Genomic DNA, 124,235 nt, shown 5'->3' with positions numbered 1-124,235 from the left:
CAGTTTTAGGCTTGGGCTCAGTAAGTATCTAAGGAGCCAAGGGAAGGTGTGAGAGCTACAAAGGAAACTTGACATCATGACAACCACCAAGGAATGCCCATCTTGGTGTTGGGGTAGAAAAACCATGGCTACGAGTAAATGCTAGCTAGACAAAGGGTGCCAGAAAAATTGGAGCTGTGATACAAGCTCAAGCAACATGGAAAGATCTCGGGAAACTAAACATCAGGGCTGGGTCCTGGGCTTGGTTTTGCCAGAGTAAGATATTTCCCGGAGTGAAGAAGAAACCGAAGCTGAGGAACAAAGGCATGGAAGTGCACGGTAGGTGTAGAGAACGGTGAGTATAGGCTGAATTGCATTGCAAGGTGCTTGTGCTGGGAATGGGATTTCCTGGGAAAGATGCTTTCATGGAGTGTAGAAACAAACACTTGTGCCAAGGATTTGGGGCTTCATTTTTTTCAATCTCATAGTCACATAAAAACAGCAAGACTAGAAAACTGGAAGAATACAGAAGATAATTGTAACACAATTCCAGCAGAAAACAGGGGTCAAATGATTCTTGCTTCTGTGTGTACCTCCACAGTGACAACAGAAAGGCGGTGCTCAACTCTCCCTGCCATGCCAAACACTTGCCATTGTAGGGATGCGGCTGAGAGATGAGGTGACAGGGGACTGGGCTAGTGTTAATAACTTATTTGATGTGGGCTTCCAGACCAGCTACCCCAAGAGGAATCTCTCCCTGATGTAGCTTGCTTCACTTACCCTAAATCCTTAGCAAGCTGAGTAGAAAAATACAGCACTATTTTCCCGATAGGAAAACTGGCTTTGGGATGGGAAATAATCATCTTAACTAGGTGTCTTATTTCTTATTTTATGGTTAGTAAATAGAGAGGAGGATTTCTTTTCTTTTCCTTCCTCCCTCCCTCCCTTTTCTTTTTCTTTCTTTCTTTCTTTCTTTCTTTCTTTCTTTCTTTCTTTCTTTCTTTCTTTCTTTCTTTCTTTCTTTCTTTCTTTCTTTCTTTCTTTCTTTCTTTCTTTGCCAGTCCTGAACTCACAGCCTGAGCACTGTCCATGGCTTCTTTTTGCTCAAGGCCAGCACTCTACCACTTGATCCACAGGACCACTCCTGGCTTTTTCTATATATGTGGTGCTGAGAAATGGAACTCAGGGCTTCATGTATGTGAGGCAAGCACTCTACCACTAGGCCATATTCCCAGCCCAAGAAGAGGATTTCTTGCACTATAAGAGTATAGAATGCAGTGGTAGCATGTGTGCTTTACATCCTGGGTTTGATCCCCGGTATCTTCCTTTGTGTTTTTCACTGTCTAGTCTTTGCAATATGAAGTTTCTTCCATGCAGTTCTCTTATATAGAATTAAGTCTCTTCAATATTAGCACTCACAACATTTTCCTCCCTCCTATTGGTCCAGAGAATGGATTTTCTTTTCTTTCTTTCTTTCTTTTGCCAGTCCTGGGGCTTGAACTCAGGGCCTGAGCACTGGCCCTAGCTTCGTTTTGCTCAAGGCTAGCACTCTGCCACTTGAGCCACAGTGCCACTTCTGGCTGTTTTCTATATATGTGGTGCTGAGGAATCAAACCTAGGGCTTCATATACAGGAGGCAAGCACTCTTGCCACTAGGCCATATTCCCAGCCCCCAGAGAATGGATTTTCATTAGGAAGATCTAGTTAAGAATCCCCTTTTCTGGCAGTAGCACAGAAGATTCTTGATGGAAACTTCAAGTTTACAAAATAGGTATGAGCCTATACCTTTAACAAGTAGAACTCAAGGTTTGTAGTATGTTGTTTCTTCTCCATCAGACATTAACCAAAGTAATATTGGATGTGATGAATCAATATGAGGACTCAGTGAAGAGGTGGGAAGAGGTCCCAGGGAGACCCCAGGGTGAGTGAGCTGATTCTGGCTATGAGCCAGAACTTCTTAGAGCCTCTGGATGAATGCAGGAGGTGAGAGGTACATAAATGAAGAGACTGCAGTATACTTGATGGATCATTCCAGAAGTAAAGGAAATGAGATAGCCATACATTGTATGCGCTTCCCATACCCATCTTAAAACAGGATTTAGATTTGAAACTGAAAACACCGTATTCAATCTCACCTCATTTCTAAGTTACAACAATAGATCAAATTGATAAAAAAAAGAAAAAACATATCAAGTGATCAGTTTGGCCACTGGTGCAGTTGCTCAGCCATGTCTAAAGTAAGTCTCTACTACTTCTTTGCTAAGAGAGGTTAAGGGCTTAACTGGTGGTAATTTTTCTTGTTTTTCTTTTTATTATTATTATTTTTTTAAGATTTTTTTTCTATTTATTGTCAAAGTGATGGACAGAGAGGTTACAGTTTCATATGTTAGGCCTTGGGTACATTTCTTGTACTGTTTGTTACCTCCTCCTTCATTGCCCCCCCTTCCCCTTTTCCTCTCCCCCCATGAGTTGTTCAGTTGGTTTACACTAAATGGTTTTGCAAGTATTGTTTTTGGAGTCATTTGTCTTTTTAACCTTTGTCTCTCAATTTTGATATTCCCTTTCACTTCCCTAGTTCTAATACTAGTATATACCGTTTCCAATGTACTCAGATGAGATACAGTGATAGTGAGGTACAACCACAGGAAGGGGATACAAAAGGATCATCAATAATAGAAGCTACGGTTTCACATGGCATGTTGAAAGTAATTACAACAGTGCTATAACAGTCGTTTCCATAACATGGAGTTCATTTCACTTAACACCATCTTATGCATTCATAAGGGCATAGCTATTAGGCTCTTGTGATCTCTGCTGTGACTAGCCTAAATTTGTGCTAATTATTCCCTATGAGGGAGACCATGGAGTCCATGTTTCTTTGGGTCTGGCTCACTTCACTTAGTATAATTTTTTCCAAGTCCTTCAATTTTCTTACAAATGGGGCAAACTCATTCTTTCTGGTAGAGGCATAAAATTCCATTGTGTATATGTACCACATTTTCCTGATCCATTCCTCTACTGAGGGGCATCTGGGTTGGTTGGTTCCATATTTTGGCTATGACAAATTGTGCTACAATGAACGTTGTTGTGCTGGTGGCTTTAGTGTATTCTTGTTTGTGGTCTTTTGGGTAGATGTCCAAAAGTGGGGCTGCTGGGTCATAGGGGAGCTCTATGTTTAGCCTTCTGAGGAACCTCCATACCACTTTTCAGAGTGGCTGAACCAGTTTACATTCCCACCAACAATGAAGTAGGGTTCCCATTTGGCCACATGCCCTCCAACATTTACTATTCTTAGTTTTCTTTCTTTTCTTTTCTTTTTTTTTTGGCCAGTCCTGGGGCTTGGACTCAGGGCCTGAGCACTGTCCCTGGCTTCTTTTTGCTCAAGGCTAGCACTCTGCCACTTGAGCCACAGCACCACTTCTGGCCATTTTCTGTATATGTGGTACTGGGGAATCGAACCCAGGGCTTCAAGTATACGAGGCAAGCACTCTTGCCACTAGGCCATATCCCCAGCCCCTCTTAGTTTTCTTGATAAAGGACATTCTTACTGGGGTGAGGTGGAATCTCAATGTTGTTTTGATTTGCATTTCTTTTATGGCCAAAGATGTAGAGCACTTTTTCATATGTCTCTTGGCCATTCTCATTTCCTCATCAGAGAAGTTTCTTTTTAAGTCTTTAGCCCACTTGTTGAGGGGGCTGTTGGTTCTTTGCGGTTTTGTTTTGGAGGAATTTAATTTTTTTAGTTCATTGTTTTGGCCTTCCTGGTTGAAGATAGAAGTTCTTAACTCTATGGTTTACAGAACAATCCTGCCATAAATACAGGCAGAAAGGAAAGGTCACAGATCTTAAAGTGCTTTAAAGGGAGAGTTAATTTTATATACACATTCCCCTAACCTAGAACCTATATCCACATTGTGAGAGGAAAAGATGTCACATCAGTGAAACCAAGGGGACCATTCATTCCTTAACTCCAGCAGAGGTGAGAATCCGGAGTTCTCCTTAGCTGAAACCTCAGTTGATAAAGAATTTAGCCTTTGAAACATAGTAATTAAGCACTAATTCTGGCCCGCTCAGCACTGAACTTTTTGAACAACTTAACCTAACAATTCAGATGCCATTTATCCAAAAGATCACAGTAAAAGTACTTGCACAACTATGTTCATTGCAGCAGTATCTGTCATAATCAAGATATGGAATCAGCTCAGATGCACCTAAATGGAGGAAGTGATCAAAAAGTTGTGGTGTATATATACACAATGTATTTTATTCATCCGTTAGAAAGAATGATACTGCAATATTTGCAAAGAAATGGTGGGCCTAGAAAAAATATGTTAAGTGAAGTCAGGCTCAGAGAGACAAGGGATACATTTTTCTCTCATATATGGAACCTAGAGCTAATTTAGAAATGAATAAAGACATCAGGGTTGTATGCAAGTGTACACAAATGTTGTAAGAGAAATACAATATTTTCAAAGGAGAATTCAAATGCTACTATTCTTTAGAAAGACTAACTCACAGTCCAACAAAATAAATACCAGGAAGCTGGTACTTGAAAGGTGAGGAGTGGGGTCAAGGGGAGTGGGAGTAGACAAATGAAGAGAGGAAAGGAGAGTAGGATACAGTCATATAATTCAATGCATATCCTATAAAATTAAGAAAATTGAGGAAGGGGCAAGGTTGTGAGGGTGAGTGATGAAAGGGCTGACATCATTCAAGATGCACTGTATTCATAAACTGATTTGTTGAAAGGTAACTCCTTTGGATAGCTAAGTATAAGTAAAAATTCTTAATTTTTTAAATTATTTTACTTCACTAAGTTTTAAAACAAAGTAAAATGTACATTTTTAAAAGTGTCTTTTGGGGTCTTGTGGTAGGAATGACCAGTAAGACCCCATGAAGTTGAGTGGCAGACCTGGAGGAGGAGGCTGCCTCTCTTGCAGTGTTTTCCTTTCTAACAAAGCCCAGACTGAGCTGGGCACTGGTGGCTCATACTTGTAATCCTAGCTACTCAGGAGGCTGAGATTAGAGGATCAAGGTTCAAAACCAGCCCAGGCAAGAAAATACCCGTGGGACCCTTATCTCCAATTAAGTACCATAAAGCTGAAAGTGGAGGTATGAATTAAGTGGTAGAGTACTAACCTTGAACAAAAGTAGCTCAGTGACCAGGCCCTGAGTTCAAGCCCCAACACCTGCACAGAAACTAACAAAACTAGATTGCATAAGATTTCAGCCATATATAAATATACACGTATATGTATGCATATATATATATATATATATTTCTGCAAATGCATATCTCTTATTTTGCAACATCATCAGTATCTAGTGTGTGCAAGCTTCTGTGCTAGGTGATGCAGAAGATTAAGAGAGGTAAGGCATTCTCACTTTTAAGGGGCTCCTAGTATAGAGATAATAATATCTAGATATAATAGGATGCCTTATTTTGTTCTAGGTAAGACTTTAACTAGATAAATTGTTATAGTTCTTATGACCATCCTATAATTTTACAGTTTATAGATGAGAAAATTGAAGCTTAAAGGTTAGAGAGTAAGTGATGAGATTAGTACACATTATGAAGGCATTCAGTAGGATAATTGTCACCCATAGAAAGTTTGAACCAAATACTTCGGAGGCTTAGAGATTAGTGGGGTAAAGAAGAAGAAAATATTCTGAATGTGTCAGCTTTCAAAATGGGCTGATGATACCAGAGTGATTTCAAAGCAGAAAAAACACCTGCAATGCAGACTTTGATTTCAAACACATCGAAATTTGGCATGCTGGAAGTGTACCTAATGACCTAATGAGAATGGTTATTGTGGCGATAAGATTAGAAGAGAGTTGAGCCACAGATACCACTAGAAGTTATTTGTGCAGATTCACCTCTGTGTGAGGGAACATGAAACAAAAAGCTCTAAAGGACCCAGAGCCCATCATGAATTTCCTCTTTTTACAAATAGCAGGAAGAAGACAGAGAGCCAAAGATGAAGGAAAAGTGAAGAAGGAAAAGTCAGAAAAGAGGGAAAAAACTGAACAGAGGTAGTGGATAGAGTTGAGTAAAAATAGCTAAGAGATGAGTTAATTTAGAATTCAGGATAAAAGGACTACATTATGATCAAGATGTAGGCCACACTTAAATATAGTGATGGCTCCATTTTGATTACTATAATGAAATACCAGTGGCTAAATATTTCTAAACAAAAGAGACCTATTGAGCTGATAGTTTAGGAGGATGAACGTTCAAATAGCATAACACTGATTCCAGAAAGAGCTACCCTGGCCACATTAGTTCCTGGCAGATGACACCTTAATGGTATGTAAAAACAAACAAAAAAATGCATCAGCGACAAGCCACAGAGAGTATAGAGACCCGTGGAACCTGGCCACAGGTCTTACTTCTTAAAGAACACTACCTCAATACCACCATGAAAAGCACCAAGGGCATGATGCATGAGTCCCTGCAGACAAACCACAGCCAAACTGTTTAGTCACAAAAGCAAGCATGGAGGTACTGAAGCAGAAGGAGTAGGACAGGCCTGGGTTTACTCAGAGAAATCCAAGCTCAAGATCCGAAGAAGACAGGGAAGACATGGGTGAATGGGGCACTGAAGAAGGAAGATCTCTGAGGAACTGGGAGGGAATGGGAACCAGAGCTGCAGGAATGTACTTACTTGTATTTTTCCTTTCCCTCAAGAATTCCAGAAATTCTCAGCCTTCCTGTGTGTTCTGATATGCCGCACATTTATTTTAAAAAGACAGATTTTTCAAATCAAATTTAAAAACTTACCTGCTTTAATCATCTTTACTGAGTCATCTTCAGATGAATCACCTAATTTAATACACTTCTTTAAAAATAAAAATCAATTAAGGAAAATCAAAAATACTGCTACTTTGAAGACCATGAGTGTTCAGAATGTTTGGGAAAATGTTTATGTGAGCATTTTTAAAGAAATGATCATTGCTACCTTTCTAAAGGAAGAAACTACCTGAAACACAAGTGACTTAAGATAATGAGAAATGAAACATTTTTGTGAAATGCAGCATTGGTTATTTCTGGCCCAAGTTAATTTCAGATTTCTCTGCAAATGCTCACTTGAAAAAAAAAGTCACAAAGCCTGTAATTCACATGCTATCCGACTGTAAGTAGCTTGTTACTTCTGGCAGAAATAAACAGCTTCCAGCAGGGTGCAGCCTAATCTGTCTCCACTAACCCTTCCCTGAACATTGCTTGCAGCAGAAAATCCAGCTGTTTTGTTTGGAATTCAAGACTCTGAAGAGTGAAATAAGGCCCAAGACCTAAATACCTGGCCAGACTCCTGTTTATCATTGGCCACACTGATGACTCTGCTAACAGCCTGTGTAATCAGATTGCCCACACCCCTTGCCAGCCAATAACCTTCCCTTCTTTACAATGCCACAGGCACTTCTGGCAGAGCAGGGAATGTCCACAACCTGAGTCAAAGGCCCCCACAATGCCACTTTCTTACTCTAAACCCAAGATTACTGAATGCCTCATGTCCATGTTTTTTTTCTTTAACAATAGGATAATCATAATAACCATCCCAGATCATTGGGATGAAATATCATAGAGAAACATCCATTTTTGTAAGAATAGAAAATACTTTGCAGGTGTAGGCCAGGATTATGACATTTCCCTACTCACATGCAAGTACATCTGGCTGTAAGCTATGCTTGAAAACCCACCCCACCTTCAAGAGGAATTTCCCATCTTCTGGGGAATTGGGCAAAATTTCAGGAATGTGTTTTGTGGAAGGGTTGATTAGAGTATTTGGTGTATGATATATACACTGGTGGGATTCATGAGAAAAAGTGAACTTTTAGGGAAAATGAACCTGCTCAGGCTCTTCCTTCCTATCATGGAGAGGCAGGAGGGGAAGAGTGTCCCATGAGGATAATAGCTGATGTCTAGATTCCCACCTCTTCCCTCTCTCCTTCCACTTCCTGCTTTTACCTCTTGTTCCTCTTTGTTAGGAGACAAGTAAGCACACCCTGACTCCTTAAGGCTCTGTTCTATTTGTCCATCCTTTCTTTGATTTGTAGCATTTCTGGGTCTTTGTTAAGAAAGTTTCGTCCTGAGCCAAGAAGCCCAAGTGTTTCTCTTACTCCTTCTTTTAGTGTTTTCAGGGTATCTGTTTTTATTTCGAGGTCTTTGATCCATTTAGAATTGATTTTGGTGCAGGGTGATATATAAGGATCTAGTTTTTGTTTGTTGCAGGTGTTGAACCAGTTTTGCCAGCACCATTTGTTAAAGAGGCTAAATTTCTTCCATCCTACTTTTTTAGTCCCTTTATCAAAGATTAAGTAGGCATAGTTCTGTGGGTTAATTTCTGGGTCTTCAATTCTGTTCCATTGGTCTTCAGGCCTGTTCTAGTGCCAATACCAAGCTGTTTTTATTATTATAGCTTTATAATACAGCTTGAAGTTTGGTATTGTAATTCCTCCAGCACTGTTCTTTCTGCTTAAGATTGGTTTTGCTATTCGTGGTCTTTTATTGTTCCATATGAATTTCTGGATTGCTTCCTCTATATCATTAAAAAATGGTGTTGGGATATTAATGGATATTGCATTGAATTTGTAGATAGCCTTTGGCAATATTGCCATTTTTGACTATATTAATCCTTCCAATCCAGGAGCATGGTCAGTTGTTCCATTAACTTAGTTCTGCCTTAATTTCGTTTTTCATGGGCCTTGGACTCAGGGCCTGAGCACTGTCCCTGGCTTCTCTTTGCTCAAGGCTAGCACTCTGCCACTTGAGCCATAGTGCCACTTCGGGCCGTTTTCTATATATGTGTTGCTAGGGAATCGAACCCAGGGCTTCATGTATACGAGTCAAGCACTCTTGCCACTAGGCCATATTCCCAGCCCTCGTTTTTCATGTTTGTAAAGTTCTCATCAGAGAGGTCTTTCACTTCTTTGGTTAATGTTATTCTTAGTTGCAGAGCTTCTGCAAGGCAAAGGACATAGTTCGCAAGATAAACAGAAAGCCCACCGATTGGGAAAAGATCTTTACTGGCCATACAATGGACAAAGGCCTCATATCTAAAATATATGTAGAACTAAAAAAATTACCTTCCTCCAAAACAAAACCGCAAAGAACCAACAGCCCCCTCAACAAGTGGGCCAAAGACTTAAAAAGAAACTTCTCTGATGAGGAAATGAGAATGGCCAAGAGACATATGAAAAAGTGCTCTACATCACTGGCCATAAAAGATATGCAAATCAAAACAACATTGAGATTCCACCTCACCCCAGTAAGAATGTCCTTTATCAAGAAAACTAAGATTAGTAAATGTTGGAGGGCATGTGGCCAAATGGGAACCCTACTTCATTGTTGGTGGGAATGTAAACTTCTTCAGCCACTCTGAAAAGTGGTATGGAGGTTCCTCAGAAGGCTAAACATAGAGCTCCCCTATGACCCAGCAGCCCCACTTTTGGACATCTACTCAAAAGACCACAAACAAGAACAGACTAAAGCCACCAGCACAACAATGTTCATCGCAGCACAATTTGTTATAGCTAAAATATGGAACCAACCCAGATGCCCCTCAGTAGAGGAATGGATCAGGAAAATGTGGTACATATACACAATGGAATTTTATGCCTCTATCAGAAAGAATGAGATGCCTTATTCGTAAGGAAATGGAAGGACTTGGAAAAAATTATACTAAGTGAAGTGAGCCAGACCCAAAGAAACATGGACTCTATGGTCTCCCTCATAGGGAATAATTAGCACAAGTTTAGGCTAGTCACATCAGAGGATCACAATAGAGCCTAATAGCTATGCCCTTATGAATGCATAAGATGATGCTAAGTGAAATGAACTCCATGTTATGGAAACGACTGTTATAGCACTGTTGTACTTACTTTCAACATGCCATGTGAAACTGTAAAAAAAAAAAATGCTCTGTTCTCTCTTCCTCAGAGGCTCTAGCTCTGTCTCCAACTAAAGATCTCTTCAGTAAATGCTCAGTGACCAGCACAATGCCAGCACACGGCAAGCACAGAGCACACACTGGAGCCAAAGAACCTAACACTCACTCGTGTGTGGCCCTATTTTTCTTGGATGCCTTTGCAGCCTTCTTTCTTCTGTGCTGAGATTCAATCTTGGAAACTTCGTGGTAGTGTCCAAGAGAAAATGACATGGAAATAAAACCAATTTCCCACTTCTAGAGTGGCAACTGTTGATTTCACTACAGGGGTGAATAGCCAGTACTGTCATTGCAGAAAAAAAAAATGCTTTCTATTTCCCACTGGTAGAGGAGGAGAAGGGAAATACTTGGTATGTTCTGTGTGGGTAGCACAGCTTCATTCCTCTTAGTCTTACTAATCTCACTTGTTTGTGCTGGCCTGGGCTTGAACTCAGGCACTGGGTACTGTCTCTGAGCTGAAGGCTAGCACTCTGCCACTTGAACCACAGCTCCACTTCTGCCTTTTTGGTGGTTAATTATCGATAAGAGTCTCACAGACTTTCCTGCCCAGGCTGACTTTGAACTGTGATCCTCAAATCTCAGCCTCCTGAGTAGCTAAGATCACAGGCATGAGCCACCAGCATCTAATCTTATAGATGAAAAATGGAAACTATCTGGTTAACTACATAAGCCATTCCAAAACAATACTTAATCTGGTATAACAAATATCTGTTCCAAATCTGTTTAGGTCTAAGGAATTTCTGCTTATGGATAAAATCAAGTAGCCAAGAGAGACAGTTGAAATGAAGTTGGTACAAACACGGGCATACTCTGCCCATCCTAAAGGTTGCCTGACCTTGTTTGTTTGACAGAACTCCTTTGTGGCACCATCCCATCTGCCTGCTTCTCTTAGTAATCTGGCACTACTTAGAGGAGGTGATCTTTCTGCCACTTTACTACACATATGCATATGCTAAAGTCACCATAGCTGAGGACTACAGCCAGGACCACAAGATGGGTACTTCAGAAGTTATAAGCACCCCAAGGAGTAGAATCTTTAATCTATAAACATCTTGTGGGCCTTTAAGACATATATCTAACTTAGAGGCTTAAGCTTGGGAGATCCAATTGAGAATGGAGACGATAAAAGTCATCCTTCCTATTTCATACTAGAAACTGTGCTGAGTCCTTCCCAGCTCCCCAGGGAAACTCCACCGCCAGCTGGTGTTGGGACCATATTGGGGTTGATAAGCAGAATCTTGGAGAATGTCCACATGGATGACATTTGGTAGGGAATCCTCTAGCTCTTCTGAACCCTCTTGTCCCCAGCCATCCCCACAGAAGGTGGAATCCACCCTCTCTCACTCACTATCCTAACCTCACTTTTCCTTGAAGAAGAATAGATAATATGTAAGTCTATAAGCAGTTTCCTTCCTTGAGGAAAGGGGGGGGGGCTTCCACATGTGGCCTTGTTTTTGTAATGACTGCAGTAAGCCACTGGAGTTAGGCACCGATCCTGAGGATGAGAATGACAGCAGGTGGAGCTGGTAGACAGAATGGTAATAGGATCGTGTTGACCAAACACTGGTGGGGGGATGAACTCTGTGCCACACTGGTAGGGCTGGAAATTAGAAAGACAGAAACTGAGCTTGCTAGAATTTTTTTCTTCCCAGAAAGAATTGAGCACAGTCTAGTAATGAGCCATAGTGGGTCATGATAAATAGCACAGAACCCTGAAATTCGCAACTATTTATTATATATGAGATATCTACAAAGAGTGGGACACTGATTTGACTTCATCCATGAATGACAAACACATCTAAGAAATCTAGATTTTTATCTAGATGTACCAGATCTATGTGAAGAAGTACCTGCAAGTGCAATGCCATCATCAAATACTATGTGCTTGCATATGATTGCAGTGTGTGTGTGTGTGTGTGTGTGTGTGTGTGTGTATGCTAGTGCTGGGGATTGAATGCAGGGCCTTGAGCTTTACTCAGTGTTCTTGCTTTACCACTTGAACCACATGTCCAGTTTTGAGTCCCTGTCCTCAGATCTTAACCTCCAGACTAACTAGTATTACAGGCATGTACTATCAGTGCCCAGTCTGTGATTGTTTCTTTAAGATCTATTCTTACAAATATTACTGTATGCTAAGATTCTTCATGCAAATATATGTTGTCCTCAAGGTAGAAGGGGAAGAATTGCTCACATTTCTAGTGTCTATACTTTGAATTATTCTTTTTAATCTTACATAACAGAAAACAAGTGTATTATTTTTCTGTGAATGTTCATGAGAGTAAACTTCTTCATGGTATGTCTTGAATTTTTTTTCATTTCCAAAATGCTTTTTATATTGTTTGCTAAGATTTTTATTTTGAAATTAAGTTACTTTTGAAAAGGATGACTTTTGTAAAATATATCTTTTGTCAAATGAACCATGAGATAGGACAGAGGCTAGACATTTCTCTCAGTGCATGCTCAAGGAGAAAAGAAGTGAAACAAAGAAACCTAAGAATTCAGAAAGCCTATGCAATCTTCACTAGACAGTAAGTGGAGAATCACCAGCACCCACCAGTGCCTCCTTACAGATTAGGCTTCATTCAGAGACAACAAAGAGCAGGGAGATACAAAAGAGATGGTGAGAAGGAAGATTGTTCTGGTGATGGCATAAAGGCTGGATTGGTTTAGATATTTCCAGGAGAGAGAAAGTTTTATAGAGAATGTGTTACAAGAGCAATAAAAGCCAAAGAGGAAGTAAGCCAAGAAGATCCCAGAGGTTGGAAAGTTGCCCTATTCCATGAGCTGTGCCCACATGCCCACTCTTAGTGCTGTGACTATAGAGACTGCCAGAACCTGAATTGCACTTCTGCCACCTCAGAAGCCATGAAAACTACTGGGATCTGCAATCAACTATGTCCCCAAATGATCTCTCCTGGAGGTAGAAGCAGGATGGGTTGTTGATCTAATCTCTTGCCTTTGACTTCTATTGGTGAAAACTATATAGCATGGATGTTTAGGAAACTTATTGATCTAGTTTCTTGCTCCTACCACATATGAGAGCACAGGAAGGCAGCAACAGGTCCAAATACAAAGAGAGCAAATGTGGTAACAAAAAAGGGGCTCAGAACAGTGTCCAAGGTCAGGATATACTTTTCCTGAATGAAATAACAATCTGGAACTAGACCTATTGTTGATCACCTGAGCTCTCTCCAAGTTACTGTAGCATGTTGGCCCCAGGGTCCTCATGGGCAAAGTGGGCAATAATGCCTCACTCAAGAATTTATCCAAAAGATCATATTAGGATACAATGAAGGGGCCTGCACACTGACATTCATTGTTGCATGATTCACAGAAGCAAGTATGGAAACAACCTATATGTCCTACAACCACTAAATGGATCAAGAGGCTGCATAGTTTTGCTCATTTGTAATAATTAGGATGTACCTGTAAATCTACAAGTAAATGCAATGGATAGTAAAAGACAAAAAAATTTCACTTGGATATAATTAATTAAATAGCACTCTAAACATTCACACAGTAAGAACAAAGGAGGCTCTTCTTAGGAAAGGATCACAAGGGCTCAATATCTATGTGCATATAATCATATAAAATCATGCTTATCAAAATGAATTCCAAGAAATGGAAGTAAGAGGGTTTTTTTTTTTAATACTGTTTGTGGCTCTTTTTTTTCTTCTTCTTTTCTTCTTTCCTTTTTACCTCCGTTGGTCACTTACTTAAAAAGTTCTGTATCATTTGTCATGTATACAAGTTTAAATGATTTGTGGAGGGGAAGGAGAAGCACAGAGGGTGGAACAAAGGGTGAATCAATTTAGCAGTGATACTCACTATTCATATACTGGAAATGAACTATTCAACTTCGGGGCAGGGGAGGGACCAGGAGGGGAAAACTGGAAAAGAATGAGGAAGAGCATAACACTAGTCAAAAAGAAATGTACTTATTACCTGACTTGCATAACTGTATATCACTTCTGTACATCACTTTTACAAAAAAATTTAAATAAAATAATGTAATGTACACACACACACACACACACACACACACCTTGGGATTTTATTCATCCATCAGAAAGAATATTATGTCATTTGCACAGAAATGAATGGATTTAGGAAAAACTCATATAGAGTGAAGTCAGGCTCAGGGAGACAAAGACAAAGGGCACATGTTTTCTCTCACATGTATAAATTAGACATAAAATATAAACATACATGAAGAGACTAACAATACCATATGCATATAGACACAATCACACAGAATAAAATATTGTATTTTCAGGGGTAAGCTCCTATAGTGTAACCTATGCATAATTAACAGTTTAACAGAATGAATACCGAGAAGTTGATGACTTGTCTAAGAGGAGTGAGAGGGTAAGGAGTGTGTGATTGAGGAGAAGGATGTGCAAATATAGTCATAGCACTCAAGGTACAGATGTGAACATAAAACCAGGGAACTTGTCATTGGTGTCAATGGAGGGGGGATGATGAAAGGGGTGACATTGACCAAGATGCTTTGCTCTCATAAGCTGAGCATGTTGAATTGGAATACCTTTCTACAAGTATTTGGAAATAATAAAATAAATAGGTAAATAAATAAATAAATTGCTCCCTCAAAGGATGGCTAAATGGAATGCTGAGTAGTGAAAATAAAACATTCAACTCATTGTTTAGCAATAATTATTGTTATTGCTATCCTTCTGACTTCTGTTTCAACATCTATAAAGAAAAGTGAGGGACATAGCCTGGTAAGAGTGGCTTATACCTGTAATTGTAGCTACTCAGGGCCTTGAGGTCTGAGGATAGCAATTCAAAGCTAGCCCAGGCAGGAAAGTCCATGAGACTCTTATCTCTAATTGGCCACCAAAAGGCTGGAAGTTGAGCTGTGGCTCAAGTGGAAGAGCTCCAGCTCTGAGGGAAAAAAAAAAAAAGCTAAAGGACAGTGCTTGGGGCATGAGTGCAAGACTCAGTACCAGAGAGAGAGAGAGAGAGAGAGAGAGAGAGAGAGAGAGAGAGAGAGAGAAAGAGAGAAGAAGAAGGAAGGAGGGAGGGAAGCAGGAGAGGAGAAGATGTAGAGAGGAGGAGAGGAGGGAGGAAGAGAAAGAGAGAGAGAGACAGAAGAATGCTTGAGGCAAAAAAGAGAACTAGCAGTCACACTGAAATGGGAAATGCAAAGAAAAATAATATTGAGTTCCGGGAAGACGGCGGAGGAGGAGCAGCAGAGCCCTAGCTGAGCTCCCTCCGACACTGCAGTTTTCTCACCCCATAGAAACTTTTACTCCTAGAAAGACAGCCAGACTAAGTTCTAACAGTACAGGGATTCTGGCCATGAAGGAAAAATCGACTTAGCTCTTCTGAAAACACAGATTTGAGCTCTGGCTGGCATCCCGCCACTGCCGGCACAGCGCCCGGCACAGCAACCTGCACTCCGCACGGCTAAAGCACACAGCGTAGACCAGGGAGAAATACTCCAGACGGCGGCTGAGCACAGACGACCTGAAATCACAGAGAAAGCATGAGTAACCCACGAAAGATATTCTCACTCGCGCCCACAGAGCAGCTTCTGGAAGGCAGCCCTTCCCCCACCGCCAGAGCAAAGCGCCATCTTTGCCACTGGCATAGGGTCAGACCAGATTGGAACTAAAGTGGCCCTGGGGAAAGCGAGGTCAAAGGAGCCATCTTTGAAAAGGGCAAGAGGGACCGACCAGTGAGAGCCAGCTCTGCCCAGGAGAACGCCCCCTGCCCAGGCAGGAGGCATGTCCAGGGCCACGGCTTAGCCAGATGTGCCCCATCCTGCCCACCGGAATTTCTAAATTTAAAGCAAAAGCGGCGAGCAGCTCCCAGCAGCACAGAAACACCAGATTGGGGGAAAAATAGTTCCTGAGACAGTTAAACAGTCCTGTCACAGAGGAAGCCCAATTCCCAGCCCAAAACGGAGCTGCATTCCATAGCCACCTCCACCAAGGAGGCCGCCCCGCCTAAGCAAGCAACTCTCAGCCAGGTAAAACAGGCCAGAGGCACCCTGCCCTGCTGAGTCCACAGCCTATTCAAAGCCAGGCATCAAAGGCAGTGGCCCCACAGCAGAGAAGCCACAGTTCCCGAGACTGCTCATGTCCCCATCTACAGAGGACGCCCAAGGCCGACCTGCAAGCTGTGCAAACCACGGAGACCCAGGATTGCACCAACAGGGGAGAAGGGTCAGAACAGACCCACCCCTTGCAAACTGAAATCAAGTCAAACCAGCCAATCAGGAAAATAGACTGCAGACCATTGCAAGGAAACCAGAGACTGGGGAAAGACCACCCAAACAAAGAGGACTCCATTTTTTTTTCTTTTCAAACATTTCTAAAACTTTTTTTTAAAAAAATTTCTTTTTAAATTTTTCACTTCTGAAACGTCGTTGTTTTTTTGTTGTTGTTTGTTTGTTTGTTTGTTTTCCATTTTTACCAGTTTGTTTTATCAAGTTTTTTTTGTTTGTTTGTTTGGGTTGTTCCTTTTCTGTTTTTTTTTTCTTTTTAAAATAATTTTTCTCTGTTTTGTGCATCTGTCTTCCAGTATTTTTACTTTATTTCTCTCTTTGTGTTCTCTTTCTTTAAAATTACTTTCCTACGAATAACACCTCCACTCTTTTCTGCTAACTCTCCATTGTCTATCATTTTAACCTTGTTCTTTCTACTGATTCTACTCTTCTCCACATTTCCACGTCACTGAAACTAAACCAAAATCACCACCACCCTCCCCCAATACATTTTACTCTATTCTCTTTCCTACCTCCAACTTACCCTCCTGACTTACTGCCTGGACCTCCAGTCTCCAATGACTCCTGGTTATTGGATAGAGGGTATCCCAGCTTAATAAGAGTGAATCAAAGAGGTTCATAGAGAAAGCCAGTCCTAAAAGATCTTAATATAAAAACAAGAATTGTGTATAGGGTTGTAACAATAAATAAGTAACTACTGAATACAGGGCCCAGGATCGGTTGTTATATTGAAATTGAATTCTTTAGGAACACCCAATCTAATTTTATAGACAGGTATACAAGGTATCTGTATATAACTGTGAACTTGTAAAATTTACACAACAGTGCTTGGTAAGGGCTGCTTTGGGTCTTAAATGGCGCTCACAGGTGCTGGTAGACTGGCATTCCGAATTCAAATGGGCAGAAGGAACACAAGAAAGATGGCAAACAATGAAGTCTTATCCCTCACTCAAAACAAGCAGGAAGCAGAGCAGTCAATCAAAGACATAGAAGAGAACCCCCAAAATGCTCTACAAAGTCTACTGATAAACATGATAAGTGAAAAGTTTGAATCTCTTCAGTCAATTATTCTAGAACGTGAGGAGGCAAAGCAAAAATTAATGGAGAATTTCATGGCATCCACAAATAGAAAGATAAATGAACTTCAAGAGTCAAATGAAAAGATAGCTACCCAGCTTAAAGATTTGAGAGACAACAATCAAAACCAAAGTAATGAAGTTAATGAAGTAAAGAAGTCCATACAAGACCTAAGAAATGACATGGAAATCATCAGGAAAGACCAGTCAGAAGGAAAAGAGATTCAAAATCAAGTAGCTAGCCTGCAGTCCTGACTAACTGAAGCAGAGGATCGAATCTCAGGAGCTGAAGATTCCTTAGATTCTATGGAGAAAGATAAAAAATCAATACAAATGCAGTCCAATCAACAAAACAGATCGCTACAGGAGATTCAAGACACGATCAGGAAGCCCAATTTAAGGATAATAGGCATTGAGGAAAACTTGGAGAAAGAAGTTAATGGGATAGGTAATCTATTTAACACAATATTAGCTGAGAACTTCCCAAATATCCAGAAGGAAAGGCCTATACAGATACAAGAAGCATTTAGAACCCCAAACCGACCAGACCAGAATAGGACATCCCACCGACACACTGTGATCAAAACAGGATCAATGGAGTACAAGGAAAGAATCCTTAAAGCTGTTAGGGAGAAGAAAACAATCACATATAAAGGAAAAGCAATCAGAATTACCCCAGACTTCTCAGCAGAGACCAGGAAAGCAAGGAGATCCTGGAATGAAGTATACCAAACACTAAATAAAAATAACTACCAACCAAGAATTCTGTACCCAGCCAAACTCTCATTCATAGCCGAAGGTCAAATAAAAGTCTTCCACAGTAAGGAAAAACTGAAACAATATATCTCCACCAAACTAGCTTTACAGAAAATCCTCAAAGATGTACTATACAGGGAAAATAATCAAGATCCAAATACAGACAGAGAAATGAACCCTAAATAGTAAACATCAGATCAAGAAATGGGAAGACACAGCTTTAAACAAGATAGTGATAATCAAAGGAACAAACGATCATCTCTCAATCCTAACTCTCAACATTAATGGACTTAATTCTCCAATAAAACAACATAGGCTCATAAGTTGGATCAAAAATCAAGATCCATCTTTCTGCTGCCTCCAAGAGACACATCTATCCAGCAAAAGTAAACATCTTCTAAAAGTGAAAGGCTGGAATCAAATCTATCAAGCAAATGGCCCCCATAAGCAGGCTGGAGTTGCAATCCTAGTATCAGACAAAATTGACTTCAAATTAAAAAGGGTAAGAAGAGACAAAGAAGGCTACTACATATTAGTAAAGGGATCTCTCCTACAGGAAGACATAACCATTCTAAATATCTACACACCAAATGCAGGAGCACCCAACTTCATCAAACAAACACTACTGATTCTAAAAACACTCATAGACCCAAACACATTGATAGTTGGGGACTTTAACACTCCACTATCACCTCTGGACAGATCAACATGCCAAAAACCGAACAAAGAAACCACAGATCTTAATAATTGCATAGACCAACTAGACTTAACCGACATCTACAGAATATTCCACCCAGCAACAACAGAATACACATTCTTCTCTGTAGCTCATGGAACATTCTCCAAAATAGATCACACCTTAGGGCACAAAGAAAATCTGTACAAATGCAGAAGTATCAAAACCATTCCCTGCATTCTCTCAGACTAAAATGGAATAAAATTAGAGCTCAACTCAAACAGCCACCACAGAAAATCCTACAATTCATGGAGACTAAACAACACACTGCTGAACCATCAGTGGGTCATTGAAGAAATTAAAACGGAAATTCAAATGTTTATGGACTTCAACCAAGTTGAGGACACAAAGTACCAGCTCCTTTGGGACACAGCAAAGGCAGTACTCAGAGGAAAATGTATATCTCTGAGTACATACATCAACAAACTGGAGAAACAGCAACTCAGTAATTTAAGGAAGCACCTTAATTTTCTGGAGAGAAAACAGCAAGCCAAACCCCAAGTCAATAGACAGAAGCAAATAATTAAAATCAAATCAGAATTAAATCAATTAGAGACGAAAAAAACCATCGAAAGAATCAACAAAACAAAGAGTTGGTTCTTTGAAAAAATCAACAAGATAGACAGACCCCTGGCAAACCTGACCAAGAAACGAAGGCAGCAGACTCAAATAAACAAGATAAGAGATGAAATAGGTAACATCACCACATAAATAACCGAAATTCAGAAAATAATAAGGGACTATTTTGCAAACCTTTATGCCAACAAATTCGAGAACCTGGAAGAAATGGATGATTTCCTAGAAAAAATTGATATCCCCAAACTCAACCATGAAGATGTAAACCTTCTAAACAGACCCATATCCAGTATTGAAATAGAAACGGCAATAAATGATCTCCCATCCAAGAAAAGCCCAGGTCCAGACGGATTCACTGCAGAATTCTACAAAGCCTTCAAAACAGAACTCACACCAATATTTCTCAAACTCTTCAATGAAATTGAAAGATAACGTTCACTACCAGACTCATTCTATGAAGCCAGTATAACCCTCATCCCAAAACCAGGCAGAGACTCATCACGGAAAGAGGACTACAGACCGATCTCCCTGATGAACATAGATGCAAAAATTCTCAACAAAATTCTGGCCAATCAAATTCAACAGGTCATTAAAAAAAAACATACACCACGATCAAACTGGATTCATCCCAGGATTTCAAAGTTGGTTCAATATATGCAAGTCAATTAATGTAATCCACCACATCAACCGGAGCAAGCTAAAGAACCACATGGTTTTATCTCTGGATGCGGAAAAAACGTTCGATAAAATCCAGCACCCATTTATGCTAAAAGCCCTGGAAAAACTGGGATTCCAGGGAACATTCCTGAATATAATCAAGGCAGTTCATGACAAACCAACAGCAAGCATAACTCTAAATGGTGAAAATCTAAAGCCACTCCATTTAAAATCAGGAACAAGGCAGGGATGTCCACTCTCTCCCCTGCTCTTCAACATAGTACTAGAATTCCTAGCCAGAGCAATTAGGCAAGAAGAAAATATAAAGGGGATCCAAATAGGAAAAGATGAAGTTAAACTTTCTCTCTTCGCAGATGACATGATCCTATACCTAAGGAATCCCATAGACTCTACCCCAAGCTACTAGAGCTGATCCAAAACTTTGGCAAAGTTGCAGGATATAAAATAAACCTTCAAAATTCAATGGCCTTTCTCTATGCTAACAACCCGAAGACCGAGGCTGAAATCAGGAAAGCAACTCCTTTTGCAATAGCCCCCCAAAACATAAAATACCTAGGAATAACCTTAACCAAAGAAGTGAAAGACCTCTTTGAGGAGAACTTTAAAAGCTTGAAAAACAAAATTAAGTCAGAACTAAGGAAATGGAAAAACCTCCCATGCTCCTGGATTGGGAGGATTAATATAATCAAAATGGCAATATTGCCAAAGGCTATCAACAAATTCAATGCAATACCCATTAATATCCCAACACCATTCTTTAATGAAATAGAGGAAGCAATCCAGAAATTCAATAAAAGACCTAGAATAGCAAAAACAATCCTAAGCAGAAAGAACAGTGCTGGAGGAATTACAATACCCAACTTCAAGCTGTATTATAAAGCTATAGTAATAAAAACAGCTTGGTATTGGCACCGGAACAGGCCTGAAGACCAATGGAACAGAATTGAAGACCCAGAAATGAACCCACAGAACTATGCCTACTTAATCTTTGATAAAGGAGCTAAAACAATAGTATGGAAGAAAGATAGCCTCTTTAACAAGTGGTGCTGGCAAAACTGGTTCAACACCTGCAACAAACTAAAACTAGATCCTTATATATCACCCTGCACCAAAATCAATTCCAAATGGATTAAAGACCTCCAAATCAAAACAGACACCCTGAAAACACTAAAGGAAGGAGTAGGAGAAACACTTGGGCTCCTTGGCGCAGGACGGAACTTCCTTAACAAAGACCCAGAAAGGCTACAAATCAAAGAAAGGTTGGACAAATGGACTGCATCAAACTGCAGAGCTTCTGCACGGCAAAGGACATAACTCGCAAGATAAACAGAAAGCCCACAGACTGGGAGAAGATCTTTACCGGCCATTCAACGGACAAAGGCCTCATCTCTAAAATATATACAGAACTAAAAAAATTACCTTTCTCCAAAACAAAACCGCAAAGAACCAATAGCCCCCTCATCAAGTGGGCTAAAGACTTACAAAGAGACTTCTCTGATGAGGAAATGACAATGGCCAAGAGACATATGAAAAAATGCTCTACATCACTGGCCATAAAAGAAATGCAAATCAAAACAACATTGAGATTCCATCTCACCCCAGTAAGAATGTCATATATCAAGAAAACTAACAATAACAATTGTTGGAGGGGATGTGGCCAAAAGGGAACCCTACTTCATTGTTGGTGGGAATGTAAACTGGTTCAGCCACTCTGGCAAGCAGTATGGAGATTCCTCAGAAGGCTAAATATAGAACTCCCCTATGACCCTGCAGCCCCACTTTTGGGGATCTACCCAAAAGACCACAAACAAAATCACAGTAATGCCACCAGCACAACAATGTTCATCGCAGCACAATTTGTCATAGTGAGAATCTGGAACCAACCCAGATGCCCCTCGGAAAATGTGGTACATATACACAATGGAATTTTATGCCTCTATCAGAAAGAATGACATTGTCCCATTTGTAAGGAAATGGAAGGACTTGGAAAAAATTATACTAAGTGAAGTGAGCCAGACCCAAAGAAACATGGACTCTATGGTCTCCCTTATTGGGAATAATTAGTACAGGTTTAGGCAACTCATAGCAGAGCATCACAAGGCCCAATAGCTATACCCTTATGATCACATAAGATGATGCTAAGTGAAATGAACTCCATGTTATGGAAACAATTGTTATATCACAGTTGTAATTACTTTCAACGTCCCATGTGTATCTGTAGCTTCTATTATTGATGATGTTCTTGTATCACCTTCCTCTGGTTGTACCTACACTATCTCTCTAATCCTATCTGAGTATATTGGAAACCATGTATACTGGTATTGGAAGTAGGAAATTGAAAGGGAATACCAAAATAGAGAGACACAGGGTAAAAAAAGACAAACAACTACAAAAGCAATACTTGCAAAACTGTTTGCTGTAAGTGAACTGAACACCTCCGGGGTGGGGGGGAAAAGGGAGAGGTGGGAGGGGGGTATGAGGGACAAGGTAACAAACAGTACAAGAAATGTATCCAATGCCTAACGTATGAAACTGTAACCTCTCTGTACATCAGTTTGCTAATAAAAATTTGAAGAAAAAAAAAAGAAAAATAATATTAAGTTCCTGCCATCAAAGAACTCACAATTTGAAGGGAAGATAGGAAAAGGCAGAAAACTTTGATTCAAGGCAAAATGCGAACAGGAATAGATAACAAAACAAAACCCCACAAGGATTCATATGTATATTCCACTTTCAATGCACTACTATCCTCCTTTGGTCTTGGGAAGTTTACTCAGTCATGGGTGCCTCTGTTTCTTTGTCTGTAAAAGTAGAGATAATAAAAGAATCTCCCTAGCAAGATTGCTGTAAAAATGAAGTTCCTGTCTGTAAAGGCTCCTCTGAAGAAGATGATAGAGACACGCCTTCAAAAGTTATGGTTATTGTGAATCCAGAGGTGGAAAAGATACAAATCTTAAACTAAGGGACTGGGAATGGCTTTGGGAGTGGGGGAGGGAGGCGGCTGAAGAGGGGTGAGTTGAGGGGCAGAGTGTTTTCCTTGGAAGACCACCTCATTCTTGTTGACATTAGAACTTAGGAGATCTGGTTTTACTTCACTTAGTATAATTTTTTGCCAAGTCAGTCTTTGCATTTCCTTACAAATGAGGCAATGTCATTCTTCCTGATGGAAGCAAAGAATTCCATTGTGTATATATGCAACATTTTCTTGATCCATTTGTCCACTGAGGGGCATCTGAGTTGATTCCATATCTTGACTATGGTGAACATGCTGCAATGAACATGGCTTCAGTGTAGCCTGGTTTGTGGTCAATTTAGTAGATGCCCAGAACTGGAACTGCAGGGTCTCAGGGGAGCTCTATGCTTAGTCTTTTGAGCAACCTCCATACTGCTTTCCAGGTGGCTGAATAAGTTTACATTCCTACCCATTCCCACCAGCAGTGTAGAAGCATTCCCTTTTAGCCACATCCCTGCCATCATCTGTTGTTAGTTTTCTTGATAATGGCCATCCTAACTGAGATAAGTCTCAAAGTTGATTTGCATTTCTTTTGTGGGCAGAGATTTCAAATATCTCTTAATGTGTCTATTTGCCATTCTTATTTCTTCTTCAGAGAAGTCTCTCTTTAAGTCTTTAGCCTTTTTATTAATTGGGTTGTGGTTCTTTGAGGATTTATTTTGGGGAATTTTTATTTTGGGGAATTTAATTTTTGAGCTCTATGAATATTTTAGATATGAGGCCATTTTCTGACACATAGCTAGTAAAGATCTCCCATTCTGTGGGCTTTTAATTTACTTTTCTAGCTATATTTTTTGCCATGCAGGAACTCTTCAGTTTGATGCAATCTCATTTATCCAGACTTTCTTTGATTTGTTGTGATTCGAATCTTTACTTAGGCAGTTGCGACCTGTGCCAAGGAGCCTAAGTCTTTCCTCCTATCCTTTCCTGTAATATTTCAGGGTATCTGGTCTTACATCTAGGTCTTTGATCAATTCGGAGTTAATTCTGGTGCAGGGTGATAGATAAGGATCTAACCAGTTTTCTGCATGTGTACAGCCAATTCTGCCAGCACCATTTGTTGAACAGGATGTCTTTCTTTCATCCTGTGTTTTAGCTCCCTTCCAAATATTAGGTGGCTATAGGTCTGTGGGTTCATTTCTGGATCTTTTATTCCATTGGTACTCAGACCTATTCTTGTACCAGTACCAAGATGTTTTTATTACTATGGCTTTGTAATAGAGTTTGAAATTATACTAAGTAAGATGGAAAGAAACATAGGCAGCATGTTTTCCCTCATTTGTATTATCTAGAATGTGCCTATAAATCTACAAGTAAACCCAATGGACAGTAAAGGACAAAAAGACTACATCTGGACATGATTAATTAAACATCAATCTAAACATTCAAACAGTGAGAACAAAGGAGGATAGTCTTAGGGAAGGAGCAAAGGTTCAATAACTATGTGCATATGCTAATATAAAGTGATGCTTATCAAAATGAACTCCAAGAAATGGAAGTAAGAGGATTATTATGTTTGTGGTTTTTCTTTTCTTCTTTCCTTTCTTCTTTGTTCTGTTCCTGTATGTCACTGTGTTTTTTGGTCTTGTATATAGGCTTATCAGATTTGGAGAGGGGAAGGGTAAGGACAGAAGTGGTAGGACAAAGGATGAACCAATTCAGCAGTTCAACCCCCTATGTTGGAAATGAACTATACAACTTTGGGGAAAGGGAAGTCAAAAGGGGGAAAACTGGGAGAGAATGAGGGAGGGGTGTTCAAAAGGAAATGCACTCATTACCTGAGTCATATAACTGTACATCACCTTTACAATAAAATTTTAAAAGACAAAAACAAACGGAAAAAAGAAACTTGGTAGGACCAGCCTCCCATATAGATCACGAGGAAGCACACGAGGACCTCAGTCCTCGTTGCCCGTAGCAACCGCCATCCTCAGGCCTGAGAGATTGTGGACAACAGCAGCAAAATGTCCTGGAACACCACGAACTCCTTGGTCACTGAGTTGGCGAAGGATGTCGCCGTCTCCACCGGCGTATCCTTGGATCTATACACCTTCCCCCCGACCCTGGGCTCCTCTGTGGCAGCCGCAGCGCTAGAGCAGCTCTTTGCTATAGGTGAGAGGCTCCCAGGAGGGCAAAGTTCAAGGATAGGACGCGGATGCCCGGTGGAGCTCAGTGGGACGCCCCAGTGGAAGATCCTCCTCCTGAACCAGGGTACCTTGGTCTGGCCAGGGTTTAACTGAGGAACAAGCAAGAAAAAGGCTAAGAGACACTTGTTGTTGTTGTTTAAATTAGGAAACAGATTTAAATGGGTCCAAAACAAATACTTATTCACTTAGAAAGCTCAATGTTTTAGTCCAAGAAAGGGCATTTCTTGGTAGCCCCTCAAAAGTCATTTAGTCAAAACAGCAAAGCATCTCATTGTTTTGCTCTAATTAATTATCTTACTGCTTCAAAATAATCATAGGTTTCTTGATGATGTTGCTGTTTCTTTAAAATGGTTTCTTCTTTCACAAAAGGCTTAGTTTAATTCCACAATGCTCAGGTAGGCCTGGACAAGTGTTAGCAGGAAGAATGTTAATCACTCAGGAGACTGACATTATTCATATGTTAATATTCATTGTTAATAATCATTGTTATTATTAGAATTTGAATCTCAAATTCTTTTTATGCTGATCTGTAGATCACCATGTCCATTCAACCTTAGTACTCAGGCACAAATACTTTTCTTCTAATAATGTCCTGACTCTCAGAAAATTTGATAGAAAAACTTCATGGGGATTGGGAATATGGCCTAGTGGTAGAGTGCTTACCTCGCATACATAACACCATGGGTTCAATTCCTCAGCACCTCATATATAGAAAAGTCAGAAGTGGCACTGTGACTCAAGTGGTATACTGCTAGCTTGAGCAAAAAGAAACTCAGTGCTCAAGCCCTGAGTTCAAGACCCAGGACTAGCAATAGCAAAAAAACAAAAACAACAACAAATAAACTTCATGAAGCCTTCTTGCTGTGAAGGTGGATTATAAAATATGTTAGCTTTCCACCCCATTTGCAAGTGGAACAAGTAGAACAAGGGCATGCTCATTCGCTCCTTAAGATAAACAAAAAAACAACAACCACTGGAAATAAGCAGTGCCTTTGAGTCTTTAACACAGTGGTTTGCAAAGGCAAACCACTCCACTTCTCCACTGTGTGGAGAAAGGAGACTATATATATATAATCTATCTATACACACACACACACACACACACATATAGATGGCAACAAGCTCTTCTTCACAATTTCTAGTTTTACAAATACGCAATCCCATTCCATGCTTCAAATTTTTGCATGGAAGTAAAAATAAGACAATGGGTATTTTTACAGTTTATTTGATGTGTGTCCCTGGTACAATACTGTATTACTTTATTTGTAGTATGTATTTGTATGTATACATATGAAACTATGCCTAATCAAACCTACATTGTAGATATGTTAGATTTAACCCTCTTATAAGTATCAATATTTTTGTCCTATTCTATTCATATTCTTTCTACCAGAAGATATGCAAAGGGCTGGGGATATGGCCTAGTGGCAAGAGTGCTTGCCTCGTATACATGAGGCCCTGGGTTCAATTCCCCAGCACCACATATACAGAAAATGGCCAGAAGTGGCGCTGTGGCTCAAGTGGCAGAGTGCTAGCCTTGAGCAAAGAGAAGCCAGGGACAGTGCTCAGGCCCTGAGTCCAAGCCCCAGGACTGGCAAAAAAAAAAAAGATATGCAAAGATGAGTGTGTCTCCAAAAAGCATAAAAGGCTTATCTAAATTAGGATACTATGTAGTAGGGAATAGCAAGTACCAATAAGGTTCACATAAAATATAATACACTTAGATATAGATGTAACTTCTAGTATTTGAACCAGAAGATAAAGGGTTAAATAGGATTTGAATAGAGATAAGATCTTAATTTCCTAATCTCTTTCCTTTTTAGAAGAATCTCTGAAAAGTGACTATTTTAAATGCAATGAAGAAGCGAGGACCTTTCTTAAGGACATTGCTGTAGCTGTTAAAAAATTGGTATTGTATTGCCTACTAGAGATTTTTTTCAATTATCTATTGTATTGTGTTATCTGTTAGAGATACCTTTTCCAATCATCCACTTATTTTTTCAAAACACTTAACTTGACACCAAGTTTGTTCAACTTACCTTAATGGGTGAATAGGTGAAAGCCTGGAGTTTAAAATATTTTTCTTTCAACTTACAAAGTATTTCCATCAGTTGGGATTGTGGCCCAATTTTCTATGCAGTAAATGAATTGTGGATACTTTGCTAAGGATGAGGAAAAGTCCACTTACGAAAGCAATAGGGGTAATAAGAGAACTTAGTGGAAGGACCAAATGGCAAATGCCTACACACCAAGATGTAACTACCCCTTCAAATCAACAAAACACCCAACCAACCATCAACAAACAAAAACCACTATTAACACCCAGCCAATCAGCCACTTACACAACAACCACCATCCCACCACAAAAAACTGACAATTAAAAAAAGTCACATGTAGCTGGGCACCTGTGACTCACAAATGTAATACTAACTTCGCAGGAGGCTGCAATCTGAGGATCACGGCTCAAAGCTAACCTGGACAGCAAAGTCCCCATGTCTTATCTCTAATTAACCACCAGAAAACTAGAAGTGGCACTTTGGCCTTGATCCCAAAGAGGCTCATGGACAGTTTCCAGGCCCTGAGTTCAAGCCCTGCAACCACCATCACCAACAACAAATCATATGCATGGTGTCTACCATCATCTGTTTCTAAGCAACTTCTTTCACAGTAGATAAAAGATCATTTGATATCTGTCTACTCCACTGAAGTAGTCTTATTATGGACAAAAACAACATAACCTCTCAATTAGAACCTAGTTTCTGTCAAAGACATATTTAAGAAAAAAATTTAATTTCCTTCAAGGTATCACAGATATATCTGTTTGCCATGTCTGGATTATGTTTCAAAAGCTTCTTCAGCAGGATCAAAATGGTGAATTTTTCATTTAATTTAAAAATATCAAATAAGAATCTACTGGATATTCTAGATCTAAATTATAGACATATAACTATAAGTGTGAGTTGAGTCCACAGATGGTAGCTAAAATTTGTATCACATTATATATTAAATAATTATATGTAATGATGAATGTATAGTACATAGTCATACCTTATGATTCTAGCCGACTGAATAGAAGCCAGTGTATACTGGAGACTTCGTGTGTGCTATACTGCCATGGAGTCCTACAAAAACTTCCTCTTCCTCATTTCTCTCAATTGTTTTTCTCCAGGATGTACAGGAGCCAGTAATACTTACTGTGTCTGATTAAAGTAACTAGTATGTATTCATTTAATATCTGAGCTATGAGACCTCTTGCCTCACAGAGAGAAATCTTTCCTTTATCAAAATAATATTCTCTGAAAGTCTGAGGAAGAAAAATATATAAGGAAAAGAAAGAAAATAAAAAATACTATGATCCCACAACCCTAAAACATTTACAGTTAAGTCTTTAATGAACATCATATTACTTTCACAGTATACATGATATTTATATTCAACTTTATTCTTTTGGCAGTAGAGTGTGAACTCAGGGCCTTGTGCTAGCAATGCAGGTGCTCTATCATCTGAGCTTCAGTTTTGGATTTTTTAAAAATTTTTTTCCAAATAGATTGTTGAACTTTTGCCTAGGACAGGCCTCTAGGTTAGCTAGGATATAGAAATGAACCACCACTGTCTGGCTTGTTTATTAAGATGGGGTCTTGCTAAATTGTTGTCCAAACAGGGTTTGAACCATGGTTCACCCAATCTCTACTTCCAACCTCTGCTTCCCTACTGAGATGAGCCACTGTGCCCAGATGAATTTTGAAAGAATCACAATATACATACAATTGTGGAGTAGATTTTTTGTGTGTGTACATGTGCATGCATGTGTGCACGCGTGCTCCAGTCCTAGGGTTTAAACTCAGGGCCTGGATGCTGACCTGACCTTTTTTACTCACAGCACTCTACCACATGAGCCACAGTTCCACTGCTGTCTTTTTGGAGATAAGAGTCTCAGACGTTTCTGCCTGGTCTGGTTTTGAACTTCCTGAGTAGCTTATATTAGGCATGAGCCACCAGCAACCAGCTGTAACAGAATTTTTAGTTAATAAAATATATTGATAATTTTTCATGTCATAATATTTATTACAGTAGCTATTATCACATTTTATTTAAAAGATTCTTCATTTGTTTCTTTTTCTAATTAATTTTTGAATGATTTTTCCTTTTTAAAGTTACACTTACCTAAAAGAAACACATAAATCAATCTCTTAACCTAACTCATTTGGGGTTTATAGGGATGAATAAGAAAATGATTCTCCTTACACCTAGACAGATTTTTATAGGAAATTTTCATTTTTTTAGTAATAGCTTTCTTTTTCAATGTTACCATACTTGGAATATTTCCTTTTAAACTAATTAAAACTGCATAGAAGAGACAAACATATCAGGAAGATTTCTAAGAAGAAGAAAGGAGAAATTTAACAAAATAAATTAACAATGAGATCTTAAAAATTGGCTGTAGAATTTGTCCTTTTCCTGCCTTTTCATTCCAATAAAAAATAATGGCAGTAGATGTCTAGTGAAAATTAGACCCTAGAAAGCATTTATAGAGGCCTATTTAGGACACCATTCTTATTATTTTAGTATATTAATTTTTTAATATAACTTATTTTTTTCAGGAAGAAATGAGAAAAAACACAATTGATCTTTTGGAAATCGAGAGTATGGAAATGAGCAGGCTCTATTTTCTGCTGGAGACTGTGCCTGCCATCTTTAACAGGGAAATGGAAGGTATATCCAACATTATCAGCTGTAAAGACTGAGTTTATTTCCTATGAAAATAGAACTGAGTACTTTTACCGAGCTGCATTTAATAGTTGCCACTTATATAAATGAAAGTAGAAAGATTACTTGAAACATATGACTGATATTTTTTCTCATATTTTAAGAAAAAACATTCTATATAGAAAGGTAAATCATTTTGTGCCTAAATAGACTAAAGATATATAGATTAGCCTATTCCGAAGTGATGCTTATCCAATTAAATTAGGCAGCCTGGCTAACTGATTCATCTATTCTGTGATTTAGAAGATTCTCAGGAATTAATCTAAGTGATGTAATCCAATATTTATCCTTTTGTAACTTGCTTATCTCACTTAAGTGTAATGTCTTTAAATTTCGTCCACATTGTAGCATGTTTCAGAACTTCCTTCCTCTTAAAGACTGATTAATATTCCATCACAAGTGCTTGCCTCCTACCACATGCTACTTACCTAGCCCTTTGCTGGTGGACATGTTGAATAGTGCTGCTGTGAACACTAGTTAGCAGATGTTTGTGTGAGATTCTACTTTCAGATGTTTTGGATTTATTTGCAGAAATGCAAAAACTAGATTGTATGATCATTCCTAATTCAGTTTTGAGGAACCAACATTTAATGTTTTGCAAACAACTGCACCATTTGGCATGGCCAGCAGCAATACAAAGGGGCTCTGGTTCACCATACCCTTGCTAACACTGGTACTTTATTGTTTTAATTTTTATTAGTATGGGCTGGAACCACAATGTGGTTTTAGTGTGCATTTTCCCACTGAAAGAGCAGAAAAATTATAGTGTGAAATAATCAAGAGCAACTCCATTTTTATTAAAAGTCAGTTAAAACTTAGTTAAAAATCAGAATGCCTCAGCTTGCTATCTGCTCACTGCTTAATACCTGTGCTTCCCACAAATGTTTTGCTAACTTTGTTTCCCACAATATTTTGCTAACTCGACCTAAGCCTGTCCAGCCATTGTGACACAAAGGAAATGTATTGAAGTGTGGCCAGTGTGTTTTGTGTTTCTGAAACATAGTTAATGTGTCCCTCATAAATGAGAGAAGCCACTTCTGAGAAATAAAGCCCACTCCCAGCAGGTGTGTGACTTAAGACAATTAACCTGCCCCTGTGGCAAAATACAGAAGTGCAGAGATTCCAGGAAATGTGTCAATAACTCCTTTGAGCAGTAAAACTCTCATAATAACCAGTAATCAAGAAATAGCAGGAGGGGCTGGGAATATGGCCTAGTGGCAAGAGTGCTTGCCTCCTACACATGAAGCTCTCGGTTCGATTCCCCAGCACCACATATATGGAAAATGGCCAGAAGGGGTGCTGTGGCTCAGGTGGCAGAGTGCTGGCCTTGAGCTGGAAGAAGCCAGGGACAGTGCTCAGGCCCTGAGTCCAAGGCCCAGGACTGGCCAAAAAAAACAAAAAAAAAAAAAAACAAACAAAAACAAAAGAAATAGCAGGAAATTCCAGATGTCCCTTCAAGTTAAGAATGACTTGGACAAACACCCCTAAGACTTAGGTCATTTTCTTAAACCAATCATTGTAAAGCCCACAAGTTAGCCAATCATCTTTAGTCGCTATGTCCTTTTATTGTTTTCCCGCATGAAATGTGATTCGCTGTATGCTACTGTGGAAGCCCTATAAAAACCCTCTTGAATGGAGGGCCAGGGCTCTCTCTCGATTCAGACCTGCTGTGTCGGTGAGGATCGTGAGCACTCGAGCTTGCAATAAAGACTCTCTTGTGATTGCATGGGCTTTCAGCTCCTTAGTGGTCTTTCCGAATTCTGGACATAACACCACTGCTTAGTGATGTTGAACATCCTTTCCTGCCCTTATTGACTATTGGCATACCTTCTTTGGAAGAATGTCCATTCAGGACCTTTGCCCATCCTTTAGTTGGATTTTGTGGGTAGCATTATTATTACTGAAATATAGGAGCTCTTCCTGTATTTTAGATGTTAACCTTTTATTAGATATCTGCAAATGTTTTCTCCCATCTCATGGTTTGTTTCTTTACTCTGCTTATATAGACCTCTGATAACCACCCCTCCCCCTTTTTTTAAAGTTTTGGTGCGGTCTAATGTATCTTTAGTTTTCTTCAGTATTAGAGTTTGAACTCAGGGAGTTCTGCTAGCCATGCCTCCAGCTTTGTTTTTCATTGGTTATTTTTGAGATAAGGTCTAGCTTCCTGATTAGGCACACCCCTGGACTGTGACACAACTATTTTAGGCTTCCCATTATTGCTGAGATGATATAGGCACCTACCACTGTGTCCAGCTTCACTCTGCTTAAATGAAATTTAACAGATTTTTCTCTTTGGCTGGCCTGAAACAATTCTCCCAATCTCAGCCTCCTATGTCATCCAGGAAGACAGGGGTGTGCCTATAGTTGGGCTGAGAAGGATCTCACAATATTTTTTCTGCCTGGGCTCACCTCAAAATTACTATCTTCCCATTCTCAGCTTCCCAGGTCTTCCTTCCTTCCTTCCTTCCTTCCTTCCTTCCTTCCTTCCTTCCTTCCTTCCTTCCTTCCTTTCTTTTCTTCTTTTTTTTTTTTTTTGCTACCTGTGCTTTTGGTATTGTACCTAAGAAATCATTAACAAATCCAAAGTCTTGATGTTCTTGTCCTAGTTTTCTTTTTAATAGTTTATTTTTAGTTATTGTTGTTGCTGTTTTGTTTTTGCAGTGCTGGAGATCAAACTTGAGGCCTCATGCAATCTCAGCCCCTTAGATTTTTTTATGTAGCTTTAGCTCTTTCATTGAAGTTTGTGACACACTTTTTACTAGAATTAAGTGGGTGCAATGACTTTCTTTCCTCCGCTGCCAGAAATGTTGTCTAAGAGTTGCCTTGAACAAAACAAACGTGCCACCCCAGTTACACTCTTCCCTACCTGCCTCTCACATCCTGTGATTGGTCTCTGTGAGGAAGCAAAAATCCGGCTCCCCTACTTCAGTGGAGAACAAGCCTGAAGAGTCAGCACAGCTCAAAGTTCTTTCCAGTTTCACTTGTTCCCGGCCAGCTGTCCCTTCTCTTTTACTTCTTCAGAGGAGATGTTTCTAAAAGCACAACTTTTAGAATCTGTTTCCCAACAAGCATGCCTTAATAAAGAGCTCCTAATAAAAAAAAAGGAACTCACAAACCAAACAATATATAACTTTTATAAAAATAGATGTCTAGCCAGGCATGGTGGTGCATGCCTGTAATCATAGCACTTGGGATCAAGAGTTGGGAGCCACCTAGGGCTACATATGAAGCTCAAGACTGGCAGAATTTGACTTGAAAAACTAAGAGTCATTCTCAGTATCCTTTTATCATCTCCCAGCTCTACAGCTATACTTCATTGTCCTCTCCACAACAAAGGTGTACCTAGATTTTTCTTTTCTGACTGATGTCTGTAGAGGACACTGGAGAGCTACTGACACAGTGCAGGGACGCTCAGCTTGGCAGCCTCAACCTTGCAAAGTGGCTTTGAAATGCCAGGATTCTGCAGCAATCCCATGGTTTGCAAGGCCCAGCAGTATTTCTTGATACAGAGCCACAAAGAAAAACCTCTCCGAAAAGGAGTTTCCCCTAAACTTCCTTGGATAGTGAGTTTTGAAGTATGGCGCCTCTGTGTGGACAAAAAGCCCCAACACATCAGAGAGCAAATTTCCAGTAAATTCTACCAGGTCAGAATTTCTTCAACCTTTTTGCCATTGGGTGAGCCACAGCCTTTTCCAGTGACACCTGCCTGTCAGGCTGGAGGTGCTACCATCCAGACTGCTTTTCACGCCTCTATTATTTCTGAATCCTTTAGGACTGAATTGTCTTGACTTCTTGCTTCCAGTTCCCTTGTTATTCTAATCTTCTGTTGTTGCTACATGCCCTTTATAATACACTTCTGACAAAGTTTCTGTGAGATCTGTGTCCTAACTTAAACTCTGACTGATAGAGTAGATTATCAAACAATATGTTTGGTGTTAGTTTAATTTGACAGGGAAAATACACAAGCTACCTGTGCAGAGAAAAAACACTTAGAAGAGACTACACCAAAGATAGCATTAAAAGTGCTGCTGTTTAATTTCCTTGGATAGCTTTACTTTGTTTTCTGCAATAAGTTCTATTTATACAAAGGAAAAACTTTTATTTTCCTTACATTAGTTATAGAGGAGGTTTACTGTTAGATTTTCACACATGTTTACAATGTATTTAAATTAAGCGTACCTAATCAATCATTCTTCCTCTTCCTCCTCCTGCCTTCCTCACACAATTTCCACAAGATTCATTATTCTAGTAGGAATTTTTTTTATCATGCACTGAGTAATCTTTTGAAATCCTATGTGCCTATACGCTTTTTAAAATCTATGAATGACGAGTTCTTTAATACTAATTACAGGAAAGAGTCTGAGGCAATGGTTTTTGTTTTTTATTTTCACATTAATAGGTTTAAGGGAATGTAATCCTCAAAGAAAGGAGGGAAAGGAGACCAAGGCAAGAGAGAAGGAAGAGCCAATATAGGGTCCATCATGATGCTAGCTTCTGCCAATTATAACTTGTTAATGATGAGAACATGTTTCTGAGTCCTAATATTACCCATCTATCAATAATGTGTCCTATTTCTTACCTCCTATACTTCTTGGTTGTAGGTGGATAGATATTGTATCTAAAGAAATAGCATAGTATAAGCTAAGCCTGTAATCCTAGCTGCTCAAGAGGCTGAGATCTGAGAATCACAGTTCAAAGCAAGCCTGGGCGGGAAAGTCTGTGAGACTTTAATTTACCTGCAAAAAGCTAGAAATGGGGGAGGAGAAAAAGCATAGAAGATGCAAGAGTGCAAGACCCTCAGTTCAAGCCCCAGTACTGTACACACACACACACACACACACACACACACACTTCATAGCAGAAGCAACAAGCACCCTTAAGCAAGAAATGGGAAGCACAAGCCCAGATGAGAATCAGGTGCTCTTAGACTGCAGTAGAAGTCAGAGATTAAAAAGAAAAAATTAGCTAAGATTGAGAGGGACCAAAGTGATGAGCAGTGTCTGATACAGAAACATAATTTTTAAAAAACTATTTCCAAGTAACAATTTTTTCATGTTTGCACAGCTTCTACTATTGTGCTCTTTCTTTAATAAATGAATCACATTTCCCCTTGCTTTTAAGAATGTGTCAGAGATGCTCGCAAATTAAACATTGCTGAAACAAAAGAAATAATGAGGAGAATTGGAAATGTGGATAATGAAATTGTGCTTCTAAAGAAGAGCATACATGATATGAATGACATTAATGAATCTCTACAGTATGTATTTTACAATTCAATTCCTCAGACTAAGGGTCTGGGGCTGGAGTGGATAACCTCTGGTGAGGGCTCTGCCTTCTTAGCTGAACTGGGGCTGGGCAAGTTCAAAGATGGAGATGAATTGTAGAAGCTGAGCCAAGCTGATGAGGGGACTGAGAGCAGAAATCTCCAGTCACTGCAGCCTGGAAACCTGGCCATAGCAAAAGCGATATTATTTCTCTGCAGACTGTTTGCGGGGGGGCGGGGAATCCACATAATTCTTTAAAGGTCATCTCTCATAGTAGGAGATGACCTTTAGCTTCCATTTGTTGTGGAATTAAATTTATGACCCCACCTCATTCTAAAGAAGATATCTTGTTGGGATTATATTGCAAATGTGTGTAAGTCTGTTTAATTTGGTTCCTCCAAAACATTCTGTTATACATCTTCTGGGGGGCTGGGAATAGAGGTTGCTTTCTAGAGTTCTAGATTTTATCTATAATTTAATGAGATCAAGTAAGTGATTGCCTGGACCTCCCAAGCTGACAGCTTTTAGTGCCCTTTGCTTTATTCCTGAGCTATGCTCTCTCAGGCCAGCATTTTGCTACACAGGCCTCCTTTACTCCCAAATCTGTAAAAGGTTTGAAGAAGGGACAATACTGCTATTGTCCTTGGGTATCTTAGCACTATGAGCAAATTTGCAAGCCTAATGCATAAACACCACAATATTGGTTTTCCTGAGTGAGAAATTAGTTCAAGGAACACTCATCATAGGAGAAACATGCTCTCTAGAAGCTAAAAATAATTAGGAGCTTGTTTAATGCACACAATATCAAAGTATTAAAAATCAGGAAGCTACCCCCTAGGCCTAGGGATAGGTCTCTCAAACCAGACCCTCAGAAATACCTGTCCTGGGAGATGCTCCACGGAAAAGAAAATCCCTAATTCCCTAGGTCTGAGCAACATTAACTATTCTAACCCATGTTAGGAATCAACAATGCAGAGTTGTGCAAGGCACATGCTAGCCACAGTTACCAGAGAGCACTTATGTGAGTTAGACTATTTCTAAACCACTACCCACCAAATGATATCCTGGTGGATATTCATATCAAACATCATCACATCCCTAGTTTCCTGTAATTCTCAAATCCAGGGAGCATCAGAATCACCTGAAGGGCTTGTAGGGCATAGAATCTCTGTTCCTGCTGAGTTCCCAGATGACACTAATGCTGCAGGCCCAGATCCCGCCTGCGTGAAGAGCCACTGCTGCAAACAAATTCCTCTACAAAAGTTCCTTCCTTCTTTCCTTCCTTCCTCCCTCCCTCCCTCCCTCCCTCCCTCTTTCCTTCCTTCCTTCCTTTCCTTATTTTTCTTTATTTTTTCCGTATGTTTTTCTTTCTTTTTCTCTCTTTGTATCTTTCTTTACTTCTCTCTGTGTCTCTCTATTTTTACCTCCCTCTCCCATCCTTCACTCAACTGGGTTTTGAACTCAGGGCCTTGTGCCTGCTAGGGTAGTCCTTTCCCCTTTGAACCTTACTCTCAGAGTTTTTTACTTTAATTATTTTTTTCTGATAGAGTCCTATGTTTTTGTCTGGGTTTGGTTTCACACTGAGATTCTCCTACCTATATCTCTCTCAAGTCACTGAATCACAGACAGGACCACCATACCACCATACCCAGATTATTGATTGAGATGGAGTTTCACTATTTGCCTGGCTGGACTGGAATTACATTATGTTCCTCCCTATCTTCACCTCCCGAGTAGCTGGGAGTACAGGCCGTGAGCCACCAGGCTCAGCTAGATAAATCTTCATGGAGAGGCAAATTATAAACAGAAGATGATTGCTTGACAAGTTAGCATTGCCAAATCATCACCATTTAATGCTTCTATTTTTCCAAGGACGATGTGTGGTCAAGATACCCACATACACTTGTGGGTGGTGAGCATATCCCTTCCTGTGGGTGGTCCTGAGAGACTTGAAAGAGAAAGGCCTTTGTGAGCGCTCTCTCTTCTCAGCCCATTGCACATACCTAGTCAGGCCTTTTTATTTGACTTGTCATCTCCCCTGATACTCCTCAGTCCTTCCCACTCACTAGGCCTCTTGCCAACAACTTTTTTGTATTTTCCTGAGTTTTCAAATCCCTCTTCCACCCCACCCCACACAATAAAGTTTTTAACCTTTGGGACTATATAAAAAGAAAAAAGATCCTTTACAATGCAGGAGCTTTAAAAACTAAAATGGGGGGGGGGGGCTGGGGATATGGCCTAGTGGCAAGAGAGCTTGCCTTGTATACATGAGGCCCTGGGTTCAATTCCCCAGCACCACATATACAGAAAACGGCCAGAAGTGGCACTGTGGCTCAAGTGGCAGAGTGCTAGCCTTGAGCAAAAGGAAGCCAGGGACAGTGCTCAGGCCCTGAGTCCAAGGCCCAGGACTGGCCAAAAAAAAAAAAAAAAAAAAAAAAACAACTAAAATAGGGAAATAGTAGTATTGTCCCTTCTTCAAATCATTTTATAGTTAAACCTTGGGGTAGATCCTTCTCCCAACCTTAAGATCTTTCCTAGGTGTGGCAAACAATGAATGTGTGGTATTAATGACTCCTCTTGTGCTCAGATCTGACTGAGAAGGTAAAAAGGTTCAAATTAGCTCTCCAACAGGTGTGTCTAGAAAAAATAGCTTTGTCATGGACACACCATACAAGGTTAGAGCAGCAATGTGATAGAATTAATACTCTGTTTTGTTTCTTTATGACATACCTTGGAATGCTAAGACAGATAGGAGAAGGATGTATAGCAAAGCATTCATATGGCCAGATCCACCCACCTGTCCAAAGAGACTTTTGCATGACTCTATACTTTATCCAAAATATCCCACAGTTACTATCTAGTATGTGGGGATGAGTGGGTGAGAGGAGACTGTATTTGCCCTTATCCTATGTTCTATCTTCATTTCAATCAAGTTCAGATTATCAGAAACACAACTAGAAAATAATCATCCCACACCATTTCCCCTTTTATGAGAACTCACCTCACCAGACTTCAAATTCCTTCCACAAGTGCCATCCTTTTTCAAGATGGAAGTGATTTCTTTCTCCATAGTGAAAGGCAAGAAGAGCTGGCAAAGCAACATCAAGAGTTAGTCCTAAAACTCAACCGCACAATGGAAGAAAAAGCTAAAGTTGGCGTTTTCATAAATGAGACCTATAAGACAATCAACAGAAGGAAAGATGAAGTAGAATTTCAAAAAAAATGTATAGAAGAAACAAAGGGGATAAAAGAAAAACAAGAATCACAATATTTATTAATAAAAGAGGAATTGGCGACACGGGTAAGTGGCACCATTTATTTTTTTAATACAGAATTATCCAAAAGCTGAAGGAAGAAATAAGCAATAATGTATTTGTACTCAAGTGTGATATGAGCATTTAATTGTCTTCTGTGTCATTGGGACTGGAAAGTCATGGAAGACTTGGGAAGATACTTGATTGTGTCCCAGGATCTCAGTTCATGGGAAAGAATATCAATGGTAGGATTTATGACACTGGTTGTTCTGTAGCGTATAGGTAGCTCTAGAGAGATCAGATATTTTCCAGCATATGGTCTGGTTGCTTAAGGCTGTGTCTATTTGGACAGAATCAGGAAATTCATGTGCCAGTGGTGGCTATTCCTTCTGAATGAATCTGAAAGACAAGGGGCCTTTTGCCTGTCAGAACTGAAGCCTAAAGAGCAAACACTATGGAGATCAGCAATTTTGGGAAGGGGGATCTCTGTTCATTTATTTAACTTTTGGTTCTGACAGGGGTTGCACCATGTTCTATGTGATGCCAAAATCAGGGGGAACATACACTATGGCCAACTTGCTTGAATACTCGACAGCTGTTGGACTGACCACGTCTTCCATAGATTTATTGACATCACCAGAAAGTGGAAGTTTTAGAACAAGGGATAAAAATCTGCTAGCATTTTCATTCCATGCCACAATAGTGCTGAGCAATCTTTATGCTCTTCCCACTATTTTTGCCACTGGTTTTATTCCCTCCAGCAAGCCCAGAATCTTCAGGCTGGCTCTAACCACTGAAATTACAAAGGCAAAGAGTAGGCATCTGGTTGGGCATAATCGGGCAAGAACTTCTGGGACAGTGGAGGAGTAAGGCGGGGAATCCTGTCCCTTCTTCACATCTCTTGGGACCAGAATAGTCAGTCAAGGTGGCAGCCCTTGTGAGCTTTACCCACCAGAAGGCAAGTTCTATGTCTGGTTTCTTCACTGATACATCCTATCACCAAGAAGAGGGCCTGCATACCAAGGGGTAAGCACTTGAAATTACTTTTAAGCCCTACAGGGAAGAGTTGTTATTGTTTCTTCTCTTTCAATTTTCTAATACAAATGTTAAAACCTTCAAAGGGAAGCTCAGAGGGGCTTCCCATTGGAAATTCCTAGATCTGATGGGTTTGTCTGTAACCTGGACAGCCAGTCCAAGTCATTACACCAAAATATGTAACCATTCAATGAATCCAAGTCAGAAAAAGGCACACTTAATTCCTAACTTCCCGGCTAACACATCAAACACGTCACCAGAAAGTGTAGAGCAACTAAACAACCCAGATCTTGCATGTGGAAAGGGAAGAATTCAAGCAAGATGTAAATATAAGTAAAGATGATAGAAAAGATTATTAGGAGATAAATATGACAGGGAAAGAGAGTACACAGCATACGCATACCAGAGGTAAGATAGCATTTAGCCTATGCCTGCCATCTTGGGTCATCTTCAACCATCTTCTCTTCCTTACAAAAGCTGGTCTTGGATCAAACAGTGAGAACTAGATGGCTTTCTGATTGCTCACCTTCTTTCTGCTGCCTCTTAGGTTGTGATGCCAAAGATTTACTGTTCTGTCTTTATCACTTCATTCTTTTGTCCTCTTTTTAAACATCCTCATTCCTTTGTAGCCCAGCCCATCATTATATTGTCTGGCAGATTTTGGTTTATCCTCTTATTTTGCCACTTGAAAGCTATATAGACCGCACCTCCCTGCCCGCTTTCCTTCTAACCCTGTATCACTTCTTCCCTATTGCTATATAAAGTCTATCTTAAAGGCCTACAAACTTTTTCTGTAAAGGGTCCAATAGTACATATTAAGGCTATGCAGTCTCTCTCAAAGCTACCCACCTCTTCCCATTTTCCTACAGAAGTAGATATAAATAGTACATAAATAAATGTGAGTGGTTTTGCATGGATGATGGTAGGTAGATTTGGTTCATAATAGCTTACCACATGTTCATGTCCCCAAAAGAAGACACCAGTTAAGAGGCTGATACAAAGAGAAAGTCCTGGTTCGAGCTGGTTTAAACTGGTAAAGCTAGCTATAGACTCACTAGCAGTAACTTCTAAGGTGGGCCAATCTCCATGGCTAGTTAGTGCAGTAACTAATCCTCCCTTCCACCTTCCATTCCAGAGTGGTGTCCCTCACAGTTCCCTATGAGCCCTCCTCCACTGTGTCTGATGGGGTAGGGGCACCGATTGCTCAGTCCTGGAACAGCAATAAATCCTCAAGGAGAGCCATGTTTCAATGGGTTAGAGCAACTGAGGCAGATGGATAATCATGAGCCACCTATCACAGTTCACTAAAGGCCCCAGTCACAGCCAGTTCATTCCCTTACTTCCAATGAGAAAGGAAAATCTATCACAGATGTCAGAACATCTTCAAACCTATCAGATCTTCCCTACACAAACAAAATATTGTTTGCCAAGGTTCCTTCTATAAGACATTAAGAAAAGGATCTAGCCAGCCAAAGTATGAATGTGGATTTCTAATTTTGAGTGAAATTGATTTATCATCACATTTTATTTATGTGCATTTCTGCCTTGGTGCAGAAATAAGTGGGTAAGGATCACATTCATTCAGAGGAGCTACTTCAGATGAAGTAGCTGTTGGATTAAATGGAAAGTACTCAGATGTAGATTTTCACAGCTCTCTCATACAAAGTTAAATATCTTTCTTAGATTTTCCTTCGTATTACCTTATTCTTCATCATTTGTTTCACAGACAAAACTATTTGATTTTGATAAGGGAGTCATCACCCATTTTATTAGGGTTTGACAATGATCAGGATCTGTTTTTTGGGCTGAGAGTGTGAGTTAAGTTGAAGAGCACCTGCCAATCAAGTGTGAGGCTCTGATTTTCAAAACTCAATTTCACACAAAAAAAAGTTTAAAAGAATATATTGATTTGGGTAAGATGATGAGAAATCATCCAGGGTTGCCTTTTCTTCAATGATTTTGTTTACTCCGTCTCTACTTGTTTTATTTCTTATTAAGTAATATAAATTTAGAGTCCTAGAAAATTCCTCATTTTTCTTTGTAAAAATTTCATTGTAAATATTGCAACCTAATTTTTAAGGTATTTTAATCATAAATCATTACAATGACAAGTTGCTTTCTATGTATATACTGGGTTTTTTTTTTTTTTTTTTTTTTTTTGGCCAGTCCTGGGCCTTGGACTCAGGGCCTGAGCACTGTCCCTGGCTTCTTCCCGCTCAAGGCTAGCACTCTGCCACTTGAGCCACAGCACCGCTTCTGGCCATTTTCTGTATATGTGGTGCTGGGGAATCGAACCTAGGGCCTCGTGTATCCGAGGCAGGCACTCTTGCCACTAGGCTCTATCCCCAGCCCTATACTGGGGTTTTGATCTTAGAGCCTCATACTTGCTTGTTTCCTTGCTCAACTGGTACTCTACCATGTGAGCCATGCCTTCAATTCTACTTTTTGCCAGTTATTTTGGAGATCGAATCTTGTGGACTTTTCTTCCCAGTCTGGCGTCAAACTACAGTCCTCCAGAGATGAGCCTTCCATATAGTTATACTTAGAGGTGTGAGAAAATTTCTTTAATAAAGTTTATTAATAACATTAATAAGTGCAATTAATAAATGTTATTAATGATAATTGGTATTATTGCTCTTGCTATCTACTATTTTAAATTTTTACAAGTATAATCCATATGGTTCATCATTTTCATACAATCTTGCAAAATAAATGAATTCTGATTTTGTTTTACTTTGCTTGTTAATATACTTAGATTGCATATGGCACATGTAAATTGAATATAAATTAAGTTGACAAATTAAAAACTTTTTCCAAATTCTCATGCTAAGTGACTTTTAAATTGGTTTATTATTTGCCACTACAGTTTAGTGAAATCAAAATTAAGTGTGACAGCAAGAGGAAGGAGACTTATACAAGGAAGAAAGAACTGGATCGATTAAAAACAAAAATAATAGAAATGAATCAAACAGTTGCTGACAGCACAGAGGTAAGAAAGGATAAACTAAGTTGTAGTAAGTCTGATCTGATCATTAAAAAAGGAATTGATTTGAATGCATCTCTACACCATTGTGGAAGAAAATGTTTGACATGTTAACATTTTCTGACTCTGTGTGTGTGTGTGTGTGTGTGTGTGTGTGTGTGTGTGTGTGTGTGCATGTGTGGGCTAATACTGGGTCTTGAACACAGCCTCATATTCTTCTTCGCACCCTACCTTTTAATTCACAATTCCACTTCTAGCTTTTTGGTGATTAATTAGAGATAAAAATCTGTTGAATTGGTTGGCTGGCTTCAAACAGTAATCCTCAGATTTCAGCCTCCTAAGAAGCCAGGATTACAGGTGTGAACCACTAGCACCCAGCTGCTTCTTCTTCTTCTTCTTCTTCTTCTTCTTCTTCTTCTTCTTCTTCTTCTTCTTCTTCTTCTTCTTCTTCTTCTTCTTCTTCTTCTTCTTCTTCCTCTTCTTCTTCCTCTTCTTCTTCCTCTTCTTCTTCTTCTTCTTCTTCTTCTTCTTCTTCTTCTTCTTCTTCTTCTTCTTCTTCTTCTTCTTCTTCTTCTTCTTCTTCTTCTTCTGCTTCTTCTTCTGCTTCTTTTTCTTCTTCTTCTTCTTCTTCTTCTTCTTCTTCTTCTTCTTCTTCTTCTTCTTCTTCTTCTTCTTCTTCTTCTTCTTCTTCTTCTGCTTCTTCTTTTTAAGAATCACAGTGCAGTTTTTTTTCTTCATGAATACAGTAGGCACAGGAAGTGTGGGATATCTTTAGTACAAACTGTATATGATAGCTCAAATACTGTGAGTTGTTGCTTTTTTAAAAATCCTCTAAAACTACATAACTATGTGTGATAATCTTACAACCTGCATTAATGTGAGGTATAATAACATTAATTTGGAAAAGAGACTATTTGTCTATTTGAATTGTAGTAGACCTCACAGTTCTGAAGTTTATTTTTTAAATCATCACATGTATTGAAAACCAGAAAAGTAATGTGTATTTGTGATGATTATCTTAATTTAAAAAATCAGAAGATTGATGCTCTAGGAGGTAACTGTAATTATGAAGAGGTTAACATCATTATGGCCTCTGTATCAATTAAAGTAGAAATACCTTCCTCACAATTAGTTGAATGAATCATTACAATATTTGTTCTATGTGTATTGAAAATCTCATCAAACCATACTCATGTTACAGTCGCATAGAACATGGCTCTGCTCACTTCAATTACAGTATATCAGTTATGATATCAAATTAGATAACACTGGTAAAGATAACATATTTCTCCCAATATCTGTTTTTAGATTGTATGTATTCATGGTACTAGGATTGAACCCAAGACCTCACACTCTACAGTTTGAACTATACCCCCAGAATTTTTGCTATTTGTTTTTCAGGTAGGGGCTCACTAACTTTGCCTTAGGTGGCATTGAACTCCAAATCCTCCTGCTCCCACCTTCTGAGTAGCTAGAATCACATGCTCATGTCACCATGTTTTCTCATTTTTACATTTCAACATAGTCAGGATGAATAAATCAGACTAGTCTTAAAAGAGAACATATAAGTGACACAAAATATAATTTTTTTGTATGCTTGAGTTGACATTGCCTAATAGATCATAAATCAAACACCCCACAAAATCTAGCACAGGGAAGTTAAGTATATATTCCTTAACTATACTCTAAGATCTGTAAGGCCAAATTAGATGGCAACTATAAACTCATCCTAGGTCCTTCTCCATCTTCTCAGTCCAGTCTGCCTGGACCCATTAGTGAAGAACGGTGTCTAAAACATGAAGTTTGACCTGGGCTCAAATCTCTGATCTTGAAATTACCCCAACTATATTAATACTTCCTGCTGCAAAGACTTTTTGTGGAGAGAAAATGTTGCCATGCCTATTATCAGGTGATAGCATAGGGCTTTGTATGTGGTAATGATTCAACATTCTGGATATGGACTCAGACCACAGGGAAGTTCAGATTTTTGTTGTTGTTTTGAGAGAGTCTCACTATCTAACACAGGCTGGCCTGTGGTTATTCTCATACTCATGATTCTACAGCCTTAGCCTCCTCAGTGCTGGGACAGGTGTGTGTGTGAACTTCCATGCTCAGCTGGTCAGATTAACCTTCACATACCACTTTTCTATTGTAAAACTCTAGCCAGGTCAAGGTGATGCAATGTTGGCAGAAGAGAATAAGTGAGTGGAATTCTAGGGCAGGCCACTTGTTCAGGCAAGAATGACTGATGCCTAGAAGTGAAATGTCAGGAGAAACAAATCTTTGACATTAACTATGAACCTGATCATTTATCAGAGACTTTTCAACATGCTGCTAACTTTTATGGAAGTTCTAGAACTTCAGGCTCCTGTTAACTCTAGTACTAGCTGTGTCCCACAAGTTTAGTCTCATAGATACTCTAGAGAAAGAAACCACCTTGAGTAGTTTTCACCCACCTATTGTGCACTCACAGGTGTTTTTCTTACCCCAGTGATGTCCATAGCTAGATGGCTTAAATAATCTGTCCATAGAGATGTGATATCTGTCTTACTTAACACTTTGTTTAAGAACAATTTACTTGAAGCTGGGAGCTGGCAATTCACATCTGTTAATCCTAGCTACTCAGGAGGCTGAGATTTGAGGACCATGGTTAAAAGCCAGCCTGGACAAGAAAGTCAATGAGACTCTTGTCTCCAATAAACTACCTTCCCCTAAAAATAAAAGCTGAATAAAATCTAATGGTAAAGCTCTAGCCATGAGCACAGGAAGCTCAAGACATCACCCAGGCCCTGAGTTCAATCAAACCCCAGGACTGGCACAAAAATAGATAATAGATAGTTAGATAGATAGATAGATAGATAGATAGATAGATAGATAGATAGATAGATAGATAGATAAAACAGTTCATTTGAGCAACCTTCCCTCACTCCTTCCTCTCATAAGATGAAATTAATTTAAGTTTGGCTTTCCTTTTCTTTAAACCACAACTGCTTATAAAAGTATCTGTTCCATGGAAGCGGTGCTGTGGCACAAGTGGTATCTATTCCATTATTAATTTTCCCCAATAATTTTCCATCTTTCAAGACCCAGTTTATTTTAATTCTTTCTCATGTTATCATCTTGATATAATTCCTTGAAGATAATTATAACAATACTAATTTACTTACTTTGGGAGGGGGTGAGTCATAGGGCTTGAACTCTGGGCCTGGGCGCTATCTCTGAGCTCTTCAGCTCAAGGCTAGCACTTTGTCACTTGAGTCACATCGCCATTTTCAGTTTTCTCATGGTTAATTGGAGATAAGAGTCTCACAGACTGTGCTGTCTGGCCTGGCTTTGAACCACAATCCTCAGATCTGAGCCTCCTCAGTAGCTAGGATTACAAGCGTGAGCCACTGACACCCCACTCTAATTTACTTACTTTTAAAAAAAAGTTAGATAAAATTTATTCTGTCTTACAAGGTTTTTAAAAATTTATCTAATAGTGTTCATATTCTCATTGCTGTATTCAGTCATCCACACCATTTAAGTTTAGGTTTTCAGATAACTTTACTACTATTTTTGACCTAATTTATTTTTATAAGAAATAATTATAAGGATTGATTTTTCCCCCACTAAAGGATAAACCCAGTGTAAATGCAGAATTAATGATTCATGAATACTTAATGAAATGGAACTGCTGTTACGAATCATTTGATGATATGTGGATGTTATACTTCTGTTGAATTTCCAATAGGCTATTAGTGATCACAATTTAGAGATAGCACGATTACAGGCAGCGATAAAAACCTGGGAAGAACAGATCAAAAATATGAAGAAAGCTTGTCTTACTCTGGAGGAAAAAATGTGAGTGTGGTATTCCTTTTTACCAAAGTAAGCCTAGTTTTCTACCATTGGTCAAACACTTGAGACAGTCACATTACAAAGACAAAAGGTATATTTTGGTTCCCAGTTTTAAAGGTGTCAGTCCATGATCATTCAGCCACATTGTTTGGTGCCTATTGCAAGGCACCAATGTGTAGCACAGAAAATCTGACACTGGGGTGATATAGCACTTTTCATGGGCATGCCATCCAAAGGCCTAATGGCTTTCCATGAGGCCTTGCCTCTTAAAGGCCCCACAATCTTCCAGTATCAAGTCTTTCATATGTAATCCTTTGGGGAATACTCAAGATCCCAAAGCAGCAATCAATATGCTACTCTCATTTAAAAAATATGTCTTTAATAATTTGAGGGAAATAATATTTTCTTATTTTACTCAGATTTGTGTGATAGCTGTGTAGAATCACCTGTTCATTTTGAAATGAGCTAGTCTTACAGATGACCAAGAGAAAAATGTTTTTTAATGAAGATGATGTCATTACTTTGGAAAATGGAAAAATTCAGAATGTGTTATTCTTACTTCATGACTCCCTACAAACAAAACTGCCCAAAGAAGCAAGTGTTATGGGGACATGTTTTGATGCTGTTAGACATTGTTCTTAATCAGAGGGGGGCCTGCAGAACCTGCTGAGAAAATACTGGCAGGCCTCAGAAGCAAGAATTGGTACATGTATATCCAAAGGCTGGCAATCTGTGCTTTGCTTCATAAAAGTGCTTTGTTCTCCTTATCTGTATCCAGTTTCCTTCTTGGGGGACACTTAGCAAAGCATGCCTCTGCCAAGTCTTGTGAGTTGACCTGTCACAGGTTTTTAATTCTGGTACTAACTAAGATTTCCTACTTGTGAAATATACACATGGAGTATAAAAAGTATTCATTTTTACATTATATATATTCATATATATATATATATATTCATATATAGGTATACCACATAGCTGGTCTTAAGCAGAATTTTTAATTTTCCACAACCTTGAAACAACTCTTCTCAATATTTTCCAGGTCATTTAATGTGACACCACCATTTACCTCTGTACCCAAACTAAAAGCCTAGGATGCATCCACTACTTCTGCTTTCCTCTGCCCTAACCCAATGCTAACCAAATGCAGAGGTTCATCTTATTGTCCTCATCCTTAATCTATTTCCAGACTACACTTAATGCCAGCTTGATCACTACAGTATTAACCTGACTACAATCATAGCCTTACCACATAGTTTGTTCTCCCTCACAGTTGTCTTTCTCCACAAAGTAACCTGATTCATTTCTCTACAAAATTTGAATATGTTTTTGTTGCTCTTCTGCTTTTAAAAAGTCTTCCCTTGAGCTCCTATCTTGTTCTTAAGACCCTACATGATCTAGTCTCTATCTATCCCTCCAGTCTTATAAAACCCTTTCCTTAAATACTGCAAGCTTACTTAGCTTTGAGCACAAGAACTCAGGGACAGTGCTCAGCCCTGAGTTCAAGCCCCACAATCAGTGTAAAAATACTGCCAGCTTTATTCTGCCTCTGTATTTATCCCCTGCTGTCTCTTTTTCCTTCTGATCTGTTCATGGTTGGTTCCTTATCACTCATCTCATCCACCAGCTGTCACTAACTGCTTGTCCAAAAGAGCATTCTTATTCTCAAGATCTTAGTTTCCTTTACCCTATGTGTTCTTTGGGAACACCTAGCACTTTCTGAAATATATTATTGATTCTTTGATTCCTTGCTTCTATTGTAACGACTCCACTAGAATGTAATTTCCATTAGAGTTGTGGACTTTGTATGCACTCTACCCCTAATACCTACAACAGATCTGGCAGAGTGTAGGTGTTCAACAATTGATTTTTGAATGAATAAATAAAGCATCAATTTACTAATTCAAAGGGGTAAAAGAAAGTTTTTCTTACTAAATATATGCTAGAAGTTTCAGATGTTATAAGTAAAGTTTTCTTTGCTGCAAAACCTGTTCTGATGTGAATCTGTTTATTTCCTTTGCTCATAGGAATTTTTTTGTAAAACACAAGGAAAAACTGGAAGGTACATCTACTAATGAAAAAGGTGAATACCTGAAAAAGATAAAAGAGGTAGGAAGACAAAGGCAATGGCTTTCAGATTATGATTATGTTTTGTTCTTAGTTAATATTTTAAAAATGTGTATAAAATGTGCAAATTTTTTTTGCCAGTCTTGGGGCTTGAAGTAAGGGCCTGGGTACTGTCCCTGAGTTATTTTTGCTCAAAGCTAGTACTCTACCTCTTGAGTCACAGTGCCCCTTGTGGCTTTTTCTGTTTATGTGGTTGCTAAGGAATCGAACCTAGGACTTCATGCATGCTAAAGAAGCACTCTTCCACTTAGCCACATTCCCAGCCAAACATGGAATTTTAAAAGTCGATTTTTAAATTGAGTAATAATTATGATTTTCCATAATAATGGATTGACATATTTTATCTTCTCCCAATGTATTTTAAATATGGGAAATAGCAAAGGCAGGGCATGTGAATAGAAATTGCCTGTGGAGTGTGGTCATTTTACATTAGCAATATCTGCCATTAATGGATATTTTTGTGTAAATTATTTTAGAGAAATTATGATCTTCCTGTTTTGTGATGCAGTTGAAGTATAGCAAACTATACTACAGTCAATAAAATTCATGCTTTTTAAAAAGTATTTTAGTCAGGTTTATCCCTAAGGAAAGTGCTGTAAACATTTCATTTTATTTTGCTTCTTTCTTCTTTGGGGTTTGCTTTCTTTCTCTTTTAATTTTTATTAATGTTTTTGTTTTTAGTTCTTTTTTTCATTTTCTAGACTTTTTCCAACTTAGTTTAAAACTATTTTATTATAATGAAGTAATTGAGTTTAAACCAAGACTTATTCACCTACCTTTGTTAGGATTATGAAAACTGGAGTAGGAGGAATATGATATATTTTTTCTTTTACCTGTACTAAGACTTGAACTCAAAGCTTGAGTGTTGTCCTATAGCTTTTTCACTCAAGGCTGAGGCTCTACCAGTTGAACCACAGCTCTACTTCTAGCTTGTTGCTGGCTAATGAGATAAAACTCTCACAGCCTTTCTTGCCTGGGCTGGCTTTGAACTTTGATCCTCCTGAGCAGCTAGGATTGTAGTTGTGAGCTACCAGCACCTGAGTAATATAATTAAAATCCAACAAAAGAGAGTTGGATAAATATTTCTGTGTTTGTAGTATATTATTGAGTGATAAGATTGCATTATAAAATAGCACTATAATATAGTCCTATTTGTTTATGTACATGCACAAATATAATACACTCCAATGATAACTGAGCTTCTTTTCATTCCTGGCATTCAAGAAGAAATGCCCTTGGTATCACACACTCATATGCACACACACACACACACACACACACACACACACACACACACAGTATACATTTTCAAATTTAACTTCCCTAGTCCTAGCATTGTAGCATCATACCTTTTGCCTCTATCCTCTATCTCTGTCTTGTGCCAAGTAAATCAGGTTATAAAAATCATCCCTTTTGCTAATTTCTAAAACAAATGTAATCATAAACATCTTGTGACCTATTGCAAACTTTGTTGGAAAGTTTAATGGTTAGGGGAAATAATCTCACGTCAGAGCACATTGTATTAGGGGGTGGGGGTGAGAGGGCAATACTAGGATTTAAACCCAGGGCCTTATTTGTGCTTGCTAAGTACATATCCTGCCTTTTAATCCAGACTTCAAGCCCTTTTTTTGCTTTAATTATCTTTTAGATAGGGTCTTATAGTTTCACTTGGGCTGATCTCAGACCCTGAACTTCTAGGCATGCTATTATGTCCATCTTACTTGTTGAGATGCAAGGGGTGGGGTGAATTTCATTATTTGAATATCTGGGATTACAGGTATGAAATACTATACTGGTCTCTCATTCATCCCTTGCTGTGTAAGATGTATGATTACCTCACTGGTACAAAGCAAAACATCTCCTTCCATCTGATGCCTGCACCCAGGCCTGAAAATCAGCAGAGATCTCCAAGGCACTTCCCTCCCAGAAGAATGACTTCCATTGCTTGAATTCTTTCCACTTTTGGTTTTGTGAACCCTCAGCTATAGTGATAGTTTTCCTTCAGAGCTAGCCCTATTCTGATTCTTTTGGCTGAAAGGAAAGCAGAAGCCAAAGTTCATTGGTTGGTCACTTTTAAACATGCCTTTTATTTTCTGAGCAAAATATATTTTTCTTTTCATTTATCCTTTTCATTGTAGGAGCTATGACAGCCTTTGGGCAATGGCTTCACATCCCTCAGCTTTCATAATCATCGAATAGTTCAGGACCTATGTGCTGACATAGTTCATTTGGTTAAAAGGACACAGCTAGAGGCATTACCCTTCCATAAGGAATCATGGATTAAACCACTTACTATTTGTACTAGAGTAGAAACTGGACTGTTGGTGGCATCCATCAGAATTCTCAGGAGTTATTGAAGACAAGTTCAAAGATGACCTTAAATTCTATTTAAAGATTAAGCTTTCACTTTTCTTCCCACCATCTCCCTTTGTCCTCTACCTCCTCCCTCCATGGCCCTTTCTACTCTCTACCTCTACACCTTCAATTTTTCAAGCTTCCACACATAAGTAAAAAAAATGCAAGATTTATATTTCTTTGTCTGGATTATTTCACTTAACATAATGTCCTCATTTATGTTGTTTCAAACAATAGGATTTCATTATTTTATAACTCTGAACAGTATTTCCTATGTGCATATAACACATTATCATTAATTACACTCATTGATAGACATTTAGGCTGATTCCAATCTTGACTCCCGTGGCAGGTGTTACAATGAACACCGGAGTGCTAGCGTGTTGGACCCAGGTAACTGCAACCATAGTCAGGACACGGGGGATGTAGAGGCAGAGGCGAGTGGACCAATGCACGTTTTATTTTAGGAGGGCCAGGGTTTATATAGGGTTAGAAATCAATTCACAACTTCAAGAGTAAAATTAATGCAGAAAGATATCCATATCAATACAAAAGTTGTGGACTATCACCTAGCTACTGTTTCCTCAATTGACTTCCCTATTTACTGTAAAAAGTTTTCCCTGGAGCAGCTGGGCAAACAAGTCTCCCCAAGGAGGCTCTATTCAGGGGAGGAGAGTCTCATGACAAAGTGGCTTCCTTTGGCCAACAAACACAGGAGACTCTTTAATGGAGATGTTTCCCCATAGACCTATTAGTTTGCTAATAAGGCATCAGCATATCTGTGCTGAGGCTAACTCCCCCACTGGTCAGAGAAATTATTCTCCCACACTAGTGCTTCTTCAACACACTGATTTCATGTCTTTTGGCTCAGTAGGAGAAGGATTAGATTAATGTTTTTCTTATTAAATATTATATTTACCTGTAAGGGTTCTGTAAATATATGTATGTATGTATATATAACTTCTGGTGAGTTTTAAATTATTAATCTTAATAACAGAAATGTATTAGTTCTTTTGCTTCTTGTCTCTGTGTGTACATATTTGTGTGTGTGAGAGAGCGAGGAGAAAGAGAGAGAGGGGAGGGAAGGAGGGAGAGAGAGAGAGAGTACACTGGTGCTGAGGCATGAATTCAGGGCCTGGGTTCTATCGCTTAGCTTTCTGCTCAAGGGTTGAGTTCTGTTACTTGAGCCACAGCTCTGCTTCTGTTCTTTTGCTGATTGATTGGAAATGAGAATTTCATGGATTTTTTTTCTGCCCTGGCTTGTTTCAAATTTGTGAGAATGAGACCTCAGCCTCCTGAGTAGCTAGGATTAAAGGCACATATCATTGGTCCTGGAATCACATATCTATATTTTTATATAACTTATTCGACAGGGTCCAACTATATAATGGACATTTTTTACATCAGAACTAAGTCACTAGACATTTACAGCATATTTTGGCATGTGACATATATTGAAAGTTGCTTGATGCCCACCTCCTCCATTGAACCATGAATAAACCTCTCAGACAATTCTATTGTTTTTTCTCTAGCTGATACCAAAAATACACAAAGTCCAAATTGAGAACAAAGATCTACGTGAGAAAATGTTTACTGTTTCCAGACAATATAAGATTTTCTTAAATGATGAGGAAAAAGTTTTTGTGCAACACCGGAAGATCTATGAAGAGTATGTTTGTATCCATGATCCCTAGTATCTCATAGCTAATGGGGTGTTTGCCTTGCTGGCCAACTGCTGGTTCTCTGCTTAAGCACATCCTACTTTCAAAGCCTACTAACAACAATGAAATGTTCTTGATCCAGTAATACATAAGCACACTTCTAATTTGTGCTTATAGTGTCAAGTAATGCTCTTTGTCATACCAAATATGTTTTTAAAAGCCAAATATATTTACCAGATTTTTGAGAGAACAATTGTGTTTTTATTTTGTGGAACTAGGCAGAGAAAGTATGAGATCTGCCTTCATTAAAGCTAGCTCAACACCTATGTTTCCTTTTTCAGAGAAGGATTTAGTTCTTGACACAGAGATTTAGAAATTATTTTCGGAAATCACTTATTTTTCAATACCTATTTGACTCCATTCAGTCATCCAGGTTCATTAATTCTATTTCCCAAACATATCTGTATTCCTTTCCAACTGCTTTTTTTCCCATCTACAATTTACTCCTTCATATCTTGGTTTTGGTTTGCCTCTCTAAAGTTTTTTCTTTTAACTTTGTCATTTATCAGCTCAACTTGTCTACTTTCTTTCTACACTACAAACTACAAACACTACAACTGATTACAAGTAAGTCCCAAACTCGTTGTTCCATAGACTGCGAACAAATCAGATAAGTCACATTGTTTTATCCCTGTACACCCAGGACCTCATACATTGCCTAGAAGGTAGTGGAGTAGCTATCTTGCAAGTATTAGATTATGTGACAGTTCGTTCTTACACTCAAAGATAAAGCCCACAAAAGCATGACTTTGGTGGCTAATCATTGCTATAGTATTTAAGCTACAAAGGACTCTTACAATCCTTTATTTTGTCCAATTGCATAGAGTATTGAGAATGATACTGTTAGAATTCTTCATGCAAAGACCTTCCCCAGATCAATACTAAGTTGTCAGTTGGAATCATAAGATGTACTGATAACAAATAATGGTAGCCCTAGAGTCTGCTATTATCATGGACTTTCCTCTTAGTCAACATAAGCTTTCATTACAAAATGTCATCATTTGGTTTGCGCCAGACATGTATTTTCTTGTAGTCACAAAGACTGAGGATTCCCTTCTACTGGCTTATGTATAACTGTTTTCTCTGAATCATCACAGTTAGAGAGGAAGAAAAAGATGATTTTCCAGTATCTCTTATTACAAAGGAATTAATCTCATTGTGAAGGTCCCTGCATTTATTATGGGCAAAAATATTATGAAAACATCAACTCCTTATGATGTTCACTTCTCCCATTCCAAATCTTCTTGATTTATTAAATTCTCACTAGGAAGCAAGGCCAGCACTCTATATTTAAGTTCACATACAGAAATGTGTAAATTTAGAAAGTGAAAGCTACTTGAATCTCTCCACAACATTTGAGGTTAAGATTTCAATATGTAGATTCTGGAGGATGGGAAAACAGTTCAGTCTGTCACAGTTCTGAAGGCATGTCACCTAAATGCAGTACTTTCAGTTATACCCAGCCTCTTATCATAAACTTCCCAGACACTTATTTTCTCCTACAAGTTGAGACAAATACGTTTTGACTTTTAAGAAGTCTCCTTAGTCTATGCACTGGGTCAAGTAATTATTTAATCCTTTGGTCCAGTAAGTTAGGTATTGTAGATGTTTTATGAGTGGCAATACCTAACCAGAGGGTAGAGTTTCTTATCCAAGACCACACTTTTTATAAGTAGTAGAGCCAGTACTCCAAGTTGGTGTAACTAACTCCTTGCTCAGAACATCATGATGGAATTGATTGATATACTTCAGATGAAGTATATACAACTGACCTTGCCACTTTGTGGTTATTATTTCAGTGAATGTTCTTACAGTGATTTGGAAATTTCCAAAACTTTTATGAAAATTACATGTTAAATTTAGCTACTACTAGCAAAAATTTGTTTATGTTTTTACTAGTTTATTTGATAAATCATTCATATTCAAAACTTCGCAAATCTACATTTGAAATTGTTTATGGTTTACATGTTTTCTGACCCTGAGGAATCAAAAATGATTATTTCATGTCATCATACACAAGTCTCCAGATTTGAGCCTTAGCACTTTAGTGCAATCTTTAGGTTTTAGAAAACCCCCCAAAAAACACAAGGTCATTTTAACCTTCAACAGATAACTTTTTCTTTTTAAATCATGACAGAAACCAGAAGCAAATAGCATTCATTGCTGAGAAAGAAAACTTCCTATCACAAAGAAAAGTGGACATCAAAAACATGGAAGAAGGACTTGCTACGCTTGAAGACCTTAGTCGGTACTTGTTTGTTGTTCATTTGTTTGTTTTGTTTGGGTTTGTTTTGGTAGAATACTGGGGTTTGAATCCAGGTCTTTTAGGAAGGTCACTTGAGGCATGCCACCAGTATTTTCTTGCATTAGTTATTTCCCATTAGACTCTTACATTTTCCTAGGACTGTCTTTAGCCCATGATCTCCTATAGAGCTGGGATTACAGTAAGTTGTCAGCATGCTTGGCATCAATGTGGTTTTCATCTTTGACATTTTTAATCTTTATTCTTCCCTTCATTTTTAATACATAATAACTATAAATTCACACCAATTACAAATGTGTTACTAAAAGGGACATTAATAACTTGCTATCTCTGTTTCATAGTTTACCTCAGTCATTACCACTGAACCTTTCATTGTAGAGGCAAATAGATACTGAATTCTATGACACTTTGGACACAGGTACATTTCAATTATGGGACCAGTGGCTAGAATATGCCTGAACATTACCCCAAGGCTGACCCTCTGTTATACACTTCTGCCATTTTAGGTCACTTATCTTTCATTTAAAATGTTTCTAATTAATAAAGTAGCACAGATGCAAAATCCAATTATGTTTCTCTTGTTTTTAGAGCATCAAATGAAATATATCGAAAACAAATAAAAATCCTAGGGGATAACCTGGAAAGAGAAAGTCAGAGATGGTAAAAAATATATATATATACATATATATATACATGTATATATATATACATACATACATAATATGTGTGTGTTTATGAATAGTGTGTTATTAAGAATCCCAGGGGTAGGGGCTGGGGATATGGCCTAGTGGCAAGAGTGCCTGCCTCGTATACATGAGGCCCTGGGTTCAATTCCCCAGCACCACATATACAGAAAACGGCCAGAAGTGGCGCTGTGGCTCAAGTGGCAGAGTGCTAGCCTTGAGCAAAAAGAAACCAGGGACAGTGCTCAGGCCCTGAGTCCAAGCCCCAGGACTGGCCCCCAAAAAACAAAAAAAAAAGAATCCCAGGGTAGGGGCTGGGGATATGGCCTAGTGGCAAGAGTGCTTGCCTCGTATATATGAGGCCCTGGGTTCAATTCCCCAGCACCACATATACAGAAAATGGCCAGAAGTGGCGCTGTGGCTCAAGTGGCAGAGTGCTAGCCTTGAGCAAAAAAAAAAAAGAAGAAGCCAGGGACAGTGCTCAGGCCCTGAGTCCAAGCCCCAGGCCTGGCAAAAAAAAAAAAAAAAAAAAGAATCCCAGGGTAAAGTTTTCCTGAATTAAGTTGCTTGTAAGTTCTCTCAGATCCATATGTATTTGTTAGCTTGAATTTTTGCTTTTTGGCATTGAACAGAACCACAGCTTTCCATTTCAAATGAGTGGAATGATCAGAGAGAGAGAAACTGAAGAATGCCTGGTGCTTATTCAGGCTTCTGTGACTACTAGCAGTGGTGGTGATGGGTAGATGAATAGAGAAGAGTTCTTAAAACACCAGGCTCTGTACATGGACCCTGTGGTTGTTCTTCTTTGCTAGCTTTGACCATGGCTTAGCTATTTATGCCCTTCTCTTTGCCCTCACTCCTGAAAAGTAAGGAATGGGAGTGGTTGCGCCACATTATGAACCATGAATGCAAAGGATAAGATCCATGGCAAGTATTTAGACCAAGTATATCCAGAAGCCACTGGCCAGTATTTAGCTATATTTTACCATAGTGTTTTTTTTTGTTGTTGTTGTTGCCACTGATATTAACCTCATTAAGTACAAGGCTCCAGTTGTACTGTTTTTTTTTTTTGGCCAGTCCTGGGGCTTGGACTCAGGGCCTGAGCACTGTCCCTGGTTTCTTTTTGCTCAAGGCTAGCACTCTGCCACTTGAGCCACAGTGCCACTTCTGGCCGTTTTCTGTATATGTGGTGCTGGGGAATTGAACCCAGGGCCTCAGGTATACGAGGCAAGCACTCTTGCCACTAGGCCATATCCCCAGCCCCCAGTTGTACATTTTTACCATTCACCAAATAAGTAGCTTTTTAAAAATGTCTGATAGAAAGATAAAATTGAGAAGCCCCGAATTTGAAATCTCTTCTTGGCACTTTGGGCAATTTAGAGAGTCCCAGGGCTATTTCTTCCTAGGTTTCTTCCTTCCTACCTGCCCCTCAGCTTCCTCCTTGCCATCCTTTAATAAATGGCCCTGAGCTGTTTAGTGGTGTCTTGGACATAATACAAACATTTCTTACTGGGAAGAAACTTTTAGAGAGAGTACTGAGGCAGCTAGTGTTTCCTCTTTTTATTTCAGTTACTTTGTGGGGTCTGCATCACCAATGATCCAAGTTGTTTCTGAAAGTCAAACTAGGATTTTTTTTGCTTGGAATTCTTTCATCATCTTTGGTAAATATCTGCGCTTGTGGGTAATTATTTTTGTTCTGATCATTAGTGTTATAACTCAGTGGAAAATAGCGTGTGCAAGAAGAAGGCATGCACGTTGGCTGGCTGGTGTCAAGGTGGAACTAAAAGACATTGCACAGCAAATTGAGGAGGCAGAACTGAAACGAATTGACTTATTGGAAGAGGTAAGGGAACTAAAGGTGCCTAGAATTAACATATTTCCCTACATTGAATATCCATCCTTTTCTTTCAAAAGTTAAACTCTTGTATTAAAAGATCTTTTTCTTTCTGCTGACATCAGGGTTAGAGTGAATTATTTTCCCCATTCCAGTAATGTGTCCAAAGCCAGGAGTTTGGTGGCTCACACCTATAATCCTAGCTACTGAGGATGGGGAGATCTGAGGAGCACAGTTCAAAACCAGCCTGGGGAAAGAATTCTGTAGGACTCTCCACTTAAATTAACCAGAGAAAAGGAAGGAAGGAAGGAAGGAAGGAAGGAAGGAAGGAAGGAAGGAAGGAAGGAAGGAAAGAAGGAAGGAAGGAAGGAAGGAAAGAAGGAAAGAAGGGAGGAAGGGAGGGAGGGAGAAAGAGAAGGAGGGAGGGAGGGAAGTAGGGAGAGAGAGGGAAAGAAGAAAGAGAGAAAGACAAAGAGAAATAAAAAGAAAGGAAGGATGGACGGAAGGAAGGAAGGAAGGAAGGAAGGAAGGAAGGAAGGAAGGAAGGAAGGAGCCAGAATTGGAGCCCGAGTGGTAGAACACAATAAGCTATGAGTAAAAAGGCTCAGTGAGAGTGTGAGCTCTGAGTTCACGTGCTGGTACCAGCGCGCACACACACACACACACACAAATAATTTTAAAATAAATGTATGAGAGGAACTATAATTCAGTAGTCATATATTTACTCTCTTCCCACCAACCATCCCAAACCCTCCCACATCTCAGGTCATTCATTTGTAGATAATACATGGTGAAGAACTTAATATACAGAGGGAAAAGTAATCTTTTCAGTAGTTACTAACAAATCATACAACCTGAAAAGTCACAGGCAAGTCTGATGTAAGAAAGCATCAATTTGCCTGGATGTTGAAAAATATAAGCTGACTACTTACAAGAGAAATTACCTATTTCTTTTTGTTCCTCTCTCTAGACTACACAGAGACAAGAAGAAATCGAAGAATTTGTGGCAGAGATCGAAAAGCTTACACTCGAATTAAAAGAAGAGGAGGAGACATTTGTTCTCAAAGAGAAAAAGTTAATAAAAGGGTTAAACAAGTATGAGGTAATCTTTATATTTCATCGAAGTACAATGTTGAATTACTGTACAGGGGGAGGTAAAAATAATATTGCATGCTATCCTAATTAGCACAATGTAAAATAAAGAGGAACAAAAGAAAAGAGTGAAGAGAAGCAAGAGCATGAAGGGAAGTATTTTTTCCAATGGGGGAAAAAATCACACACTTCAAATTATGCAGAAGTGCTGACATCAGCCTTGGGAATAAACAGAGGAACTGTGCAGAAAATGTGAAAATTGGAGGGAGAGATGAGGAGGCAAGTAGACTAGTGAAGTACATCGCAGAAATCCTTTAAAACAAGGTATTCTACTGAGTTGAAAACTTCCATGTGCCAACCAGGGATAAGTAAGGTGGGAATTTTGGTGACTGTAGAGAAAACTAGCAATGTCAGTGCCCAGAGGCCCAAAGATCACAAGTCTACAGAACACAACAAAAAAACCTATACCTTTTCAAGATTAGGATCTTACCTTGAAAGTCAGTGGCCTGTCTCATGGGGGACAATCATGGGTAGAGCAGAACAAGGAGAGTGGTTCTAGTTTTCTAGGAAAATCTAGTCCTGTGACTTCTATACACAAACTTGTTAATCACAGCTATGTACAAGAGAAGCTGAAAAACCACTCCATCTAGTAGCCAAATGCACAGTCTAACTCCACAATGCCAAAGTATTAAAGGAAGAAAGTAGTGGATTTCCACATAAACTAGCTTTTTCTGCCTTAGTTGACATTTAAGGCTATCTTAATTTTTAAGAGGTCCATTTGAAGCCAAATGAAACAAGTTTGTACAAGTAGACAAGAACTGTTGTGTTCTGATTTGCTTACTTTTGACTCATTTATTTTTAATGTGATAACCAATTAATGTGATAGCCCCTCTCTGTGTTTTATTTACATCCAATGTCTTAGAACTGGCATATACTAGGAGGGTTTTTTGTTTGTTTGCTTGTTTATTTGATTGGTTATCTTTGTAGTCATGGGGCTTGAACTGAGGGCCTGGGCACTGTCCCTCAGTTATTTAAAAAAAATTTTTTTGCTCAAGGCTAGTGCTCTACCACTTTGACCCACATCTCCACTTCCAGTTTTCAGAAGTGCAGCTTCCAGTTAAATGGAGGTAAGAGTCTCACAGACTTTCTTGCCCAAGATGGCTTCAAACAGTGATCCTCAAATTTCAGCCTACTGAGTTGCTAGGATTACAGGTATGAGCCACCAGTGCCTGGCCTGTATATTCTGTTTTTGATGCCCCCTCCCCCCTGCTTTTATACAATCCAAGAAACTAAAGGAAAATTTTCCCAAATATAATTTTGGTGATGTACATGGTAACAACAGAAATATAGATACAGAAATAGAGATACAGAACATATGGGAAAGGCAGTTGAATCCAATGCCCTTAACTTATAAATTGTCAGACAGTTGATAACATGGATAATAAATATTTATTAAATGCCTAGATATCGTTTTTTTAACTTCAAGACAGAAGATAGAACTCTCCTTTTGGTAAAACTTACTTTTTTTCCCAGAATCCTATAAAATTTCCATAACCATGCTTCTCAATTAGCTTTATTTTCTTTAAAGGAATTACTTGTTAAGGAAGAACTGATTTTCAAACAAAAAGAAGAGGAACTCATGGATAGCCTTCCACAACTTCAGGTAGCAGAAGAAGAATATACTAAAAAATCTAGACAGTTAAGAGAAACCTATGAGGTTCTTCGAGGTATGTATGAAACATTAATTTCCATATTATCTTCCAATAGAAGGGGGTCACCCACCAATCACAAGCTAGTGGTGAAATTCATTTAACTTTTCCCAATACCTCAGCTCTCTATTTTCTAGGTTTCTTACCTACTATTTTTTTCTCTTCCATGCCACATATTTTTTTTTCTCTTTTAAAGATTCTTTTAAAATAATGTAAGAATGCAAGCAATTCAAATCCAGAAAATGGCAGTCCTGAAAGTTCACAAAACAGCTAATCTTAATTTAACTGGGACTATATAAACATAGAAAGAAAAGTAAAAGAAAATAGTTTAAAAATCATTGTTGAAAAGAGCGGATTTTTGAACTCAAAATTTTTTTTAAAGTTTTACTGTCATGGTTATGTACAGAGGGGTTACAGTTACAGATGTAAGGCAGTGAGTACATTTCTTGTCAAACTCCTCCCTCATTTTTCTCCTACCTTCCCTCTTCCCCAACTCACCCCTCCTCCCCGAGTTGTACAGTTGGTTTATAGCATATTGTCTTGTACGTATTGCTATTGCATTGGTTTGCCTTTTACACTTTGTCTCACCATTTTGATGTTCCCATTCTATGCTTCTATCAGAGAGAATGATATTGCCCCATTCATAAGGAAATGGAAAACCTTGGGAAAAAATCATACTTCGTGAAGTGAGCCAGACCCAAAGAAACATAGACTCTATGTTTTCCCTCATTTATAATAACTAGTATATGTCTAGGATAGTCCTAGCAGATGACCACAATAGCTTAATAGCTATGTACATATGATCACACAAGATGATGCTAAGAGAAATGAACTCCAAGTTATAGAATTAAGTGGTTTATCACTGTTGTTATTTTCCACACATGATGCAAAATTATGCCTTTTTTCTTTTCTATGGTTTTATCCCTGTTGTCACTGTATTTGATTTTGGTACCCTTGGTTTTGTATATACATTCATCTGAACTCAAACATTTTTGAAAGAGTCATGGAAACTTTTTTTCTGTGATTTTCTTATCACTGGATATTTTTTAAAGTATTCATTGAGTTTGCCAATAGGTAAACTTCTGTATCTGTCACCTTATGGAGTCTATTTTTGTTTTTTATCATAAATTTGCAAATGTATCTCTTTTCTGGGTACAACTTTAATAATTTATCAAGTAGATATGTCTCAGATATTTTTCACTAGCCAGTCCCTATGGCAGACATAAGTAAGTCATCTCACATCTGGGAGCTTAGGTGATTCAAAATATATATATATATAAAGCTGGGAATATGGCCTAGTGGCAAGAGTGCTTGCCTCAGAATATATCTATAAGTATACCTCTATTACATTCCATAACTGTATATGGGCTTAACATAAAACTAGTTGTTTTCTAAAAAAAAGAAAAATCAGATGTGGTTATCTAACCCAACATCCAAGGTCCTGAATCTTCCCTAGAGATTTGAGATTTGAGGTGAAAGAACCATATCCAGGTTTGTGCAGGTCTCTTAGCAGGGACCACTTCCAGAACTAATTATCTTCCAGAATGATGATGGAAGAGCTATAGGAATCAAAAGGGCAGGACCAAAAATCACCAGAAGGACTGGAAATGGAAGCAAAGACCACCCACTGGGCTTGTGTTTCTTTCTTTCTTTTTTTTTTTTTTTTTGCCAGTCCTGGGCCTTGGACTTAGGGCCTGAGCACTGTCCCTGGCTTCTTTTTGCTCAAGGCTAGCACTCTGCCACTTGAGCCGCAGTGCCACTTCTGGCCATTTTCTGTATATGTGGTGCTGGGGAATCGAACCCAGGGCTTCATGTATACGAGGCAAGCGCTCTTGCCACTAGGCCATATCCCCAGCCCAAAGACCACCCACTGGGTAGGAATGACCCGCTAGCAAAGACAAACTTGAGGATAGGAATTAACATAAGCTGTGACAATAAGTTCAACTGAGAAAATTTAAAAGTAATAATCACATATAATGTAAACACAAATATAAATATAATCACAAATGAATTGTGATTATTGCCAAGAAAGATAAATTATTTTTTAAGAGTAAATGGATGTTACAATAATAAGTACTAGGGTTTTCAGTCTGACTCCCATGTCTCAGTTGATTTGCCACTTTTCCATTTTCATTTATCAAATTCAGATAAACTTTCTTGGTCTGTTATCAGCCTTTATTCAGACTCACAATGCATACCTAAAGTACTACCTTTTCTCCTACCCCTTTTGATCTAGATGGAGGATATAAAAATACTGTGACTATAAAAGTAAGCCATACATTGCAGGTACTGAGTCTCCTATAATGAATAAAAAGGAAAGGTCAGGCTTCAGGAGGAAAGGCAGTGCTTAGCTAGTTGCTATTCTTGCAGACAGTAGACCATGGCTCAGCTTGGTTTACATGGAGCACAATGTTTAGACTTTTAGTGAAATGTGATGGATGAAATACAAGGATATTTCTTGGCTCCCTGGTGTTTATAATAATTTTATCTAGCAAGACATTGGTGGTGCATGCTTCTAATCCTGAGTGCCTGGAAGGATGAGATCTGAGAATCATGGTTTGAAGACAGCCCAGGCAGTAAAGTCCCTAAAACTCTTACCTCCAATTAACTAGCAAAGAGCAGAAAGTGGAGCTGTGGCTCAGGTGATAGTGTGAGTCTTGAGCAAGAAAGCTAAGGAACAGTGCTCAAGCCCTGAGTTCAAATCCCGCAATACTGACACCATTTTTTTAAAAAAAGATCTAGTTGCTCAATTACCAAACAGTGGCATGGGAAGTATAAACAAATTTAGGGGAAGTATATTTGGATAGGGGGGTTAGCACAAGATGCATACAGAAAAGGATAACATATTGCCAGATGTTCTCTCCCAAAGCTAGGCAGGCACACTTCGTCATTGGCTAAAGACTGGTTGGATGTCTTTAGCAGTCAGACCTCAGTGGAATTCCTTGTGCAGTGGCTAGGGGTCTCCTCCTCACTGCTGGCAAAGCAATCCAACCAAATGGTTCCAAAATGCAGGGCATCTGATGCAGCTGAGGGCTGCATCAGAAAAGTATGCACCAGGGGCCATTTCCACTGCCCAGCTTGATCAGTGCTACAGCCTGTTGTGATGGTTGCATGGTAAGAAACAGAAGACTTTATTTAAAAAAATACCAACAGGGGCTGGGGATATAGCCTAGCGGCAAGAGTGCCTGCCTCGGATACACGAGGCCCTAGGTTCGATTCCCCAGCACCACATATACAGAAAACGGCCAGAAGCGGCGCTGTGGCTCAAGTGGCAGAGTGCTAGCCTTGAGCGGGAAGAAGCCAGGGACAGTGCTCAGGCCCTGAGTCCAAGGCCCACGACTGGCCAAAAAAAAAAAAATACCAACAGAAAGATGAAGCTGAAAGTATCTCCACAGGTTGCACTTTTTCCAAGTGTGGAGAGAAATATGACACCATAACAAATTCTTAATTTTAGTTTTCAAAAGCAAAAAGGTTTACTCCTTCATCATCTCTTTCCACATCTCAAAGGAGAGACAGTTGAATTCTCCCTCCAAGGAAATGGAACAGTTCAGAGAAAAGCTCCACAACAGATACTAACACCTGATGATTCCACTCTCACAAATGGATAGTCCCTTCCTGATCACTACACAGTAAGGCACATCCAGCCATCAAAACTTGTAGAGTTGGCAACATAAATGCATTGGATAGCTTTTCATCACTATAATAAGATACCAGAGATAATAACTGATAAAAAGAAGAAAGGTTTCATTTGGATTCCAGTTTTGAAGTTTCCAGTCTACGAAGCACATCATTTGCTTTAAGGCTGGTTGGTGTGCTTGCATGTTTATGTCACTGAATGTGCCAGGGAGCAAAATGCTTACCTCATAGCCAGGAAGCAAAAGGCCAGGGTCTCTTGAAGAGTCAAGGGCATGCCCTCTGTGGGACCAGGCCCCACCTAAGAAACATTCTATCATCGCCCAATAATAGCAATCTGGGGAGTGAGCAGTAACATATTAATTCTGGGGGTACATTTACCAAAACCATCACAAAGAAGAGTCATATTCAGAAGTATCTCAATTCTGTCATTGACTTTGGTGTAAATTAATGGTGTGTACATAAGATACTGAAAAACCTTTATAAAGTGAGACAATTTTAACTCCATTAAAAAGAAAATGTTATGAAAGGGGACTGCTATCATACTGTGTCATTTGGCTCATCTATGACTAAACCCTTATACTGTCATAGGCTAAACAGTTAAGATTAGCTTAATCAAAGATTATGCTAAAGGAGGGTGAAAAGAAGGAGATGTAGAAGTTTGGGTATGGGTATGGGATGTGGGATGGAAATGTTTAAGCCCTCCTCTAATATATTAAGAATTATGTGAAAAGGCCTTAAACTTAATTTTTTAATATTTACTTATTTATTGTCAAAGTGATGTACAGATGGGTTACAGTTTCATACGTAAAGCAGTGAGAACATTTCTTGTTCATCTTGTGACCGCCTCCCTCATTTTTCCCCTTCCTCCCCCTCCCCCTTTCCCTCTCCCCCTGATGCATTGTACAGTTGGTTTACACTAAATGGTTTTTATAAGTATTAAATAACCATAGAAGCATATATTTTAGGAATACTGAGCTAAATAGAAAAAGAAATAACTAAAAGTAGTTTTAAAAAGTGATTTATTCTGAGCAGATACAGTAGCAGATGTAGCCTGAGGAGACATGATTTTTTATATAGTAATAATCCTTTGGTTTTTTATAATAGTAACAACAGTAGTTCTAGAATTATTCATTTGTAACAGAATTTGGCTTTTAAAACTAAGTACATTTCTTACTGTTTATTAACCTAAGCAACTCTGCTGACAGTTCTTTTTCTATTTCGAATAGCACAAAAGCATGAGGAGACTTTATTGAAGACTAACATTTATCAGTTTTCAAAGGACATTGAAAAATACCTTAAAAACATGGTAAAGAACTAACTGTACCGCTTGGGGGAGACAGATGAGGGGAGGAAATGTGGGAGAAAAATGAGGGAGGGGGTAACAAATTGGACAAGAAATGTACTCAGTACCTTACGTAGGTAACTGTAACCCTGCTATATATCATCTTGCCAATAAAATTAAATTATTTTTTTAAAAACATGGTAAAGGATCAGTACATCCCTCCCCTTCTTTCTGCTCCTCCCCCTGCTAAGCACTGGGGATCGAACCCAAAGTCTTGCCCATATTAGCCAAGTATTCTACCACTGAGTAGAATTTCTAGCCTTTGGTTTGTTTTTTGGTTTTTTTGACCAGTCCTGGGCCTTGGACTCAGGGCCTGAGCACTGTCCCTGGCTTCTTCCCGCTCAAGGCTAGTACTCTGCCACTTGAGCCACAGCGCCGCTTCTGGCCGTTTTCCATATATGTGGTGCTGGGGAATGGAACCCGAGAGCTTCATGTGTAGGAGGCAAGCACTCTTGCCACTAGGCCATATTTCCAGCTCTAGCCCTTGTTCTTTTGAGACAAGGTTTTGTGACATGTAGCTCAGGCTAGTCTTGAAGTTACAGTCCTCCTGCCTCTGCCTCACAGCTGCTGAGATTATACGTGTACATACCATATCTGGTGTCTCAGTCTTTTTTTCTTATTACAAAATTGGTGTTTACAGATAATTCAAATTACCTGGCACCATTGAAGTTTTCAAGAAATTCACCATTATTACTAAAATCATCTTTTATGTTAAAGTTTTAAAATTTTAATCACATAATATATGCACATATGTAGATGTATATATATCTACATATATCTACATCTATTCTACATATACTTATTATAATACATACATGTTTTACGTATAAATATATAAATATTATACAGAGTGTGTCATTTTTTCCATTGCTGGCAAGTACCCAAGAAAATAAACTTAAGGAAAGAAAGATTTACTTTGGATCATGATTTTGGAAGTTTCAGCCTATGGCTCCTTTGGTAAAGCAAAACCACCTAAAAAAAGCACAATGAGGAAAGCTGCTCACCTCATAGCAGCCCGGAGCAAAGAATAGTAACAGGAAAAGGCCAGAGCCAAGATGTACCCTTCAAAAGCAAAACCACAGGGACTGACTTCTTCCCACTAGTCCCACTAGCCATAGTTTTACCCTCTCTCAATAATCTATTGAAATTTGGAATCTATCTACACATTAAACTATGGCTTAGGTCAGAGCCCTCATGATCTAAATATCTTTGGAATTGACCTCACAGAAACAACCAATATTGGGCATTACTAATCTATTATAAGTTGGGAATTAAGATCAATCCTCAGAGAAAAAGGAGAAAAGGAGGGAAGGAGGGAGGGAGGGAGGGAGGGAGGGAAGGAAGGAGGGAAGGAGGGAGGGAAAGAGAGAGAGATCTAGAATTAATTCGTATGTAAATGGCAATGGTGGGCAAATGATTCAAGAGACTTTAGTTTCTTTTTTTAAAGACATTAGTTTCTTTATAAGGTGATTAGATTATGCTTGCTCCCTCCCTCCCTCCCTCCCTCCTCCCTCCCTCCCTCCCTCCCTTTCTCCCTTTCTTCTTTCCTTCCTCTCTTCCTCCCTTCCTCCCTTTCTTCTTCCCTCCCTCCCTCCCTTCCTTCCTTCCTCCCTCCCTCCCTTCCTCCCTTCCTCCCTTTCTTCTTCCCTCCCTCCCTCCCTCCCTTCCTTCCTTCCTTCCTTCCTTCCTTCCTTCCTTCCACCTTTTCTTCTTTCCTTCTTCCCTTCCTCCCTTCCTCCCTTTCTTCTTCCCTCCCTCCCTCCCTCCTCCCTCCCTCCCTCCCTTCCTCCCTTCCTCCCTTTCTTCTTTCCTTCCTCCCTTCCTCCCTCCCTCCCTCCCTCCCTCCCTCCCTCCCTCCCTCCCTCCCTCCCTCCCTCCCTCCCTCCTTTCTTTCTTCATCTTTCTCTATTGTGCTGGTACTGGGGCTTGAAGTCAGCACCTCAAGCTCTTCCTTAGCTTTTCCACTCAAGGCCAGAGCCATACTTCCACTAAAGGATGAGTTGGACAGAGATTGTTATAGGGATAGCTGTAGTAGGAGCAGTTAAAGTGGTATTCATTATCTTTCAATATATATAATCAATAGTGATAAGTTATGCATGTGAAATTGGTTAATTAAAATGGAAACACCCTATTTCTTGAGATACCTGATACCAACTATTTCGGTTTTTGTTTTGCTTTTTACTTTTTTGATGTGTTACAGTGGTATGGTTTTGAACTCAGGGCCTTGCGCTGCAAGCACTCTGCCACTTGCATTTTGTCTCCATAATACAAGGGATAATTTTTCAGAGTGTATACTTTTGTCCAAGGATAGTCTTAGACATGAAAGCTTCTATATGTGCCCCCCACCCCCAGTGCCCCATCGTAAGATATCACTAACTTTTCTTTGGGCTGGTTTTGAACCTAGATTCTCCCTTCTCTGTTTCCTTTGCAGCTGAGATTACAGATGTGTGCCACCAACTGACCTTTAAAAAAATAGCCCTCTGTGTGTGTGTATTCATATAGATACACAATATTAATATATGTACAAATACTCATATATATTTCCGTGGTCTTAATAAAATGCTGAGGATTATACAGTGTTGGTTCCAGAGTCTTTAGAAGCAATATAGTCTCTCTCTCTCTTTCTCTCTCTCCCTCCCTCCCTCCCTCCCTCCCTCCCTCCCTCCCTCTCTCCCTCCCTCCCTCCCTCCCTCCCTCCCTCCCCCTCTGGGAGATTAGTAAAGCACAGCTCTGGGTATGTCTGTGAGGACAGTTCCAGAGAACATTTGACCATTAACTTTCTAACCTAGTCAATGGTTTAGTCCACTGATGAATTTAAAAGTGGTGATTAGACAATGAATCAAGAGGTGTGGTTTATAATAATGTCTTAACCAAGAACTGAATGGAGAATTCAGTAGAGAAAACAGTAGAGATGCTCTTAAAATTCATAAAGTGATATTTTTCAAGAAATCTTAAATCCTCCTTTAAAGTCTCAATAAATACCTTCCCAGCCCCATGTTTTGCCAAGCAGTTATCATTGTATTCAAGTATATTCTATTTAGTGAACATGTCCATATCTGTGACACTTAACTCTGGGAAGCCCATGGATGTTTTGAATAAGTCAGCTTCCAGGTTTGTGACTTTTTGTAAGGTAGGGAAACAGAGTAAGCTGTGTGGTTCAGGACTTAATGAAGACCCTTGCTCTGCATATGACTGTGAGATAACTGTGACTTTTATGTTTGAGTAGGAGAAAATGAAAGCAGAATTAAAAAACTCACGACAACAAGAAAGCAAGAAAATCAAAAGCCATTTTGAATGTCTAAAGAAGTTAGAAATTGAAATCCAGGCAAATGATGATAAAGCAAACCTTTTGATTGCTGAAAACAAAAGAATAAAGGAAGTATGTTCTTCAAAATCACATTTTCTATAATGGTTTTGATTGGTTGCCTAGACCAGCAATGCTAGAAGAGAAAAGAATATCTCTTCAAGTAACTTTTTTTTTCAGTACTGGGACTTGAATTCAGGGCTTCATGATCACTTAGCATGCTTTTTTAATTTACTTGCTTAGCTGGTGCTCTACCACTTGAGTCACATCTCCAGCTTTGCTTTTAGCTGGTTACTGTTTTTGGAGATAGAGTCTCTCATACTTTTCTGCCAAGTGACAAAAGAGTGCTGCTGTATTGACTTCAAACATCATAAACTAGCTTTGCCTGGTTAGGAACATTGTATACATACAAACTGTATCACACAGTGTATAACCCTTTGTGTAATCTTGTACTCATGGGCTTCCTTGTTCTTGAGTGTAGTCAGTCTAGTATTCTTAGTTCCGTAGAGTATTCCACTGTATGACTGTACTTCACTATTTTTACCCACCTCTCCTGTTGTTGGATATTTGTAGCATTTCTAACTTTTGGCAGTGTTGCCATGAATATCTAATTATAGATTCTTGGTGAGCACATACACTTCTATTAGGTATCTCAAGTAGAATTGCTAGGTTATAGTGTTAATCTGAACACATTTTCCAGTCTTCTAAAGGTATTACATCAGTTGGCCCTCCTTTCCTTAGTACATAAGGGCACTGGTGAGTCCGTATTCCCACCAGCGTGTCTCTTCAATTCAGCCATTCTAGTGTGTGCACAGTGGAACTCCACTAATTTGTCTTTCCCTAATAACTGATGAAGCATGTATTTATATATTGCTGTTTGCTTGAACAACTCCTTGAAGGAGTGCCTGCTCCAAGTTTTTCACCCATTTAAAAAAAATTAAAGCTGTCTGTATCATATACTCCTACTCAAAAATTAAAGCTGTCAATATCATTATTGATCATTTTATAGCGAAAAAAATTTGGTTCATCAAGCCCCTAAAATTACAGCCACAGCTTAACTTCTGGGGTTAGGTCTCAAAAAATTAAGGGTTGCATATTACATAAGATCCATCATTTTAATAATTTATATTCAATAATTAGATATGCCACTGATTTTAATGCTCAGAGCTGTTGTACATATACATTACAAAGAATATAAAATACATATTTAAAATGAATAATTTCCACATTTCATATTGTGTGACAAAAGACAGTAATAACAAAAGTTTGTATAATATATTCCAGCTTAAAAGACTGGAATTAGAATCTGCCACCCACTGCTAACAACATTCACTTTGGGAAAATACTTAATGACTACCATTTTTGTTTTAAAATAGCAACAACTCCATATAGGGAAAATGTAACTTCTTTGTAAACTGAAAGTTTAAAGTAAAATAAATATTTTATAAAAGTTTTTCAGTAAAATAATATGATTTCATGGTCAGAGTCTGTAGCAATGTATTCCCAATAGTAACAAGGCTTAGCATGCACCCAGTGTGTTTGATAGTCACAATACTCTGATAAAGTGGGGAGTATGTCACATTCTTTTTACAGATGAAGAAACTAAGAGTTTATATGCTTTTAAATGTTTTAATGTTAGGAAAAATGAGTGCTACAGCAATAAGTCTAAAAACAATTGGCACAGCCACTGGCATTATAAAAAAGATTTATCTGGGTGATTTTTTTTTCTTCCTGTAAAATGTCAATAGCTATCCTACCAATCTCTTGGTTTCTTTCTTTCTTTATTTTGTAGAATTAAAATTGCAAAATAGACAAGGCACAAGTGACTCATGCATATAATTCTAGCTACTCGGGAGGTTGAGATCCAAGGATAGCAATGCAAGGCCAGGGCAAGTAGGAAAGTCTGTAAGACTCTTATCTCCAGTTAATCATCAAAAAGTTAAATTGGAAGCATGGCTTAAGTGGTAGATCCTAGCCTTGAGAAGAAAGCTAAGGAAGAGTGTTAGGTCCTGAGGCCAATCCCCAGTACTGGCACAAAAATACATGCATGCATGCATACATACATACATGCAAACATACATACATACAAACATGGAAAAATAAGTCCTAATGTTCTTTGATAGAGCACTGATGCTCCAAACTGCCTATGTCTCAGGAGCTCACATGTGAAATACACCTTCTTTTTCTAGTCTTTGAAACAAACTTAGAAGGAATTTCATCCACCTGTGAAAGTATTCCAATAGACTCTCTTCTGATAATTTCTATTATTTATTAAAGAATTCAAATTTTAATTCCCATGTTTCTTCATAGTACATATTTTTGTTTGGGACTTCATGCTTTCAGACAGCACACCTCTTCACTTCTTACTGTATCAGTTTACATTCAGAACATCTTCTGTCTTTCTCCCTAGATGGAAGCTTGACAAGGGCGTTGACCCCTTGCCCCCTTCATCTAGAGTACTTGGTAGCTCCCAAGAGAGAGTCTGGGTTCTGGGCCCATTAAATGACTGCGTGCTATTTAAAACACACAGTAACCAGACTCCTAAAAGCAATGACAAGCCTCTCTTTTACAGCATCTGGCCTACTTGCAGAATGAAGCAGAGATCTACAAAAAAGGAAAAGAATTACTTGGGCAAAATTATAGTGACTTGTCTTGGCATATATTAGCTCAGCATGGTGAGTAATACCCCATGGACCCAGTAGATTGTCATGGAATAAAATGCCCACATTTGAAGGTCAATGAATATTGACAACTTTTCAACCACGAACAAAGCATAACACATTTTTATCATTACAAAAGTTCCCCTATGTCTCCTTGAGGTTGATCTCTCAACCCACCTCTACTTCCTAGAATGTATTGTTCGGCTTTCAACACTTTTTTCAACATGATTAGATGAAAGGAAAAAATAGAATATGTGCCCTTTTGTACTTGGAGTTTTGACTCAACAAATTGTTTAAGACCCACCCCAGACTTGGTGGGTTATGCCTAAAAACCTAAGTACTCAGGAGTCCAAGTTCTAGACTGCAGCTTAAGGTCAGCCTTGGCAAAAAACTCACAACTTTTCTCAACAAATAGCTGGGTGTGGTAATGCATGCCGAGTGCCCCAGCTATGGCAGAAAGCATAAAACAGGAGAATCACAGTCCAGTCACACCTGGGAAAAAAATAAGACCCTATCTTAAAACAAACCAGTGCAAAAAATGTCATGATAGGACAATGAGGAGGTGAATATAATTGAAGAAAACACACACACACACACACACACACACACACACACACACACACACACTGTTGGACCCGGGTAACTGCAACCGTAGTCAGGACACAGGGGATGCAGAGGCAAGTGGACCAATGCACGTTTTATTTTAGGAGGGCCAGGGTTTATATAGGGTTAGAAATCAATTCACAACTTCAAGAGTAAAATTAATACAGAAAGATATCCATATCAATACAAAAGTTGCGGACTATCACCTAGCTACTGTTTCCTCAATTGACTTCCCTATTTACTGTAAAAAGTTTTCCCTGGAGCAGCTGGGCAAACAAGTCTCCCCAAGGAGGCTCTATTCAGGGGAGGAGAGTCTCATGACAAAGTGGCTTCCTTTGGCCAACAAACACAGGAGACTCTTTAATGGAGATGTTTCCCCATGGGCCTATTAGTTTGCTAATAAGGCATCAGAATATCTGTGCTGAGGCTAAGTCCCCCACTGGTCAGAGAAATTATTCTCCCACAATATTCATTTATAAAAAGGCCATGATAAAACCTATTAAATTGTACAAGAACTGGTATTTCTATTTAAAAACTAAAGCTAGTTTTACAAAAATATGTTCAAATTGTTTCAGTAACTTTTTCTTTTATCTTTACTTTAGCAAGATACACAGATTTGTGGGCAGAATTTCAGGCTGCAGTTTCAGTGAGTAAATGTATGTGTGTGTGTATTTGTGTGCATATGTGTGCACATACTTGGACAAGAGTTCAGGACTATAGGTTGACAGGACTTGTATGACTATCATATTTCAAAATACATTTATTCAATGTGCCAATTAAATCTTAATTCTTTAGGAAACTATCTTATACTTCTAATTTGGGAGTTTCTTTGCCTCTGTGTATGTCTGTCTGTCTGTCTCCCATTCCCCTCTCATTTTCTTTTTTCTCTCTCTTCTTGCAAGCTTAAACACATATTGTTTTAGGACAAAGTAGTCCTAAACTCAGTCTAATGTAATGTTTTACCAGCCATGCACCTTTCCTACCATTCCTCACTATAGTCAGTTAGCCTAGGATTTCAAGCTAGGCTCTGCCTACAGTACTAAAAATTTTAGATACTTAATGTATTCATACAATCCTTTTTTAGCTATTAAGACATCTTCAAATTCCTTCTGAAAATGAAGCTGTGGCAGCTGAGTCTAATTAACTTTTCCAAGACTCAAACAATCAATAAACTTAAGAAATTACAAGGCAGCTCTCATTTGGTTTCATGGTGGCTTATCTTAAACTTGAGCTCCTCTGCAGCTCTGCACTAAGTTGAGGGTGATTTGGCTTTTTCTACCACCCCTACCACCACCATTACCATATGCAGTTAAAAAGTCAAAGTCAGAGCGGGGTGGTGGTGGCAGCTCATGCCTATAATCCTCACTACTCAGGTGACTGAGAACTGAAGATCTCTGTTCAAGGCCAACCCAAGCAGGAAAGTCCTTGAGACTCCAATTAGCTAGAACTGGAACTGTGGTTCCAGTGGTAGGATACTAGCCTTGAAGGGGGCATGGGGTGGAAAGCCTGACACTGGTGCCTCAAGCCCCAAGTCCTAGTAACTCAGGAGGCTGACATCTAAGGATCACAGTTTGAAGCTGGCCCTGGGAGAAAAGTTCCCTTGAGATTCTTATCTTTAGTTAACCACTCAATAACTGGAAGTGTCTCTGTGGCTCCAGTGATAGAGCACTAGCCTCCAGCACAAAAAGGCTCAGGGACAGTGCCCAGGCCTTGACTTCAAGCACACATACACACATGAAAAAGGCAAGGTCAGTGAGAATTCTATTCAATCTTGTCCATTTTTCTGGGCTCTTTTACAGAACATTGTAAACTGGCTGTGTACACACTTATTTCACATTACTTTTGCAAATATATTTGTTTAAAATATTTTTCAGAATGTATGTTTTGTTGTGATTGATAATCACACTCTCACCCCCACCCCAAATGCCTTTTAAGGACTTGGTGCGCAATGGTGAAGATGTCTTGCAAGGACTAACAACTCTCATAAGAAAACTGCAAGAGAGGGATGAAAGCATCGAAAACATGAGTCAGTGGCTGGCAGGGAATCTTGAAAAGTTACGTTTCATTATAAAAAAGGAACCACCAGAAGAGCCTCGTAAGTAATACCTTAATGTCTTTGATAAGACAGCGTTGTTATTTTATTGTAGTTGGTGACATCAAAAGAAATAAATTATCTCTAATGTCACACTCAAATGAACATTGACACTCATTTACAGGTTGAATACTATAGAATTATTTGCCAATTCTTCCTTCTACCTGAATTTATTTATTCTGTCTATACTGGTTTTGAACTGTAATCTTCCAGTTCTGTCTCCTACAGTCATAAGCCACTGGTGCCCAGCCCTATATTTTTAAAGCCTTAAAAATTCAATTTGCATAGTTGTTACAATTACATTTTTCCGGTTGAAAACTATTTGCCATATCTATGAATATTTGGAGCTTATTTTTGGTGTCAGTACTGGGGCTTGAACTCAGGGTCTGGGCTCTGTCCTTTAGCTTTTCTACTCATGGCTAGTATTCTACCACTGAACCACTGCTCTACTTTTTGGGGGGTTTGCTGGTTTATTGGCATCTCACTGGATTTCCTGCCCTGGCTGACTTCAAACCAAGATCCTGAGATCTCATCGTCCTGAAGAGCTAGGATTACAGGCATGAGCCACTGAAGCCTGGCTATATTTTGTGTATTTAATTCTGGAAAAGAAAACTACTTATACTTTTATAATTTCAGCAAAAAAATCATTTTTACCAGTAATTGTCAAAAACTCTCTTGTAAAAACTAAATGAAGAGCTTAGGCCACAGACTATTAAAATATTAGAACCACATGGAGGTTTGAAAAATAAAACTCGTAGGCTCAGACTGCATTCCAAATCAATTCAACATGAATATCAGGAGATGGGCCCAGATATGTTGTTTTGTTTTGAATTTAAACCTTGCAAATAGCTCAATATGCAGCATTACAAGCCAACAATTTTAGATAGTGTATAACAATGTACTTGTTAGATTATCAACAGATCCAGAACTCAAGGAAATATTTTGACTTTTGAATTATTTTGGGCTTATTAGCAAAATAATTACCACTTGCAGTGAGAAGTATAGGGTGCTACAAAAGCCTACTAAACTGAAACACCCAGTTTTAAGTCCTACATTAAAATACTTGATCCACTTTGCACTAATACTGGCACAGATGTCAAACATCTGCATGTGGCTATCAAGTTTTCCTGATACCATTGTTGAAGAGGCTATTTTTATTCCCTCAAGAGTTGGCTATAACTGTGGAGATTTATTTTGGTGTTTTCTGTTTCACTGGTCTTAGTGTCTGCTTTTGTTGCCAGTGCCAAACTGTTTTTTTTACAATGGCTCTGTAATGTAATTTGAAGTCTGGTATTGTGGTACCTCCAGCATTGGTGTTTTTTGCTCAAGATTTCTTTGGCTACTCAGTGTCTTCTGTGCTTTCACACGAAGTGTGGGTAAAGTAGTAGATCCCTAGCTGAGCAAATAAGCAGAACATATTTTATTTTTATTTCTACAGAAAAGAAGAAAACCAGACGTGTCAAAAGTGCCAGTATTCCACCTTCTAAATGTAGGAAAAATACATTAACAAATAAATAACAAAATCAAGGATACAATTGCTGTAAACTCAAAAAGCACAGACAAAACTAATGTAAAGGTGAGCACATCTACTTCCACATTTTGTAACTGTCATAGAAGTCAAGGTTTATGAAGTAATTTGCCCAAGAAGTAACAGAATCAGAGAATAACCATCTAAACAATACAAATAGATAATTGTGGCCAGAATATGGTTAAGTGCTAAACACTTAACACTTAAGATGTATCTTCATTGAGAAATATCACAGTGTGAAAAAAATGAGTCTCAAAGTGTGGCATATAGATTATTTTTAATGAGATAGGACAATGGGTTTATACAACTATTTATTCATTTCAGAAGAGACACTAATTTTATTTGACATTTTAAGTTACTGCCATAATTAGTTTATCCAGACACTTGAAGTTTTGTTCTTAACTTTTTTTTTATTATTTTCTTTACAGGAACAATAATATGAATGTCTTTGTTACAGTTTATAAACAGAAATGTTATATAAATTATGTTCTATTTCTATGATATTATCAAAATACTGTATTGGCAAAAATAAATAAAAACAACATACTTTATCTCCATGTTTGCTATTAGATCAAACAATTATCTTCATCTCTGTACCTCAGTACAGGGAAAATATTAAAACACAATAGGCATGCACAATTATGTCACTGTTAAGCATTTCATAATATAATTTTGTTAAAAATTATTTTTCAAAAATTTCCTTGAATTGCTGGGCACTGAACCCAATATTGCTTGAGCTCCTTCATTTTTATTTTGTTTTGATAAGCTCTCACCATTACCTTTTGCCTGGGTTGGCCTCAAACCTGGGATTTTTCTGCCTCTACCTCTCTAGGAGGTGAGACTGCAGGATTTTGTTGTTTTGCTGGAAGTACTAGGATTTAAATCCAGAGCATTACCACTTGAGTTCTGTCCCCACACCTACAGTTTTCTTAAAAAAATGAGAATAATCCATCGCTAGGTTCCAGAACCATGGTGGCACACTAAAGAACTGAGACAGCATTAGGCTTTTAGTGTAAGAGATAATAGTATGCTGTATAATAGAGTATCATGGTATTTTTATATTTCCAAGTCTGACCATAAGGCTTTATAAGCCAACAAACAAACACAAACATTAAGGTTTGCTGATAAAGTTGTTCCCAAATATCACAGAGCAGTGGTAATAAAAAATCTTTACGTATTTATTAAGAATACTTCTTAGGTTTTTTTTGGCATGTTCATAAATCAGTGTCCATTGGCTCCTTCAGAGAGTATCCTTGAGGGTTCAGTAAATTTTGCAGTGAACAAGTAGAAAAGGGCTGGTGTAGGTACCAAAGCCAAAAGGGGTAGGTCTTGCTCAAGTTTACCCACTCTGGAAATGGAGATTATCCCATAGGCATGAAGTAGCCAGTGGCTGAAGAGAACAATAAGTCTTTTCTTTCTAACCAGCAGATCATAGCAGTTCTATATAATTTTATAAAAGAAAGAAAAGAGAAATACATGTTATTAGGCTGAACTAGATAACTGTTTTCACATAAAGCCATAATCTTAGAATCACAGAATATATGAGGTTATAAATGACCTAAGGATCACTCAGGCTAGCTAGCACACATTACTGTTTCTCTTGGAAACAGCAAGAACTCTTTCAAAAGATGTGAACTACAAGAGGAATTCTGTATTATGTGCTTTCTTCCTGCCCTATCCCATTGTGGCTATGAGTATGTAGTGGGACACAGGAGGTACATAAACTAAACTTCCTCATCCTCTAGCATTCCCAGAGTATTCTGCCTGAATAATTAGAAGGGAGAAAAAGGACATGTGAATACCATGATCCTCTTTTACTCTTTAACAATGCCCTATAATATGCAGAAACTAGAAGGACCAAATTAATATAAGTAACATCTACATGTGCTAACATATAGTATGTAATTTGTAATGGGTTAGTTATCTACTTCCTCTTATCATTAAGTGTGACTCATCAATTTGCCTTACGCTGTTTTTCCCTGATGTAGGTATCTATTTCTGACTCATGTGTATATAGTTAATTGAACTCTATGTACATTTATATAGGAGAGATTTGCATAGGCAGAGAACTCAGTATATTTCAAGCTAATTTATAAGTGCATACTGAATTTATAATTATGGATAACAAATTCAAAAGCCTCATCCAATTCAATCATCCAAACATTTCTTCCTCCAAATCTTTCCTTACAAATGATAAAAGTACTGAACTAATTTGCTGTCTTGATTAATCATATTGCAATGGTGACTAAAGATTATGAGAAGAAATGAGGGTAACCTTTAAATGAAAACTGAATAATCTCCATCAACATGTTCTGCCTGATTATTCAACTACTATTCTTCCTAAAAGTTGTTGGGACTTCTATAGGTAGCCCCTGAGCTTTTACAACTATATTAGAAAAAGTGACATAAACAGCATTAACAGAGGGCCACATTTAGATAAACAATTTCAGAATATTGTACATGAACAAACAGGCAAGAATATACATTTTATTAAAACCTTAGTGAATTATGACTACTTCTCATTTATTACTCCTATTTTTGATTGACAATGGCTTAGTTCCTTAAAAATAAAATATTTGTTGGGGCTGGGGATATAGCCTAGTGGCAAGAGTGCCTGCCTCGGATACACGAGGCCCTAGGTTCGATTCCCCAGCACCACATATACAGAAAACGGCCAGAAGCGGCGCTGTGGCTCAAGTGGCAGAGTGCTAGCCTTGAGCGGGAAGAAGCCAGGGACAGTGCTCAGGCCCTGAGTCCAAGGCCCAGGACTGGCCAAAAAAAAAATAAAAAAATAAAATAAAATAAATAAAAAAAATAAAATATTTGAAATATAAATGTGATGACATAATATATTCTATTTTACTCTACTGACTATAAATGAGTCAAAATGTAACTTGGTCAAAAGATACTGAAACACGTGTGTGTGTGTGTGTGTGTGTGTGTGTGTGTATGTACATACCCATATGATCTGTATATATGCATATACTCAGAGAGAGATTTTTCTAGAAATTTTTTTAATGGAGTATGCTGTTGGTAATTTTGTTTAGACAACTGAAAAACCTAGAAAAGCTGCATCCCAGTTTACTGGGTTGAGTTGGTATTACACAGAAACTAACAGCCATAATGATCTAGAAATGTTAAAATTATTTTTCTCAGTTGTATAGAGGTAACACATTGTATTAAATACATATAGTCTTATCTACATGGGCCTTATTACAGAAATTAATAATATGCTCTAAGTAATGAGAACAACAACAAAATAGGATTTTTTTTAACAGTGGTCTTCCACTAAGCTACTAAAAGAGGCACTTCTTTTCAGGAAAGAGCAGAATCAGAACTAATGTGGCTATTACTAAAGAGACCTCTAAATATCAAAATATTATACACATTAAAGGGTAAAAGCAACCCATCTATAATCAAGGCAACAGAACTGATAAAATATAGGTGATATAGAATGTCATCTATAGGATGTATGTGATCTCTAAATACCAAAATATTATACATATTAAAGGGTAAATCAACCCATCCCTAACCAAGGCAATAAAACTGAGAATGAAGTATAGATGACATAGGATGTATGTCATCTATATTTTAATTACTAATGACTATAGAGTGCAATTGTCAAGGTAAAGTTTAAGACAAATTCTACATTTTAATGCTTCTCAAAGTAGTATTACTAAGTTTCAATATTTCAAAAATTCTGCTTGTTTTGTTGGTAAATTATGAGATGATTATTCTTCCCCATGCTATAAAATAGACTGACTCCCATTTAAGTTCCAAAGGAAATAATGTAGTACACAGAATTTCCCATACATTCACTAAGGATTTGCTAAAAGCTGGTAATAGATCCATTAGCCAAGGACTACTAAAACTACCAATTTCACTTTATCATACCATATGCACTATTATAGTCAATATGAAAAAAAAATAACAAAGAAGAAAGACATCCTACCTCTATTTCAGAAGCTGACATGTACACAGCCAGAGTAACCAAAGATAACACTAATATAATGTATGGGAAGGCATAATCTGAAAGATAAGTATTCATATTACATTGGAAATTAAATGTATTTTGTGAATAAAAAAACAAATTCAAAGAGTATAATTCTTCCTTGGGTCAAAAAAACCCCTTACTCAACCAGTTCTGTAAGACTTGAGTCCTCATATGTTAGACATTAGGTCACCCAACATTTTCTAGTTAAGGTCAGATAGTAAATGCTATTGGCCTTGCAAGCCATGCAGTCTGTCTTAGTTATCTAGTTATGTATGCAACTGGTAGTAGGAAGGCAACCACAGAAAAGGTACAGACCAATGGGCATGCCCTGTTCCAATAAAATTTTAAAACTGTAAAACTGAATTTCATAACTTCTATATGTCATTAAATATGTGCTCTCTGGCAGTCTCTCAGTTATGCTTCCAAACCTCTTCCTGCCTTTCACAAATTTTTCCTTTCCTCCATTTCATAACCCAGAGCTGCTTTTTCTAGCCTACCTAGTTCTCCCAAGCTCCAAACCAGCATAAATTCCTTCCTATAACCTGTCAGCCATTTCATGAATACTAGGAACTCAATTCACTTCTCTCAAACCTGTCTATTTGCTGTTTATCCATGTGCTAGTTGCTAAGAAAGTTACATTGTTACACTCTTACTCATTCCTTCAACTCCAGTATTTGTTACCTACTTTAGATAGCCCTCTTTAAAATTACTGCTGTGTTCCCAGTGTTTCTGTTTTAGATCAGGCAAGTCTAAAGGACTGGAATATTCCCTGAAAGGATCCCTCATTCTCCCTTCCTTTGACTATATTCCATCAGGCTACTGAGTTGTCTTTCTAAAACAAAAATCTGACTACTTCCTTCCAAATCTTTTTACAAGTAGGGTCATATTTGCCACAGTAGTAGCAGCAACCTCAAATGCACTAGCCATACTGGCAAATAACTGAAGTGGGCCTAATCCATCAGGGAGTGGGTAAGAGATAGAAGGGACTGTAGATTTTTAAATGACAGCCACCAAATAAATTGTTGGTCTGTAAACTAGAACCTGAAGGATATCACACCCCTAACTAGCTTCCGATTTCCTGTTCCTTTGGCCTCACTTTCAGGACTACCCTCACCTTGAACCAAAGTATATTATAAATGATGAAAGGAATGTCACTGATCAAGATGCATTTTTCTCATAAACTTCTTTGTTGAATGGCAAGTCATTTTTACAACTCCTTAAAGATAAAATAAATAGACCAATAAAGTTTAAAATTCAAGTGGAACTAGACGCGGGTAGCTCACATCTGTAATTCTAGCTATTCAGGAGACTGAGACCTGAGGATCATGATTTGAAGCCAGCAGGTAAAAAAGTCTGTAGACTTTTTATTTACAACCAACAACTCAGAAAGGCACTGTGGCTCAAGTGGTAGAGCACTAATCTTGAGCAAAAGAAGTTTGGGATAGTGCCCAGGCCTTGAGTTCAAACCCCAGGGCTGGCAAAAGAATAAAAAATCCAAGTGGAAAAAAAATGGCAGCATTTGCATGGTACCCTTTAGGGCAGAAGGCTCACCCTCTACACCCTGGTGAGTTCCTCCTAAAGGACATATCCCAACATCTTGGAACATTCAGTGTCATGTTCTTCAAATCTGGCCTGTTCCCTCAGCTATTTCCCAGCTTCTCTCCTGTGTCTCCTACTAGTATGTGAGACCTGTAATAATGACTCTTTGTTGTTCAGTTGAAGCACATGTCAATCTAAATTGCTGCTGAAAGAAATGAATGAACAGATTGGCTTAAAAAAAAAAAGAAACAAAATAAAGAACAGATTGGTACTTTTTTATTATATGTAATTCAAGACCTGAATTAATATTAAACAGTACATATCAAGACTAATTTCTAACTATAATATGCAAGGAAGTTTTTATTCTTGTTTTATATTTAGCCTTTAAAAATGATCCAGTTTATATTGGTAACTGTGTATACTGGTATTAGAACTAGGAAATTGAAAGGGAATACCAAAATTGAGAGACAAAGGGTAAAAAAAGAGAAATAACAACAAAAGCAATACTTGCAAAACTGTTTGGTGTAAGTGAACTGAACACCTGGGGTGGGGGGGGGGAAGGGAAAGGGGGAGGGGAGAGGGGGAATGAGGGAGGAGGTAACAAACAGTACAAGAAATGTATCCAATGCCTAACGTATGAAACTGTAACCTCTCTGTACATCAGTTTTATAATAAAAACTTATAAAAAAATGATCCAGTTTGAGGGGAAACAAGATACAGCATATATATTTATAAATCGGCATGATGAACTGAAACTCCTTTATACAATTACTTAACAATAATAACAGTTTTAATAATAGTCCAATCTGGCTATGAGCTTCAAATTTCTATTCCATTCTTTTTTTTCTTAAGAATGCCTGTAACTTTTAGTAAAAATATGTACTAAGGCCTCTTTTCAAGGATTTATGGCTGGTTTTTAAGAAAAAGCTGCGAAATTGAGTTCAGAGAGACATTGTTTATTACATGTAATAATATATTCCAAATGACTATAAAATGCTTTGTATAAATAATATATAACATAAACATAAAACAATAAACATATACTCACATAGAAGGCCTCCACCAACTGCCTGCAGCACAGTTAGAATTGGGAAGAAATAGAGGGCAGCATAAATACTTTTAAATCTGTCGGACTTCCCTAAGCCACATGCAATCTTCTTTACCAGAAGAGGTCGGAGCAGCATCATTAATACCAAGCAGAATGCATAATAAATAAACACAATGGTATACCTGTGGAATAAAATAAAGCACTTGTAACATCAAAATGTAGTTATGAACTTTTAGATCCTTTATATTTTAAAATCAAAGGTCCTAAAAAAAGGTTTAAAAAGTATATGAAGTCAGGGCTAGGAATATGGCCTAGTGGTAAAGTGCTCACCTCATATACATGAAGCCCTGGGTTTGATCCCTCAGCACCACATATGTAGGAAAAAGCCAGAAGTGGCACTGTGGCTCAAGAGGTAGAGTGCTAGCCCTGAGCAAAAAGAAGCCAGGGACAGTGCTCAGGCCCTGAGTCCACACCCCAGGACTGGCAACAAAAACAAAACAAATAAAAAGTATAAGAAGTCTAGTCAATGAACATTCAGATTGGAGAAGGGATAGCCAGATTCTGTTACATTGATGGCAAGTGTGCAATGTTTTGAACAGAATATTATATAAAACCTTATGACTTTACCTTTTTTAAAAAGAACTAAAACATTCTAATGAAAATTATATTTGGAAAAACAGGAAAAATAAAATATTAACCCGAACATTCTAACAAGAATTCTGCTATAATTGAGTGCCTTCTATATGTATGCACTCTGTACTCTCTCTGATGTGTGGACTCATTTCATCTGCCCACCATTTTTAAGGTACTCCCATTTTGCCAAAGGGAAAACAGGTTTCAAGATGCTGGTAACACACTCCTGTTAACACAGCAGTGGGCAGATCCAGAATTTGACCCAGGCTGCTTTTGCCTCTGAAGCCCATATTCTTTTTTACATATCAGATACTCTGTTTCTGTTGCATATCAAGGGGTTTCCTTCTTACTTGAAGATTACTACATACTAATAAAGGGATTTCTCCTAAAGGAGGATATAACTATCGTAAATATCTACACCCCAAATACAGGAGCACCCAACGTTATCAAACAAACACTACTGACTCTAAAAATACTCATAGATCCTTTAACACTCCACTGTCACCTCTGGACAGATCAACACTCCAAAAACTAAGCAAAGAAAACTCATTACTAAACAACAGCATAGACCAACTAGACTTAACTGACATCTACAGAATATTCCATCCAGCAACACCAGAATATACATTCTTTTCTGCAGCATATGGAACATTCTCCAAAATCACATCTTAGGGCACAAAGCAAATCTGTACAAATTCAGAAGTATCGAAATCATTCCATGCATTCTCTCAGAACACAATGGAACAAAATTAGAGCTCAACTCAAACAGCCACCACAGAAAACCCTACAATTCATGGAGACTAAACAACACATTGCTGAACCACCAGTGGGTCATTCAAGAAATTAGAACAGAAATTCAAATGTTTATGGAATTAAACCAAGATGAGCACACAAAGTACCAGCTCCTTTGAGACACAGCTAAGGCAGTACTCAGAGGAAAATTTGTATCTCTGAGTGCCTACATCAACAAACTGGAAAAACATCAACTCAATAACTTAAGGAAACACCTTAAGCTCCTTGAAAGAGACAAGAAGCCAAACTACAAGGCAAAAGACGGAAGCAAATAATTTAAATCAAATCAGAATTAAATGATTTAGAGTAAAAAAAAAAATGAAAGAATCAACAAAACAAAGAGTTGGTTCATTGAAAAAATTAACAACATAGACAAACCCCTAGCAAATCTGACCCAAAAACGAAGGCAGCACACCCAAATAAACAAGATCAGAGATGAAACAGGTAACATCACCAAAAAAACAACCAAAATTCAGAACACAATAAGGGAATATCTTGCAAACCTTTAGGCCAACAAATTCAAGAACCTGGAAGAAATGGACAAATTCCTAGCATAAATTGATATGCCCAAACTTAACCATGAAGATTTAAACCTTCTAAACAGACCCCTATCCAGCACTGAAATAGAAAGTGCAATAAAAGACCTTCCATCCACGAAAAGCCCAGGTCCAGATGGATTCACAGCAGAATTCTACAAGGTCTTCAAACCAGAACATACACCAATATTTCTCAAACTCTTCAATGAAATTGAAAGTGAAAGCTCGCTACCAAACACATTCTATGATACCAGTATAACCCTTATCCCAAAACCAGGCAGGGACTCATCAAGGAGAGAGAACTATAGACCGATTTCCCTGATGAACATTGATGCAAAAATTCTGGCCAATCGACAACCGGTCATAAAAAAAAAATCATACACTATGACCAAACTGGATTCATTCCCAGTACGTAGAGCTGGTTCAATATATGCAAGTCAGTCAAGGTATCACATCAACTGGAGCAAGGTCAAGAATCACAGGATTGTTTCACTAGATATGGAAAAAGCACTTAATAAAATCCAGCACCCATTTATGGCAAAAGCTTTGAAAAAACTAGGATCCTGGGAACATTCCTGAATGTAAGTAAGGCTGTCTATGACAAACCCACAGCGAACATTACTCTTAATGAGGAAAAGTTAAAGCCATTTACTCTAAAATCAGGAGCAAGACAAGGTTGTCTGCTCTCCCTTCTCCTCTTCAACATAGTACTAGAATTCCTAGCCAGAGCAAGAAGGCAAGAAGAAGACATAAAGGGGATGCAAATAGGAAAAGTTGAAGTCAAACTCTCTCTCTTTGCAGATGACATGATCCTGTATCTCCAAGTTACTTGAGCTGATCCAAAACTTTGGTAAAGTAGCAGGAAATAATAAACCCTCAAAAAAAGTCAATGGCTTTTCTATATGCCAATGACCCAAAGAGGCCGAAATCAGGAAAGCAACTTCCTTTGCAATAGCCTCAAAAAACATAAAATACCTAGGAATAACCTTAACCAAAGAAGTGAAAGACCTCCATGATGAGAACTTTAAAACATGAAAAACAAAATTAAGGCAGAACTAAGAAAATGAAAAAGACCTCCCATGCTCCTGGATTGGGAGGATTAATATTGTCAGAATGACAATATTTACAAAGGCTATCTACAAATTCAATGCAATACCCATTAATATCCCAACACCATGTTTTAATGAAATAGAGGAAGCAATCCAGGAATTCATATGCAACAATAAAAGACCCAGAATAGCAAAAACAATCCTAAGTAGAAAGAACAGTGCTGGAGGAATTACAATACCAAACTTAAAGCTGTATTACAAAGCTATAGTAATAAAAACAGCTTGGTATTGGCACAAGAACAGGACCAATGGAACAGAACTGAAGACCCAGGAATGAACCCGCAGAACTATGACCTACTGAATCTTTGATAAAGGAGCTAAAAATAGGATGGAAGAAAGATAGCCTCTTAAACAAATGGTGCTGGCAAACTGGTTCAACACCTGCAAAAAATTAAAACTAGATCCTTATATAGCACCCTGAACCAAAATCAATTCCAAATGGATCAAAGACCTCAAAATAAAAACAGATACCCTGAAAACACTACAAGTAGGAGAAACACTTGGACTCCTTGGCTCAGGATGAAACTTCCTTAACAAAGGCCCAGAAATGCAAAAAATCAAAGAAAAGTTGGACAAATGGGACTGCATCAAACTGCAGAGCTTCTGCATGACAAAGGACATAGCTTGCAAGATAAACAGAAAGCCCACAGATTGGGAGATCTGTACCAGCCATACAATGGACAAAGACCTCATATCTAAAATATATGCAGAACTAAAAAAAAATAAATTCTTCCAAAACAAAACCTCAAAGAACCAACAGCTCCCTCAAGAAGTGGGCTAAACACCAGCACAACAATGTTCATTGCAGCGCAATTTGTCATAGCGAGAATCTGGAACCAACCCAGATGCCCCTCCGTAGATGAATGGATCAGGAAAATGTGGTACATATACACAATGGAATTTTATGCCTCTATCACAAAGAATGACATTGCCCCATTTGTAAGGAAATGGAAGGACTTGGAAAAAGTTTTACTAAGTGAAGTGAGCCAGACCCAAAGAAACATGGACTCTATGGTCTCCCTTATTGGGAATAATTAGCACAGGTTTAGGCAAGTCACAGCAGAGGATCACAAGACCCCAATAGCTATACCCTTATGATCACATAAGATGATGCTAAGTGAAATGAACTCCATTTTATGGAAATGATTGTTATATCACAGTTGTAACTACTTTCAACCTCCCATGTGTATCTGTACCTTCTACTATTGATGATGTTCTTGTATCACCTTCTTTTGATTTTATCTACACTATCTCTGTAATCTTATCTGAGTATATTGGAAACCGTGTATACTGGTATTAGAACTAAGAAATTGAAAGGGAATACCAAAATTGAGAGACACAGGGTCAAAAAACAGAAACAACTACAAAAGCAATACTTGCAAAACTGTTTGGTGTAAGTGAACTGAACACCTCAGGGGAGGAAAGGGTAAGGGGGAGAGGGGAGGGGGGTATGAGGGACAAGGTAACAAACAGTACAAGAAATGTATCCAATGCCTAACGTATGAAACTGTAACCTCTCTGTACATCAGTTTTATAATAAAAATTAAAAAAAAAAAAAGAAGTGGGCTAAAGACTTAAAAAGAGATTTCTCTGAAGAGGAAATGAGAATGGCCAAGAGACATATGAAAAAGTACTCTACATCACTGGCCATAAAAGAAATGCTAATCAAAACAACATTGAGATTCCACCTCACCCCAGTAAGAATGTCCACTTATCAGGAAAACTAACAATAACAAATACTGGAGCGGATGTGGCAAAAAGGGAGCCCTACTACATTGATGGTGCGAATGTAAAGTTGTTCAGCCACTCTGGAAAGCAGTATGGACATTCCTCAGAAGGCTAAACACAGAGCTCCCCTATGACCCAGCAGCCCCACTCCTGGGCATCTACCCAAACCATTGCAAACAAAAACACACTAAAGCCACCAGCACAACAATGTTCATTGCAGCACAATTTGTCATAGCTAAAATTCCTCAGTAGAGAAATGGATCAAGAAAATGTGGTACATATACACAATGGAATTTTACACCTCTATCAGAAAGAATGAGATTGCCCCATTCATAAGGAAATGGAAAGACTTGGAAAAAATTTTATTAAGTGAAGTAAGCCAGAACCAAAGAAACATGGACTCTATGGTTTCCTTCATAGGGAATAATTAGCACAGGTTTAGGCTAGTCACAGCAAAGGATCACAAGAGCCCAATAGCTATGCCCTTGTGAACACATAAGATGATGCTAAGTGAAATGAACTCCATGTTATGGAAATGACTGTTATATCACTGTTGTAATTACTTTCAACATGCCATATGAAACTGTAGCTTTTTTTTGTTGTTGATCCTCTTGTATCCCCTTCCTGTGGTTGTCCCCATGTTATCACTGTATCTCATCTGAGTACCCTAGATACTGTATATACTGGTAAATTAGGGAAGTGAAAGGGAATATCAAAATTGAGAGACAAAGGATAAAAAGACAAACGACTCCAAAAGCAATACTTATAAAAACCATTTGGTGTAAACCAACTGAACAACTCATGGGGAGAGAGGAGGAGGGGTAGAGGGAGGGAGGAAATGAGGGAGGAGGTAACAAATTGTACAAGAAATGTACCCACTGCCTTACCTATGATACTGTAACCCCTCTGTACATCACTTTGACAATAAATAAGTAATTATTCAGAAAAAAAAGAACGGGGAAAAAAGTCTATGAAACAAGACAAAGCTTATTTTGTTTTTATATTTGCTCCGTATCACCAAAAAATATTTTCCCTTCTGTTATACCAAATACCAGAATATACATGCCTTAAAAAGAGAAGAAAATCATTTCTATGTATCTCCCTCACTGCCTAAAAGATATCTGACAATGCTCAATTTGTTTAAATGAGTGAGGTCTACAATATCTGGAGAATAGATTTTAAATGAGCTTAAATCTGAATACTTACAGTGGGTAGACAGCCTCATGAGTACAGTGCACAGTGGTAATGTAGTCAGGACTTGGGTTGTAAAGCATCGTGTACCAATCAGAAAGCATCAATACTCGACAGGAACGGATATGAAGAACGCCAACTGGATCGCTCACAAGTAAAGTGATAATGGCAGCCATGCCACACTCAAATAGTGCAGTGATATGCTGGAGAAGCGCACTGGAGCTAAGGAGGCACAGGAAAGGGGCACCACCGCCAGGAAAAAGTCAGCATTCAAAAGGCTCTGGTAAAACATGTATCTATTTTAAGGTATATTTTCACTGAAAAAAAAAACCAAAACTAAACTAAAGGTAAAGAGTTTTCTAAGTAGATCAGAAAAGTGTAATCTTATTCTCTAAAAAGGAAAAAACACTCATCCCAGAAAACCTTCCAGTATTATTTTAAAATGGAACAGAAGAGCAGAAATTACAGATTTGCTTTTATTTTCATTATACTGCTGAATTCTTACTTAAAATGTATTAAAATAATCTATCTATAAATCACTTTTAATTATCCTTACATAAGGAAAAATCCTGAGATGTTTGAGGAACTAAAAGAAAAGCAGTATGGCAGAAACAAAGTTGGAACTGGACTCTGAATTCCCAGGAGCATCCTTATCAAAACCTTTATATCTAAGCAGGGTACTGGTGGCTCATGCCTATAATCCCACCTATTCTGAGATCTGAGAATCTTGCAGTTCAAAGCCAGCCTGGGAAGAAAAGTTTTCAAGACTCTTATGTCCAATTAAGTACCTAAAAACAAGAAACAGAACTGTGGCTCAAAGTGGGAAAGTACCAGCCTTGAGCAAAAAAGCTCAGGGAAAGTGCTCAGGCCCTGAAGTCACAAACAAAAAAACCTTTAGTTTTCTGATTCTCTTTTATATTGTCTTCCTCTTATTTGCAGCCTCCACTCTGTCCAATTCAGACCACAGCTGTTATACATGCTTGTCATTATTTATGTGGTTTTTTTTCTTGCCTAGAAGTTCTTTAATTAAAATTATTCCTAGATCTCTCCAGGCACAATGTCTCTACATTCTTCATGACTTAAGAGCCTTCTGTCAGTGGAAGAGTGTATGGACACATACAAGGCGCTGGGTTCTATTCCTAGCATGAAAATAAATAATAAATGATAATTAGTCCAACACCACTCCATATAGCTACATTCAAAAATGTGCATGTTGGGGCTGGGGATATAGCCTAGTGGCAAGAGTGCCTGCCTCGGATACACGAGGCCCTAGGTTCGATTCCCCAGCACCACATATACAGAAAACGGCCAGAAGCGGCGCTGTGGCTCAAGTGGCAGAGTGCTAGCCTTGAGCGGGAAGAAGCCAGGGACAGTGCTCAGGCCCTGAGTCCAAGGCCCAGGACTGGCAAAAAAAAAAAAAGTGCATGTTCACCTCTTTTTCCCTGAATACCATTCGATGAAGAACCAATGTAAAACAAGAGGCAGCATAGCCATAAATCCAAGATAGAGCCAATCATAGAGTTCTGGAGATTCTGTGCAAGGCTGACAGTACTTCTGTGCATTTGTCCTCTGTCCTCTTGGGCACACCTACAATATATAAAGAAATATTTCATAGAGAGATATTGTAGTATTAACTCCCCCACCCATGTGATTCTGTGAGACTATTTTAAACATTTAGTTTATATGTACCGCATTTAGAATTTTTTTTTTTTAAAGTAAGGACCAGATATTGTAGCATATGTTGGTAAGCCCAGCTACTCAGGGGGTGGAGATAACTATCTTGGTTGAGGTATGGGTAGAGGTGAGGTAAGGGGATGTTATTAGTGAGACAACTAGCTCAACAAGCAAGCTAGACTATGCAATGGTACACAATGATAATCCCAGCTACACAGGAGTTATAGATAAGGGGATTACAGTTTGTGCTAGGCCTGGGAAAAAAATATAAGATCCTAACCAAAAATATAACTGAATAAAAAAAAGAGCTGGTAGCCTGGCAAAGTAGCAGAGTGCCTGACAAGCAAGCACATGGCCCTGAGATCAAACTCTAGTACTCCAAAATCTACATTGTTTATAAAATGTTCATAAAATATTCCTCTTAGAAGGAATATATTAAAAGTATTATCTTTAGTTAAAATAGTTAAGAAGCATCTAATGAAAAACCTACTTAATAACATTGTATTAAAAAAATGCACAGCCAGGCTGTATGCCAAGCTAAGTACTGAAGCTAGCCTAGAGATTCTTATCTCCAACTAGCCAGCAAAAAGAAGGATGTATGGGTAAAAACCAAGTGAGAGCATGAAGCCCAGGGTTCAAGTCCCAACACTGACACAAAAAATTAAGTAAAATGAATAAAGACACAACTATGAATAATGCACATATGAATAAATATGTTCTAGAGTATTGTTAACTTACTATACAAGTCACTATGCTAAATTATTTGCAAAATTACTATAAAATACTTTAAAAATATTTAGCTGTGATTTTAACAAAGATGCAACATTTGTCATTATAACAACACAAAGATTCTATTAATGTCTCCATACTTTTTTTATAAATTAATACTTAAGAAAAATGATTCTATATGTGAAAATGTTTCAAAGCAAATTTAACAAATGAAATAACATACAAATGAGAAACTTACCCCACATTCACCATAGATTTCAGTTGAGCCATTTTAAATAATAGGGTCTTCCCACAATAAAGTCCAAGGCATGCTGGTTGGATATCGACAGCTTTTTAAAAACAAATGCCAGTAAAGTAATATCTTTTGATTAAAATAAAATACAGTAATAGCTGAAGCACTTTGCAGAAGTATCTCAACCGTTTCAATTTTAAAATGCCCTCTCTACTATTAAAAACTTTGATGCATTAGTTTTAAATTCCTCCTTTTACACTGTGACACAGTACAACATTACAATGAACCTTGCTTATAATTTAGTGTGCCTTACCATGAACTTCCTCAACCAGCAGAGCAGGTTAAATCCCTAGAACTAAAAGCCTAATCTAGTATGTCTCCAACAGAGCACCAATAAAAGTGTATTGTGTCCACTGAGAACATGCACACAAATAACATACTATCACTTTTGTCCTTAACAGAACTCAGTAATAACAGAGAAACTGAAAGGATTTGGTTTCACAAGAGAAGAGGTCAAATCTTTACAGAAGAAGTAAATTCACTTTATAAAAGCACTGTCCTACCATCTGTCACTTCTGTTGTGAAAAGGTGGAAATTAAATCAGGGCTGTCACTGGGCCTCTGATCATATTTGGGAACCACTGTTTTAGAATCAATTCCTTAATTTCAAGGGCTAGAGGAAAAAAATAGGGTTGTTTTTTTTTTTTGCCTTGTTTGTTTTTTACAAAATGGAGTGGTGGGGGAAGCCCCAGGCACTCTGCAGCCCAGCTGGAGCGGAGACCACCCTACAGTTCATCTTGGTCTTCATCCATAAGGAGAAACTACTGGGAATTTTTCATCAGTGACACTTGATTCCTCTCACTCACTGATTCATTGGTTCTGAACACGCACTGATTAAGGATAGTCTGCCCTCTAAGAACCTACTGGCTACACTACAATAAACGTCAAACAACTGTGGTCTAAATGTGAATTTAGAAAAAGTATGCATTTTATGACTATTTATGAATAAATGATCTCTCAAATCCTTCATGAATTCACAAATCTGCAGACTGCCTGGTCCCCAAGGCCCTTTCTCCTTTCCAATTTTAAGAGTAGATTTCCCCCCCTCTTTATGCTGGTGAGAAAAACAGAAAATCTAAAATGCCTCGTTTAGTATTTTCATTGAATATCTTAGAGTTTCTTTTTTAATGTCATAGACTTCTTTACGTTGGTACGTATTTTTGAAACCATCTGTCTCAGTATTCTAAATATACGAAAATAAACTGTTTCGGAGTTTTTTTTTGAAAAGGCAAAAGGTAAAGCATTAGAAACTTCTACAAGGGCTTAATGAATTAAGCAAGTGCTTAATTCATTTTAACGTAAAGCTGAGTTATTAAAAATCCAAGGCCTGAAATTTTGTTACAACAAATGCAGCTATTCATCTACCAATGAAAACCCTGGCTCCAGATGGCCATCTTCTTTATTTTCTTGGGTCAACTATGGCTTTCTTTTCTCTTCCGTTTCTTTCCTTTTTATTTTCACATGCAAGGGTTTCGTCCCACCGTGAAGGGCTTTTATAAAAGCTGAGCCAGAAGCTACACAATCAGCCGGTTTCCTTCAATGCACCGACCTCCGCTCCGGGATCTGAGTGGGCCACCACGCATGCATAGGCTACCCGCTAATTCGAGGCCCAGGTGACAATCGGACGCCACACCAGCTTGGCCTGCCGGCGCCAAGCCCGAGCGGCCGTTCCGCAGCCCGGCAGGAGCCGAGACTACCCACCGCCAGCGGAGTCCCAGGCCCGCCCCGGAACGGCGCGAGCCTCCACCGCCGCTACGCCACCGCTGACGCCGGGAAGCAGAGCGCCAAACCCACGGCTGGGTCTAACACGGACGTTTCTGGCTACCTCGACGACCACTCACCCATTGGCCGCTCCTAGGCTTCGCTACAGAAGCTCAGGAACCAACGGACCCGACGGTAGCGCCCGGACATCCGGGCCACAGAGACCTTGGCGGCTCCACCTCTCAGTAACCGAGACAACTGCTCTGAAGCCCCGCCCCCGCCGCACGATCTAGGTCCTGAAGCTCCGCCCCTACTTCCTGGTTTGGGCTCTGAAGCCCCGCCTTGCTTCCTAAGATAGACATAATAGCCCCATCCCCCTCCTTCAGTCTCCGCTCCGAAGCTACGCCCCCACCTCCACCCCACTTTCAGGTCTCCGCTTGGAGGCCCCGCCCCCTCGCGTCGTCACGGCCTGGAGGCCCCTCCTCCGATCTGCCACGTCCCAGTCAGTCTTTTCCGTGCTGACCCGGGTCCTGGAGCCACCACTGTCACCGCTGAGTCCCAGTCCGCTGACGATGGAGAGCGCGCTGGCGATGCTCCGGCTACCCCCTCACGACCCGGGGACGCCCGCGCTGTCGGTAGTGGACATGCACACGGGCGGCGAGCCCCTGCGTGTCGTGCTGGCCGGGTGTCCGGAGGTGGTCGGGCCCACTCTGCTGGCCAAGCGGCGCTACATGTGCCAGCACCTGGACTTCGTGAGGCGAAGGCTCATGTTGGAGCCCCGGGGCCACCGGGACATGTACGGGGCGGTCCTGGTGTCCAGCGAGCTGTCCGATGCCCACCTGGGGGTCTTATTTCTGCACAACGAGGGCTACAGCTCCATGTGCGGCCACGCAGTGCTGGCCCTGGGACGCTTTGCTCTGGACTTCGGCCTGGTGCAGGCGCCCCCGGCCGGAACACGGGAGGCCCGTGTCAACATCCACTGCCCTTGCGGGCTGGTGGCCGCCTTCGTGGCCTGTGAGAATGGTCGCAGCTGCGGCCCTGTGCGCTTCCACAGCGTCCCGGCCTTCGTGCTGGCCTCAGGTAACCCGAGGAACCTACCCAACCCCAGGGTGGGGGGAGCCACCCAGGACTCAGCAAGCTAAACTAACAAGGTGCTGGTGTCTATTCGGCGCTGCTCACCCATCTCGCTTGCCCTCGCAAACTATAGACAAGGTAATTTCGAATCACTGCAAGTTTGGGTAAGCATTTTACCTTTGCAAATTGGGTGCATGCAATGCATTGATCAATGCAATTCAAGCACTTCTATCCAATCGCTTGAGGCCTTGGAGAGCCTTGGGTGATTAAGAATTCAGCATTTCGCTTACTTGGTGCCTCATACTGCCCTGTCAGGCATTCCTAGAGTTTCCACAATGAAATAAAGCAAGGTACACTGAGGTTAAGTGCCAAGGACAGACATTGTACCGAATTGCTAAGCAGTCTCAGAATATGCTCGGTAAACTCAACACTACTAAACATGCTTTCCTTTTCCTTCTAAAAATGTCTTCCGATTGGGTTTGATGACTTCAGATTAGTCTGGCTTGGATTCCATATGGCATCTGTCCATCTTAGATTAACCAACACAAGTAGCTTAAACACAAATGATGAAGAATACTTCTGGGGTAGTTGATAGTTCTTTTTCCTTTAGGAGAATGGTGTCACATCTAGATTGGCACTTGAATAAATTGGTGTTGAAGATTGCATCTGAAAAAGCTAAACAGTATGCCTAGCATGTGGCTTCCCCTCAGGCAGTCCTAGTGGCTGATAGAGGCACTAGATTTTGTTGGAATTGACAAGTGGCACAGGATCATGGATTGTTTCATAGCCAGGGGTGGATAAGGCCTAGGATAGCCAGCCTCTTGGGGAACATAGTTCTGAGAGCATTTCTGTGTGACAGCACACTCAGTACGTGATGGGTATGGTCACTGAGTATTGAGAAAATGCAATCCTATATTCCCTCACTACTTAAAAAAGAAGTGCTGTGCCTAGACAATGCTATTCAGGTTTACTGCTCTGCCCCCTCCCATCCTTGTGGAATCAAGTCTCTAGGTCAGAGGATGACAGCAGGATCTAGTTCTTCTCCACCCAGCCTGCTGAAATGCAAACTCCTTTGTTGCATTCCTCCAGTCTAAGTGTCTAGAACAGCAGGCAGTCAATGGGTATTTGTTGAGTAATGAAATAAATGAAATTTGGAGAACATGCTGGCTGGCAAATGTAGACATTTGTTCCTCTTGACAACACTATTTCTGTTGGCTGTGAAACTTTGGGTTCCAGTATTAACCTTTGGTTGTGCCAGGCACACCCCACACATTATCACATGGGATTCTTAGAACAACTCTTCTGAGGAAATAGCAGTTCCATTTTACATTGAAGCCACATTACATGTCAGAATCAGGATCTGAACCCAGGCCTATCAAAATGTCTGTGTTTCTTACCTTCAAAAAAATTTTTTTTTTTTTTTTTTTTTTTTTTGCCAGTTCTGGGCCTTGGACTCAGGGGCCTGAGCACTGTCCCTGGCTTCTTCCCGCTCTAGGCTAGCACTCTGCCACCTGAGCCGCAGCGCCCCTTCTGGTCGTTTTCCATATATGTAGTGCTGGGGAATCAAACCGAGAGCTTCATGTGTAGGAGGCAAGCACTCTTGCCATTAGGCCATATTCCCAGCCCCCATCCTTCAAATTTTTGTAATTTAAGGAGTTATATGTCAATTTTCTAGAAAGCAACTAAAGTACTACACCTTATTCACACATATGGTATGTTTAAAAACTAGTATTTCTTATCCAACTAGCTCCAAGGAAACAAAAACATTCTTGTGCTTTTTACATGTTCCAGCATAATTAGCATATAAAAGTTGCTAAAAAAAAAAATCTCATGTGAGGGCTGGGGATATAGCCTAGTGGCAAGAGTGCCTGCCTCGGATACACGAAGCCCTAGGTTCCATTCCCCAGCACCACATATACAGAAAACGGCCAGAAGCGGCGCTGTGGCTCAAGTGGCAGAGTGCTAGCCTTGAGCGGGAAGAAGCCAGGGACAGTGCTCAGGCCCTGAGTACAAAGCCCAGGACTGGCCAAAAAAAAAAAAAAAAATCTCATGTGAAATAAGTCAAATTGAAATTCCAGCAATAAGCTTATACTAGATAAAAGGGAAAGCTGTAGAATTTGGATTGAGTTCTAAGTTCTACAGACCTACAGGTTTCTTACTTCTTCAATAGAAGGAATTTGGATTTTGGATTACCAGACTGAAGCTCTGCCACTTCTTTGGTGGGTAACTGAAAATAATTAACTACCTCTTAGGGATGTAGTCATTAATGAGCCTATGTATATAATTTACCTAACAAATAGGCTATAGTCACATCAGAAACAAATATCTTGATTTTCAGTGCTAGTAAATTTGTGATTAGAGAATAATGTGTGAGCTGAAATAACTGAAAGAGATATCTGGTTCATTCTGAAGGAAAGGAAACAAACTCATGGAGGTGCAGTATCCTAATTCAAGTCCACCCCTAGAAACAGTCAAAGATTTCAAGAAGGGTGGGTTAGGAGAGTGATTAGACACAGTGATTCCTCCAGTAGAGTCTGCTGTCTCACTCATCTGGCCAGGATTGCTAGCCAATTCCCTGTTAAATGTCACTAAGTAAGAGAAGGAGACAAGTCGACAGAGCCACAGCCTGCCACCTATTTCCTCTGATAGGTGCCCATATTGATGCCCATAGCTATCATTTGGCCTTATGTTCCCATGCTCCAGCAGTACTTGGCTTCCATCTTTTTCTTCTTTTCTGCTTTTCATTTTGCATGGCATCAAGAAACACTGTTGATTCAGTGTTGAAAGATCACATGCATATGTGACTGCATTAATGGTAAACTTGGTCTGCTTTGACCCATGATATAGGGGCTTCTGTAGACTACTCTGTAACCTGTGACACATTGGTATTGTTTTATGACAGTGTGAAAATTCATATACAAATATGACTCTCTTATTCAGACTTAATTTCTGAAATGGAGGCCTCACTCCATTCTGTTGGGTGAATTAGCCTCACCGTTTCCACATCCACATCCGTCCCCTTATACCAGAAAATGTTTCTGAAATGTACTGGTGCCTTGGAGAGGAAGGCCCTTTGGCCTCAACTTGTTCAACTGGAAGTCTCTGGCCAGCCTACTTCAAGTGTCTTTGCCTTCCCTCCCTTCTTCCCTCTCTTGACCAGCTGCCCCTGTACCGTTTTCACCCTCCTGTGGTGCTATGTGTGCCCCAGGGACCTTTAGCATCTGCTTCAGAGTCCAAAGGGAATATGTTGGTAGAAATATTTATTCCTTCAGTATACTCCTTTGCCAACAAAATGTGTTTCCCTTGAGAACTTAGATTTCCTCATAACTTAAGATAGACCTGCTTCTTCTCTTGCCATGTGTACTGCTTCTCCTCCCCCAGAAACAGTGGCCACTAAACCACCTCAATTGGGAGAGGAGGAAGAGAAGAAAACATTAAAAGGGGTAAAACCAGATTTCATGTCCCCAGACTTTATACAACCCCATTGCTTTAGATAAAAGATTTCAAACAACCGACCTTTGGGTGAAACTTCAGGTATGTTGACAACCTAAAGTGCTTAAAACTCTGGAACAAAATGATATATCGTACAGATCAGCTATTCTACCATGGTTGTATTTGCCTGGAGGAAACTTTAAGATGAAAATATGTAGACTAAATTTTTGCATATAATTTATATAGAAAAATCTTTTCTTAAGTTTGTTTTGATGCAATAGCTGAAGATAACCAATTTGTGAATAGGATTAAGATCCTATCCAGTGTTTAAAACCATCTTTAGTACACTTTCTTCCATGTGTTTACAGATGGGTGTCCAAGGTTTTCCCTCTCTTAGCCTCTATGATGTTTCCTGCAAAATTAACACATAGTTGAGAAACACACAGCATTCAGTTGCTTTATATTTTATGCAAATACTATCTAGTTAAAATAGAAAAATGCATCTAGCTATTATTTGCCTGTTTACTCAGTTTGAAAATAGGTTTCTACCTAAGTCATGTTAAAATGCTGTAACTGTTTTTTGTTGTTAAAATATTAAAACCAAATTTGTTTTCAACACCTTTTTTAGATCTTGTGGTGGATGTTCCTGGGCATGGAAAGGTGGTAGTGGACATTGCATATGGTGGAGCATTTTATGCATTTATCAGTGCAAAAAACTTAGGACTTGATCTGTGTTATTCAAAGACAAGAGACCTTGTGGATGCAGCTAGTGTGGTGACAGATGCAGTGAAGTCTCAGGTCAGTCCCATCTCTGTCCATGTGACAAGTGACTTGTTATGTGCCATGGAGAAACAGAAAGGATCATATCTAGGAGGCCAATTAAATACCTCCACATTTAAGTTCTCAGTACCAGGAATAGGGTACCGGTAAAAAATCAGGCTCTAGCAGGAGTGGGAATGTCCAGCCTGCAAAATCATTTGGTACATACACACATGTATGTATACATATATGTATATGTATATGTATATATGCTTCTCATCAGCAGCTCATGACTGTCTGCATATACCTCATATGATGGTATAGACAAATGTCTTTTGGCAGAAAAAAAAATGAATGTTCTCAGACCTACTATCATTGTCTAAGTGTTTTAAATGTCAAATAAGTGAAAGTGAAAGATGCTAAATGTAAGACTATACAGAAATGAGAGCAATCTTGCTTACACTATCAGATACTGTAGAAATCCAGGAAAAGTTAAACAACTGGACTCCCAAGAAGTCCTGGAAGCCTTGTACCTTTGGGCCTGAGTATGCTTTGCTGTTGAGGGGTGTGGCCCCTCTGCCAGGGCCTGCTTCTGTCTTGTCTGTCTACTGCTTTTCATGGAACCCAATGACTTCATTCTCTACCATCATCTTTTTCTATCCGTTTCCTTCTCTTCTCTAATAGCTTCTGAATCCTGTTAACTTTTGCTTCCATGTGGCTTCATACTCCTTGTTTCTATTGCTGGCTTTCACTTCCTCTCTGATTGTTACTTGATTTTCCTAAGAATCATAACTTCTATTAAAGCTATGCTTATTAACCTGCAGTGATGTACTATCTAGTAGTCAATGTCTTACCCCCAAAAGAATTTCAAATATAGTACAGATTGAAAAGCTATGTCTAAGAGTACCTAACTACATTATTTATAAAGGTGTGTTTGAATCATACTGATTTTACATGTGATCATTTTGTTGTTTGCAGTTTAAAATTAGGCATCCTGAGAGTGAAGACCTGGCTTTTCTGTATGGAACTATAATAACAGATGGGAAAGATGCTTTCAGTGAGGACCCCACCACCAACATCTGTGTGTTTGCAGATGAACAGGTATTAACACTGCAGTTGTTAGGGATACATGCAAGGTATTGTGGAACCCACACACACTGAACATTCCTATCTTGCTGGTTCTGAAACAGGTGGACAGAAGCCCTACCGGCTCCGGAGTGACAGCTCGAATTGCCTTACAGTACCACAAAGGTCTTCTTGGACTGAACCAGACCAGAGCCTTCAAAAGCTGTGTAACTGGCTCAGTGTTCACAGGGAAGGCTGTTAGGGTGAGTGTCACCTTTGTTTATTTGCAAATGAGAATGGACAGGTCATAGTTAATGTTGGGTAGATTTCTTCACTCAATTCTTAGATGAGAATTTTTTTAAATACTAGGGTTAGAACAAAGGGCTTCCACTTATGAGAGAAGCCCTGTCCCACTTGAGCTGTCCCTCCAGTCCTTCTTGCTTTAGTTTCTTTCACAGTTACTTGTACTTTCTGCTTGAGCCACCCTGGCTACTATGCCTCTCATATATCTGGGATTATATGCATAAACTATTATGTCCTGTTTCTTGGCTGAGATGGAACTTTACTTTTTGTCTGGACTGGCTTCAAGTCAAAACTTCTCCTAATCTTCACTTCCTAGGTAGCTGGAATTATAGTCAGAAAACTCTGTGTGTGTGTGTGTGTGTGTGTGTGTGTGTGTGTGTGTGTGTGTGTTATTGTGGCTTGAACTCTGGTTAATGGTATCTGTCAAAACAATTCAATTTAGATAATGTGTTCATGCTAGGTGCCAGTATCTTACCCCTATAATCCTAGCTACTCAGGAGACAGAGATCAGAGGATTGTGGTTCAAAGCCAGGACAGGAAACGCTGTAAGATTCTTATCTCCAATTAACCACCAGAAAACCAGAAGTGGTGCTGTGGCTCAAGTGGTAGAGCTCTAGCCTTGAGCTGAAGAGCTTGGGGACAGTGCCCAGGCCCAAAGTTCAAGCCCATGACTACCAACAACAACAACAAAAACTGTGTTTATAATAATATTACGATGTGTTTGCTCTTCACTATCATTCTCTCGACAGTGTTTAGTAGAGTTCCCCAGAGCCTACATGATAGGCAATATTCCAACCAATCGAAGGTAGAAGTAGGTATGAAAATCTAGCTATTTAATGTTAGACAAGAAAGAGGTTTGCATAAATACACCACTTCTGGTTTTTAACATGAAGTAATGAATAAACATCTTTAATCCTCAGTGCATTAATTATTGATAGATGAATAAAAACTCTTTGGGGGGGTCCTCAAATCTTTTTTTTTTTTTTTTTTTTGGCCAGTCCTAGGCCGTGAACTCAGGGCCTGAGCACTGTCCCTGGCTTCTTTTTTGCTCAAGGCTAGCACTCTGCCACTTGCGCCACAGCGCCACTTCTGGCCATTTTCTGTATATGTGGTACTGAGGAATCGAACCCAGGGCCTCATGAATACGAGGCAAGCACTCTTGCCACTAGGCCATATTCCCAGCCCCAAGGGGGTCCTCAAATCTTGCTTAGCTTTTTTTAATGGCTGGTACTCTACCACTTGAGCCATGCCTCTGTCTGGCATTTTGCTGGTTAATTTAAGATTGAGTCTCATGGGCTTTTCTGCTCTAAACAGCTTAGAACTACCATCCTCTAGGTCTCAGCCTCTTGAATAGCTAAGATTACAGGTGTGAGCCACTAGCGCCCAGCTTGAATTTTCTTTACATTTTATTTTTCTGTATCATACAGCATTTTGCAATTTTCCCAAGCCATTTATATTGTAAACAGGAATTTAGAATGCCATGTCTTCAGAATCTGAAACTTAAGATAAAGATAAGCCAAGTATTGGTGGTACTTGCCTATGAGGTGCTTGCACTCGGGAGTGCAGTCTAAACTACATAGTGAATTTCAGGTCAGCCTGAGTACATAGTGAGACCCTGTCTCGAACAAATCAACCAACAAAATAATAATAATCTATGACATTTATTAGGTATTTACTATGTCACTTTCTAAACCAAAAACTACATACAGACATCTCATTTAAACATTGCTAGAATCCCAGGTCTGTACTGTTCTCATCCTCTTTTAGAGATGATAAAAGAACATTTGAGAAATTGGGTAATTTACCAGAACCTAGTCAGTGAGTAGAAAGCAAGACTATGAATGTGGTTCTCTCAGCAGATTCTTTCCTCTTAGTTTCTGAGGCTTGATATTATAACAGCTTTATAAAAAGATAGCAAAATTACTCTACCCTAATTTAATATTTGAAATTTAACTTTATATAGTCATTCTTAACAATTATAAAATAAAAAGTGCTGTAGGTAAAATGTCCAAGAATGTTATTAATCATGGTTACCAACATTTTCACATGTACCACACACCTGCTGATCTGTATGGACTCTTCCAGGCTCTCTGATCATGTCTTCTCAGTCTCTTTCCATGTCCTAGTTTCTGTTCCTGGCCTTCCAACTATGTGTCCCCAGCGTTTCATCCTTAACTTCCTTCTCATCCCCATGTACAGTGGATGTTCTTGGACATTTTCAAGGCTTATTCTTGTCTACTGCCCACTCACATACCTTTATCATTACAGTATCTGTCCTGTACCAATTTCTGAATCTACATGTTTTCTATATTCAGCTCTAAATTCTGTCCTCAAAGCATCTCAAACTCTAAGCCATGAAAAAATCCTCCCAGCCTCCCTTATTTCTTACCTCCCTCATCTTGATTAATGGCCTGACTGGTATCACTTCCAAGCTAGAAACTATGGTCATGTTTACCTGATTCCTAATTCCTCACTTTACACAGTCATGGGTCAACAGGCCAGTTAGTTCCACCTCCTAATTACTTGTATTAGTTCTTCTCCTCTACCTTCACCAAAAACTACCTAGTGACTCTGGATTCACTCAGTGAACCAAGGCTATTTCTTAAGTTTCTAGGCTTCTAGTTTCTTTCTTCTCTAATGTGTCCTCCATTTTCCCACCTAATTTACTTTAAACTCACTTGACCATATATGTCACTGTCCTTAAAATCCTCTAATTGCCCACAGGACTTGGGTTTTCCACGAGTCCAGATAAAATGTGAATGCAACCTTTTGGTCATATGCTCATCCTTTTTCAGGAAGCAAAGTGTGGTGACTTTAAAGCTGTGGTAGTGGAAGTGTCCGGACGAGCCCATTACACAGGGACCGCAAGCCTGACCATAGAGGACGATGACCCACTAAAGGACGGCTTTCTGCTCAAGTGACCTCCTCCATGATTTTAAGGGCCTTTCTTCTAAAGTAATTGTTATCTATAAGTAACTTTGTCTCTTAATGATGTAGAAACCAATATCTAGTATGCATGTAAGCTAATTTCCATTCTGTCTAAATACCACACTGTGGCTGCTTTGAAAGTCATTATACTTATAATTTTCCAATGTATTTGGTATGTTTAGCATACAAAGTGCTAAAAATTCAGATTTTCCTAGATATTAACTTACCATACAAAATGAAAACCTGTATTACTCCTAAAACATTATTCTATGGTAATGACTATAGTATTTTGTCATAAAAGCTCTTTAAGTAATATCTATAATTATAGGACAATGGATTCTACAAGCTTATCAAAGTTGGAGCAAAAATGCTCTCCATAAGCTGCATGGAAACAAGATGGAGTACTGGAAGGTTCTCAACACTCGGCATACCCGGCTGGGAAGGATGGGGGTGGGGGGGCCGGTTCTTTGAATAGGCATACGGTATTGTAACAGTTTATAGGGTGGCCTCTGAGTTACAAAGCCCATCTCAATACTCATTGGTATCCATGTGCCATAAATGGATGCAAAGACCAAATGTTAATCAAATTTTTGCTATTACTTTAAGGCTTTAAAAAAAATTGTGCTGGGAATTAAACCTAGGTCCTCATTCATGCTAAGCACTCACTCACAAATATGCCTCTAGTTTCTTTAAAGCTTTTATAAAAAGACTTGTATAGTGTATTAGTGAACTACAATAAGACAGTGGAAATCAATCCATGAGCCTAGTGCTGGTGACTTGTTTCGGTATCTCCAAAATAATCAGCAAAAAGCAGGGATGGAAGCATGGCTCAAGTAGTAGAGTGCCAGCCTAGCAAACTCCAGTACTGCCAAATAAACAAACTAATCAGTGAATCATTTCCACGAAGTGAATCTCATACTCTATCAGCTACATACTAAGGAGATTTAAAACATGAAATGTTCACTAGAGGCTTCTTACTAATTAATACTTCCATGTAAACCTATGAAAAAAAGAGTATTTGATCATTGTCAACTATAAGCTAAAACATTAAAATACTCTATTTTATCATGTGAATTCAAAAGACTCTTTTGTTAGATAAGTTACAGTACACAAAATAACAGTATGCAGAATAATTCTTAACTGGATATTTTGTGTGTGTGTGTGTGTGTGTGTGTGTGTGTGTGTGTGTGCTGATCCTGGGGCTTGAACTCAGGGCCTGGGCATGTCCCTGAGGTTTTTTGTTCAAGGCTAGTGTTCTACCACCTGGGCCGCAGCTCCATTTCCTGCTTTTTGGTGGTTATTTGGAAGAGTCTCACAGACCTTCCTACCTGGACAGACATCAAACCACAATCCTCATATCTCAGCCTCTTGAATAGCTAGGATTACAGGCATGATCCACTGGCACCTGGCTTAGTCATATATATTTTTAACACCACCCTGTTACACATTTATGTTTGCCTAATGCTGTAAGCCTCTTGGAGCTAGGATTCATATTTCTTGTTTCCTACAGGCAAACATGTTAGAAGCTTATGTTTGCTAAATAAATGAATCTATAGTTATTCTATTTTTTGTTTTGGGTGATTCTTAGCTATAGATGATTTTTTTCCCTCAAGGAAAATTTGGCCATTTCTGAGACATTTTCAGTTGTCACAATTGGGAGAAGTGCTCCTGAGTTGCGTAGAAAAGGACAGCTCCCACACAATTATCTGTACCCAAATGTCAACAGTGCTGAGGTGGAGAAAGCCAGTACCACTTTAAAGGTACTTCCCTTTGGAAGATATTTTTCACTGAAGCAAGCATACAAGCACTAATCAAAAACAGTGGGCCTACAAGTGTGCTAGTGTTTCTCACACTTGTGCATCAGTATCTTCTGGAGGGCTTCACACAGCATCAACCAAGAGGCTGGGTAACTCCCCCAGAAGGTCACATTCAGTCAATCTGTGTAGAGCTTGAGAATTTGCATTTTCAGAAGTTCCTCATCATGCTGTCCCACTGTCCATTTTCCCTAGGTAGCCATGTCTTCCCTGTTTCTGTGTCTCCATGATGGGTACTTGGTGCTGTGCCTGTGAGGACTGTGTGGCTGGCAGCACCTTAGATTCAACACATGCCACAAACCTGAGATCAAATGAAAGACTGCAGCAGGGCAGGCAAGGAACCAACATCTGTTCCTCCCATCCTCCTACATTAGCCACTATGGTCCTGACGTCTAGGCCCTTGAAAAAGAATTGACATCTTGGGCTGGGGATATAGCCTAGTGGCAAGAGTGCCTGCCTTGGATACACGAGGCCCTAGGTTCGATTCCCCAGCACCACATATACAGAAAACGGCCAGAAGAGGCGCTGTGGCTCAAGTGGCAGAGTGCTAGCCTTGAGCGGGAAGAAGCCAGGGACAGTGCTCAGGCCCTGAGTCCAAGGCCCCGGACTGGCCAAAAAAAAAAAAAAAAAAAGAATTGACATCTTACCTCCAGTCCATATCCTAGCTCCACCCAAACACCTATTTCAGAATCAGAAAGGCCTACCCCTTGGAGGCCCACTCCCAGGAATGCTGGGAGTCAGGGAGTCTATAGTTTCACAGGGCTTCTTAAATTGTGGTTTTTGGACAAGCATTTATCATCATCACCTATGCAAATTCTTGGACAGTACCCCCCATATACATCATGTGAAATGGAGACTGAGGCCTAGTCACTTTGAAGTGACAACACCCTCTCTGTGCTTTGTTTTTGCACAAGTTGGAAAAAGACTGGTTATAATCATTCTGCCTCTCACTCTCCCAGAGTGAATTTTCACTTCATTCCTTTCCTACTAGCATAAGCCAAAATCACCAGTGGGAAGGAAGCAAAGCCTCCCCACTGAGGCCATCCTGCAGGCTATCTGTGCCCAACAGGAGAGTAAGACTGCACCATGGTGTTTGCTCATTTGTATGCTGGTAGTCTCATTCTTTCTGGCTGGGCTTAAGAAGGTGGGCTAGGCTGGCCCTCCGATGCCCAGATCCATCCCTGGCCGAGAAACTTTAGGGCGGGCAGTGGGAGCAGGTGTGGGGGAGGCGGGGTGTCATGGGCTGGCTTTTCTGGGATACAGGTCTGGCGTCCCGCCCCGCGTTCTCTGCGTAAACACGCGGTTCCCTTGGCAACGCCTGAAACCCACGTCAAAGGATCGGCCAGGTCCCGGGCGACCTTCACCCCCCGGCCCGGTGGAGCCCGACTCCCCGCCGCGGGCGCCCCCCCCCACCAAAGCCACGTCTCTGGCCCCAGCCGCCGCCTCTCCTCCCGAGGGCGGGATGAACAGACCCGCGGCAGCCGCCGCGGGGCCCCATGGAGGAGCAGCCGCCGCCTGCTCGGCCACCAGTGAGCATGGCCTTGGCCTGGCCGCGCAGCCCGCACCCCGGCGGCGCCTCGGCAGCCGGCTCTCCCGGCGGATCCCCCTCCGCAGTCTCGCTGGCCGCGCTCTCCTTCAGCACCGTGGCGACCACGGCGGCCGTGGCGCTGGGGAACCGGAGCAACGGGAGCGGAGGTGGCGGCGCTGGGGCCGCGAACGGCGGTGGACTGAGCGGGTCGGAGGCGGCGGGGGGTGGCGGGGGCCTGCGCGAGGCGGCGGCGGAGGCGGCGAGGCCGGCGGCGCTGGGCTCAGAGACTGCGCCGCTGCTGTCGCACGGGGCGGCGGTGGCGGCCCAGGCGCTGGTCCTGCTGCTCATCTTCCTGCTGTCTAGCCTGGGCAACTGCGCGGTGATGGGCGTGATCGTGAAGCATCGTCAGCTCCGCACCGTCACCAACGCCTTCATCCTGTCCCTGTCCCTGTCGGATCTGCTCACGGCCTTGCTCTGCCTGCCCGCAGCCTTCCTGGACCTCTTCACGCCCCCGGGGGGCTCGGCGCCTACGGCAGCCTCGGCTGCCTCCGCCGCCCCCACTTCCAGTGCCGCCGCCGCCTCCGCGGGGCCCTGGCGCAGTTTCTGCGCCGCCAGCCGCTTCTTCAGCTCGTGCTTCGGCATCGTCTCCACCTTCAGCGTAGCCCTCATCTCGCTCGACCGCTATTGCGCCATCGTGCGGCCGCCTCGCGACAAGATCGGCCGCCGCCGCGCGCTGCAGCTGCTCGCAGGAGTCTGGCTGGCTGCCCTGGGCTTCTCGCTGCCCTGGGAACTGATCGAGGCTCCCCGGGACCCTCCCGGGGAGCAGAGCTTCCACGGCTGCCTTTACCGGACCTCCCCGGACCCAGAGCAGCTGGGTGCCGCCTACAGCGTGGGCTTGGTGGTGGCTTGCTACCTGTTGCCCTTCCTGCTCATGTGTTTCTGCCACTATCACATCTGCAAGACCGTGCGTCTGTCCGACGTGCGCGTGCGTCCTGTGACCACCTACGCTCGCGTGCTGCGCTTCTTCAGCGAGGTGCGCACCGCCACCACCGTGCTTATCATGATCGTCTTCGTCATCTGCTGCTGGGGTCCTTACTGCTTCCTGGTGCTGCTGGCTGCCACCCGGCAGGCCCAGGCCACGCAGGTGCCCTCCGTCCTCAACGTCGTGGCTGTCTGGCTAACCTGGGCCAATGGAGCCATCAACCCGGTTATCTATGCCTTCCGCAACCGCAACATCTCCATGCTCCTAGGGCGCAACCGCGAAGAGGGATACCGGACTAGGAATGGGGATGCTTTTCTGCCCAGCCAGGGTCCAGATCTGCAAAGCAGAAGCCGCAATCGCCTTCGAAACCGCTATGCCAAAAGGCTTGGGGCTTGCAGTTGGATATCCTCTTCCGACCCTGCCAGCGGGGCGGGAGGGGATGTGGCCATGTGGGCCCACAAAAACCCAGTTGTGCTTTTCTGCCGAGAGAGACCACCAGAGCCTGTGACGGCATTGACCAAACAGCCTCAATTTGAAGCAGGGGACACTAGCCTGTAAGAAAAGGGTTAAAACACACCATTTGTGAAGACCAATTCCCATCCCCTTCATTTCATAAAGCCAAATGTTTAAAGAGACTGAGGGGAAAGGTTACCACTCTCCCCAGACAATATAAAAGACATGGCCCCTTTCTTCAAAAGTGCCAAAAGGAAACCAAATTGCAAAAGTTAAAACAATCTTAAGCCACACAACTTAGGCATTGTGACCTGTGCCAAAAAAAAAAAAAGACAAAAATAAAATTCACAGTTACTGAAATGCTCATATCATGGAATCACTGTGAAACAAAAATAATTGAAAGCAACCCGCACTTGCTCAAATACCTAGAATGGAGACACTCAAAGCGGCTTGAAAAGCCCTCTAAATCACCAGCATTCAAAAAACCCTTAAGATTCTAGAACCCCAACCTCTGATACATTCTTTTTGTGTGCCATAGGATTGGGAGCAGAATATTCGTAGCTTCACTGAGTGGTGCGCCTCTCCCCAGCCCTTGTCATCTGGATGAGAAGTTTAAAATTCAGATTCTATTTTGAATGATTTTAAGGTTTTGAAAGGTGGTTTATTGCTTGGTAAATTTCAATTATCTGAAGGGAAAGTAGAAGTATGAATGCAAAGAAATGGGGCTTTTGGGTGGGGAATTACACAATTATATGTAAAAATGTCACCACCACCCCTTTGTCACCTTCAAGATTGTTGGCTTTGACTTAGAGGCTTTAATCTTACACTGCCAATTTCTTGTTCAATAGCTTTTAGGAAACCATTCAAAAATGCTTTCACAATTTAAGTAATACCTTTCAGACTTTTTTCCTCTTTCTCTTTTCCTCCCTCTTTCTTGCCTCCCTTCCTCCCTCCCCCCCCCCCCCCACTTGTTCACTCGATTTCTCTCTTGCTTTCTTTTTCTTCTTGTGTATGCCTGTGCCAATCCTGGGGCTTGACCTCAGGGCCTGGGCTCAGTCACTTAATGCTGCCCCTTAACGTCTTTTATTCAAGGCTGGAGCTCTATCACATGGGCAACAGTTTCATTTCTGGCCTTTTGCTAGTTAATTTTTGGAGATAAGAATATTTCAGACTTTCTTGCCTGGGCTGGCTTCAAACAGTGATCCTCAGAAGTCATCCTCCTGAGTAGCTGGGAGGACAAGGCTGAGCTACTGATGCATGGCACTTTCAGAATATAAACGTTTGTCTTTTGAAGTAAATTGACTTTTCATGCAGAGAAAACTGTAATTTGAAACTACATTAATATGGTGAATAATATGTATATAATTGGTTCACACATATATACATATATGTACATAAATCCATATATGTATATATATATGCGTGCATGAATTCTGTAAAGTTACAGATTGGCTTTCCAACATGGCTTTCAAAAGGGAATTCTAGAAACGGGAGAAGTGAATGCATTCTTGAAGTAGTCATAGTGCTTTCTAAGATGATTGTACTTTCTTACATTTGAAAGTTTGGGTATTTTTCCAATAGCTGATTTGGCTTTGATAGGTGTGACTTGTCTAAAATATTACAATCATTACAGAAAGAGAAAACAGGCTTAGGAGTATAGAATAGAATGTTAATAAAGGAGCATCTGGTTGGAGAGGTGCCTCAAACTGAAAATACCTTCAGAAACATGCAAAGACACACGTTTTCTTTTACAATCATTCAAAAGCACAATTCAGAAACTGTGTGTGTAAACTTTCTCACTTTGACACTGTACACAGAATCATTTGCTGAGAATTTTCAGTTCTGTGTTCTCCCTCTCTTTTCCTTTGCTCCATGCTGCTACTCTTCTTTTAGGTCAACAATACTTCACAGCCTTAAATGTATAAGCATTTTACATAAGAAAAGACACCAACTCTCAGATGAGGATTTCAATGTGAAATAACCTTTTTCTTGAGAAGGATTTAAAAATGTTTATCAGTATGTAAGTCTTTGTGTTGCAGGTGGGATTGTACCATTATTTTGTAATCAAAGATGGAAATACATGATTCCTGTCTTGAGCAAAGAATGTTTTTAACTTGTCCTGCTTCTTCAAGTATAACCATGATCAGAAGTTGGTAAATCATCTGTATATATTTTGTTACATTCAACATTGTACAACATAGATGAAATAATCTTTCCTCTCTAGTACTTACTACTATAAAATATGTAGACTAAATGCAACTGAGTTAACATTTAACAGATATCTTCAGTATTTGTCTGTTAGAAGCAAAAAAGGAGGAGTAAGGGGAGGGGGAGGAGGAGAAGAAGAAGAGGAAGAGGAGGAAGAATAGTTTTTAGGATTGTGAGAAAATAGAAGTCACTTTGGGGGTTTAGTCAGAAAAGAAAAATCTCCCAATGGTGAAATGTGTCAGAGAATAGGAATTCAGCAGTTGTGAATAGAGGGCAGAAAGAATGTGAGAGAGCTTGGAAGAAGCAGGCGAGCAGAGTGCACAGCAGTGAATCACCGGGGAAGAAAGTGTTGGGAGAAGAATGGGCTAAGAAAGAGATGTTTTGGTTACTGACCAAAACTAATGGTTCGCAATAATGGGAGGGGAAAGTAAGTTACTGAAGAGTTTAAATACTCAGTATGCTTACATTTTCATTTGAAACTGCACAACTGTCCAGTGGTATACACGGGGTTTCCACTGCTTTCGAGCTCCATGTTGCCCTTCTATACCTTCTGTGACCCTCTCCAAAGTTTAGTGGTAGGGAAGCCGAAGGTGAGAAACTATAGTAAAATGTGGTTGTCATCATTGTCGTCATCATTACCATCATCATCTTTATCATCTACCATTTTTTGTGTTCTACTTTATATAAAGGTAATTTCTTTGGTGCTAAGCTTCCCACTGAAGGTAGAAATGGCAGTCCTTGCCTGCGGAGGATTTCATTCACAGCCTGAGGATGTTGTGCTCTGTAAGAAACATCTATAAGCAAGCCTATTTGTGGGGAAAATGGTGGTGTTTTCAGCAGAAGATAGTAACGAAAAGTGAGTTTATCTACAGATAAAGATCAATAGCAAATTAGGTCCCATGTATAAATGCTTAGGAATTCATGTCTCAAAAGATGAAGAAAGTCTAAAGCAATCTAAGATAGACTTTTCTTCATGTGTACCATGAATGTACAATCATATAATTTAGAGGAAAAAGAGAAACTATGGCATATGATGAGTAATTCAATATTATATGATATGAAAAGGCCAAGATGTAATCCTCATTTCCTATTCTGTTGCCAGTTTTGAGGATTACATTTGAATTGCAACAGTAACAAGTAATATGCAGTAATGGATTATCAGGATTTCTTTTAATCTTCAGAGAAACTTTAGTGAGATTTTTCTCCCACCATTTTACAGATTCAAAAACTGAGGTACAAAGATGCTAAGTCTACAGAACCAGAAAGTGCTAGATGCAAGATTTATTTCTGAAATGGGCAGCAGACCTCAGGTTAAAACCACTCTATTGACTACTTCTCTCCTTTGTAAATTACAAGGGAAACCTGGAAAACAGCCAGAAAAGATAAAGAAAGCCATGAAAGGGATGGGAGACTAGATCCCATACAATTTAAAAGTAATTTGTTTCACTGGAAGAACAGCCACATACATTGTATGTTTTTAAAAATACATGAAGAGGTAGGTGCTGAGCAGTTGTTTTGTGAAATCATCTTAACCCTTCACCCCATTCATATATGTTTTCTACCCCTACTCTCAATCAGGAGAGCATAGTTGGAGAATAGTTAAGATTGTCACATCAATTAGCAACTTCTGCACAGAATCTGTAAACTTTGGTCACCATATATTCCCACTTTTGTGACCCATCAGTCATCTTCCATTCAAACTTTGAACTAACCCTATCATATGAAAAGATGCCAAAATAGGACATCAAATATGTATGTATGTGTGTATGTAAATATGTACAAAAATCATATATATATATATATATATATATTCACATTTTAGCCACCAGGCCTAAAAAGTAACCTGGATTTATACCAGCTCTTAGAGCTGTCCTTCCTATTATAGTAAGAAGCTGGGTTCCCTGTCCAGACTAAGGAATTCCATTATCTCAGTTATCTATCTCCCCTGGCATCCTTAGCTGAACCAAATCCCTGTGAAGAATGCTTAACCATAACATTTTCCCCACCACTTAACCCTTCTCTCTCCCTTCAGCCGAAGTCATTAAGGATTATCTATACTTTTACAGCTGGTCAGTGTCAAGAACTCATAGTTCTAGAGACACAAGGAATTATTTTTCTGGAATTCATTTCTTCCAGTACCCTATTCTTTCAGTTGGAAAAATGTAAGATCATGGCATCTGTGTGCAGGTGCTGCTTTTGTGCCAGGGCCTGGGTGAGTATTAGTCCACGGTGGTCATGTACACACACTGGTCTCTGTCAAGGTAGATACCTGTCAACCTGGCCCTGGCCTTCCATGCACAGCATGGTGCATAATTACACACACACACACACACACACACACACACACACACACACACACACACACTTCCCAGGAGCCCAAGGGGACTCTGCTCTACCGACTGGTCATGGCTCCTCTCTGGACCTGCACAGATCATTGTCCCACCGCGATACCATGGAGGACTATGGTCACACCATCAGGCTAGCTCAGGCGGGTTTTCAAAATTACTTAAAAGTATACTGTGTTATTGTGTTTTTCTAAAAATATTTCTGAGTCAGAAAATGAAAACAATATCTGAAATATGTATTAGGGATTTCCCCTTCTGGAAAAGCAGTGACAAACTGTAGACCAAAGTCCTAGGGAAAACATGTCATTGAGGAACAGTATTTTTTAAACAACCAGTAGAAATCACTTGACATTGACCTAAGAGTATATAGAAAATGAAGGGATGTTTATTCACGGAATCTACTGGAACTCAGATGAATATTGAATCTGTGGCATTTGAATTACATGCCCCACCTCTTGCTCTCCTTTCCTCCCAGATCACTGTGGTGGAAATTCTTCTCCAAATGGGTATGGCCAAAAGCAAAGGTTTCCCTCCTCCTCAGGTGAAGGACTTTAGGAATTTCCAGAGAAGAGATCAGGAGAACTTGGATCTCCAGCTGCACACAGCATAGCCTAGATTCTAGCTGAAAATAGCCAACAAGTTCTTTTCATCTGCCTAACCTCCAATCACAGGGCAAGATGCTTCACCTCAGTGATACTGTGAGGAGAATACCAGTGTCATGACTTGTCCTCAACCCAGCTCATTTGTAGGACTGACTGGGGCTTTATACTAGGACAAGTAAGATGAGCAGAAACTAGTGTATTTATGGGGATGCTGGCTGCATGCATAGAGGGGCAGTCCCGGATTGACCCTCCCCTCCTCCTGTCCTGGGACCATATGGCCGGAAGCCACTCCTATGCCTTCCTGGTCCAGAACCGGAAGGAGTAGTTCTGGCTCGGCCCACCTCCCATCCCGATCTCAGGTCCATGTGGATGCCTTCAAGATGGCGCCGCCGGAGCCCAGGGGCGGTCCTATTGGGGCATGATGTCAGCCTGTGGGGGGAGTCCCAGGATGCCACTCTTGCCAAGACAGCCCAGCTCAGCCAATTAGTCAAGTCCTTCCCTTCCCACCTTCCTGCCTCCGTCACCGTAATAAATCCTTCCCTCCACCCCCTGGGCACGGAGTTCAGTTCAAACCTCAGACTCACCCTGGAGTCTTTCTTTCCGCACCAATCTCCAACATTTGAGAAGGGGCAGGGAGGGAGGCTTCGGTAACTCACTCTCCTTGGCTAAACACGGTCCAAGAGAGTACACCTTTGCCTTCTGCTGGCGGAAGACAAGGCCAAGTGCTCTTTCATAGTTTTGGGGGTTCAGGCATTTTCCCCAGGAGATGGGGAAAAGGGATCCCAGAGGTCCTGACATCTATTCAATGGCTTGTTCCTAAAGCAAGCTGTGACTCCAAGATAAGCAGGCCACTATTCAATGGCTTGTTCCTAAAGCAAGCTGTGACTCCAAGATAAGCAGGCCACTGTCCCAGCTCCCACCTTCTGAGTCATAACTCTGAGTTTGTCCAGGTTTTGACCTAAAAATAGAGCTCTAAAGCTCTCTAACTTTATTTAAAGTAACTAACTTTACTTACAGCTGATTATGGGGAAGTACAAGAACATGGCATTCTCAAAAACAGTGGTTTTTAGTAGTAAAAAGAGGAGCCTAATAAGTTCCTGATAGATCAACTCTAAATCATAAAGCAGTATGGGAATTCCTAAAAAAGAAAGAAAACTAAAACTAAAACTCTTATGATCCAGCAATGCCATTCTTGTGCATTTATCCAAAAGATTACAAGTCAGGTACAGTAAAGATACTTGCACATTCATTTTCATTGTTGCACTATTCACCATAGCCAAGCATACACAGCCCTACAATAGAGGAGTCATGGAAATGTACGTATTTATGTATATATATATATATATGTATATATCATATATATTAGTATTTGCATTATTTCATATGTATGTTTTCTTCATATCAGCAAGAATACTGTGTCATTTGCAGGGAAATAGATGGATCTGGAAAAATTATATTAAGTATGTCATGCTTAGTGAAAGAAAGGGTTCATGTTTTATATGTGGAAATTAAATATAAAGTATAAGCATATATAAAAACACATGCAGGACCATATTCATATATATGCAATCAAATGGACTAAAGTACAGTATATCAGGGGTGACTCTTATATGTAACTTCTTTGAACAATTAACTGACAGTTTAACAAAAGAATACCAAGAAACCAAAACATATTTTTTCGAAGTAGAGTGGAACTTAAGGGGAGGGAGAAGAGAAATGGAGAGAAGAATGGTGGGAAAACACAGTCATAATACTCAATGAATATATGTGAAAAAGGACACAGATAATTTCAGTTAATGGGTGGGGTTGGAGCAGATGGAGGCAGAATGATGGAAGGGATAACACTGATCAAGATGCTTTGACCTCATAAATTGATATTTTGGGTTGAAACCTCTCTGTACAACTACTTACAGATAGCAAAAATGAATAAATAAAAAATGGACTTTTAAAAAAGATAACAATAAGCTACCCATGCACTTAGACAAGGCTGTGGAACAGTTTATGTTTCATACCGTTATCAATAACTATAGAACATTTACTCAGAAATTAAGAGACACTAAAATATATTTGGCCAGAAAATATCTTATAAAACTGCTGTTGATGAGGTGACTGGGCACACCCAGATATGTTGCTGCACATTACTTAAGGTTTCCCAGTACAAAAGACTTCACCAAAATAATCCAGTTAGTCACTAAACAAATACAATGGCAAAGGACAATAACAAGCCCCAGAGGCTAGTTTCTAGGCTTTTCTATCCTCTTTCTTAATCTATCTAAAATATCCACTTTGCAATAAGGACAAAAAAAGTGTTAGAAATTAACAGTGGCTAGGAAGTGTAAATCATACCCAGAATAAACAAATGCAAACAACAGAAACTGCCTGTGAGAGCCACCAGATATTAGATTTCAGTCTTAACGTAGGCATTATAAATTTTTAAATGAAATTTTGAAACCTATGCCTAAAGGAGGAAAAGAAAATTCCCTATGTTCAATTGAAACCTCTTTTCACAACTATTTAAAGATAATTTTCAAAAATTTTAAAGTAGTAAAAGAAGGCATACTTGCAATGTCTTGTTAATAGAGACTATCAATAGGGATGAAAATCATTGGAAAGACACAAAGTCTGCAGTTGAAAGATGTGATAACTGAGATTAAAGCTTTATTAAAGGAACCAACAGTGATTTAAGCTGGTATAAGAAATAGCTAGTGGACTTGAATATGGTTAGTTCCAAAGAGTTTGTGCAATCCAAAGAAGAGAGTGAAAAAGAATAAACACGAATGAATCTAGGTTCAGAGACCCATGGGACAACATAAAGTGCACAAAATGTCTATGTAGTGGGAGTATCCAATGAATAAGAAAAGAAAAAATGGAAGAATTTGATTTTCAAAAGAATTTATCTTCACATTCAAGAAGTGGAAGTCAAATGTGGTAGTGCAAACCTGTAATCCCAATACTTTATCTGAACAGAACAGAATAAGACAAAACATGTAATTAGGAGCAACAGTAATTGGGCAAGGCCCAGGTAGTATTTTTTGTGTGAATGATGTGTGAATTCAATCCCCATTAACACACACACACACACACACACACACACACACACACACACACACCACAGAGAGAGAGAGAGAGAGAGAGAGAGAGAGAAACTCAATGAACTCCAAGTACAATAAACACATAAAGCTAAACAAAGATACACCACACTGTAAATGCTGTATTTGGGGGAGAGGGAATCCTGAAACCAGAGAAGAAACTCATTAATAGAAATGGCTGATTTCTCATCAGAAACAATGGAAGCCAGACGGTAGTGGGGTTACATATTCAATATGCTAAAAGAACAAGCTGTGGAAAATCCTATATTCAAGATCACCCAAAGATAGCCAGTGTCTTTTAACAAATATACACTGCAAGACTCTTGTCTTGGTCCATCCTAATTGCTATATTCTTGCCTCATTTGTAATTTTGTTAATACAAAGCAATTTTCATAATATTTCCCTTTGCATACAAGTTACGAAACTATAAACTGTTATGCACATTGATTTTTTTTCATTTAACAATACATGTTGGTATCTTTTTTATATATAATGCTGCAAAATTCATTATTAAAAAATATATACGGCTATACACATACTGAGTGTCCTGGTTTTCACTTCCAAGATACAGTCTTTCTGTTGCCTTAAATGCACATTCTTACTTATTGTAAGTCCAGCATCATCCTGCATTATATTTTTATATATATCTCTGTTCATCTCTCATTCCTACAGTAGCCAATCTCCCAGGTCTTCAAGTCATTTCTTTTCTTTTCTATACATGTGTAGCCCATAAATCTCTCCCAAAGATTCATGATGACCTCCTAGAAGACATCTGTCTCCATCCATTACATAAATCCTTTATTTCTGTTCCAGTCCACAATCAGTGACTGATTGCAGTCACTGCAGTAGTGCTCAGTGGTGTATAAATATTAGCCACTGCAGCTGTCTTGAATGTATCATTGGTTGAGGAAGGAAAAGCATCAGATTCTGATATCATGTTCATTGGCAAAGTAGGACTGACTTGCATGTGTGACTAACACCTATCTTCACGTGTTGTGGGTTTGTTGAATAACCTTCCTTCTTTTAGCCAAAGGAATGCCGTCTGGTTAAAAGCAGATAACCAGTTCCATCGGATTAAGAAAACACATGCATCTTCCAAATGTAATGTGTTCAGGATTCCCATTACAAGAGGCAGTTTTAATGGAAAAGCAATGGCAAGTCAACTTTTTTTCTTCCCCAAAGAACCTAACAATCAAGTTGAATGAAAATAAAAAATCCATACTGTTTTATCTTTCACTGCAAAGATGACAAGCCACGTGAGAGCCATCACAAGGTGGGGTCACAAAGCTCCTGGTGGTCGTTGAGCTCCGACTCATTTCTGGATGCCGATCAGGAACATATTTTCTTGATAGCATACTACATTGTCTCCTATTTTGAAGGGTGGAAACTGAAAATATTACCTGCGATTTGAAAGCCTGAAATGCTGCTAATTGCCCACAAGGGGGCTCCATCATCAAGTACAACAATTTTCAAAGATGTAAACTAGTAGACCATTGTAAAGAGCAGTGCATCATGTTGCATTAAGCTTTCAAAAATCTTTGATTTGACATGCTTATTAACAATTTCACTATATAAAGCTAAGGTACATGAAATCATATGTTAAACTTGTAAGTAATATAAATCAATCTCAGCACACAGAACAGGATTTGTGTGTGTGTGTGAAGGGAGGGAAGGTAGATGGTAGGTAATTATGATAAAAAGAAATTTCCTATCCTTCCTTATTACATTTCATGCAAGAGTCATAATATGAATTCATACTTGACTTGCCAAGGCAAATAAATGAAATTAACTTTCTTAACCTCATTTAGCTATTTAGCAACTCTTTACCTAATCCATAGTCCATTCGCATATTTTATTATGATTCGTTAAAGCAGTGGCTTCTTCTTGGACTATATATTAGGCATTGATCTTAAAAATTCTAAATAGACTAAATGTATTTGATGTAGTCATATAGGAAAAGACTAAGTATACACACACACACACACACACACACACACAAATTATTACAGTTAAGATCTCTTTTCAGCTAGGCACCCATGGCACACTCCTGTAATCCTAGCTTCTCAGGAGATAATTTCTGAGGCCTGGGCTTTGAAGCCAGAATGAGTAGCAGAGTCCTGAGAGTCTTATTTCCAATTAATCAGCAAAAAATCTAGAAGTGGAGCCATGGCTCAAGTACTAGAGCACCAGGCTTGAGTGGAAACAGCCAAGTGAGAACATGAGTCCCTGAGTTGAAACCATAGTTCTGAAAAATCTCTTCTCATGAATAATGTTAACACTAGCCCTTTCCATTTTCACTCCTTGATTCTTTGTTCGTTTTTTGCCAGTCCTGGGGCTTGGACCCAGGGCCTGAGCACTGTCCCTGGCTTCTTTTTACTCAAGACTAGCAACTCTTCCACTTGAGCCACAGCACCACTTCTGGCCTTTTCTATATGTGTGGTGATGAGGAATCAAACCCAGGGCTTCATGTATATGAGGCAAGCACTCTTGCCTCTAGGCCATATTCTCAGCCCTGTTCACTCCTTGATTCTTTGAAAGTCAACTTGAAGTGAATATGACACTAGCCCTTTCAATATTCAATTCACTTTGTGTTTTAAATTTCGTTTCACAACATGCAGGTGTGGACGGAATGTGTCAAAGCAATTGAGAAACAAAGCATATTGCTCACATTTCAAAGATACTTGGCTTTGCAACTTAAGAGCTTTAGTTTTATTGGCCAGCCTTCTTTTAAAGAGTAGCATTTTGGATGTACTCAGTATTTAATGAATGACTCCACTGGTTCCTTTTTGTAGCTTATTCCATGCATTTGATGAGAGGAGCAGGTAGGGATGAAGGCTGGAAGGCCAAGGGTGAGAAGGCAGGATGAAGTGAAATGAGGGGAGAGTACTGTCAGCAAGCTCACACAGGATAATTTTCAGTATCAGCCTTTGCTTCATCAATCTCACTGCTGCTGGATGGATCTCCTTTTCCACTCAATTTGAGTATTATATATTATATCTGGACTGTAGAAGTGAAATGGGTCTCGTGAAAGCTTCTTAAATGATTTCTGAGAACCTAGGCAACTAGCTCCTGAATGTCCGCTTATAATTAGGAAAGGGCAAGACTATGCTTAGTCCTACTAATAGAATAGACCAGAAGGCAAACTGTTCTGGAAGCCTGAGGCCAGTGTGCATGAACTCACTGGCCTCCCAGAGTATCTGAGGAGCCTCACTCCATTACCCCAACTCTTCTGCCAGCACATCACTCACCTGTTTTGGTGATATTGGGGATTAAGCTCAGGAACTTAAGTGCTCTACCACTTCAGTCACACACAGTCATTTGCATTTAGTCTCTCAGAAAGAGTCTTTTGTTTTCCTTGGGCTACTTTCTAACCATGATCCCAGCTCCCTCTCCCTAGTAGCTCCCTAGTAGTCACAAGTATGCACCGCCATACCCAGCCCCTGGCAGACCTTTTATTTTCAGGAGATTTCGTTGAAGTTTGCTTTGATTGCTCTGAGTTTGCATAGAGAGAGGCCCACCTCACCTCTTCAGAGGAAAAATAGTTCTCCCTATTCTGTGTTTGGGAAGGGGAAGTTAGGCTTACACAGGTCACATTAAGCAGGTGGATCATCCATCACATGGACAGTGATTGGGAAAGTGCAGGTTTTCTTCACATTCATTCTGAAGATGATTTTAAGTTATAGATTTCTTTTCTTATTACATGAGGCCCCTATAACATAGTTTAACATCCTAGTAAAATATTAGATGAAGTCATGTAAGCTCAAACTTTCCTCAGTTTAGCAAAAGGAATCACAAAGGAGACATACAAAATGCAATCACATATAAACCTGCCAGCCTAGCTCTGTTTCCTTCCGTGTAGAGATCCTGGGCCTATTTGCCCCCTCCGTGTGGTCCCCTTTCACTCTCATGCATATCCTCTGGCCAGTAGGAAGTAATGCAGGAGTGAGGGCCACGGATAAGCTCCAGACTGGGTGTGGCCGCGAGAACGCCCTCCCTCCCCCTATACTCACCAAGGAGGCCAGGTATGCATGGACACCTCGGAGTCAGCTTCAGGAGCTTCCCAAAGTTTTATTCGGGGGAGTGGGGGTGGTGGTGGTTTATATAACAGTAATGGCGGCAGGAAGAGGCAGGACTAACTGGGTATTAACGATTGGCTAATGAACTGTCCATCACTGTGTTGTCACGGAACTTCCCACAGAGGCCCGACCGACCTCTTGGCTCAGCCGGCGCCATGGTGGCACATGTGCTCACAGACGAGAGGTGGGGGCTGGTTTGGCTGCCTCTTCCAATTTCAGACCCAGAAGGAGGTGGGAGTGACTAGCAGCCAGCAGTCCCAGGTCTTAAAGGTACAGCCATCCCCTACATCTCCCTCTTTTTTGTTTTATAAATTAGCAGGAGATGCTGTAAACATATGGCATATGTAGGCATGAGGCAAATGTTGACATAAGATATATATGGGGCCTCTTCCACAAAAAGAAGGGGTAAGTGAAGGGGCCACCCATTTGGCTCAGTCTGGAGGAATTGGAGTTCTTAGCCCGTTTCTGCGCCACTCAAGATGATGCAGGCATTGTTCCTCTTTTGGCAGTGAGGTAAAATCAGGTTTAAACTCTGGAGACTCTGGTAGTCCACAGCAGCTGATAACTTAACACATGTAGTTAGTAAAACATTTTTTTCATATGCATTGAGGCGAGGTACTATGTCCTAATGCCTATTTTTTAAACATTTTTCTCATAAACATTGAAGGCAAGGCACTAAACCCTTGCACCTACTTTTTAAACATTTTATCAAAAACATTGAAGCAAGGTGCTAAACCCGCAGCTCCCATTTCCCTCCAACAGGACCCCATAAATCAATCAGCAGGGACAGAGAAAAAGGAGGAACAACAGTGCAAAACTTCTCTTTAGTTTTTGTGCAACACTGCAGGCAACGCTGCCACAACAAAACATTGTGCCAAACTGCGCCAGGCAAGGTCCAAGGAGTAAACAGGGCTGGTGCTGGTGCATCGCTGAAGTACACAGGCAGGCTTCTCCTTTTTTCCCATGGAAAAAATCCACCACGGTCTCTGTTTTCCTAGAGAGAACAAGGAGAAGACATTTCTCCAGAGCGAGTGCTCTGGGCTTAATTTCCCAATCTGGAAAGGCACATACAATGCTCCTTCCTGCACTATTTTGGGAAGATTTAAAATTTCTTTTTGTGTAAATTTAAGATATTTAATATAAGCATAACTGTCCTTAACTAGTCATGGGTAAAGCATAACTGTCCTTAACTAGTCATGGGGGCTGCTCCCCCCTCTTTTGTTTTTTAAAAAATGACACAGGAGGGCACCCGGCTGGGAGTATGGGTGAAGGTCATTTCTTCTGAAACTACTTCCTGCTGAAAGGGGCGAAGTAGTGAGGGGCCTCTGATTTGCCATATGGCCTGGTACCATCCAGTGTGGTTGGCAAAAGTCCTCATCATTACCACGAGAATGGTCATCAGGGCCAGAGGGTGCCATGGTCTCCTCTGGCTAGCCCCTGTAGCTTGAGCACAGCAGTGTAGAAAGATGATGGCCTTGAACTGCAAGTTCCCAGGTGGTGACCTCAGTGAGGGATGTTATTCTGTTAAAAGAGACTTTTGAAAAGATCAAGCAAAAGGCTGACAAGTTTATAGAGCTAGTTAACATGAATGACATAGAACATACCCTGGGCATAAGCCAGAAAAGTTCCATTTAGAGCATAAACACAATTGTGGTCAATTACAAAGAAGGAGGAATAACTGAAGCAAATGTTTAGTGCTAGTGGTCTGGTTTGGAGTAGCCAGTCAGAGGCTAAAATAAATATACATACATATACACAACTGGCAAAAAAAAGGAAAATGGACAGGTAACTATTCCTCCTGATCTCCCGGCTCTGATTAGTTTTGAAAGGGCGATACAAGGCAACTGCGTTTAGGATGTGACACCATTCTCCTCTTACTCCTCTCCATATCCCTGTTTCCTGGACTGGCTGAGTCCCAGGAGTTCAGGTGCTTGTTGCTGGGATGGCATGCTCCCATCTGCATTCACGGGGTTTGAACTCAGGGCCTGAGCACTGTCCCTGAGTACTTCTGCTTGAGGCTAGTGCTCTACCACTTGAGCCATGGTGCCGCTTTTAGCATTTCGCTGGTTCTCTTGAGCCAAGCTTTCAGTCTGGCTCTTTGTTGGTTAATTGGGAGATGGAGTTTTAGAGAGATTTTCTTTTGCCTGGGCTGACTTTGAACTGCATTCTGAGGAGTCCTAGTCATATGAGCCCTTTTTATGTCCAATTAAGCAACGAGGAGGGCATTAGGAATAGAATTTAACCTGTAACTTGTCGAGAATTGACCAACAAATATTTGTCAAAGTTTTGTTTTAACACTTAGAGAACATGAGATCTATGTGCCATTAATTTAAATCATACCATTTAACCTTACTGGAAAGTGGAAGAGAACACAGATAAATGACAATCGAGGGCAAAGGGTTAAAACAATGTAAAAGTCTCAGCTTTAGCAGTGGTTGTATCCTCCATCCCAAATTAGCAGGCTTCATGCCATGTGTGATGGAGTCAGGCAGGAGAGATGGATCTGGGTGAGGCTGTAGTGGCACCTCTCGGAACCCTCTGGACAGGCCGTCACCTCCTGCTGGATTGCTTGCAAAATTCTACACAGACTGGTTAAAGACATTTAAAATCCCCCAGAATTTCCTGGTTGGTTGCTCTGAGTATTCTTTGGCTTTTGTAGGCTGATGCCCTTTTAGTTTAAGCAGGGTGGTGACTTTAAGAGATCTCCCTAGTCACAAAATCCCAAGATAACTCTGTGGCCTCCAATACAGCTATGATGTCTTTGACCTGGCTAAATGTTAGCACTCTCATTGTTTAAATTTTTATCTAGGAATGTAATTTAAACCTTTGCCTCATCCTTATTTGCATCTGAAAGACTCTGAACTCAAATGACAATTTTTTCTAAATGCAGGAATTACAATTACAAATTTATAAACACTTATCCATTTAGCTTCTCGGTAAATTAGTGAGAAACATTAGCTTGCTTTGCCAAATTTTTTTTTTTTTTACATACAGGGTTAATGAGAATTTACCTTTATCCCCACTAGTTTATTACACATACTTTAAAATACCTGCCTGATTATATGTAATTTAAGATAGTTAGGAATCTTACTTATTACAGCACAGTATACACATAAAATTTAGTACCTGAATCCTTAGACTGATTTCCAAAACAATTGTGACAAAAGTACTTTTAACCGTGTTTACCAGCATTCAGAAACACAAGAGATTTGGCCTCAGCATCTTGCCTTTTTAATATCTCCAAATTGTAAGAATAGCACAGGAATTAAATCACATTAGATAAATAAACCTTTTAACCATTAAGAAAAACTTTTCCAATTTTTAGTATCTCTCAAGGGGCAGTTTTAGAAATTTCAGTGGCAACCTGCACTCCCCTGCCGTGCCCGCCACGGGATGCGTGCTCCGCTCCACCCCGTCCGGCGCGAAGCCGCCATGGCGGGACCACCGTGGGACACGTGCTCCGTTACACCCCGCCCGGGACTAGTACGAGAGCCCATCCCCCCGGGCAGCGGAAATCCCTCGGCCCTTGGCCTGACCATCCCAAAAGTCCAATCCAGTGAAAGACTAAATCGATCGGCTGCCTACACCCGCACTCCTGGAGGCTTATCGATGCTGGGAATTTTGTTTCCCGTGAGTCTTCCGCCCCACACTGGGCGCCATTTTGCCAGGCTAGCTCTATGTTTCCTTCCGTGTAGAGATCCTGGGCCTAGTTGCCCCCTCCGTGTGGTCCCCTTTCGCTCTCACGCATATCCTCTGGCCAGTAGGAAGTAATGCGGGAGCGAGGGACACGGATAAGCTCCGGACCCGGATAAGCTCCGGACCCGATGTGGCTGCGAGAATACCCTCCTCCCCCCTATACTCGCCAAGGAGGCCAGGTATGCATGGACGCCTCAGAGTCAGCTTCAGGAGCTTCCCAAAGTTTTATTCGGAGTGTGGGGGGGAGTTATATAACAGTAATGGCAGCAGGAAGAGGGGGGACTAACTGGGTATTAACGATTGGCTAATGAACTGTCCATCACTGTGTTGTCACGGAACTCCCCACAGAGGCCCGACCTCTTGGCTCAGCTGGCGCCATGGTGGCACATGTGCTCACAGACGAGAGGTGGGGGCTGGTTTGGCTTCCTCTTCTGGTTTCAGACCTGGAAGGAGGTGGGAGTGACTAGCAGCCAGCAGTCCCAGGTCTTAAAGGTATAGCCATCCCCTACATAAACCTACTGTCTTTTGTGCTGCTGAACATTTTGTAAAGAATGTCTCCTAAAATACATAATGACTTCTGTTGGGTAGTACAACATTTGGGAGTCTGAGGCAGGAAAATCTTGCATTTAAGGCCAAACTGTGATACCTTATCTTAAAAATGTTTTCTGAATCACTTCTTGTGGCCTACCTTAAAGAAAGAAAAAATGGATATGAGGTGAAAGCAAAGGAAAAACTTAAGAGTGGGAAAGATATGGAAGAAAGGAGAAGCTGAGGAGGGAGGAAAAGGAGAATGGATAAGAAAACAAAAACAAAAATAAAGGAAGAAAAACAGCCAGGTGCCAATGACTCATGCCTCTAATCTTAGCTACCCAAGAGGTTAAGACCTGGGCATTGCGATTTGATGGCAGCCCTTGCAGGAAAGCCCAATTAATCAGCAAAAGGCTGAAAGTAGAGACGTGGTGCAAGTGGTAGTGGATCATCCTTGAGCCAAAAAAGCTAAGGGAAGAACACCCAGGTCCTGACTTCAAACCCCAGTACTGGCACATGTGCATGCGCGTACACACACACACACACACACACACACACACACACACACACACGAAAAATTAACTGCAATATGAAGTATCAGATGTGATACAATCTTTGTATATTTATGGGTTTGATATATTTATTTAGAGATGTGACATTTGTTTATTTGGTTTGATATGAAGCACCATGCTGATTTTTTTTTTTTTGGCCATTCCTGGGACTTGAATTCAAGGCCTGAGCATTATCCTTGAGTCTGTTTGTGCTCAAGACTAGCACTCTACCATTTGAGCCACAGCACCACTTCCAGTTTTTTCTGAGTAGTTTTCTGGAGATAAGAACTTTTCTACCAGGGCTGGTTTCAAATTGCAACCCTCAAATCTCAGCCTCCTGAGTAGTTAGGATTACAGGCATGAGGCACTGACACTTGGCTACTATGCTGGCTTTTAACTCACTTGTAACCTTCCTGCCTTAGCCTCTTAAGAGCTGGGATTACAGCCATGTACCACCATGCCCATTTTGACATATATTTACTGAGATTCTGTATGCCAGATTCTCACATTCTGGTGGAAAGCAATGCAATGAACAGATGATCAGTCTTGCTCTCTTTTGTGAAGCATATACTTTAAAGGAAGTACCA

General features: G+C 39.8%; 4 protein-coding genes across 6 annotated transcripts; 3 read left to right on the top strand and 1 right to left on the bottom strand.

The window, feature by feature from the left end:
- The first annotated feature begins 24,978 nt into the window (after nucleotides 1-24,978).
- Ccdc175 (coiled-coil domain containing 175) lies at nucleotides 24,979-73,765 on the top strand. Its single transcript, XM_048361994.1, has 19 exons — nucleotides 24,979-25,126; nucleotides 26,985-27,070; nucleotides 29,763-29,874; nucleotides 35,050-35,185; nucleotides 38,265-38,493; nucleotides 42,348-42,470; nucleotides 46,198-46,307; nucleotides 48,329-48,410; nucleotides 52,316-52,452; nucleotides 54,642-54,752; nucleotides 55,356-55,427; nucleotides 57,158-57,293; nucleotides 58,255-58,386; nucleotides 59,965-60,103; nucleotides 64,948-65,027; nucleotides 68,290-68,442; nucleotides 70,940-71,042; nucleotides 72,233-72,276; nucleotides 73,566-73,765. Exons 1-19 carry the CDS (start codon nucleotides 24,979-24,981, stop codon nucleotides 73,731-73,733), a joined length of 2,301 nt encoding a protein of 766 aa, XP_048217951.1. The 3' UTR covers nucleotides 73,734-73,765.
- Nucleotides 73,766-76,411: 2,646 nt separating this feature from the next.
- LOC125362980 (JNK1/MAPK8 associated membrane protein) lies at nucleotides 76,412-92,509 on the bottom strand. Of its 3 annotated transcripts, none has more exons than XM_048361974.1 (7): nucleotides 92,356-92,509; nucleotides 90,462-90,552; nucleotides 89,253-89,407; nucleotides 87,836-88,042; nucleotides 81,832-82,013; nucleotides 79,203-79,279; nucleotides 76,412-76,690 (listed from the first exon to the last, which is right to left on the bottom strand). In XM_048361974.1, exons 3-7 carry the CDS (start codon nucleotides 89,312-89,314, stop codon nucleotides 76,472-76,474), a joined length of 747 nt encoding a protein of 248 aa, XP_048217931.1. In that variant the 5' UTR covers nucleotides 89,315-89,407; nucleotides 90,462-90,552; nucleotides 92,356-92,509; the 3' UTR covers nucleotides 76,412-76,471. The 3 variants fall into 3 exon arrangements, with proteins under 3 accessions (XP_048217931.1, XP_048217932.1, XP_048217933.1); XM_048361975.1 differs by having other exon boundaries at nucleotides 90,462-90,584; nucleotides 92,356-92,472; XM_048361976.1 differs by having other exon boundaries at nucleotides 90,462-90,534; nucleotides 92,356-92,472.
- A 207-nt stretch (nucleotides 92,510-92,716) lies between these two features.
- On the top strand, nucleotides 92,717-102,626 carry L3hypdh (trans-L-3-hydroxyproline dehydratase). Its single transcript, XM_048361972.1, has 5 exons — nucleotides 92,717-93,295; nucleotides 97,350-97,519; nucleotides 98,459-98,581; nucleotides 98,671-98,808; nucleotides 101,644-102,626. Exons 1-5 carry the CDS (start codon nucleotides 92,788-92,790, stop codon nucleotides 101,767-101,769), a joined length of 1,065 nt encoding a protein of 354 aa, XP_048217929.1. The 5' UTR covers nucleotides 92,717-92,787; the 3' UTR covers nucleotides 101,770-102,626.
- Nucleotides 102,627-105,086: 2,460 nt separating this feature from the next.
- On the top strand, nucleotides 105,087-106,708 carry Gpr135 (G protein-coupled receptor 135). The gene has a single exon (XM_048361993.1). It carries the CDS (start codon nucleotides 105,087-105,089, stop codon nucleotides 106,656-106,658), a length of 1,572 nt encoding a protein of 523 aa, XP_048217950.1. The 3' UTR covers nucleotides 106,659-106,708.
- The last annotated feature ends 17,527 nt before the right edge of the window (nucleotides 106,709-124,235 follow it).

Source organism: Perognathus longimembris, chromosome 14, assembly GCF_023159225.1.
Source record: "Perognathus longimembris pacificus isolate PPM17 chromosome 14, ASM2315922v1, whole genome shotgun sequence".
Taxonomy (NCBI): domain Eukaryota; kingdom Metazoa; phylum Chordata; class Mammalia; order Rodentia; family Heteromyidae; genus Perognathus; species Perognathus longimembris.
Note: the sequence above shows the minus strand (reverse complement) of the source record. Positions and strands in the feature narration are given on the sequence as shown.

Coding starts and splice junctions, on each gene's coding strand:
- Ccdc175 (XM_048361994.1), top strand. CDS start 24,979: ATGTCCTGGAACACCACGAACTCCTTGGTCACTGAGTTGGCGAAGGAT. Junction 35,186..38,264: donor GACATTAATGAATCTCTACA/GTATGTATTTTA, acceptor CTTTCTCCATAG/TGAAAGGCAAGAAGAGCTGG. Junction 54,753..55,355: donor ACGCTTGAAGACCTTAGTCG/GTACTTGTTTGT, acceptor TCTTGTTTTTAG/AGCATCAAATGAAATATATC.
- LOC125362980 (XM_048361974.1), bottom strand. CDS start 89,314: ATGGCTATGCTGCCTCTTGTTTTACATTGGTTCTTCATCGAATGGTAT. Junction 88,043..89,252: donor TGGTATTCAGGGAAAAAGAG/GTGAACATGCAC, acceptor GTGCCTCCTTAG/CTCCAGTGCGCTTCTCCAGC. Junction 79,280..81,831: donor AGTTGGTGGAGGCCTTCTAT/GTGAGTATATGT, acceptor CTTATCTTTCAG/ATTATGCCTTCCCATACATT.
- L3hypdh (XM_048361972.1), top strand. CDS start 92,788: ATGGAGAGCGCGCTGGCGATGCTCCGGCTACCCCCTCACGACCCGGGG. Junction 93,296..97,349: donor GGCCTTCGTGCTGGCCTCAG/GTAACCCGAGGA, acceptor CACCTTTTTTAG/ATCTTGTGGTGGATGTTCCT. Junction 98,809..101,643: donor TCACAGGGAAGGCTGTTAGG/GTGAGTGTCACC, acceptor ATCCTTTTTCAG/GAAGCAAAGTGTGGTGACTT.
- Gpr135 (XM_048361993.1), top strand. CDS start 105,087: ATGGAGGAGCAGCCGCCGCCTGCTCGGCCACCAGTGAGCATGGCCTTG.